Source organism: Dipodomys merriami, unplaced genomic scaffold, assembly GCF_024711535.1.
Source record: "Dipodomys merriami isolate MVZ:Mamm:240054 unplaced genomic scaffold, mDipMer1.0.p SCAF_6, whole genome shotgun sequence".
NCBI classification, from domain to species: domain Eukaryota; kingdom Metazoa; phylum Chordata; class Mammalia; order Rodentia; family Heteromyidae; genus Dipodomys; species Dipodomys merriami.
In genome coordinates this window covers 3,103,253-3,247,431 of record NW_027206179.1, presented here as the reverse complement: position 1 = coordinate 3,247,431, position 144,179 = coordinate 3,103,253, and the positions used below count along the sequence as shown (strand labels likewise).

The window sequence follows — 144,179 nt, the reverse complement described above, 5'->3', positions numbered from 1 at the left end:
CTGTATGGGGTTTGTTCAGGAGAGGAATACTTTATTCCATGAGAGATTTGTGTGAGATATTGAAGCAATAGAACATGGTGAGGAAGTAAGTGAGAAAGATGGGGCTCATGGGTAAACCCTGCATTAGATATGTACCACCTATGTGAGATGGTAGATGTCAGAGTTATCTTCTACTCTGTCCATTCTCTAATTGAACTCTGTGTGTGTATGTGTGTGTGTGTATGAATGTGCATGTTCACACATACTCTGGTGCTCAGGCATAATCTCAAGTCCTGAGGGATGTTCCTTAGCATTTTGCCTCATGGCTGGCATTCTACCACTTGACCCACAGCTCTGCTACCAGGTTCTGTGGGGTTCATTGCACATGAGTGTCTCACAGACATTCCTGCCCAAAGTGACTACAAAACATAATCCTCAGCCTCTTTTGTAGCCATAATGATAGGCCTGAGCCACTAGTACTCGATTAATATTTAGTATTACTGACATTCTAGCTGTCAAGCCTGAGAGTTACATTATACAAAAGCACATCAACAACAACAACAACAACAAAAAAAACAACATGAGAGTTGAGATTCTATGAGAATTTCCCCAACCTGATTATTTCGAATCCTAGGAAATCTCATAGTTCTGGAACATTCTTGGTTCATATTGGCATGTGACACCACCTGGCCTTTGAAATGTCTTCGAATTACACCAGTCTGCCTAGTCTGGCTTTGTGCCTGTCTTTCTAGAAATTCCAGGCAGGCTTCAGTGTTCCTGAGTCTGTAGTTACTTCCACATGGGCACCACTAGAGGGAGCAAAGGCTTTGATGGAAGTCAGCTGTGAGGTGGTAAACCAATTGAGTCACCAAGAAAACCAAAGGCAAGTTGGGTGACTAATACTCTATGGTTCTACAAACTTCAGGGAGAATCCCAGTGAGTGGAGGGTCCCAGCATGCCTGCTCCTGGGGCCATGTGGTGGGGAGGCCATCGGCCTCATCCACAGGGAATGCCCTTGTGAGTGGATTCTGCCTAGCAGTGGCAAGATCTGTGTGCTAGAACAAGCCTTAGTCACAGCTGTGGCCAACAGAATTCTATTACACCTGGAATATCAACCAGCAAGGTCACCAAAACAGATGATGGTTAATGAAGTTTCCCTCTAAAAGTAGGGACTCTTCATTAGGGTCCTTGACTCTAGTCGCAGAAGAATTTCTAGACAAGTCACAACAGTGAGAAAATGTGGCAGAGCTTTAGTGAGTAAGGAAGCAAATAAACAAGCAAGTAGTCAAACAGGAAACAGAAAGGCAAAGACACACTCTAACAGAGGATAGACACACAGCTCTTGGGCTGCTAGGGGTATCTAGATGGTAAAGGCAGGAGGTCTGACTTCAAAGTTACACAAACATAATTTTCTCATCTTTGCACTAATCACTCTTGGTATTACACTTTCTGAGTTTCTGTATGTTTTGGCCATTCTTTCCAGATAAGAAATCATCCTGCCATAAAACAGATGATTACCCTGGAAGTGAGGAAGATGTGTTGTTGTCCATATTTTGGGTAGGAAGTTGCTTAACTTTTGGGGGTGCTTTATGGGGGAAAGGCATATACACTGCCAGACAACTGTTAAGTCATATGATAAGAAATGTATCTCTCAGGAATAAATGCATACTTCATATTTGCTTCAAAGAGAGATGACAGGAAGTTTCTGAGTTGCCTTCACCACGACTCATTTTTTTCCTCAATTTATCCGGCTTCATTTTCCACTCAATGACTTTGGTCCCTTAATCATAAAGGATGTAGCTGAATGAATATCTCTCTATTTGCTGTGAGATTCCATACCTTATTTTCTCCTAATATATGACACTCCATTTGCCCATCAATAAATTCTTTCCCTTAATATTAGGGAAGTAGATGTACAAGCTTTAAGCTTGAATTTTTGAATTGCTGGCATGCATTAACCAGGCCCCATTTCCCCAAGTCTATTGTGCCTCAGTACGGCATCCTCAGTCTATTGCAATCAACACCAGATATCACTGGGTGAGCATTAAGATCCACCCAGGTTGAATGTGGTAGAAGTGGGCTCATGGGCCAAGATGGCCACAACCATACACAATTAGAATAGAATTCAGATTGTGTGCTGGTAGATGACTTTCCCAGGTATGAGGTGATTACAGAGTTCTGCCAGAGGTTGTACTGCCTGTGGAGTCACGGCACAGTTCTAGAGCTATCACCAGGCCCACAAGCTGTGGGAAAATACCACCATCTTACTTCCCTATCCCACCCATGCCAAGTGGGAGGGAGAACAATGTTGTGCCACAGCTTCTTGGTAATGTTTGTAAAGAAAGCCACAAGCTGGGCACCAAGGGCTGATGCTTGTAATCCTAGCTATTTAGGAGGCTGAGATCTAAGGACCAGGGTTCAAAGCCAGCCCAGGCAGGAGTCCATGAGACTGTAATCTCCAAAAAAACTTCAGAAAACCAGAAGTGGCCCTGTGCCTAAAGTGGTAGAGTGCTGGTTTGAGCTGAAAAATTCAGGGACAGATCTGAGGATTAGAGTTCAAAAACCACAACTGACAAAATAAAAGGAAGCCATGGAGTTATCTTGGTGAACACCACCAGGTGTTCAAACTCAATCTTCCATCCAGAAAGCCCAAACAATCATGTGGATACAGTGAGCTCACACTAAAGCTTGTGCTTCTGTAGACCAATACACGCTGAATTCCTAGAGTAACTTAAGTTTCTGCCTGGTGCTATCTTGAGCACTGTCCTTCGAGGGCAGTGGTCCTGAAATTATTCACTGTGCAATGAGACTGGACTGAGCCAAATGACAACAGAGTCACAGACACAGTGGCTTCACAAGACTAAGCAAGAAGACAGGTGACAGCCTACTCCACCCATGGTGGAAACTAATGCAAATGGCATTTGTTTCTGCTTCAGGGAACTTCTCCACCCATGGTGGAAACTGATGCAAATGGCATTTGTCTCTGTCTCAGGGACCTTCCAACACCTCCTGAAAGATTCTAATGGAAGCTGGGGTGCCAGGACCAAACAGTGCCTCTAGTTTATTCTGGATTATTGGTCCAACCATGACATGCCTGACAAAGGGTTCAAAGAAAAACCCTGACCCATTCTTATGCCATGCTAACTAGGAGATTGCTTCCCATACCTGCTGTCATTCACAAGATTGGAGGAGGGAGGTTGTGGCAGTGTCTTCCTTCTCTGTCCTAAACCAGTTCCAGAGGCACAATCTAAAGGTCTGGACCCAAGAGTAGAGACTATAAGCACTTACCCAGCACTGGTCTCAGTGTATGGAGATGATGTTGAAATTTAACTTTAATTCTCTCCCTCTCTACAATGTCAGAGGTTTTCTGCCCATACTGACCTACTAATGCTGGTGATGGGGAGCAACATGGAGATGGCTTCTTCCACCTTTTCTCACACATGCCCTTCTGTTGTTTATTCTACTAGAAAACACACTCAGTCCCCACACTCGACTCTCATCTGTTCTTTGTTTGGTGAGGCAATCATCATGTTCTAGCAATCTTGCTCTGCTTCTGGGGAATCCCCTTGAATGATGACATTCTCTGAGTCAGCTTAGTGTGCCTCTACCACATGCCATGAATTGTACTTGTGTCATTTCTTTAATTTCCTCACAAGGAAAGGTTCACTTCTTTGCAGAAGGATGCATCATTAGCAAAAGTGTGGCAAGCGAGCACAGACACAAGGCAGCTTGCTTTCCTATTTACTCCTAACATAGCAGGCCCTGCCTCTCTGCTCATACTGGTTGAACTCAGGTGGACAATCTGCTCCTAACTGGAATTGTATTTCTTAAGAGTTTTTTCATATGCACAGCTAATTCAAGGTACATAGTGATTTGGGATAGAAGCTGGGCATGCTCCTATGTCTCAGCAGACAGAAGTGTTTTTTGCATATCCATATGGGGCAGAGAGGAAAAGCCAGCTTGCTGGCTTCTCTCTCTCTCTCTCTCTCTCTCTCTCTCTCTCTCTCTCTCTCTCTCTCTCTCTCTCTCTCTCTCTCTCCCTCTCTCTCCCTCTCTCTCTCTCTCTCCCTCTCTCTCCCTCTCTCTCTCTCTCTCTCTCTCTCCCTCTCTCTCCCTCTCTCTCTCTCTCTCTCTCTCTCTCTCTCTCTCTCTCTCTCTCTCTCTCTCTCTCTCTCTCTCTCTCTCTCTCTCTCTCTCTCTCTCTCTCTCTCTTTCTCTCTGCAATTTCAGAAGAATAGTCATCTCGTGTATGCTGATCAAGGCCTGTTCAGGAGCTCTCCCAATTCCAAGAACTTGTCCAAGACTCCAAATTATAATGCTGTGCTGTTGGAAGATAGAATCTACAACTATTACTGTGTGTAGAGTTAAGCATTTGATTCAACAGAGTCAAGAGATTTTCAGTTAATCATTTGTAATACTCCTATACCTACCCAAATGTTGTGTCCTCTGGGCAGGATCAACTTAAAGAAATACCAATTGCTTCTCACCCTGCTGCTAGCTGTGGAGGAGATCAACAAGAATCCCATCTGCTACCCAACATGACTTTGGGGTTTGAGATCTATAGTGCACATTACTCAGGTACTGATCTGTTAGAGGATCCTCTCACCTGGCTGTCTGGAAAGAATAAAACATCCCTAATTACACCTTCAGAAGAGACAGCAAAGCTACGGCAGCAATCACAGGAACCCCAATCACATTCGTCCCAATAGGGATACTGCTAGACCTCTATAAACTTCCAAGGTAAGGCTGGGAGGGGTGGGCAGATGTGAAGCCATGTCTACATTGACTCAGTCCTTGACAGGCTGAAGAAGAGGTGGTATCACAAACCCTTCCAAATGCATAATCTCACAGGGAGAAGCCTCCAAAAGTGGGTGGGACATACACATTTTCATTGCTGCAAATAAAAGGAGAGGTGTTAAGAGAGGAAAGGATGACCAAAACTCTGAACCTTATCTGTACATGTCTACAAAGAGCTCAGAACATGGGAGATGACTTTGCAAATGGGAAAAGCAAACTTTTGTTCCCACCACTGTACTGCCAGTTGTTGTGTCATTCACATCAGGACTCAGATTTGCCTATGACCATCCAATTCCTGATGTTGTGTTTATTTGTTCCCAGTAGTTCACCTTTGGGTCTTTGATCCTCTCCTGAGTGACCATGGAAAGTTAGGTACTGTCTATCAGATGGCTGCCCAGGACTCAATTCTAGCCCTAGTCATGGTCTCCTCGATGCTTCATTTCAGCTGGAACTGGGTGGGACTGTTCCTCACCAAAGACAACTATGGTGTGTGGTTCCTCTCAGATTTGAGAGAAGAGATGGCAAGAATGGAGTCTGTTTTACCTTTGAAAACAAGATCACTTACAGTGCCCTTTCAGATTTCTCAAATGACCAGTCGATGCGGTGCCAGCTAATAGACTCATCCACCAATGTGATTAACATTTATGGGGACAGTAAATTTCTCCTAAGCTTTATTCTTAAATTTAGGCAAATTTTAATTACAGAAGAGAGTTACAACATATACAATGCTGTGTATGTTGTGGTCCAGGCCCTCCACCAGATGTCTCTTCATCACAAGGAAGAGCCACCAGTGCACAATGAGCAACCCAGGGCATTTCTCTCTTCACAGGTAAAGGCTTTGCTTTTGGGTGACCTACTCTAGGCATGCAGACTTTCTATAGAAGCTTTCATAGCAGATGGAACCAGGTCGTCTGGCTCCAATTTGGAAAATACAAGACACTCTGGGCCTGTTGTGCTCTCCATGAAGTGATTGTAGAGCTGTGAAGACAATGTTCTGAAGAACACTGAATCCGTGACAAGGAAGTGCTGTGTTTACTGTCTTCATCCCCACTATGTGTGTAAAAACAATCTCTTTTCAATAGGATATATTCCATTTCTCCGTGTACATTTTTAAATTAACAGATCAAGGGTGACTAATTCTTGAAAACCTAATATTGTCTGGACACAAGTGGCTCACACATGTGGCTCAAACCTGACTACAATTTACCACCAAAAAGCCAAAGGGGGAGATGTGGCTCAATGGATAGAATGATTACTTTGAAAAGAATGAAAAACACCACCTCAAGTTAAGTGCCTAGTCCCTGAGGTCGAACCACAATGCAGCACACACACACACACACACACACACACACACACACACACACACACACACACACACACACACACACACGCACGCAGTGAACGAAGTCTTGCTTAAGGTAATCTTTCATAGTTGTCAAAAATATTCTATGATTCTGCATAGTTTATTCTTTACCTATATTTCAGACTGATTCTCTGATCACAATCACAAAATAAGTGATTGGAATGCAATTTAGAGCTTCCGTTGAGATCTGTCATATGATAATACCTTATTTGCTTGGATATGGCTGGAGTTTCATTCTCTTGAAATTGAGTTTCTGCATCCCATCCTGGAAACTCAGGTTTTAGAACTTGGTAACACCTTAGTCTGCTGTGGGCCAGCATTGGATACAGTAGGTTGGATTCCTGCGGTGTGTGTGAATCAGGTGGTGGGAATGAAGAGTAATCCATTGTTCTAGGGTTCTGTGATAACTCTGTGAAGCACTTCACCATACTGTAATGTGTCCCTTTTAGCTGCATCCCTTTTTGAAGAATATCCAATTTACCAATCCTGTTGGAGTCCAAGTGGTTTTGAATGAGGAAAGGAAATGGGAGGTAGAGAATAACATTATGAGGTTTTGGAATTTTCCAGAAGATCTGGGACAAAGGGTGAAAGTTGGCAAGTTTTCTCCATCCAGGCCACATGGTCAACAACTGATTGTTTTTAAAAAATTTGACAGTGGCCCACAGGAATAACCAAGGTGGGTCATTTCTATTTTTTCACGCTATCCTTTTGTAAAACAAAAATATATTGTTATTATGAATTAGTTGTAGAAAGATCCTAAAATTCCCTATAAGTTGATGTTAATGGCGAAATGAATGCCAAGATAGGGACACAAATGGTTTTTTTCTTTCTTTTTTAATGTATTTATAATGTACTATGTGATTTTTTGTTTCTTTGGTATGTTCCTCCCCCATTGTATAACCCCTGCTTTAAATGTATTGGATTCTGGTGCCCTGCATCACATATATACATTTTTCTAATTTTGGGAGGGCAAGGAAAAAACAAACTGCTTAAATAGGGATACAAGTTGACCTATTGTAACCATGAGATGTACAAGACACTATATTGAAAAAGAACTTTACAACTTTGGCAGGGTTGGGGAGTATTTGGAGAGGTGAAGAAGGAAGGGATGGTAGGGGAAAAAACAAAGGATGAGGCAACAATGATGGATAGGAAATGTACTCATTACTTAACTCATGTGACTGTAACTCCTCTGAACAGTATTTTCACAATAAAAAGAGATATAAAAAGGAGGGGGAAAATGTTCAATAGGAAAAGTACTCATTACCTTACTCATGTAACTGTAAGTATCTTTACAATAAAAACATATATTGAATAAAAAAGTGTGAAATGGAAGAAAATAAAAGTTAAAGACTAAAAAAAAGAAAACATAAAAAAAGAAAATATCAAGGACCAGATGTTGATCTTTGAAATGATATGCAAATCAACATGAAATTGTGGATCTAACACAGCCTTTCATTTGAGTGTCTATTGCTGCTCATTTCTAATTAAATTATATTTTCTATTTAGCATGCACTAATAATACAAGGGGCTTTGATATGATCACTCCATATCTGACACTGGCACTAGGCTGACTAGCAATTCTTCAAATATAAAATATTCAGAAGTAGTTTACCATCTCCATTTCATTTCTCTTCTCCCTCTTCCAGCTGGTCTTACCCAGACTCTGTCATATCAGTGGAGTACAATTTTGCTTGACACAGATCAAATACTCAGGAAGTTTGTGTTTGGTGTAAGGAGTATGTTGAGGTTTGTATTAGACCCTCCTGTACAAAATGAAGTGGTTGGGCTAATTCTCTTTTCTCCATTATGTCTTGAATGAGGAGCAGAGAGCCAGAGTGGTATCAACTGTCAAGAATGAAGCACATAGGTCTGGGAAGTTGGCTCAGTGATAGAGTGTTTGCCTTGGATGCATGAGGCCCTGGGTTAGATTCCTCAGCACCACATAAGGATAAAAACGTCGGAAATGGCACTGTGGCTCAAGTGGTAGAGCACTAGCTTTGAGCTGAAGAGCTGAGGGATGGTGCCCAGGCCCACAGTTCAGGCCCCATGAGCGGACCCAAAAAAATGCAGCACATAACACATAATGCTGGTAATTATATATTACACATGTAATCCAAGCGATTCAGGCAGTTGAGATTTGAGGATGGAGCTTCGATGTAATAATGTACGAGAAACTCAGTAAGGTTCTTTCCCAACACTAAGCACCCATAAAGCTGTAATTCAAGCTGTGGCTCAAGTGGTACAGTGGTATTTTTGAGCATGAATACTCTGGAAAACGTCCCATGGCCAGAGTTCAAGCACTAGAGGAAAGACAGACAGATGGAAGGAAGGAAGGAGCTAGAAAGGGAAGGAGTGAAGGAGGGAGGGAGGAACAGAGGGAGGGAGGGAAGGGAGGAAGGAAAGAAGGAAGGAAGGAAAGAAGCAAGGAAGGAAGGAAGGAAGGAAGGAAGGAAAGAAAGAAAGAAAGAAAGAAAGAAAGAAAGAAAGAAAGAAAGAAAGAAAGAAAGAAAAAGAAAAGCATAAAAACGGAAAGGGAGGAGTGAAAGAAGAAGAAATGTGAGAAAGAGATTTGATGTGAAAGCATTTTGGTATAGAGAGTTACTCTATTGGTATTGAACTCAATACAGGTCACCTGGTGAATCAGAGAATATGAGGTAGCTACTTGAATGAAGGGGGTTGAGAGGAAAGACAAACACTGAATACAAACCAATAGTGATTCTAACACCTCACTAGACATGGAGCAGTGTGTCAGGTGTGCAGATCATCAGTTTGCCAACACCCAGAGAAACCACTACCTGATGAAAACTGAGGGCTTCCTGACTTATAAAGACCCTTTGGGTATGGCTCTGGCTTGCACAGCTCTTTGCTGCTCTGCACTCACAGCTGCTGTTCTTGGGGTGTTTATCAAGCACCAAGACACCCCCATTGTCAAGGCTAATAACTGGGCCCTCAGCTACATCCTGCTCATCTCCCTCGTCTGCTGCTTCCTCTGCTCCTTGCTGTTCCTTGGCTGTCCCCATACAGCCTCATGCATCCTCTAGCAAACCACATTTGCAGTGGTATTCACCATGGCTGTCTTCATGGTCCTGGCCAAGACCATCATTGTGTTCTGGCTTTCATGCTCACTGCTCCAGGGAGAAGCACCAGGCAGTGGCTGCTGTTCTTGGTTCCTACCTCCTCATCCCCATCTGCACCCTTATCCAGGTAACCCTCTGTGGCATCTGGCTGCGAATCTCTCCTCCCTTTGTGGACAAAGATGCACACTCTAAACATGGCTACATCATCATCCTGTGCAACATGGGCTCTCTCACTGCCTTTCACTGTGTCCTGGGATACCTTGGCTCTCTGGCCCTGGCCAGCTTCACTGTGGCTTTTCTGGCCAGAAACCTCCCTGACACCTTCAAAGAGGCCAGTTCCTGACCTTCAGCATGCTGGTGTTCTGTAGTGTGTAGCTCACTTTCCTGACTGTCTATCTCAGCACCAAGAGGAAGGTCATGGTGTCTGTCGTGGTCTTCTACATTTTGGCCTCCAGTGCAGGCCTCCTAGGCTGCCTCTTTGCCCCCAGGTGCTACATAATCTTGATAAGACCTGAGAGAAATTTTCTCCCCCGGTTCAGGGAGAGATAATGTTCTGGAAGAAACAAACAGTAAGACCAACATAAGTGTTGCCTAGAATGTTCAGAGGCTCTGAGAGCAATCTATACCAATTTGACAGCCACATCTTAGTTTAATGTGAGAAATTCTTTGAACAGTACAGGAGTTGTTCAAGTGAAGGTGGGAAAGGGTGGATTCATCATCAACTTCCATATGACAGGAGAATCAATCTCGAGAGCTCACAATTAGCCAACTTGTGCATCTTATTGGACCAAATTACTAAGGACTTCCAAACTGAAATGGAAGAAAAAAATTCATCACTATTGACATTTCGGTCCTTTTCTTTTCTTCTTTCTTCATTCCTTTCTTTTTTTTTCTCTATCTTTTTTGAGTGACTTTTTAAGGTCTCTCTTATCGTACTGTCCTATCAATTTCTCTTTCTGAGATTAGGTCATAGTTAAATTCATTCTCCTTTTACCTCTCCACATCCCTCTAATCCTACTTTTCCCCACTTTTCTCCTTAAGCCTAATAATTTCTGGTTGGTCAAATTCTACCTTGCTGTTCTTAGCCCATGAATCAATAGTTGTTTGATGTTGAAAAGATTGTATCTGTTGAACAAATTCTACCAAGCAAATGACTCCCATAAACAGGCAGGAGTTCCATCCTAATATGAGATAAAATAGACTTAAAATTAAAATTAGTGTGAAGAGACAGGACATTTTCCAAAATAGACCACACTTTAGGTAACAAACCAAACTGGTCCAAACTCAGAAACATTGAAGTTATGGCCTGCATGCTCTCAGACAAGGGAATAAAATTACAAGTCAACACCAAATGCTACCAAAGAAGGTCCTGTAACACATGGAGGCTGAATCACCAGTGGGTCATGGAAGAGATTAGAAAGGAAATTCAAATGTTCATGATTTTCAACAAAAATGAGCACACAAATTACCAGCTCCTCTGGGACACAGGAAAGGCAGTACTCAGAGGCAAGTTTGTAGCTCTGAGTTCCTACATCAACAATTTGGAGAAATCTGAAACCAACAATTTAATGAGACATCTGAACCTCCTTGGAAAAGAGCAGCAAGATAAACCCTAATCCAGTAGACCAAAAAAAATAATTAAAATTAAACCAGAATTAAATGAATTACAATCCAAAAAAAACATAGAAAGAATCAACAAAACAAAGAGTTGGTTCTTTGAAAAAATTAACAAAATTGACAGACCCTTAGCAAATCTTATCGGAAAAAGAAGAGAACACACACAAATAAATAAAGTCAAAGATGAGAATGGAAACATAACCAAAGAAACAACCAAGATTCAGAACATTATAAGGCAATATTCTCGGAAGTGGCGCTGTAGCTCAAGTGGTAGAGCGCTCGCCTTGAGCTGAAGAGCTGAGGGACAGCGCCCAGGCCCAGAGTTCAAGCCCCACGACCGACAAAAAAAAAAAAAAAAGGCAATATTCTCAAAACTCTATACTAATAAGTTTGAGAACATGGGAGAAATGGACCATTTCCTAGCAAGTATTGACATGCCGATTCTAAACCAAGATGAGTTAAACCAGATTAGCAGGCCTATATAAAGCATTGAAATAGAGCAATAAGAGACCTCCCATCTAAGAAAAGCCCAGGATCAGATGGCTATACAGCAGAATTCTACAAGGCCTTCAAAGCAGAGCTCACACCAGTACTCCTCCAACTCTTAAATGAAATTGAAAGAGAAAGTTCACTACCGAACGCATTCTATGAAGCCATCATAACCCTCATCCCACAGCCAGTCAGGGACTCATCAAAGAAAGAGAACTATAGACCATTTCTTTGATGAACATTGATGCAAAACTTCTCAATAAAATTTTGGCCAATCGACTTCAACAATTTATCCAAAAAATCATACACCACAATCAAACGGGATTCACTTCAGGGATGCAAAGCTGGTTCAATATATGCAAATCAATTAATGTAATTAATCACATCAAAGGAGCAAAGATAAGAACCACATGATTATCTCAATAGATGCAGAAAAAGCATTTGACAAGATCCAACACCCCTTTATGATGAAGATTCTGGAAAAATTAGGAATCCATAGAACATTCCTAAATACAATAACGGCTGTATATGACAAACCTACAGCCAGCATTATACTTAATGGTGGAAAATTTAAGCCATTTCCTCTTAACTCAGGAACAAGACAAGGATGGCCACTCTCTCCACTTCTCTTCAATCTATAATGGCTAGCTACAGCAATAAGACAAGATACAAGCATAAAGTGGATCCAAATAGAGAAAGAACAAGTAAAACTCTCCCTCTTTGCAGATGACATGATCTTGTATTTAAAGAATCCCACAGATTCCACTTCCAAATGACTCAAGCTGAGTCAAAACTTTGACAAAGTAGCAGGGTATAAAATTAACCCTCAAAAATCAATGGCTTTTCTGTATGCCAACAATGAGAAAAGTGTGGCAGAAATTAGGAAAGCAACTCCATAGGTAATAGCCCCCCCCAAAAATAAAATACCTAGGAATTAAGTTAACAAAGAAGTGAAGGACCACTATGATGAGAATTTTAAAAACTTGCAAAAACAAATCAAAAACAGAACTTAGAAAGTGGCAAAAACTGCCATGCTCCCGGATTGGAAAGATGAACAGCATGAAAATGGGAATACTTCCCAAGGCTATCTACAAATTCAATGCGATATCTATCAATATTCCAACCTCATTCTTCAAGGACATAGAAGAGACAATCCAAAAATTCATTTGGAACAATAAAAGACCCCAATAGCAAAAATGATCCTTAACAGAAAGAACAGTGTGGAGGAATATCAATACCAAAGTTCAAACTCTACTACAAAGCCATAGTAATCAAAACAAGAAGTGACCTGAGGACCAATGGAATAGAATTGAAAACCCAGAAATGAACCTACAGACCTATAGCCACCTAATCTTCAAAATGGGAGCTTAAAAAATAGAATGGAAGAAAGATAGCCTCTTATGAAAACGATGCTGGCAAAATTGCTTAACTACTTGTAGAAAACTAAAGCACGAACATTATATATCACCCTGCACCAGAATCAACACCAAATGGATCAAATACCTCGGAGTCAAAGCAGACACTCTGAAAACATTACAGGATGGACCAAGAGAAACCCTAGGTCTCCTTAGCACAGGCCAAAATTTTCTTAATAGAGACCCAGAAACACAACAAATCATAGAAAGTTTGGGCAAATGGGATTGCATGAAATTTCAGAACTTCTGAATGGCAAAGGACATAGCTAGCAAGATCAATAGAAAGTCCATGGATTGAGAGAAGATATTCATTACCCATACGACAGACAAGGTTCTCATATCTAAAATATACCTGGAACTGAAAAAATTAAATTCCCCAACAACAAATCTTCAAAGAAACAACTGCCCAATAAATAAGTGGGCTAAAGACTTAAAGAGAAACTTCTCTGAAGAGGAAAGAAGGATGGCCAATAGACACATGAAGAAATGTTCAACCTCCCTAGCCATAAAAGAAATGCAAATCAAAACAACATTGAGATACCACCTCACCCCAGTTAGAATGGCTATATTCAAGAACTCTAATAACAACAGATGCTGGAGGGGACGTGGACAGAAGAGAACCTTACTGAATTGTTGGTGGGTGTGTAAACATGTTCAACCACTTTGGAAAGCAGTATGGAGGTTCCTCAAAGAACTCCACATAGAGCTCCCTTATGACCCAGCAATCCCACTTTTGGGCATTAACCCAAATGTTCACAAACAAGACCACACTAAAGCCACCAGCACAACTATTTTTATTGCGGCATTGTTTGCCATAGCTAAGGTATGGAACCAACCCAGATGCCACTCAGTAGATGAATGGATCAAGAAAATGTGGTATATATACACAATAGAATTCTATACATTCACCAGAAAAAATGACATTGACCATTTGTTAGGAAATGGAAAGACTTGGAAAAATTATATTAATTGAAGTAAGCCAGGCCCAAAGAAACACATGTGTCATGGTTTCCCTTATTTGCAATAACTAGTATATGTCTGAGTCAAGCAGAAAAGGTCAGATAAGTTGATGTCAGGGAAATGAACCCTAAGATATGCATTCAAATGCTTTTTTTCTTTCATGAGATTGTTTCTAACACATTTATAAGTTTATTTCTTTGTTCCTTTGTATGTCCCTCCACCATGGGATAACCCCTGCTTTCACTATATTTGATGTCCGTATAATTTGTGGAGGGGAAGGGGAAAAATCAAATCATTTAAAAAGGGACACAGGTGGACCAATTGCAACAATGAGATGTACCAGTCCTTATGTCAAAAACGAACTTTACAACTTTTGGGGGGGGAGGTGGGTTGGGGGGGAGGATAAGAAGGGATGGGAAGGGGAAACAACAGAGGAGGCTACAATGCTTGGTAAGAAATGTACTCATTATCTTTCCCATGTAATTTTAACCCCTGTACAGTATTTTCTGTACAGTATTTTCACAATAAAAAAAATTAAAAATGAACAGACAGCCCTGCGTGAGCACTAAGCTCCACCCAGGTTGTATGTGTTAGAGGTGGGCTCATTGGCCAAGATTGCCCCATATGCAATTAGTGACAGCTAGAGTAAAACTCAGATTGTCTGGTGGTAGATGACTTTTCCAGGTACTGAGATGATTACACAACTCTGCCAGAGGCTATCCTGGCTAAGGGGTCATGGCACAGGTCTGGTACTATCACCTGGGCCACACTAAGCTGTGGGACAATATCACCATCTTGCTTCCCTGTCCTACCCATGACAAGTGGGATGTAGAACCAGGATGTGTCACAGCAGCATGGAAAGTTTTGTCAAGGAAGCCACAAGATTTGCACCGGTCACAGAGACCTGTAATCCTAGCTACTTAGAAGGCTAAGATCAGAAGATTAGGGTTGAAAACCAGCCCAGGCAGAAAAGTCTTTGAGACTTTTATCTCCACAAAAACATAAGAAAACTGGTGGTGGAACTGTGGCTCAAGTGTTAAAGAGGTAGCCTGGACCTGAAGGATTCAGAGTGAGAACCCAGGCCTAGAGTTCAAGCCCCACAACCAATACAAAAAAAAAGCCACAGGGCTATTTTAGTGAACACCACCATGCACTCAGGCCAGTCACGTGGATACAGTGAGGCCTCACTCTAGCTTGTGCTGCTGTAAGACAAATGCACACTGGATTCCTAGAGCAACCTAAGTTTCAGCCTGATTCCATGCTGAGCACAGTCCTTTTAAGGCAATATTCCCTGAGATGATTCACTGTCCAACAAGAGTGGTACTGAGTCAGGTGTTAACAGAGTCAAACGGCAACAGAGGTTTTACAAGGCTAAGCAGGAAGACAGGTGTCAGCCTACTCCACCCATGGTGGAAACATGCAAATGGCATTTGGAGTTGCCTCAGGGACCTTCCAACACCTCCTGAAAGATTCCAATGGAAGCTAGGGTGCCAGAACCAAACAGTGCCTCTAGTTTATTCTGGAGTATTGGTCCAACCATGACATGCCTGACACAGGGTTCTAAGAACAACCCTGACCCACTCTTATGCCCTCTTCACTAGGAGGTTTTATCTCATACCTGCTGTCGTTCACAAGATAGGAGGAGGGAGGCTGTATAGCAGTGTCTTCCTTCTCTGTCCTAAACCAGTTCCAGAGGCACAATCTAAATGTCTGGACACAAGAGTAGAGACTATACACACTTCCCCAGCACTGGTCTCAGTGTATGGGGATGGTGATGAGATTTAACTTTAATACTCTCCCTCCCTGCAATGTCAGAGGTTTTCTGCGCATACTGATCTAGTAATGCTCATGATGGGGAGGAACATGGAGATGGCTTCTTCCCCTTTTCTCATACATCCTTTTCTGTTGTTTTGTTCTACTAGAGAAGTACCCTCTGGTCCACATCACTTGACTCTCATATGTTCTTTGTTGTGTGGTGCAATCTTTACATTCTCTCTTTGTCAGCTGACATCTTGCTCTGCTTCTGGGGAATCCACTTGAATGATGACATTCTCTGAGTCAGATTACTTTGCCTCTACTACATGATATGAATTGTATTTCTTTGTTTTCTTTTTTTGCCAGTTGTGGGGCCTGAAATCTGGGCCTGAGAGCTGTCCCTCAGCTCCTCAGCTCAAGGCTAGCACTATAGCACTTGAGCATAGCACTTGAGCCACAGCACCAATTCCATCTTTTTCTGCTTATGTGGTGCGAATGAAGGATAATCTGTGTGCATCCATTGTTTTGGGGTTCTGTGATAACCCTGGGAATCAGTTTGCCATACTATAATGTGTCCCTTTCAGCTGCATCCCTTTTTGAAGAAGATCCAGTTTACCAATCCTGTTGGAAACCAAGTGGTTTTGAATGAAGAAAGGAAATTGGAGGCAGAGTATGACATTATGAGCTTTTGGAATTTTCCAGAAGGTCTGGGACAAAGGGTGAAAGTTGACTAGTTTTCTCCATCTAGGCCACATGACCAACAACTGATTTTATTTGAAAATCTGATAGAGTGGCCCATGGGATTACCAAGGTGGATCATTTATACATCTCCATTCTCTCATTTTTTGAATGTATTGATCAGGATGGAGAAATTGAATCATTTGTAAGAAGAGAAAAAGATCCCGAAAGAGAAGACAAAAACATTAGATACGCCAGACTCCATATCTTTCAGTGTTCTTTACAATTTTATGAGAACAAGAATGATTCAGAGGAGTCCTTTAAGACATCAAAAGTGTTGAGGAGCTTGAAGTGGGAATGTTGTTAGGCCACCACTGCATTATACAGTCAGGAGTCCAAAGGGCACGCAAGCTCATATCTCTGAGTGCAGAGATCTTGACATCATTCAGTGTTGTAGCTGTGGCTCAGAGGAGTGATGTCACGCACACATGCATGACAGAAACACACACAGTGTTGTCTCTAATTCTGCTGGGCCATGGCTGGAAAACAGAAAAGTATCTGCACAAAGATAGAAACGTCTGGAAGCCCAACAGATTATTCCATTTACAATGACTCAAAGAAGAGAGTGCTCACTGTTCTGTAGGTGCTTATGTAATGGCTGCTATTGTTGGACAAGTATGTATTCAACACAGGGGAGTTGATGAATTTTACTACAATAAAGCTTCAAAGAGAACTAAAACACCCTAACTAAATAAAGTGAATGGGTGTTAGACTGCCATGTCAAATGTCTACATCAAACTGTATGAAGTCTCTGATCACTTGCCCACTAGAGAAAAGGAAATTTGCTTCAGTTCCAATAACTTTTTGCCCTTTATTGAGTATAAACTTACAATTTGGGGCTAATAATTAATAGGTAGTTTCCCTTATACATTCATCATTCTCCAACAGTAAAGGAAGTTAGTATTAAGTCATTTCTAAGAAAAGAGTTTAATGTATAAGGCACCTGTTCCAGGATTCTCAGCAAAATAAAATGAATGTTTACCTTGTTAAAGAGGACAATGTACCAGAATGATTCTGATCTCATGTCTTTTGCCCATGAGCAGCGAGCCCAATGCAAACGCAGTTGTAACAGTTTCTGTTTAACAGTCACAAGTTACATTAAAATTGCTCACACTTATCTGAGTACCAGTGCCTTAGGCCTGTAAACTTAGCTCCTCAGACAGCTGATATGTGAGGATCATGGTTCCAAGTCATCCTGGGAAGGAAAGTTCATGAGTCTTTTATCTCCAGTTAACCAACAAAAGTCAGAATGTATATGTGGTTCAACTATACACAAAAACAATGCTCAGAAACAACACCCAGACCCTGGCTTCAATTATCAGAACCAGCACCAAAAAAAACAAAACCCATAAAACATCAGATCACTTTCATTTCTTTAGGTGGGCAAGATGGGAATTCACTGTGAAGTACAGAAAGATGAAGCATATGAAATAAAAAGAACAACAAAGAAGACAGAGATCGTAGCTTGGCAAAAATAGGAAGTTCTAAGTTATATTTTTGATGCTGTAATATTTTGTCAATCTCAGGACTTGAACTCTGGGCCTGGGTGCTTCCTTGAGCTCTTCAGCTCAAGGAGAGTGCTCTACTTCTTATGCCATAGCACCACGTCTGGTTTTCTGGTGATTAATTGGAGATAGTTTCAGAGACTTTCCTGCCTGGGCTAGCTCTGAACCACAATCCTCACATCTCAGTCTGTGAGTAGCTAGAATTAAAGGCGAAAGCCACCAGCTCCCCACCATTGATGCTGTTTTGATAACTGAGGTCCAGACCTTTAATATTGTTGCAATAGTTCCTTTCAGTACTCAGAAAGAGTTTAGAATAATACATGTATTGTAGTTAGGGGAAGACTTCAACAAGAAAGAGAGACAGTATTGTGTAGTTAGAAAACAACTTTGGTTACCCATTCTGCTAACCAAACACAACTAAGGACGTATAAAACTTGTTGAACTGTGAACTCAAGTGTGAAATAATTTTTACTGGCTACCCAAAGCAATTATGTTTTTATTTATGATTAAGAGGTGATATTTCCAAGACTCTTAATGTATCAATTATATCATTACTTACTAGGTAGAGCTGCTTCTGTCTTTAGACACAATCAAGGGGTAAAGAACTAAAGATCTTTTCAAGCTTGGAGCCCAAGGAAAGCTCAGCCTCCATCTTCAGGACTGACAAACCAGGAGTTAGCCAGGGCCAGCCTCTGTCCCAGAGGATACAAGCGTGGAACCTATGGCTGTCCAGGAGACACTCAAGTAAAGGAGAGAAAGGATGGGCTCATAATTGACTTCCATAGGACCTTGGTAAAATCAATGCCCAGAGCTCACAATTAGTCAATTTGTGCATCATATTGGACCAAATCTCTAAGGACACCCAAATAGAAATGGAAGAAGAAGAGAAAAGAGAACAACAGAAACACTCGATTTTTGAGGGGATCTCTTTAGCCATACTGGCAAAAGATAATGTCTCCTTTCTTCCACTGCTATATTTTCTACTTACATTTTTCAGAACCAGTTGTGTTCAATCGCCTCTTGATTGGACTAAATTACACATCATAAATGTGTTACTGCTTTACAATGAGCTATGACAAAGTAAACAAGACACAAGAAACAAAGAATGGCTTCATAATTTGTTATATAGTTTCTAGCTGACTCTATATACTGGACCGCATATATGGTGTATAAGCATGAACATCTAAGGGAAGCTAAGAGGAGGGCAAAGAACTATAGGAAAATGGGTGAAAAAAAATACAACAGAGGGGCCCAACAGCTGCCCTGGTCATTGATGAAAGTGAACAAAGCAACTCAAGGCTGGTGATGGGAGGGAGGGATAGAGAGAGAAAGAGGAAACAGCTGATACTGAGCAAAAGGAAAGAAATGTGCATATCACCCGATTTGGAAGAAACATTTATATTGTTAAAGTCTGCAGAGTTCATAAGCTTTGTAGATCAAGACAATGACAAGATGCATTGTGAAGGTTAAAATGTGTTAGTGATTTTACCTAAGTATCATTAAGCCACAATACTGTGAAATTTAAATAATTACTCTCAATACAGAAAAAGTGTTACTGTTTTAAAATATTGATTAAAACACTGAGTCATATGTATTAACTTTTCACATTCTTGTGGAAGTCTATTATTAAATTCATTATTAATTTCAATATTATACAAGTAATTTTTTTCAAGTCAGACACCAATGGCTACTTTAGAAGGCTTGGATCTGAGGATCACAGTTCAAAATTAGCCTGGGCAGAAAAGTGTATGGGACTCCATCTTTAACTTTCAAGTAAAAATGCAGGATGGGAGATATTTCTCAAATGGTAAAATGCCACTTGTGAATTACAAGGCCAAGAAAGGGAGTTTGGGTCCTGACTTCCATGGCTGCCACACACACACACACACACACACACACACACACACACACAATTTTTTCCATAAATTTATCTTTTACTCCCTTTTCTTCCCACCACCCAACTCTGAAAACCATCAATCCTTTCTTTAATTTTTTTTTTAAAGCAAGTGATGTCTTTTCTCATGATGGTCTGTGGATGCCACTGTGGGCAGTGCCAATGATGCCAAAGGCTCAGCAGGAGGGGAGAGAAAAAATACCCAATATATTAAATGAAAACCAAACAAGGAAGGGAGATGAAGGGTGGAGAGATGGGAGAGCAGGGATGGGAAGGGGAAACAAAGGAAGAGGCAACAATGCTTGATAAGAAATGTAATCATTACCTTGCTCATGTAAGGCAGGTGCTGCCGGGTTCCCAGAGACACAGGGGTGGTCTGCAGACAACCCACGCAGAAGCCGCGGGGGCCACCTGGGTCCCAGAGGCACAGGGGGCTGCCTTCAGATCACCCACCCAGAAGCCACCTGAGCATGGACACTGTGGACCTGACAGCTTCGACAGAGGAAGAGACATAAGAGAATCACAAAGAGCCACCCCCGCCCAGCCCAGCCTGCAACCACCCCAAATGAACTCTGATTGCAACAGCAACTGACAACTTACACCACACAGAAACAACTAGCTCCAGGGTTAGTACCCCACAGGGGACAATGTATCCCTCAAGGGAGACCGGAGCCGGAGGGAATCCCCAGACCCTGACCCAGACTCCCTACCTCAACACCTGGACCACAGGACCCACTAAAACTGGGAACTGTTCGAGAGCTCCACAAGCCTGTGGAGCACTCTCCATGGCCAGGCTAGAACAAGAGTGCCCCTGGAAGGGAGCTTAAATGCCCAAGCCAGGAACAGCGCCCCTTGGTCAAGACAACCAACAGTAGAAGAAATTTGAACTGTGTATCCCAAGCTGCATAAACCAACACAGTACACATTCTTCTCAGCAGCTCATGGAACTTTCTCCAAAATAGACCATATCATAGTTCATGCAAGGAACTTAAGCAAATACAAATGGATCGACATAATCTCCTGTATCCTATCTGACCACAATGGAATCAAGCTAGTTCTCAATAACAAAGCATACCGCAGAAATCTCTCTAATACATGGAAATTGAACAGCACACTCCTTAGCAATGCCTGGGTAACGGAAGAGATCAGAGAAGAAATAAAACATTTCCTACAACTCAATGAAAATGAAAACACCTCACAAAGAAACTTGTGGGACACAGCAAAAGTAGTCCTGAGGGGCAAATTTATTGCCCTCAGTGCCCACATCAAGAGAATGGAGACCAACCAAGTAAATAATCTCATGTTGCAATTAAAACAGCTAGAAAAACTTGAACAAATGGAACCCAAAGTTACTAGATGAAGCCAGATCACCAAATTAAGAGCAGAGATTAACCAATTAGAAAATCAGAAAATTATAGCCAAAATAAACCAAACAAAAAGCTGGTTCTTTGAAAAAATTAACAAAATTGATGGCCCGTTGGCAAGATTAATTTTCAAAAAGAAGAGAGGAAACCCATATTAACAGGATTAGGGATGCCACGGGAAAAATCACAACATGTACCCAAGATATCCAAACAATTTTAACTGACTAGTTTCAAAAGTTATACTCTCTAAAGGAAGAAAATCTGGCAGAAATGGATACATTTTTAGAGAAATACAAGTTGCCCAAACTGAGCAAAGAAGAAGTAAACCAATTAAATAAGCCAATATCCTACAACGGGATACAGGAAGCTATCAAAATCTTCCAACAAAAAAAAAACCCAGGACCAGATGGATTCACAGCAGAATTGTATCAGACCTTTAAAGAACTAATACCCATACTCCTCAAGCTCTTCAGAGAAACAGAGAAGGAGGGAGCTATCCCATACCCATTCAATGAAGCCAATATCACACTCATCCCCAAACCAGGCAAAGACCCAACCAAAAAGGAGAATTACAAGCCAATTTCCTTGATGAACACAGATGCAAAGATCCTTAACAAGTTTCTAGCTAACAGAATCCAGAAACACATAAAAAAATCATACACTATGACCAGGTAGGCTTCATCCCAGAGATGCAGGGATGGTTTAACATACATAAGTCAATAAATGTAATCCAACACATCAACAGAGCCAAGGTCAAGAATCACATGATTATCGCCACAGATGCAGAAAAGGCCTTTGATAAAATTCAACATTCATTCATGCTAAAAGCTCTGGAGAAAATAGGAATAGAAGGAACATTTCTAAAAACAATAAAAGCCATTTATGACAGACCAATAGCCAATATTATACTTAATGGGGAAAAGCTACAACCAATTCTCCTAAAATCAGGAACAAGGCAAGGATGCCCACTGTCTCCACTCCTCTTCAATATAGTCCTGGAACCCTTAGCCAGGGCAATAAGGCAAGAAAAAGACATTAAAGGGATCCGCATAGGGAAAGAAGTTAAACTATCCCTTTTTGCAGACGACATGATACTATACCTTCACGATCCCAAAAACCCCATCCCCAAACGATTAGAAATCATAAATCACTTCGGCAAAGTAGCAGGATACAAAGTAAATCCACAAAAATCAGTTGCCTTTCTGTACACTGACAATGTACAAGAAGAGAGGGACATAAAGGGAGCAACCCCATTCACAATAAGGACTTAAGAAACAAAGAACTCCCACTCATCTGGTCAAACCACTACTAAATATTCCCATGCTGCTGATCACATGTATGGTGCATATGTGTACACCGTTATATGCTATAGACTGTGATAGACAATTTGCTCCAGGAAAGTTTGAATGAACTTGTGACATTAAATGAGCATCATTATTCCACAATACTGTGAAATTCGGGAAATTATGTAATCACTTAATCACAACCAAAAAAAAAAAAAACCTCCGGGAAGGTAGGGAGAGAAGGGATGGTAGCCGGAAAACAATGGAGAGGGTAACAATGCTCAATAGAAAGTGTACTAATTACCTTACTCATGTAAATGTAACCCTCCATATAGTATCTTTACAATAAAATAAATAAATAAATAAAAATAAAAAAACAATGCTTGATAAGAAATGTACTCATTACCTTGCTCATGTAATTGTAACTCCTCGGTACAGTATTTTCACAATAACAAAATTATAAATTTTTTTAAAAAGAAAACCAACCAAAACTGCCTGAGCAGGAAAAAAAGAAAAGAGATGCCTATTTGTTGCAGTTGAGTCATCTCAACCCGGAGAGGGACCAGAATAACAGAAATAGGCTATGGATCCCACCCGTGCTCCCTGGAACTGCTGCTCAGGATCTGCCCCGAGTTGGTGTTGCTGAACAAACCCTCAGACACGGACAAAGCTCTAGCCACATGCAGCCCCTCATGCTCAAGGCTCAGGTCTCCTTCCTATGCTGCTCACTGTCCAACGCCCCAGGGCATGCTGGGAGTGTCCTTCACCTTCCAGAGCGGGACCCTGAGCCTCATCTTCCCCAGAGGCGCCAAACCCCGTGCAGGGGCTAAGCAGCTCAGAAATGCCGCTTGTCATGTCTGGGGATCTCTTGATGCCCCCGGTGAGGCCTGCACCCTAGGTTGGTTGGCCTGGTAGGGGTAGATCTGGAAGCTCCCAGAGGCAAAAGCCGCACTCCTGCACTAACAGGTGGTGAACAGCTCATGGACCAACCAGACTGGGTACTGTGATCCCGAAGTCTCTGTGTATGTTCCAAGGAGGATCTGGCAATGTACTGGTAGCTTCCACCAGCCAAAGAGATAGAAGGTAGACATTTTCTAACTGGCTTTGAGACGATCCAAACCTAAGAATATTTCCTTCAGTTTTATGATTTTCTTATTTTTCTTCTCTTATCTTGCCACTTCTTGCCAATATTAACTCCTCCAAACTCATATTTGCCTTCTTCCCCCTCCCCCCGATTCCTTTGATAAAACAATCCTTCAGTGTGTGTTCAGATTTTCTACTTTCTTTTATTTAAAATTTTATTTTATTTTATTTGTGAACATACTGTACAGAGGAATTACAATTACGTGGGCAGGATAATGCGTACATTTCTTACCAAGCATTGCAGCCTCCTCCTTTGTTTACCCTTCACATCCCTTCCCAGCCTCCCCCCTGCCCCCAATCCCAATCCTTCTCCTTCCCCCCCCCCTCCGCTTCCCCCCCCTCCTCCTCACCGACGTTGTAAAGCTCGTTTTGGACATGACAACTTGTACTTCTCATTGTTGCAACAGGTCCACCTGTATCCTTAAACAACTGGTTTTTCCCCATCTCCTCCACAAGTTATACTGACATCAAATATAGTGAAAGCAAGGGTTATACTGTGGGGGAGGGACATACAAAGCAACAAAGAAATAATCTTATAAATGAGTTAGAAACACATGCATGAAAAAAAAAACATTAAAATACATATCTAAGGGTTCATTTTCCTGACCTCATATTATCTGACCTTTTCCACTTGACTCATACATATACTAGATATTGCAAGTAAGGGAAACCATGGGACCTATGTTTCTTTGGGCCTGGCTTACTTCACTTAATATAATTTTTTCCAAGTTTTTCCATTTCCTAACAAATGGGGCAATGTCATTCTTTCTGATGGAGGCATAGAATTCCATTGTGTATATATACCACATTTTCTTGATCCATTCATCTGCTGAGGGACATCTGGGTTGGTTCCATATCTTAGCTATGGTAAATAATGCTGCAATAAACATTGTTGTGCTGGTAGCTTTAGTGTGGTCTTGTTTGTAAACATTTGAGTAAATGCCCTAAAGTGGGATTGCTGGGTCATAGGGGAGATCTATGTGAAGTCTTTTGAGGAACCTCCATACTGCTTTCCAAAGTGGTTGAACAAGTTTACATTCTCACCAACAATGAAGTAAGGTTCCTTTCTCTCCACATCCCCTCCAGCATCTGTTGTTGTTAGACTTCTTGATTTTTGCCATTCTAACTGGGGTGAGGTGATATCTCAATGTTGTTTTGATTTGCATTTCTTTTATGGCTAGGGATGTTGAACATTTCTTCATGTGTCTATTGGCCATCCTTCTTTCTTCTTCAGAGAAGTTTCTCTTTAAGTCTTTCACCCACTTATTTATTGGGCAGTTGTTTCTTTGAGGATTTGTTGTTGGGGGATTTAATTTTTTGAGTTCCAAGTATATTTTAGATATGACACCCTTGTCCTTTTTATGGTTATTAAGGATCTTCCCCCAATCCGTGGGCTTTCTATTGATCTTGCTAGCTATGTCATTTGCCCTGCAAAAGCTCTGCAACTTTATGCAATCCCATTTTTCCAAACTTTCTTTTATTTGTTGTGTTTCCGGGTCTCTATTCAAAAAATATCGGCCTGAGCCAAGGAGACCTAGGGTTTCTCCAATTCCATCCTGTAATGTTTTCAGAGTGTCTGCTTTGACTTCAAGTTCTTTGATCCATTTGGAGTTGATTCTGGTGCAGGGTGATATATAAGGATCTAGCTTTAATTTTCTACAAGTAGCTAACCAATGTTGCCAGCACCATTTACTGAAGAGGCTGTCTTTTTTCCATTCTATTGTTTTAGCTCCCTTATCGAAGATTAGATGGCTATAGGTCTGTAGGTTCATTTCTGGGTTTTCAATTCTATTCCATTGGTCCTGAGGTCTGTTCTTATGCCAATACCAAGCTGTTTTGATTACTATGGCTTTATAGTAGAGTTTGAAATTTGGTATTGATATTCCTCCAGCAGTATTCTTTCCATTGAGGAGTGTTTTTGCTATTCGGGGTCTTTTATTGTTCCATATGAATTTTTGGATTGCCTCTTCTATTTCCTTGAAGAATGAGGTTGGAATTTTGATAGGTATCGCGTTGAATTTGTAGATTGCCTTGGGAAGTATTGCCATTTTCAGGATGTTAATCTATCCAATCCAGGAGCATGGGAGGCTTTGCCATTTTTTTAGTTCTGTGTTGATTTCCTTTATCAAGATTTTAAAGTTTTCATCATAGAGGTCCTTCACTTCTTTAGTTAAGTTAATTCCTAGGTATTTTATTTTTTGTGGGGCTATTACAAATGGAGTTGCTTTCCTAATTTCAGCCACACTTTTCTCATTGTTGGCATACAGAAAAGCCATTAATTTGTGGTGGTTAATTTTATAACCTGCTCATGTGCCAAAGTTTTGAATCAGCTTGAGTAATTTGGGAGTGGAGTCTATGGGATTCTTTAAATACAAGATCATGTCATCTGCAAAGAGGGAGAGTTTTATTTCTTCTTTCCCTATTTGGATCCCCTTTATGTCTGTATCTTGTCTTATTGCTGTAGCTAGGCATTCTAATACTAGATTGAAGAGGAGTGGAGGGAGTGGGCATCCTTGTCTTGTTCCTGAGTTAAGAGCAAATGGCTTTAGTTTTTCACAATTGAGTATAATGCTGGCTGTAGGTTTGTCATATACAGCCTTTATTGTATTGAAGAATGTTCCATGGATTCCTAATTTTTCCAAAACCTTCATCATGAAAGGGTCTTGGATCTTTTTGGATGCTTTTTCTGCATCTATTGAGATAACCATGTGGTTCTTATCCTTGCTCCTGTTGATGTGATGAATAATATTAATTGATTTGTGTATATTGAACCTGCTTTGCATCCCTGAAATGAATCCTGTTTGATCGCACTGTATGATTTTTTGGATGAAATGTTGAACTCGATTGGCCAAAATTTTATTGAGAAGTTTTGCATCAATATTCATCAAAGAAATGGGTCTATAGTTCTCTTTCTTTGATGAGTCCCTGCCTGGTTTTGGGATGAGGGTTATGATGGCTTCATAGAATGTGTTCGGTAGTCAGCTTTCTCTTTCAATTTCATTGAAGAGTTGGAGGAGTATTGGTGTGAGCTCTGCTTTGAAGGCCTTGTAAAATTCCGCTGTAAAACCATCTGGTCCTGGACTTTTCTTAGCTGGGAGGTCTCTTATTGCTGTTTCTATTTCAGTGCCTGATATGGGCCTGTTAAGATAGTTTAACTCATCTTGGTTTAGTTTAGGCATGTCAATATTTCCTAGGAAAAGGTCCATTTCTGTCAAGTTCTCAAACTTATTAGCATAAAGTTTTGAGAAGTATTCCCTTATAATGTTCTGAATCTTGGTTGTTTCTGTGGTGATGTTTCCGTTCTCATCTCTGAGTTTATTAATTTGGGTGTATTCTCTTCTTTTTCTGATAAGATTTGCTAAGGGTCAGTCAATTTTGTTAATTTTTTCGAAGAACCAACTCTTTGTTTTGTTGATTCTTTCTATAGTTTTTTTGGATTCTAATTCATTTAATTCTGATTTAATTTTGATTATTTCTTTCCATCTACTGGATTGGGGTTTATCTTGCTGCTCTTTTTCAAAGAGGTTTAGATGTGTCATTAAATTGTTAGTTTCAGATCTCTCCAAATTGTTGATGTAGGAGCTCAGAGCTATAAACTTGCCTCTGAGTACTGCCTTTGCTGTGTCCCAGAGGAGCTGGTAATTTGTGTGTTCATTTTTGTTGAATAGCATGAACATTTGAATTTCCTTTCTAATCTCTTCCATGACCCACTCATGATTCAGCAGTGTGTTGTACAGCCTCCATGTGATGCCGGACTTTCTTTGGTGGCTTTTGGTGTTGAGTTCTAATTTTATTCCCTTGTGGTCAGAGAGAATGCAAGGTATAACTTCAATGTTTCTGATTTTAGACAAGTTTGCTTTGTGGCCTAAAATGTGGTCTATTTTAGAAAACATTCCATGTGCTGCTGAGAAAAACGTGTATTCTGCTGCTGCTGGGTGAAATGTTCAGTAGATGTCTGTTAGGTCTAGTTGATCTATGCAGCTGTTTAGATCTGCGGTTTCTCTGTTGAGTTTTTGCCGAGTTGATCTATCTAGTGGGGAGAGTGGTGTGTTAAAATCCCCAACAATTAATGTCTTTGGATCTATATGGGATTTGAGAGAAAGTAGTGTTTCTTTGATAAATTTGGGTGCTCCATTGTTTGGCGAATAGATATTTACAATTGTAATATCCTCCTGAAGGAGAGATCCTTTAATTAGTATGTAGCAACCTTCTATATCTCTTCTCACGAATTTTAAATTGATGTCTATTTTATCTGATCTTAGGATTGCAACTCCTCCCTGTTTATGGGGGCCGTTTGCTTGGTAGATTTTGATCCAGCCTTTAACATTGAAAATGTTTTTGTTTTTAAAGGGCAAGATGTGACTCCTGCAGGCAGCAGATAGAAGGGTCTTGTTTTTTAATCCAACTAGACAGTCTATGTCGCTTAATTGGAGAGTTCAGTCCATTAACGTTAAGAGATAGGACTGAGAGGTATTTGGGAGTTCCTTCCATGTTATCCACCTTCTTGGGGGCTGCAAAAACTGGGTTCTTCCTATGGTTCTTGGATTCTCAGTTTGGGTGCAGTTTCTTGGCCTTTATTGCAGTCTTGTTGGTTTTCTATTTGTAGGACATCTTTAAGAATCTTTTGTAGGGCTGGTTTGGTGGAGATGTATTGTTTCAATTTTTCTTTGCTATGGAAGGTTTTTATTTAGCCTTCAGTTATGAAGGAGAGTTTAGCTGGGTACAGTATTCTTGGTTGATAGTTGTTTGTTTTTAGGGCATGGCATACATCATTCCAGGCGCTTCTTGCTTTGATTGTCTCTGCTGAGAAATCTGAGGTGATTCTAATTGGTTTCCCTTTATAGGTGATTACCCTTTTCTCCTTGACAGCTTTAAGGATCTTTTCCTTGGTCTGAGTTGATCCTGTGTGGATTATAATGTGAAGGTGGCATGTCCTATTCTGGTCTGGTCGATTTGGGGTTCTAAAAGCTTCTCGTATCTGAATAGGCCTATTTTTTGTATGTTTGGGAAGTTCTCTGCTAGGATCCTGTTAAACAAATTTCCTTGACCATTAACTTCTGTTTCTAGGTGCTCCTCTACACCCATTATCCTTAGATTAGGCCTTCTGATGGTGATTTCCAGGTGTTGGATAGATCTATCATATTTCTTGGACTTGTCTTGGATGGTTGTATGTTCTTTCTCTATAATATCTAGGCTGTCTTCAATCCCTGAGATTTGCTCTTCTGCAAGGTCTAATCTGCTGTCAAGACTCTCTACTTTGATTTTTATCTCTTTTCCTTCTAATTGGTCAGTTTTGATGGCTTCAAGTTCTTTATTGAAGCTCTGTTTTAGGTCTTATATGAATTTCTTTACTTCCTTAATTTGGTGTTCAGTGTTTGTTCTCAAATCACTTAGTTGATTGGTTATGGTTTCTTTGGACTCCCATTCCTTCTGTTGGGTCCCATTCAGCATTCCCTTTGTGGTCTCCCTGACTTCCTTCAGCTCTTTGTTAATGGATTCCATGAATGCCTTTAGTGATCTTTGTGTATTCTCTACCTGGTCTCTCAATTCCTGTATTACTCTTTGATAAGCTTCCTCCCGTTCGTGGGATTCCTGTAGTTCTCTTTCCTCCTGTTCGTGGGATTCCTGCAGTTCTCTTTGAGTGTTCTCAGCCTGCTCACACCATTCCTCCCTTTCTCTTTGAGTATTCTCAAGTTGTTCACGCATATCCTGTATCAGTTTTTGAGTAGCTTCCTCATGCTTATGATATTCCTGTATAAGCTTTTGGGATGCCTCCTTCTTCTCCCTTTCACACTCATACAGAGTCCTTTGTAAGTTGTCAAACTTCTCATTTATCATGTTTGCCAGCAGTGTTTGTAGAGCTATTTGGGAACTCTCCTCTGGATAACTCATTATCTGGTCTGACCCCTGATTATCAAGATTGGGAATTGAGATATCTGGATTTGCCATTTTTCTTTTTGTTTTTCCGGCTTACTCTGCCCATTTGAGATGAAAATAGCACCAGTTTTGTGCTAGAACACTAACTTAAGGCAACCATCAATCAAAGTTTGCATTTGTACAGTCAATAATCTACAGATACAATCTAGTTCAACAGATACATCTATTCAACATCAAACAACTATATGTTAATGGGCTTCAAACTGCAGAGAAGAATTTGGAAAACCAGAAATTATTAGGGTTAGGGAGAGATGTGGGTAAAAAATAGGAATAAATTGGTGTGGGGAGGCACAGGGAGAGTTAACTATGTCCTAATCCCAATGCAGGAAATAGGTTGGGTAGGATGCAAGTAGAGAGAGAGAGAAAAAGAAGAAAGGGAAAGGGAAATGAAAAGAGACCAGAAAAAAATAGAAACGTAAAAATTAATATTATTATGGAGATTAAAAGACCATCTATTTAGAGTGGAATGTGAGTAAAGAGAAGGGAAGGTACATAGAGGAGAAGTGAAAACCTTAAAAAAATGCTTAAAATATTATATAGGTATAAAGAGGTAGTACTGCTATTAAGGAATTTAAGTCTCAGAGGTTTTGAATTGAGTAATAAATTTGTGGATTAAGTGTGTACACAATGGGGGATAGGGTCTACTAGTTAACTACAGGTTTATCTGAGGATGTGCAGGACAAGAGTTAAGTCACATAAAGAATATCAAAAGAGAGGATAAGGTATAAAGGATAAGAAAAGGAGAAAAAAAGATCAGAAGTTCAGTAGAGCTAGACAAAAAACAAAAAACAAAAAGATAGTTAAGAAAGAAAGAAAAAGAGAAAGAAGACAAGAAAAGAAAGTTAAACGCACATTCATGTATTCCTAAAATAAAAATTATAAGAGGGAAAAAAAAGTTACTGGAAAACAATTATGTTTTCAAAAAAGGCAAAAATTAAAGATTAATAAAATTTTTAGAAAAGGAAAAAAAAATTTATATATATATAAGGTACCAAAAAAAAGAACAAAAAACAAGAAAAAAAAAGAAAAGAAGAAGAAAAAAAAAATTCTTTGATTTTTTTTTTTTTATTTTTTTGGGAGGGGTGGGAAGTATCCTGTATCTCCGTTTTGTCTGTAACCAGCCTCTTGTTGGAGACTCTGGTCAGCTTGGGGTCCTGTGGCTTGATTGGTTTCTTAAGTCAGTTTATTCGAACAGGCAGAAAAATGCTCTGCTTTACCCAAGATTTTGAGATCCCCCTCCCAGATTAGTTTAATGGAGGGTGATCTGCTTTGAGAGTCACAAAAGAGGGGGATGCAGTGGTGAGGCCTTTCAACAATCAGTAGCTTTTCCCTGGGGCTATTTTGTGAAAAAACTCACAGAGCCCAGCCTGGAGCCATTCTCAGGGTTTCTGTTTTTCAATTGATTGTTGAGGCTGCTAGAGGGAGGGGCAGACTCTGGCTCTGGTTACCCAGTGAGGAAAGCCACTCTAATGGCTGGCACCTGAGCTGGGTGGCTTTTCCCTGGATGGAGCTGAGTCTGGCAGGTCACTTCGCAGTTAAGTTCTTATGACCTGCTAAATGACTCCTTTTATTCCAAGGCCTGAGTTGGAGCTGGCAGCTCCTCCGATCTTTGTCGGTATCCAAGATGGAGATCACCGGTGCTGGGGGGGGAGGGGTGGCCTTCCCTCCTCTGCTCCCTGAGAAGGAGTGAGGATGTCGGGCTTCTACTCATGCTGAGTCTTGGATCCTGGGTCGTCTCTGGTCTGCAAACTGCAGGATGAAGATGTCTGCTCCTTGTCGGTTCTTGCTGGTGTTGAGTAGAATCCGCTCGCCCGCTGCGTCTGGCTCCTTCGTCCTGGACTCTCTGTGTGAGAGACCCTGCCACCGCCGCCGCAGTGGGTGCTGGCAAGCGCTCAGATGTGTCTTCTTGCCTTGGCTTTCCCTCTCTTGTCTAACTCTCTGTCCTGTGATGGCACACTTGGTGTGATTCTCTGGCTTAGGACTGTTCACTGGAACTCTAAAACTGCTTTCTATGCGAGAGCTTGTTCAGATTCCAGCTTCTCCTCCGCCATCTTCCCGGAACCCCCCCAGATTCTCTACTTTCTTATAGATATGGGTCAGATATATAGCGTGCAATTTGCTCTACATACATGTATTTCCCATTATGGTTTCCTTTAAGGGAAAAAGAAAAAAAGTAGAAATTACGTTTAAATTTTCCTGGCTTTGGTTAGATATTTACTTCAGTGTAAATCCTAATTTATGTTACTCAATTCTTTTTTTTTTCTTTGTCAATCATAAGGCTTGAACTGTGAGCCTAGGCTCTGTCCCACTGTTCTTCAGCTCAAGGCAAGCAATCTACCACTTGAGCCACAGCACTACTCCTAGTTTTCTGAGTGGTTTATTGGAGATAAGAGTCTCATGAAGATTTATGCCCGGGCTGGCTTTGAACTGTGATCCTCAAACCTCAGTCTCCTGAGTAGCTAGGATTATGGGTTTGAGCCACAGGCTCCCATCTATTGCTCAATTTTATTATTATTATTATTATTGCTCAATTCTTTATACACCAAAAGGCCAATATATGAGTGTTTTTAACTAAAAGTTGCTTTCCTTCAAATATTACCTGAAGAAAGTTACAAGAGTGATATGTAAAGTGATGCAATCAGCTGCATTTTGAAAACACCAAGAGATGGTCTGAGATCCCTCAAGTTTGTTAAGTTTGGACTCTTCATGCAATGTCAGTCTACATGTGATTCTCCTGTTCTCCCTGCTTTAAAACCAAATGGGAAATATCAATTTACAACAAGTTTGTCTAAGGATTTCTACTTTACATCTTTAAAAATGTCATTTTGAGATCAAATGTTCTCGAAGAGTTAATTACACATGTCATTTTTAAAAACTCAGTAAGGAATCCAGGTGCCAGTAATTCACACCTGTAATCCTAGCTACTCAGGAGGTTGAGATCTGAGGATCAGGGTTCAAAGCCAGCCCATGCAGGAAACTGCATAGGACTCTTATCTCCAATTAACCACCAGAAAACTAAAAGCAGTGCTGTGGTTCAAGCTGTAGAGCACTCTCCTTGAGCTGAAAACTGATGTACAGCACCTACACCCAGAGTTCAAGTACTATGACCAAGGGAAGTTAGTAAATGAATGTCTTGAGAAAGGGAATTGATGAAACAAATTGGTTTCATTTGGTTAAAAAATGATTTTAGAAGCAAAATCGGTCTTCAATTTTTTTTGGTGGGTTGTGGGGCTTGAACTCTGAGCCTCAGCACTCCCTCAGCTACTCAGCTCAAGGCTAGCACTCTTCCATTTCAATCACAGCACCACTTCAATTTTTATACCCACAAAATATTCAAGTAAGTAGCAGATGAGTAAATCTTGAGTTTTATAAAATAGAGCTCATTATAAAATAATTGGCAGTAAATAAGATGATTGATTATCAAGAAAATTAATAATAACAGACACTAATGTGGATATGGCCAAAAGGAATATTATAACACCGTTGGTAACATAATATGACAAGAGATATAATATTACATGCATATTACACACACACTAGTATGGGTGTTTGTTATGTCTATGTTTACATTTGGTGAGTGTTTCTCATGACACTACTTAAAAGCTGAGTTGCAGAACCACGCTCCGTTCCAATCAACACATGAATGGAAAAAGTAAATTGAGTCACACAGACACAAGGAGTCTTGAGTATGCAATTATATGTTTGAGTCAGGAATATGGGAGGAAGTGGAGAACATCGTGTTCAGTTAATCACCTGCCAAATGCAGCAGTGGTATATACTGGACACCATGTGAAAAATGAACAATACAACCTGTGGATGGGACAGGGAGGGAAAAACTATGTAACATTGTAAAAACATAAATGTACTCAATACCTGATTTACATAATGGTAACTCCTCTGTACAACACATTTACAATACATACAGACAAAGACATACAGAAAGAGAGCACACAGATTGATAGAGGCAACACAGATCCCCAAGTTTTCTTTCATTTTTGAAATGTAAGGAGAAGAAGGCTTAGAATAATAGAGTAGACACCAATGACAATGCAGTAGAAATTGTTAGCTTCTCCAGCAAGGAAACCTGATACACGGTTCAGGCAGAAAAGGCAAAGTGCCCACCCTCAGGAGATGGAGGCCCATGGAGAAGACAAAGGAAAAGGAAAAAGAAGACAATAAAAAGAGAGGGAAGGGGACCAGAGTGGATATGGAAGTGACCACAGAGTCTGGGGAACTTCTCACTGTGCTAAGGAGGTGTGACCAGGATGGTCCAGGAAGTGACCTCTGTGGATGAGGAAGTGACCTCAGATTGTGGGGTCATTTGCTGACTCCCAGTCTGGTAATTGACAAGTGACTACTGGTTTCAGGCAGGTGTAGAGGAAGTGGGTAGGGCCTGTTCTCTTTGGCAGACTTAAGAGAAATAGAGTAATAGATGAGGAGAACACGATAAAAGTTTGTCCTCTGAGCCAGCCACAGTTGGCTCATATGGGTAATCCTGGGTATGGAAGCAACAAAGATTTCTACCTCAGAATGCAAGTCAGGCTAGGCCCCAGCACTGATGCGCTTGCAAGGTATTGCTGGCTACCATCAACAAATAGCATTTGTATCCTTACTTTTCCAACTTACATTTGCCAATCCGTTTCTTATAAATATATACAGACAGTTCACAGAACCAGCCACCATGGTGAACTCTGTGCACAGCAGGAGCCTATGCTGTAATCATGGTTTCACTTCTAGTATGAGGAACTAATAGAGAAGACAGGTAGGGAGACTTGGACAGAGCTGGCACTACGTGGCTGTCTAAGTGGGAACAAGAATTCCCGGAGCACTCAGGACATGATGGGGACACAGCAGAGCAAGACCCATCCATACACCCACAGCTACCAGGATCCTCAGTGTGCAGGCCTTCTATGTTCCCAGAAAGTGGTAGATCATAGAACATCTCTGTCTAACAATGGACTGCCAATATATTGATAGGTGCAGTCTGATGATCAACAACATGCACGTACTGAAGAAGTTCAAGATTCAGAGTGCAAATGTCTAATTGGTTATGTGCATTGACCTTGAAGTATTGATCTGTAATGGCAGAATTCCAGGACACTGTTGGTATCACCTGCAGCAATAAATATATTGAGCTTTTCTGGATTCTTATGCATGTGCAGTTGGTATAAAAACCTGAATGGGTCATTTCACCAAACTTCTGTCTCTCCCTTTTCCGTAGGTTGTGAGCCTGCCCATCCTGATCTTTGATGGTGCTCTAATAACTCTGACTGGGCCTTTGCTGGCCATGGTGCTCTATGATCATTTGACCTTCACATGGCATCTTCTGGTGTCATCCATTCCCATCATCCCTAGTGACCCTTGATTGGTTGTGCTTTTTTGTTTTCAACTTTTTGCTTTCACAAAAGTTTGTGAACATCTCAACAAGAAAGGAATCTTTCCCTGGAGTTTCATTATCTACAGTCTTGGATGAAATCATGGTCCTGAGGGTGTGGAGAGGAAGATGGTACACATGTTTTCTAACTTCTGTGTTAACCTTGAAGCTGGGCCCCAGGTGTAGAGCCAGAGGGCAGAACAAGCTCTGTATTCCTCTGGACAGTGGAGGACATCCAGGTAACAAGAAACCACAAAAACTGAAGATCCATATAGACAACCAATGCCACTGCAGGCACAGTCTGCATCCAGAATCACAGCTCCATGTCAAAGCAGCAGCAATGTTCTCTGTGGCTCTGACACTGCTTCTCCTCCAGCATCCTCTCCTGATCACTTTCTCTGAAGATGGCAGACGCATTTGCACTGAGAAATCTGTGGCACACAGCAAGGGAGATGTGGTCATTGCTGGATTTTACCCCCTCTATTCTTGGGAATTGGTTGTTCAAGGCTTGAATGACCCTATCCTGCAACAACAGAACATTCAGTAAGTGATTTCTTGGATTTTCTTAAATTTTGAATTTTCTCTTTGTGTTATAGTCAGAGGTGGGGGAAGTTTGGACACAATCACTGATATCCTCGGCATCATCTACACTGCCCTCACTACAACAGCTCTACTTCATTTCAGGTGTTCCCGATGAATATTTTTCTTTCTTCCAAGGGTACAGAGTTTTCTGTCTGTCTTCCATTCCACTCCCCTTTCCAGAGATGTCCCGACCACCCCACCATCACTGTGCCTTCTCCACTCATCACTGTTATTCACGGTCAATAGGATGACAAAGAGTCCATAAAAAGACACTAAAGTGCTATGTCCCCATCCATAGGGCAAAGGCCAGGGAATCTTCAATCCATTATGTTCTTTATACTTTTCAAAACAGGACCAACGTTTGGACCTCTTTCAGGGCAATGTTTCTTAGGATAGACATGCAGTTTCTCATTCTGGGGTTATTTCATGTCAGCAAAGCTCTGGGAATGGGGAGCTGCTGGACAGATCAGTAATAGGAGATGCATGACACATTTGATTTTTTCCCCTTAACTAATGTAAGTAAGCTTCTGTCCTGCTATCCATGTCTTGGGACTGTCTCCTATGTCATTCCAAGAAACTCTGTTTCCATTCCTTGTTCTCCAACATGTTTCCAGGCTTATTTATATTTTCACTGCTCATAACTTCCTAAACTAGATTTGAATGATTTTTTCATATATATTGTCAGTAATGGGTCTTGAACTCTGGGCTTGGATACTGTACCTGTGCTCTTCAGCTTAAGGCAAGCGCTCCATTCCTGGCACCAAAATGCCATTTGCAATTTTCTAGTGATTTATTGGAGATAAGAGTCTCATGGACTCTTCTTCCCTGGCTGGCTTTGAACCCTGATCCTCAGATCTCAGCCTCCTGAGCAAAGGTGCCTGGCTGTTTCATATGCTTTATACACACTTTCTTTCATGCATTTGACCCAGGTGAGCTCACTACTTTCAGATCTACAGAATTCTCTTAAACTAGGGAAGTCATGGATGAATCTTCTCAGACAAGTTGTGTGGAAATCCCCTGAATGGGCTTTGTTCAAAAGAGGAATACTTTATTCCATGAGAGATTTATGAGAGTTATTGAAGCCCAGTTAATGTGGTGAGGAAGTGAGTGAGAAATATGGGGCTCAGTAAATGGTGCTGGCAACATTGGTTAGCTACTTGTAGAAAACTAAAGCTAGATCCTTATATATCACCCTGCACCAGAATCAACTCCAAATGGATCAAAGACCTTGAACTCAAAGCAGACACTCTGAAAACATTACAGGATGGAATAGGAGAAACCCTAGGTCTCCTTGGCTCAGGTCGAAATTTTCTGAATAGAGACCCGGAAGCACAACAAATCAAAGAAAGGTTGGACAAATGGGATTGCATAAGATTGCAGAGCTTCTGCAGGCCAAATGACATAGCTGGCAAGATCAATAGAAAGCCCACCGATTGGGAGAAGATCTTTACTAGCCATACAACGGACAAGGGTCTCATATCTAAAATATACTTGGAACTCAAAAAATTAAACCACCCAACAACAAATCCTCAAAGAAACAACTGCCCAATAAATAAGTGGGCGAAAGACTTAAAGAGAAGCTTCTCTGAAGAAGAAAGAAGGATGGCCAATAGACACATGAAGAAATGTTCAACATCCCTAGCCATAAAAGAAATGCAAATCAAAACAACATTGAGATATCACCTCACTCCAGTTAGAACAGCAAAAATCAAGAACTCTAACAACAACAGATGCTGGAGGGGATGTGGACAGAAAGGAACCTTACTTCACTGTTGGTGGGAATGTAAACTTGTTCAACCACTTTGGAAAGCAGTATGGAGGTTCCTCAAAAGACTTCACATAGATCTCCCCTATGACCCAGCAATCCCACTTTTGGGCATTTACCAAAATGTTTACAAACAAGACCACACTAAAGCTACCAGCACAACTATGTTTATTGCAGCATTATTTACCATAGCTAAGATATGGAACCAACCCAGATGCCCCTCAGTAGATGAATGGATCAAGAAAATGTGGTATATATACACAATGGAATTCTATGCCTCCATCAGAAAGAATGACATTTCCCCATTTGTTAGGAAATGGAAAGGTTTGGAAAAAATTATATTAAGTGAAGTAAGCCAGACCCAAAGAAGCATAGGTCCCATGGTTTCCCTTATTTGCAATATCTAGTGTAGGTATGAGTCAAGCGGAAAAGGTCAGATAATGTGATGTTAGGAAAATGAACCCTTAAATATGTATTTTAATGTTTTCGTTTCTTTCATGCATGTGTTTCTAACGCATTTATAAGATTATTTCTTTGTTGCTTTGTATGTCCCTCCCCCACAGTGTAACTCCCGCTTTCACTATATTTGATGTCAGTATAACATGTGGAGGAGATGGGGACAAAGAAGTCGTTTAAGGATTCAGGTGGACCTGTTGCAACAATGAGAAGTACAAAATGTCATGTCAAAACCATCTTTACAATGTCGGCGTGTGGGGGGGAGGGGGTATAATTGGGTGGGGGGAGGGGGGTAAAATTGGGTGGGGGGAGGGGGGAGGCGGGGAAGGGAAGTGAAGGGTAAACAAAGGAGGAGGCTGCAATGCTTGGTAAGAAATGTATGCATTATTCTGCCCATGTAATTGTAGCCCCTCTGTACAGTATGTTCTCAAATAAAATAAAATACAATTAAAAAAAAAGAATATCATAAAAGCTAAATGCCACCTGTGAATCATCTTCCCAACACTGTGACCAAATACCTGAGGGAATCAAATGAGAAGGCAGAAGGGCTTGCTTTGCTTCTGCCTGGAGATTTCAGACCATGGTTAGGTAGATTGTTTCTTTTGGATCTGTGTTGGGACACGTAGTAATGAAATGAGCATCTGCCAGTAAAGTTCACCCACCTCATGGCAGCTGGGAAGTCAAGAAAGAGAGATGTGAATAACCCTGGGTACAGCAGCACCTTCAAAGCACTTAGCCATGCTTTAGAGTGTGGATTTGAAGTTTCCCTGAGTGATTTCCTTCTCATGAGAAAAAACACATCATCACCTGAATACAAGAACGGGATGCAGGATTAATTCCCATTTCCTAATTTCCTAGAATTAACATCCACCTCTTCAAAGCTCCATGACTTCCTGATAGCATGAGGGGCTGGATGTCGAGGCCCCATATATTCTTCAGGTCATGTTACATGAAACTGTAAGAAGGCTCAATCAATTCATTGGTTATATGTATTTAAAGATTTTGTGTTTTGATGATCTTTTTCCCTAAAGTACTGGAGTGTCTGGGATGTCAGATAAAAGGATCAATAATCACTACCCTTCATCTGAATGTTCCCAGACTCCTCAATCTGTCTGCACTGAGAGCTGTGGTCCTGGATTCAGGAAGGCCTCTCTGGATGGAAATGCTATGTGTTGCTTTGACTGCATTCTTTGCCCAGAGAATGAGATTTCTTATGCTACAGGTGAGTCTGTGACTTATAGAGAAATTCCCCATCTCTCCTTCTTAATCTTCAGTCCATCCAAACCAGTGGAGTGATATACAGTAAAACAGTAGGAACACACATGCACCTTCACCCAAAGTTCTATGACTACCATTAACCATACTTCTCCTTAGAAGAAACAACCCACTGCCCCTCCATTACAATACCCTGTTCCTCTCTCCTCAGTCACATGTTTTTATTTAAAGAAAATATATTTTTAAAAAGAAAATATCGAGGATTAGTTGTTGATGTTTGATATGACATGCAAATATAAATGGAATGGTGGATGTAACGCAGACTTTTATTTGTGAATGCTTATTGCCACTCTTTCCTAACTAAATGTTATTTTCTATTTAGCATACCTAATAATACAAGGGGCTTTGGGTATTTTGGGGTTTTTTTTGTTATGATCACTCCATATCTGGCCCTGGCACTAGGTTGAATAGCAATTACTCAAATATCATTAACTCAGTAGTTCACCATCTCCATTTCGTGTTTCTTCTCCCTCCTCAAGCTGAGCTTTCTGAGATATTCTCATATCAGTGAAGGAGAATTGTTCTTTTTTAATGCATTTTTATTGATAAAGTCCTGTACAGAGGGTTTACATTTACATAGGTAAGGAAATGAGTACATTTCTTATTAAGTATTGTTGCCTCCTCCTTTGTTTTTCTCCTACCATCCCTTACTTCCAACCTCCCCAACTCATCCTCCCATAGATCAAATGCTCAGGAAGTTTGTGTTTGGGGTAAGTAGTAGGTTGAATTTTGTATTAAACCTTCTTTTTAAATTGAAGTGCTTGGGTTAATTTTATATTTTCCATTATTTTTTGAATGAGTAGAAGAGAGCCAGAGTGGTATGACCAGTCAAGAATGTAGCAGGATGGTTAGGTAATTATATATTACACCTGTAATCAAAGCAACACAGGCAATTGAGATTTGAGGATGCAATGATGCAATCATGGTCAGGAAACTCAGTAAAAATCTTTTCCACCATTAAGCACCAAAAATTCCTAGGGGCAGAGTTCAAGTACTGGATGAAAGACAGACAGACGAAAGAAAGAAAGAAAGAAAGAAAGAAAGAAAGAAAGAAAGAAAGAAAGAAAGAAAGAAAGAAAGAAAGAAAGAAAGAAAGAAAGAAAGAAAGAAAGAAAGAAAGAAAGGAAAGAAAGAAAGAAAGAAAGAAAGAAAGAAAGAAAGAAAGAAAGGAAGGAAGGAAGAAAGAAAGAAAGGAAGGAAGGGAGAGAGGGAGGGAGGGAGGGAGGGAGGGAGAGAGAGGGAGGGAGGGAGGAAGAAAGAAAGAAAGTAAGAAAGAAAGAGAAAGAAAGAAAGAGAGAAAGTAAGTAAGAAAAAGAGAAAGAAAAAGAGAAAGAAAGAGATGACAAAAGAAAGAGAGAGGGGCGAAGATGGGAGGGAGTGAGGGAGGGAAGGAAGAAGGAAGGGAAATAAACAGAAAAAAGAGAAAGGGAAGAAGGTAAGAAGAAGAAATGTGTGAAAGAAAGAATTCACGTGAACATTTTTTGATACAGAAAGTTATACTAGTTAGTATTGAGAGCAATAAAGGACAACAGGTGAATCAGGCAAAACGAGCAGCTTGAGTAGAGGAGGATGTGAGGAAAGAGAAATATGGAACCGAGACTAATAGTGATTCTCACTCCTCACCAGACATGGAGCAGTGTGTCAGATGTGCAGATCATCAGTTTGCCAACACCCAGAGAAACCACTGCCTCATGAAAACTGAGATCTTCCTTGCTTATGAAGACCCCTTGGGCATGGCTCTGGTCTGCAGCTGCTGTTCTTGGGGTATTTATCAAGCACCAAGGAACCCCAATTGTCAAGGCCAATAACCGGGCCCTCAGCTACATCCTGCTCATCTCCCTCACCTGCTGCTTCCTCTGCTCTTTCTCTACCTTGGCTGTCATAACACAGCCACCTGCATCCTCCAGCACACCACATTCACAGTGGTCTTCACTGTGGCTGTCTCCACGGTTCTGGCCTTCACACTTACTGCTCCAGAAAGAAGCGTGAGACTGTGGCTGGTGACCAGTGCTCCTAAACTCATTATCCCCATCTGCACCCTCATCTAAGTGACTCTCTGTATTCTCTGCCTGGGAATCTCTCCTCCTTTTGTGGACATAGATGCACCCTCTGAATATGGCCACATCATCATCCTGTGCAACATGGGCTCCCTCACTGCTTTGTACTGTGTCCTAGGATACCAGGGTGCCCTGGCCCTGGCCAGCTTCATGGTAGCTTTCTGTTCAGGAACCTGTCTGACACCTTCAATGAGGCCAAGTTCCTGACCTTCAGCATCCTGATGTTCTGCAGTGTGTGGCTCACCTTCCTGCCTGTCTACCACAGTGCAAAGGGGAAGGTCATGGTGGCCGTGGAGGTCTCCATCTTGGCTTCCAGTGGAGGCCTCCTGAGCTGCATCTTTGCCCCTAAGTGTTACATCTTCTTGATAAGACCTGAGAGAAATTCACTGCACAGGCTTAGGGAGAGACCAACTGAAAGAAATAAATCTTAAGATGAACATAAATTTTGTCTAAAATGCTTGGAGGTTCTGAGAAAAATCTATACAATTTGGGCAGTCAATAACCATTTTAACTCATTCATTTTGCGGTCTATGTTAGATTTAGAGCAAGATTCCAACGAGACTGTCTAAATTTGTATTTCCTCCTGGATATCCTTTGCTTCCTCCAATGTAATCTTTCTTTTATATTATCAATCATCCTTTTGATTACAAATCTACTGTGATTCTTCCTTTCCCTATATGTAGGCTATAATGCTGCTTGAATATCACTATATTGCTCAGTTCACTGATATATGAACATTCGTTTTGGTGAAAGTTTCCATGCTTTGATTACATTTACTTGAGTATATTTTCTGAGCTATTTGTGTATTTCTGTTCAAATATTTGCTGTTCTGAAATATTACTCAGTGTATTTTCCTAGGAAATATCTCTCCTACTCCCCCTCCATACCTCTCTCTTCCTCTCTTCCTCTGTAACACCCCTCTCTCCCTCTTTCCTCTAGAATTTTAGATCAGGGTATTAAGCAGCACCAGTTTACCATGGGAATCTCTATGAGTACTTTTTTCTGGAAAAAAGGGTCAGGGCATCAACGTGACTTAAGATGAACCACTGGAGGAATAGTTTGATTGTTGGTGACTATTCCTCACTGGAAGTTGAAGGTACAGAGTACATGATGGTCTGAGCTGAGCCTTGTCACCTCAGTCCCTAAGGATCCTTAATACTAATAGATATCGAAAACAAAAGGATCCCAAAAGAGGGAAAATACATTAGATCATGCTCAGACTCAATATCTGGCCATGTTTTTTAAATGGTACAAGAGAAGGAACAATTCAACCATTCAGAAGGCTCCTTGAAGAAATCAGAATCTGTTGCATGCTTATTTGGACTTGAGGCTCCTTCACTTGCCATTTATCTTGTGTTTCTATGGCTTGTTCTATCCCACTTGGAATTGGCAACAGAGCAGTCAATGAAAAACCTAGAGGATAGTTCTCAAAATGCTCTAGGAACACTACTGGCAATCATGCTGAATGAAAAGGGCCCGTTTGGTGACAGAGTGCAAGGGAAAGTCTATAAGGGAAAAAGTGGGAATCCGGAGGCGAAAGAAGTTAAAGAAGGCCAAGAAGGGCCAGATGCTCTTAGTTGGACAGAGACAGGTGGATATTGAGGAGGTCCTGAATTCTGCAGGGAGGTATAGCTCATTCCTGGTGAGAAATAATGACCCCTAGGTGTGACTAACATCTGGCACAACTGAGCCGAGTCTTTCAAGGCTCTGTAGCCCCAAGAATCAAGAGGGTTATGAAAGTGAGTGGAATGCATGGTATTTACATTTTTACTAATTCTTAAAAGGTATTTATTACTTTTTGTCAACTTAAAAATGTTTATGGTTATTATAAAGGAGATATACTGGGGTTACAGTTACATAAGTCAGGTAAATACTACATTTCTTTTTGGACAATGTCACCTCTTTCCTTGCTCTTTCCCAGATTCTCCCATTCTTCCCACACACAAGTTATATAGTTCCTTTGCCACAACTGCTGCATTTGTTCACTTTGTCCCTCCATTTCCTAATCAAATTGGAAAGTCATCACCTCTTAATACTGTCATATTGGAGAAGACACATTCAAACCACAGCAAGGAAAAAGCTGGAGGAAAAGCTGTAGATCTGAAGAAAGAAAAGTTCAGGTGGTAGAAAATCATTACCTTTTTAAAATCAGGCGAAAACAAAAATCAAACCAATGCTTTAGAAAGACTGATTTAACACTGTAATGCTGTAAGGGAGTATGAAATGAGAACAAACTGAAGAATAATTGAATTGAAGTAGAGATTTTGTATCTTTGCATATTTACTCCAAACAATATGTGTTATATATGTAACAGTATGGCAGATTTTCCTAGTTTTGGGAATTTAAGTTTAAACTATAAACATACAAATAATTTACTAAAAATGGTACACTTAGGGGACGATTCTGAGGATATAGACCCTTTGAACAACAACTGATCAAGTTGTTTGATGTTTGGCTCAGCTGAAAGGCTGAAGAGATGGAGGTCATATTGAAGAAGAAAACTAGGGGACAGGTTGTGATTGGTCAAGTCCTATTGTAGGGTTTGGTCAAAATAATGGTGGGGGTCTCTAAATCCATGAGGCATACTGTCTGGGTTACTTGCTGAGCCTGGGGTGTATCTGGGTCTTTGCTATGTGAAGGCAAAGATGGGCCTTGAGGTGATGTGTAAGGGGATAATAAAGAAGGTGTCGTTAAAATCAAAATCTGAAAAGACTGGGGAGTTAGAGAAGACGTGGAACAAAAGGGTTGGATAAATGAGAACAGGTGAGATGACTCTGATTAATTTTTCAGGGTCCTGAAGCAAGTGGTAAGAGCCATTAGGGTGTTTTTTATTCCTAAAATGGGGGTTTGTGGGAGAGTGAATGGGAATCAGGAGAGAGGCAGAAAGAAGCTGAAGGATAATGGGCTTTAGCCCTCAGCATGTAGCAGGAAAGAGCAGATATTCATTTGAGGTTAAAATAGGTATGTGAGAAGCTTTAAGGGAAATAAGAACTTGGTCATTGTGGGAGGGAATGGGGAGGAGGTTCTTGAAACGTCCCAAACTAAGGGGATTTACTTCTAGAAAGGGATTTGGGGGAGCAGAGGATTGGGTTCCTTTTACCTAACATCAACTTATCTGACCTTTTCTGCTTGTCTCAGACATATACTGGTTATTGGAAATAAGGGAAACCAAAGCAAAGGAGAAGGCTACAATTCTTGATACGAAATGGACTCATTACCTTACCTATGTAATTGTAACCCCTCTATATGATATTTTCACCAAAAAGAAAGGAAAGAAAAAGAAAGGAAGCCATTAAAATGAAAAAAGGAAAGAAAGGAGTCATGTTGCTTAAGCGTTGGGGGAGAATTTTCACAGGAAGATATATTTCCTGCCAGACAAATATTAATTCTTGGGGTAAGATATGCACCTCACAGGAAGGAATGCACCCTGTTGTCTCTCTTTGAAGCAAAGGTAGTGCTTCTGTATTTCTATGTACCATGTTTCCTCAATTTCCCCCGTCTCAAATCCCCTAAAATGACTTTCTTACCTTAATGTTAAGGGAAGTGGATGGATTACCTTTAAGCTTGAGGGTTTTTTAGTCATGTCTGGTAACCATTTCCCATGCCCATTTTCCCTGGATTATCTTTCATTTTCCCCTGAAATGACTTTGATCCCTTAATCATAAAAGATGTAGATGGGTAAAAATCTTCTGTACTAGCTACTAGCTTTTTAAATTACTGTAAATCATTTACCCTGCCACAGTTTTTCGAGGTTATCCTGCCTCACTCCCTTCCAATGACTATGGCCCCTCAATCTTAAAAGACAATGATTGGTGAAGATCTGTTTCTGTCACTCCATTAGGCTGAGCAGAGACATTGACATTTCAAGTCTTGTCCTATCTTACCAATGGGTTACATGGGAAGTTCTGTTGTTGAATTGTCAGTTTGGGACAACATTAGGAGCATTCTTTAACCAAAAACTGGAAAGGAAGTCAAACAAGAAATTCTGAAGCATAATAATCCTCAGAAGCTATAAAAGGAGCAGTAGATCAATACACCTCCATCTATTAATGCCATAAAGATAAATAACAAATTTCCTCACAAGTCGTTCCAGAGAACCATTAAGCAAGGCATTTGTTAAAACTAAGAGCAGAGTCAGACAGTATCAATTTGAGTGTGTAGAACCAGAGGGGCTGGGGAGATATTTGAGTTGTCTGGAATATACACACAGCATTTAACCTTTACAGTTCTGCAGGTTTCTCCTTAGGCTGCAGGAATGACAGCTAAAGTCTTCCTGTTCTGCAGGAGAGTTTTTCCCATCCCATTGACTATAAGTATGAAAGTGCTATTTCCAGAAGAGAGAATTCTTTGAGCTCAATTGCCCAAGAGTGGAAGTTAGCCAGAAATAACTTCCCTAGTATAAAATTGGGCCCACTGTCAAAATGGGTTACTTTCCAATTCAGCCCAGGAAATAGTAATTAGGAAAGGTGACTCCTTATACATCCTAAGCTTAATGAAGGAGCTTTAACAATTGGTCTGAGACTAAAGAATGCTATTTATATTTGAGTCAACAGAAATTTAAAATTGGAAATTTGATCACACCATTCAGGCAATGTGGTTAACTCTCCTTTTGTAATCTTGAAGAGGAATCTCAAGTCTTTTAGAGGCCCTGTGAGACCTGTGTCTACATGAATCTGAAACCTGAGATTGGGGATAAAGTTAGAAAGTTTTTATTCTAGAAATGTGTATCCAAGAGGTAACAACAGACAATTTCACAGCTGAGGGAATACTGAGAAGAACTGAAAAGGGTCACTTCCATTTATATAAAAGTTGATCTGAAGAAATTTGAGCATAGAAGGGATCCAAGACATTCTTGGATGGGGGTTCTTCTTAAAACTTTTTATTTTATTGTAAAGATGCTGTACAGAGGGGTTACAGTGACATCAGTAAGGTAATGAGTACATTTCTAGTCCAACATTGTTACCCCTCCTTTTTCTCCTACCATCCCTTCCCTCTCCCACCTCCCTCACTCCTCTCTCCCCCAAATACATAAAGTGCATTTCCAACATAGTTTCTTGTGAATATCATTGTTGCAATGGGTCATCCTGTGTCCCTCTTTCAGAATTTTGTTATTCCCACTTCCCCTCCCCAAATTAGATAAATGTATATAAAAGATTCAAGGTACCTAAATCAAATACAGTGACAACAGGGATATGCCATAGGAGAAAGAACATACATAAGAAATGAAAAGTCACATAGTACATTAAAAACAATAAAGAAAAACCTCGTGTGTCTTTACCTTGGGGTTCATTTTGCTGAGCATCATTTTATATGGTCATATGTACATAACTTTTGAGCTTTTCAGATCATCTGATAAGATTAGCCTAGACATATACCAAAATTACAATTAAGGGAAACCATGGGACCTATATTTCTTTGGGTCTGGCATACTTTACTTAATATGATTTTTTCCAAGTCTTTCCACTTTCTAGCAAATTGGGCAGTGTCATTCTTCCTGATGGAGGCATATAATTCCAGTGTGTGTGTGTGTGTGTGTGTGTGTGTGTGTGTGTGTGTGTGTGTGTGTGTGTGTGTGTGTGTGTGTTTGTGTGTGTGTGACATTTTCTTGATCCATTCACCTACTGAGGGGCATCTGGATAGGTTCCATATCTTAGCTGTGGTGAATAATGCTTCTATAAACATAGGTGTGCTGGTAGTCAAGCCATTTTCCTCAGCAGAGCACTACAGCCTGCTTAACACTCTGGTGTGCAAAACCATTTCCCTGGTTGACTGGAGAACCTGAACTATGGTGACCATTACACTGCATATCAGCTTTCGGTGAAGCTTCCCAGACATCTTTCAATGGGGACAAGATCTTAGATCCATGATTTATTGGGGTTTTACAATACCAAGAAAGAATATTTAGAATGTGTATAAATACTGCTTTACATCTCTGTGTGAGCTCTATTAGAGCCAAATTGCCAGATGTCCTTTTTGGGGCTTGTGAGAAGAGGCTTTTGATTTACTAACACTCCAGCCTTAACCTCTTTATTAGAGCGGCTGAATATATGTATCTGCTTCCATATCAAAAATTTACTTCCTGTCATTGCCTTGAGCAGAGAGTAGAGGCTGCCCTTTTGGAAAATTTTAAGTTATCCCCAATTTCACTACCATAGCCTTAAAAACAAAAACTTAGCTTACATAAAAATAATAGGTAATACATATAAATTCCTGCTCAGTTAGAAGGAAAGCAGATATGGGCATCAAATAGACAACTTTTCAAATATTTTCTTTAGACCTCCCACCTGTGCTTAGTTTTGAAAGGACAAGCACAAAGTGACTCCCTTTAGGATCTGACACCATCCCTGTTATGGATGCAGTTTTCCACTGGCATCGGGCTGATCACTCATCCCCAGGATCCCTCCCCACCAGGACAGACTTTTTGTTCCAGGAGACTTTTTCCTCAGATAATGTCCTTATTGGTGATGATGATAATGATGATGATATTATTATTATTATTATTATTATTATTATTAATGTCGGTAGTGGAGCTTAAACTCTGGTCCGGAGCACTGTCCCTGTACTCTTCAGCTCAACTCAAGCACTTTACCACTTGACCCACAGCACTACTTCCGGTTCTCTAGTGGTTTATTGGAGATTAGAGTCTCGTGGGTTTTTCTGCTCCAGCTGACTCTGAACTGTGATCCTTAGATTGCAGCCGCCTGAGTATCTAGAATTACAGGCATGAGCCACTGGCACCCGGCTCTAATTGCTGTTTTTGCCAACTAGGTTCTCAAACATTACTTTATTTACTTCAGATACAGACCTAATCTTCATATATTTCATACACAGACCTACTTCAAGGTACTCAATGACTTGGTGTGGGAACTAGACAAGCTCTATGGCCCAGATATTAGTGTTTCTCATGTATCCACAAATGACAGACAGGAAAAGCCAGCTCACTCCCTCTTTATCTCAGAACAGCAATCTAGTGTTCATTGATCAAATCCTGGTTCAGGAACTCTCCCAATTCTCATTATCTTCCTAACAATCCAAATTCTAATTCCATCCTCTTTGAAGACAGGGTCCAAACATATTACTGTGTGTAAAGAAAACCATTCAATTCAACAAAGTATTGAGATTTCAACTTAATCCTTTGTAATACATGTTTATATACCTGAATCTCTGTGACCTTTGTGCAGGTTCAACTAAGGAAATTCCAATTAGTTCTGTCCCTGACCCTCGCAGTTGAGGAAATCAACAAAATGCCCATCTGCTAACCAACATGACCCTAGGGTTTGAGATCTATCTTTCACATTATGTAGAAACTGATGTGTTAGAGAATCCATTGACCTTGCTGTCTGGGAAAAATAAAAACATCTGTAATTGCACCTGCAGGAGATACAGCAAAGTTTTAGCAGTACTCACAGGAACTTCAAGCACATCTGCCCAATGAGGACACTTCTGGACCTCTACAAACTTCCACAGGTGAGTATTGAAGGAAAGGGCAGATGTGAAGCTAAGTCCACCTTGTACCTGTCCTCAATAGGTTGAAGAAGTGGAGAAAAGAGGTGGTATTATGAGCCTCACATACTGATTGTTCTCAAAGGAAAAAATCCCCACATTGGGTAGGGCATCCACATTATCTTTGTTGGAAGAGATCAAAAAAGAGTTTATAAGAGAGCAAAGAATGAGCCCAGGCTCTGATCCTGATCCATACAATTCTACAAAAATCTTGGAGCATGAGAGATCATATTACAAGTGGGATAACCAAGCCAGGCACTGGTGGCTCATGCCTGTAATCATAGCCACTCAGGAGGCTGAGATCTGAGGATCACGGTTCAAAGCCAGCCAGGGCAGGAAAGACCATGAGAATTCTATCTCCAAGAAACTACTAGAAAACTGGACATGGTGCCGTAGCTCAAGTGGTAGAGCTTCAGAGCTGAGGGACAGTGCCCAGGCCCAGAGTTCAAGCCCCACAATGGACAAAAAAACAAGTGTGATAAGGAAAAATTCACTCCCACAACTGCAAGCGGTTGTTAGCTGCTCATCAGGATTGTGACCCTGACAATGAGTAACCCTAACACACCATGAGCCACCAAGGGCATTTCTGTCCTCACAAGTAATGACTTTTATGTTAGGTGATGTATTCCAGGCATAGTGACTTTCTAGAATCTTTCATAGCAGATGGAATTAGGTAGTCTGCCTACTTTAAGGAAAATACAAGATACACTTGCCCTGTCATGCTCTCCATGATGTGACTTGAAGAACACAGCATCTGTGATAAGGAAGTGCTATGTCTCCTGTCCTCATTCTCACTTTGTGTGATATAAGCTCTCAACTTTTCAATAGTATAAATCCAAAATATCACTCTGGAGGAAGATGGCTGAGGAGAAGCTGGAGGCTAAATAAGGTCTTTCATAGAAAGCAGTTTTAGTGTTCCAGTGAACAGTCCTAGGCTATCACATACCAAGTGTGCCATCACAGTACAGAGAGTTTGGTCACAGAGGAAAAATCCAGGCAGCTTGGTCAAGAAGACAGATCTGAGAACTTGACAGTAGCCACAGCGGGGGTGGCAGTGGCGATGGCAGCAGCAGTTACCACTGCCAACATATCAACAGAGACCATCAGGACAACGGCGCCAGACATGGTGTATGAGCAGCTTCTATTCACCAGCAGCAAGAACTGACAAGGAGCAGAAATGTTCATCCTGCTATTTGCAGACCAGGGACAGCCCAGGAACAGAGTCTGGCATGAGTAGAAGCAAGATAACCTCAATCCTTCTCATGGAGCAGCAGTGGGAAGTTAGGCCCTCCCCCACCACCAGAGAATATCTCCATCTATGTTACTGACAACTGCCCTGCCAGAGCAGCTAGCTCCAACTCAGGCCTTGAAAGAAAACCATAGGAGCCATTCAACAGGTCACAGGAACCTGACCTGACTTGCCAGGTTCAGCTCCACTCAGAGACAGGAAGCTCCACTTCGGAGGAGTGACTTTCTTCACTGGGTAAACAAAGGCAGAGGCTGCCCCTCTCCACTGCAACCTAGACAGCAGAATGGGTAAAACACAAAGAATTGAAACTCAGTAAACATAAACCTTGAGAATGGCTCCAGGCTGGGCTCTATGAGTGTCAGGAGCTAGCCCCTCAGGGAAAAGCTATTGATTGCTGATAGGCCTCAACCCTACCCAGAACCTAGCCTCAGCACAGCAACTCCAAGTTAGAGGAAAAAGACATCTCCAGCTTTTGTGATACTCAAAGCAGAACTCCCTCTCACTCAATTAGACTGGGAGGAGAATCACAAAGTCCTGGGGGAGGCACACCTTCTTTCTGCTTGCTCTAACAAACTTAAGAAACCAATCAAGCCACAGGAAAACCAAACACCACAAGCAGACCAGAGACTCCTCCAAGACTGGTTACAGATAGACTGGAAATAAAAGATCTCCCCCTCCAACAAAAAAATCAAAGAACTCTTTTTTCTACTTAATTTTTTAATTTTTGAAAAAAATTGTTTTTATTATTTTTTTCTTCTATAATTTTTATTTCAGGTGTGTTTGTGTGAAATCTCTTTTAACCATTTAGTCCTTTATTATTTCTTTTTTTAAGTGATTAATTGCTATTCTGCTAATCCCCAAATTTATACCTGTCATCGGTACTTAGACCTTGTTCCTTATTGTGTACATATTTAATCCAGGAATACATTACTTAATTCACAACCTCTTAGGCTTAACTTCTTTAATACTAGTATTATTTCTTTGTGATTATATAATTTTTAACTATTCAATTTTTAAATTTTTTTATTTTTTCATTTTTTCCTTCTTATCTCTCTCCTTCTCTCATCCTATCCCTTTCTTCACCATTATCATTTCTTTATTCTTCCATAATTTTAAGTATTTCAATTTTCAAATTTAAATGTTTGTTTTTCTTATTTCTTGTTTTGTTTTTAATCTCTCTCATTTCATTAAGTCCTATCAATTCCCTCTCTGAGATTAGGATTTGGTTAAATTCACTCTTTCCTTTTACCTCACCACATTACTCTAATCCTATTTTTTCTCACAATTCTCCTTAAACCTATTAAGGTCTGGCCATCTGAATCCTTCTTAATCCATTGTTGTTTGATGATGAATAGATTGTATCTGTTGAACTAGATTGTATCTGCAGCCATTTTAATGTGTAACTACAGGACTCTGGTTGATGCTTAACTTAAATTAGTGTTCTAGCACAAAATTGGTGTTACTTTCTTACCAAATGGACAGAACAAGCCAGAGAAAGACAAGAAAAATGGCTAATCCGTGTATCTCAACTCCCACTCATGATAATGAGGTGACAGAACATTTAATGAAAAATCCAGAAGAGAATTCCCAAAAAGCTCTAAAAACACTAGCGGTAAACATGGTGAATGAAAGGTATGAAAATATGTAGAGGATTCAGTGTGACCATGATAGGAAGCAAGATGAGGGCAACCAAAGATTAATATGGGAACTTCACGAGCATAATTAGGTTAACCAAAAATTAATACAGGAATCTCATGAGCATGAAGAAGCTAATCAAAGATTACTACAGGAATTGCATGGCGGGCTGAGAACAGTCAAAGAAAAATACACGAATTGTCTGAGCATGGGGAAGCTAATCAAAGAATAAAACAAGAATTGTATGAGCAGGATAAGAATGGGCAAAGATCAATAGAGGTATACATGGAATCCATAAACAGACAGCCTAAGGAATCCAGACAGACCACAAAGGGAATGCTAAATGGAGCCCCACAGAAGGAATGGGAGTCCAAGGAAACCATAACCAATCAACTAAGTGATTTGAGAATAAACACTGAACACCAAATTAAAGAAGTAAAGAAGTTCATACAATATCTACAGCAAAGCTCCAACAAGGAATTTGAAGACATCAAGGCCAAACAATTAGAAGGAAAGGAAATAAAAAACAAAGTAGAAACTCTTTACAATAGATTAGACCATGCAGAAGATGGAATTTCAGAGATTGGAGACAGCCAAGATATTATATAGAGAGAGGAACTACCAAACACCTCTCAGTCCTAACTCACAACATTAACAGACTTAACTCTACAATTAAGCAACATAGACTTCCTACTTGGATTAAAAAGCAAGATCCTTCTATATACTGCTTTCAGGTGTCACATCTTTCAGATTAAAACAAACATATTATGCAAGTGAAAGGATAGAATAAAATCTACCAAGCAAAGGCCCCCAGAAACATGTGGGAGTTGCAATCCTAATATCAAATAAAATTGACTTCAAATTAAAATTAGTGAGAAGAGATAAAGTAGGTCACTACATACTAATTAAGGGATCTCTCCTTCAGGAGGGTATCACAATTCTAAATATCTATTCAGCAAACCACAGAGCACTCTAACTTATCCAAGAAACACTATTTTCCCTCAAATATCACATAGATCCAAAGGCATTAATTATTGAGGTCTTTAACATACCACTATCCCCACTGGTTAGATCAACTCAGCAAAAACTCAAAAGAGAAACCGCAAATCTAAAGAGCTGCATAGATCACCTAGATTTAACAGATATCTACCGAATATTTCACCCTGCAGCAGCAGATTATACATTATTCTCAGCAGCACACAGAACATTTTCCAAAATACACCACATTTTAGGTCACAAAGCAAACTGGTCCAAATTCAGAAACATTGAAGTTATGGCCTGCATGCTCTCAGACAAGGGAATAAAATTACAACTCAACACCAAAAGCCATCAGAGAAGGTCCTATAACACATGCAGGCTGAACAACACACTGTTGAATCACCACTGGATCATGGAAGAGATTAGAAAGGAAATTCAAATGTTCATGATATTCAACAAAAATGAACCCACAAATTACCAGCTCCTCTGGACACAGCAAAAGCAGTACTCATAGGAAAGTTTATAGCTCTGATTTCCTACATCAACAAATTGGAGACATCTGAAACCAACAATTTAATGAGACATCTGAACTTCCTTGAAAAAGAGCAGCAAGATAAACCCCAATCCAGGAGACAGGAAGAAAGAATTAAAATTAAATCAAATTAAACTAATTAGAATCCAAAAAAACATATGAAGAATCAACAAAACAATGCGTTGGTTCCTCGAAAAAGTTAAAAAAAATTGACAGCCCCTGAAAAATCGTATCAGAAAAGAACACACCCACAGAAACAAATTCAGAGATGAGAATGATAGCATCACCAAAGAAAACACCAAGATTCAGAACATTATAATGGAATATTTTTCAAACCTTTATGATAATAAGTTTGAGAATCTGGAAGAAATGGACAATTTCCTAGCAAAAAGCAATATGCCCCAAACCAAACCAACATGAGTTAAACCAACTAAAAAGACACAAATTAATCCTTGAAATAGAAAGAGCAATAAGAGACCTCCCATCAAAGAAAAACCCAGGACCCGGAAAATTTATGGCAGAATTATACAAGGCTTTCAAAGCAGAACTCACACCAATACGCCTTCAACTCTTCAACGAAATTGAAAGAGAAAGTTCACTACTGAACTCATTCTATGAAGCCATCATAACCCTCATCTCAAAACCAGACAGGGACTCATCATAAAAAGAGAACTATAGAAGCGTTTCTTTGATGAACATCGATGCAAAACTTCTCCACAAAATCTTGGCCAAACAAAATTTTCTTAATAAAGACCCAGAAACACAACAAATCAAAGAAGGGTTGGACAAATGGGATTGCATGGAGTTGCAGAGTTTCTACATGGCAAAAGACATAGCTAGCAAGATCAATAGAAAACCCAACAACAAATCCTCAAACAAACAATTGTCCAGTAAATAAGTGGGCTAAAGACTTAAAGAGAAATTTTTCTGAAGAAAATAGAAGGATGGTCAATAGACCCATGAAGAAATGCTCAACGTCCCTATCCATAAAAGAAATGCTAATCAAAACAACATTAAGATACCACCTCATCCCAGTTAGAATGGCTACAATCAAGAACTCTAATAACAACAGATGCTGGAGGGGATGTGGACAGAAGGGAACCTTACTGCATTTTTGGTGGGAGTGTAAACTTGTTCAACCACTTTGGAAAGCAGTATGGAGGTTCCTCAAAAGACTCCACATAGAGCTCCCCTATGACCCAGCAATCCCACTTTTGGGCATTTACCAAAATGTTCACAAACAAGACCACACTAAAGCAACCATCATGACTCTGTTTATTGCAGCATTATTTTCCATAGCTAATATATGGAACCAACCCAGATGCCACTCAGTAGATGAATGGCTCAAGAAAATGTGGTATATATACACAATGGAATTCTATACATCTACCAGAAAGAATTACATTTCCCATTTGTTAGGAAATGGAAAGACTTGGAAAATTTATATTAATTGAAGTAAGCCAGGTTCAAAAAAACTTATGTCCCATGGTTTTCCTTATTTGAAATAACTAGTATATGTCTGAGTCAAGCAGAAAAGGTCAGATAAGTTGATGTCAGGGAAATGAACCCTAAGATATGTATTCAAATGTTTTTTTTCTTTCATGTGATTGTTTCTAACACATTTATAAGATTATTTCTTTGTTGCTTTGTATGTTCCTTACCCACGGTATAACCCCTGCTTTCACTATATTTGATGTCCGTATAATTTGTGGAGTGGAAGGGGGAAAAACAAATCATTTAAATAGGGATACAGGTGGACCAATTGCAACAATTAGATGTACAAGTCGTTATGTCAAAAACAAACTTTACAACTTTGGTGGGGAGAGGAGGATGGGGGTGGGCGGGGAGAGAATAGGAAGAGATGGGAAGGGAAAACAACAGAGGAGGCTACAATGCTTGATAAGAAATGTTCTTGACATGACGACTTATACTTCTCATAGTTGCATCGGTTCCACCTTAACCGACTTGTTTTTCCCCATCTCCTCCACAAAATATACCGACATCAAATATCGTGAAGGCAGGGGTTGTACTGTGGGGGAGGGACATACAAAGCTACAAAGAAATAATCTTATAAATGAGTTAGAAACAAATGCATGAAAAAAAAAACATTTAAATACTTATCTAAGGGTTCATTTTCCTAACATCACATTATCTGACCTTTCCTGCTTGACTCATACATATATTAGATGTTGCAAATATCTATATACATCTTTGGTGTGGGGGGGGCGAGATTGGGGGGGGCAGGGGAGGCTGGGAAGGGATATGAAGGGTATCAAGCTGCAATGCTTGATAAGAAATGTACTCATTATCTTGCCCATGTAATTGTAACCCCTCTGTACAGTATTTTCACAATAAAAAAAACAAGACTGGACAGCCCTGGGTGAGCACTAAGATATTCCCAGGTTGTATGTGGTGGAGGTGGGCTCATGGGCCAAGATTGCCCCAACCATATGCAGTTAGTGATAACTAGAGTAGAACTCCGATTGTCTGGTGGTAGATGACTTTCCCAGGTACTGAGATGATTACAGAGCTCTGCAAGAGGCTGTCCTGGCTATGGGGTCATGGCACAAGTCTGGTGCTATCACCTGGGTCACACTAAGCTGTGGGACAATATCACCATCTTGCTTCCCTGTCCTACCCATGACAAGTGGGATGAAGAACAAGGATGAGTCACAGCTGCATGGAAATTTTTGTCAGGGAAGCCACAATCTTTGCATCTGTGGCAGACACCTGTAATCCTACCTACTTAGAAGGCTGAGATCGCAGGATTAGGGTTGAAAGCCAGCCCAGGTAGAAAAGGTTGTGAGACTTTTATCTCCACAAAAACATAAGAAAACTGGTGGTGGAACTGTGGCTCAAGTGCTAGAGAGCTAGTCAAGTGCTAGAGAGCTGAAGTCAGATCTCAGACCTAGAGTTCAAGCCCCACAACCAACAACAAAAAAGCCACAGGGCCATTTTAGTGAACACTGCAATGCAATCAGGCTTAATATCCCATCCAGAAAGCCCAAACAGTCATGTGGATACACTGAGGCCTCACTCTAGCTTGTGCTGTTGTAGACCAATGCACACTGGATTACTAGAACAACCTAAGTTTCATCCTGATTCCATCTTGAGCACAGTCCTTCTAGGGCAATGGTCCCTGACATGATTCACTGCCCAACAAGATTGGGACTGAGCCAGGTGTTAACAGAGTCAAACAGCAATAGTGGTTTTACAAGGCTAAGCAGGAAGACAGGTGTCAGCCTACTCCACCCATGATGGAAACGGATGCAAATGGCATTTGGCTCTGCCTCGGGCACATTCCAACACTTCCTGAAAGATTCCAATAGTAGCTGGGGTGCCATGACCGAAGAGTGCCTCTAGTTTATTCTGGATTATTGGTCCAAACATGACATGCCTTACACAGGGTTCTAAGAAAAACCCTGACCCACTCTTATGCCCTCTTCACTAGGGGGTTGTATTCTGTAACTGCTGTCATTCACAAGATTGGAGGAGGGAGGTTGTGGAAGTGTCTTCCTTCTCTGTCCTAAACCAGTTCCAGAGGCACAATCTAAAGGTCTGGACACAAGAGTAGAGACTATAACCACTTCCCCAGCACTGGTCCCATGATACAGGGATGGTGCTGAGACTGAACTTTAACTCTCTCCCTCCCTGCAATGTTGGAGGGTTTCTGTCCATAATAAGCTACTAATGCTGTTGATGGGGAGGAACATGGAGATGGCTTCTTCCACCTTTTCTCATACATCCTTTTCTGTTGTTTTGTTCTACTAGAGAAGTACTCTCCGGTCCACACCACTTGACTCTCATATGTTCTTTGTTGGGTGGTGCAATATTTATATTCTCTCTTTGTCAGCTGCCATCTTGCTCTGCTTCTGGGGAATCCTCTTGAATGATGACATTCTCTGAGTCAGCTTAGTGTGCCTCTACTACATGATATGAATTGTATTTCTTTGTTTTCCTTATTTGCCAGTTGTGGGGCCTGAACTCTGGGCCTGGGAGCTGTCCCTCAGCTCTTCATGTCAAGGCTAGCACTATAACACTTGAGCCACAGCAACAATTCCATCTTTTTGTGCTTATGTGTACTGAAGAGTCGAACCCAGGACCTCATACAAGGCAAGCACTCTACCAGTCAGCCACCTTCCCAGCTCTTCTTTGTTTTCTTTACTTCTTTGCAGAAGTAAAGATTTACTTCTTTGCAGAAGCATGCTTCATCGGCAAAAGTGTGGCAAGTGAGCACAGACACAAGGCAGCCTACTTTCTATTTACTCCTTACACAGCAGGCCCTGCATCTCTGCAGATATGGGTTGAACTCACGTGGACACTCTGCTCTCAAACTGAATGGTATTTCTTGAGAGTTTCTTCATATGCAAATCTAATTCTTTCCATGCTCCTCTCATCTTCTCTCACCATCATAGAAACTCCTCTGGGTTCATCAATTTTATTCTGATACAGACCTTGTGCAAGAATTCAGGAGATAATTCCCTTCCCACCTCATGGATTCAGTCTGTTTATAGCCTACTGATTAAGTCTGACTGAAGAGACTTGGGGCACTGTTCATACAATGCCACACTGCATTGGTTTCTGAGGCATATATTTTTGACATGACCATGTCAGAAGAGAGATACAAGATCTACAATGCTGTGTATGCCATGGCCAATGCCCTCCACCCCATATTTCTTCATCACATGGAAGAGCCACGAGTGGACCATGCACAACCAAGGGCATTTCTCTCTTCACAAGTAATGGCATTGCTTTTGGGTGATCTGCTCTAGGCATGTAGACTTTCTATGGAAGGTTTCATAGCAGATAGTACTAGGTCATCTGGCTCCACTTTGGAAAATACAAGAGACACTGGGCCTATAATGCTGACCATGAAATGACTGTAGAACTATGAAGACAATGGTTTGAAGATCGCTGCATCCGTGACAAGGAAGTGCTGTGTCTTCTGTCTCCATCCTCATTCTGTGGGGAAAAACTATCCCCTTTCAATAGCATATATCCAAATTCTCCTTGTACCTTTGTAAAATAACAGATGAAGGGTGACTACTTCTTGAAAACCTAAGATTGTCTGGACACAAGTGGCTCACACCTGTGGTTTACTCCTGACTACAATTAACCACCAAATGGATAGAGGTGGAATTGTGGCTCAATGGATGGAATGCTTATTTTGAAAGAAAAAGAAAAACACCTTAAGTTGAGTGCCTTGGCCCTGTGGTTGAGGCACAAGGTAGGCACACACACACACACACACACACACACACACACACACAAACACACACACTGAACTAAGTCTTGCTTAAGGTAATCTTCCATAGTTGTCATAAATATTTTATAATTATACTTAGTTTATTGTTCATCTATTTTCAGACTGACTCTCTGATCACAATCATAACATAAGTAATAGGAATTCATTATAAAGAGGTGATAGAAGTCTGTCATATTAGAAATGAATTTTAATATGAATTCTAACCAAATAATGATACTTATTTGGATGTGGCTAGAGTTTCATTCCCTTGAAATTGAGTTTCTCCATCCCATTTTGGATAACCAGGTTTTAGAACTTCTTAACAAGTTAGTCCACTGTGGGCCTGCATTTGATAGAGTTGATTGGATTCCTTTGGTGTGTGAATCATGTGGTGGGAATGTAGGATAATCTGTGTGTATCCATTGTTCTGTGGTTCTGTGATAACTCTGGGAAGCACTTCACCATATTGTAATGTGTGCCTTTTAGCTGCATCCCTTTTTGAAGAAGATCCAGTTTACCAATCCTGTTGGAGACCAAGTGGTTTTGAATGAAGAAAGGAAATTGGAGGCACAGTATGACATTATGAGCTTTTGGGATTTTCCAGAAGGTCTGGGACAAAGGGTGAAAATTGACCAGTTTTCTCCAACTAGGAAACATGGCCAACAACTGATTTTGTTTGAAAATCTGATAGAGTGACCCATGGGAATTACCAAAGTGGGTCATTTATACATCTTCATTCTTTCCTTTTTTAAATGTATTGTTCGGGATTGAGAAATAGAATCATTTATAAGAAGAGAAAAAGATCCCGAAAGAGAGGACAAAAACATTAGATACACCAGACTCCATATCTTTCAGTGTTCTTTTTTTTTAAATGTTATTTCTTTATTTTGACTATAAAAGTGGCCAAAATAACAATACTAGTGGCTCTGCATACAAAACTCAACATATGAGGTTATTTCACATTTACAAAAATGCCCTATGTACAGCACTAGGTCTCTACAGCAACTTCGACAAGATCAGAGGTACAGGAGCCGGGAGGGGGATGGAGGCAGCCCGAGACAGGAAAAGCAAAGACCCAGCGATCCTGTCAGCCAGGATCTTGTAAGAGGGCCCCTGACGAGCTTCTCTTCACTAACAGCCCAGGGGCCCCGACCGGCAAGAGGCTCCCAAAATACCACTGCCCCTCCTCAACCATTCCACCTGCCACATTCCCTGACACTCCCACGCGGGGTGACTGTGTGGCTGACTGTGCTGGTTGAAGGAGGCAGAGAGGCCGGAGGCTCACGAGCACCGGCCTGAAAGGCACCATGTGCTGGAGTGAGGAAGGGGAGGAAGGCGAGAGCAGCCCACGCAGGAGCACAGGGTGACCCTGGGCCCTCAGTACACAGCCCCATGGGAGACGAAGCGGCTGGTGCTTCTGATCAGGGCTTATTCCAAGCACAAGGTGTTACTGCTCTTCAAAACCAGAAGTCTCAGCACCTGCCTCATCAGATGGTAGCATTGTAAAGTGTCCCATTCCACCCAGAGAGTTTTTCTTTTTGTTCCAGGCCAGGCAGTCAGGTGCACACACAGACACAGCTCAAAGCTGAGCACCAAGTTGAGCACGGGCACTGACTGGATAAACTTAAAATATTACTGTGCACAACCAGACTTGTGAAACTATAGTTATTTCCATATCAACAAGCGTGGTGTTCACTTTCATGTATCAAATAACAGATCGGAGACAAGCCTTGAAAAAGACAACAGAGCATTTTACATTTCCTGCATTAATTGGTGCCACAGAGAGAGAGAACACAGACAGCTGCCTCCAGCCCTCTGCATTTCTAGCCATCACCAACTCTTTACAATTCTATAAGAACAAGAATGATTCAGAAGAGTCCCTTAAGACATCAAAAGTGTTGAGGAGCTTGAAGTGGGAATATTGTCAGGCCACCACTGCATTATACAGTCAGGAGTCCAAAGGACAAGCAAGCTCATATCTCTGAGTGCAGAGATCTTGACATCATTCAATGCTGTAGCTGTGGCTCAGTGGAGTGATGTCCCTGGCCTTTGACCTATGGATGGGGACATTGTGCGTTAGTATGGATTCTGGGTCACTCCATTGACCCTGAGCCAGGACAGATCAGGCTGAAGGAGTCACAGTGATGGTAGGGTGGTTGATATAGCCCTGGGAAAGGAGGGTGTAATGGAAGATGAACAGAGACCTCTCTACCCCTTGGAAGGAAGAAAAATATTCATCAGAAAACCTGAAATGAAGTAAAGCTGTTGTGGTGAGGCCAGTGTAGAAGATCCAGAGAAGGTCAATGGATGGAACCAAACTTCTTCCACCCCTGACTGATAACCAAACAGAAAACGCAAATTTTAAGAAAACCCAAGAAATCACTTACTGAAGGCTGTTGATGCAGGGCAGGGTCATTCATGGTGGGTACAAATTACCAAGAATAAAGGGGGGAAAATCCAGCAATCACCACATCCTTTATGCTGTGTGCCATAGATTTCGCTGTGTAATTCCATCTGGCATCTTTGGAGGAACTGAACACAAGCGGAAGCAGGAGGAGAAACAGTGTCAGAGCCACAGGGAACATTGCTGCTGCTTAGGCATAGAGCTGTGATTCTGGCGGCAGACTGCCTGATGTGTGAGGAAGATGATCAAATAGATTTTCAGTTTCTGTGGCTTCTTGTGTCCTGGATGGTCACTGGGATGCACCACCAATCGTCTCCACTGTCTTAGAGGAATACAGGGCCCGTTCTGCCCTCCAGCTCTGCATCTGGGGTCCGGCTTCAAGGTCAAAATACAAGTTGGAAAACATGTGTAGCACCTTCTTCTCCACACCCCAAGGGATGTGATTTCATCCAAGAGTTTCGATAATGAAACTTTAGGGATGGATTAATATTGTGTTGAGTTGTTCACAAGCTTGTGTGAAGTTGAAAATTGAAACGAAAACAAGCACACAAAATGAAGGTTCATAGAAAAGCTACTAGGAATGATGGGAATGGATGAGACCAGAGGATACCATGAGAAGGTCAAAAGGTGGTAGAGTGCCATGGCCAGCAAAGGTCCAATCAGAGTTATTAAGCACAATAAAAGACAAGGATAGTCAGACTCACAAACCAAGGGCTAAGGGAGTGACAGAAGTTTGGTGAAATAACCCATTCAAGTTTCCATACCAACTCCACATGTACAAGCATCCAGAAGATCTCAATGCATTTATTTACTGCTTCAGGTGTTACCAACAATGTCCCTGAATTCAGCCATTACGGATCAATAATTCAAGGGTCAAGGCTCACTTCCAGTTGTACATTTTTCACTCAGAACCTTGAGCTTCTTCATCATTTGCATGTAAAGGGCATAGACACCCAGCAGACTAAATGGACCACATAGTAGATCATGCTGGAGCCTGGGATGTCTGAACTGTTTCTTCCTGCCAGTTCATCCTCAACCCTGGAGTTTAGGCAAGGCTGGCCCATCCTATGTTGCCATGTCCCAGTGAGATGGCAATGCCATGGGGGTGATGGAAACTCCCAAGGCATTGCCAGAGCCTCCAGGAAGGTATACAGACGCTTGCAGATCACAGTTTCCCAATCAGGTTGTGAGAACCAGAGGGGTGGGAAGTGCTGTCCCATGCTGACATCACCACCATGCATGTTGCCCACAACTGGGGCAGGGGCAGGGGCAGGGTATCAAAGGGCTTCTGGTCTATCTATCTATCTATCTATCTGTCTATCTACTATCTATCCATCTACCTACCTACTTACCTAACTATCTACCTATTTACCTATCTATCTAGGCTGAGTGTTCCAGAGCAGGGCAGATAGTGAGCGCCATGCTACAAGATGGTGCAAGAGACCTGTTTCCTGGAGCAGAGTAGTGCTGGGGCTCTCTTCAATTCTGAGTAGAGACCGGAGAAGCTGAGGCCAGTAGAGAAGCCTGTACAGAGTAGAGAGGTCTTTGGAGAGCCAAGAGGCCCCCAGAGAGCTCTGCAGAGAGCAGAGAGCACTGCACAGTGTCAAGAGGCCTGAGGAGAGGCTTGCAGAGAACTGAGAGGCCTGTGCAGAGTGAAGAGGTCCTTGGAAAGCCTGAGGGCCTGTGCAGAGGCCTGTAAAGAGTGGAGAGGCCTGTGAGAAGGAGGAGAAAGGAACAAAAACTCACCTGTTTGTAGGTTGGAGCTTCTCCCAGTTCTGAGGTAGCCTAGGGCAAGACAGTTGTGGACTGACTAATAAAACTCCTCTGTCAACTTTAACTGTGCTTCTGTATTTTCTCTGTTCCCGGTCATAATGAGGCCACTCCATGAGCCTTTTCTCCACCTGTTAGAGCAGGAGACTCGCTTTTGCCTCTGGGAGCTTCCAGATCCACTCCTACCAGGCCAACCAACCTACAGTGCAGGCCTCACCCCACACACACCATGGCATCGCCAGACATGACAAGCAGTGTATCCCAGTAGTCCCTCTCCTCAGAGTGCACTAGCTGCTGTGCATGGTTTTGCTGCTCTGTGGGAAGATGGGGCTCAGGGACCTGCTCTGCAAGGAGAAGGATACTCCCAGCATTCTCTGGGGCATGGGGAGGTCAGCATCAGCATGAGGGATATCTGGGCTTCAACTATGAGGGACAGCACACAGTTTTGGAATACCGCAGAGCCTTGTCCTTGCCAGCCTGTGGCAGATCCTGAACAGCAGGCCCAGAGCGGGGCAGGGCACTGGCAGGATTCACAACCTGCCATGGAGGGCTTCCTTTTCTTTCTTCCTCGGTTCACATGGATTGGGTTGATTTTCAGGTTAGATTACTTTTATGACAATGTGGCTTTAATATGTTAAATAGAGGAATGATGGTTTGCAGAGTTGCATGTGAAGAATAAAAGGGAATGAAAAATGAATATACATTTTCAAATTGGAAAAGTGTGTGAGGGTGTGTATGTGTTTGTGTGTATATCAGCATTTCAAATCCGGTCCCTTTCTAGGCATTCTTACAACTTGGCACTTGACCAGTTGAGAAATGACTCCAGCCCCAGGATTTTACTTGTAAGTTAGAGATGGGTTCTCATAGACTTTTCTGCCCAGGCTGGTTTTGAACTGGGATCTTCAGAACCCAGCCTTTAAAGGGAGCCACAGGAATGTGACTCTGAAAAACAATGTGGTTAATATGTAAATTAACAATAAATTTAATAGTAAGTTTCCACCAGTATTTTATAAGAGTATTATGTTTATAGTGTGCATTTTAGTCCAATATATATGGAGATGGAACACTATTGGATCTTAAAAAAATCAGCAGAAAATAGTGGAAGAAAGGACACATATCTTTGCTAGAATAACTAAAGAAATTCAAAAAATCTAGTGTGGGTATTCTCTTCTCTTCTTCCATTTATTTTTGGAAGTCCTTAGAGTTTTGGTCCAATAAGATGCACAAGTTGGCTAATTGTGAGTGCTGGGCATTGATTTTCCAAGGTCATATGGAAGTCAATGATGAGCCCATTCTTTCCCTCCTTCACTTGAATGTCTTCAAGACAGGTGTGGTTTCCATGTTTGTATCCTCAGGGACAGAGCCTGGCACTGGCCAGCTCCTGGTCTATCAGACCTATGGACACACCAGGCTTGAAAAGGTCTTTGGTTCTTTACCCCTTGGTCATGCCTAAAGACAGAAGCAGCTTAACCCAGTAAATCTTTTATTTATTTATTTTGTTGGTGTTGGGGCTTGAACTCTGGACCTGGGCACTGTCACTGAGCTCTTCTGCTCAAGGTGAGAACTCTACCACTTGAGCCACAGTGCCACTTCCGCTTTTCTAGTATTTTATTAAAGATAAAAGTCTCATGGACTTTCCTGCTTGGGCTGGCTTTGAACTATGATCCTCAGATCTCAGCCTACTGAGTAGCTAGGATTATAGGCGTGAGTCACCAGCACCCAGGTGACGCAGAAACTCTCTTTGTTCTTCAGGTTTTTGTTTTGTGCTGGTTCTGAGAGTTGAACTCAGGGTCTGGGTGTTGTTCCTGTGAATTTTTTTTTCTGTGTGGAAGGGCTAGTGCTCTGTCACTTGAACCACACATATATTTCTCTTTGTTCAATTTTTTATTATTAATTTTTTATTGTGAAAATACTGTACAGAGAGATTACAATTACATGAGCAAGGTAATGAGTACATTTCTTATCAAGCATTGTTGCCTCCTCCTTTGTTTTTCCCTTACCATCCCTGCCCTCCTATTTCCATGACTACCCGCTACCCTGCCAAAATTGTAAAGTTCATTTTTTGACATAGCATCTTGTACATTTCATTGTTGCAATGGGTCCACCTGTATCCCTATTTAAACAATTTTCCCTTCCCCTCCCCAAATTATACCAACATCAAATACAGTGAAAACAGGAGCTATACTCTGGGGGAGGGACATATAAAGCAACAAAAATCACTTTATAAATATGATAGAAGCAATAGCAAGAGAGAAAAACCACTTGAGTCCTTATCTTGGGGTTCATGTCACCGAACATCAACTTATCTGATCTTTTCTCCTTGTCTCAGACATATACTAGTTCTTGCAAATAAGCATTATTCACCATAGCTAAGATATGGAACCAATCCAGATGACCCTCAGTAGATGAATGGATCAAGAAAATGTAATATATATAGAGATATAGATATAGATAAATACACAAATGTATATATATAAATACACACACACATAAATATATATATATATATGTATATATATATAAATACACAAACACAATGGAAATCTATGCCTCCATCAGAAAGAATGGCATTGCCCCATTGGTTAGGAAATGGAAAGACTTGGAAAAAATTATATTACGTGAAGTAAGCCACAGATACACTTCTGGCTTTTGTTGATTCATTGGAGATAAAAGACTCGTGAACTTTCCTCCCCAGGCTGGCTTGGAACCCTGTTCCTCACATCTCAGCTCTCAGAGGAGCTAAGTTTACAGGCCTGAGACACTGGGGCCCAGCAAAGAGTGAGTGATTTTAATGTAACTTGTAAGTGTTTAGACACAAACTGTTACAGCTGTGTTTGCAATGTGCTGGCTGCTTCTGGACATAAGGTATGAGACCAGTATAATTCTGGTAGGTTGTCCTCTTTGACAGGGCAAACATCCATTTCATATCACTGAGACTACAGGAACAGGTCACTTGTATCCTAGATTCTCTCCTTAGAAATTTCTTAATGCTTCCTTCCTCTTCTAGTGGAATGTGATGAATGTATGATACAAGGGTAAGTACTATTAGTAGTATAAAGTGATAAGTTTAGACATAATAAAAGGCAAACATATGATTGAATCTGAAGCTTCCTTGTTCTCATTTCTCTAGTGGGCAACTGATCAGAGACTTCATAGACATTTGACATGGTAGTCTAACACTCAATCACTTTGTTTAGTTATGTTTTGTTTCTCATTAAGGCTTTATTGTAGCAAAACCTATCAATTCACCCATGTTGTATACATACTTATCCCACAATAGTAGTCATTAAATAAGCACCTATGTATAACAGTGAGCACTCTCTTCTTTGATTTACTGTGACTGGGAACAATCTGTGTGGCTTCAGACATTTCTGTCTTTGTGCAGATGCTTTCCTACCTTCCAGCAATGACTCAGCAGAATAAGAGACAGCTCTGTGTGTGTCTCTGTCATGCAAATGTGGGTGAGCTCACTCCACTGAGGCACAGCTACAGCATTGAACCATGTCAAGATCCCTGGACTCTGAGACATGTGCTGACTTGACTTTTGCCATCCTCCTGGCTGTAGATTATGTTGGTGTCCTGACAATGTCCCACTTCAAGCTCCTGAACATTTCTGATTTCTTCAGGGACTCTTCTGGACTGTTGATCACTCTTATTCTCATAGAATCTTAAAGGACCCTGAGAGATATTGAGTCTGAACCTATCTAATGTTTTGTCATCTCTTTTTCTCTTATGATAAATGATTCTGTTTCTCTATCCATTAATATTGAGGATCTTTAGGGGCTGGGAAGACAAGGCTCAGCTTGGGCAACTGTGCACTCTGTGGCTTCAGCTAGCTGTTTTGTTGGACAGCTCTAGTTATGTTGGTGCCCTGGTATGTCTTCCAGAGAAAAGTGCACATGGGAAAGTGGAGCAGATTAACAACCAATTCTAAACTTTTAAGGAAGAAAGAGAAAGAGCGTGAGAGAGAATTTTTTTTTTACAAAAATACACCCAGTGATGTGGCAAAAGAGAAAACATGTGAACAAAAATACACAACTGGGTCAGAAAATGTACTCTAGTAATTGTAATAAAAGCATGAAAACTTTCCCCAAGACAAATTTTCTTGTCTCAGTGAGCTTAGCAATGTAGTGATATTCAAGCAGCAAGATAGTCTATGTAGGAAAAGTAATGACGACAGGGAACTAAAGGAAAGGAAGAAGCTCAGTAGAAAATATACTCAAAAGGGCAATTGATAACATAAATGGCAACTTCTATGGGAAGTAGCATAGTATATCCAGGATAAAATACAAATATAAAAAGTCTTGGTGGAACCTTGCTGTGACTCTAACATAAGCAGCAAAACGAATAAGAGTAACTTCCTTGTTCAAGAAATTCCTCAAGTAATACTGTTTTTTTTCTTTTTTTATTGTAAAAATCTAGGGTAATGATCATATTTCATAGCCAGCATTAGTTATCTCCTCCTTTATTTTCCCCATACCATCACTTCCCTCCCTGACTCCTAAACTAGTCCCACTACTCCCCCCCACCCTGACAATGTAATGTTAGTTTACAATATAGTATCCTGTACATCTCATCATCACAATGGGTCAGCCTGTATCCCCACATAAAGGTTCTGCAATATCGCTTTCCCTCCCCAAATTACAAAAATGTATATACAAGTTTCAGAACACCGGCATCAAATCCAGTGAAAACAGGATTCATACCATGGGGGAAGAACATACGATAAAAACAAAAGAATCACACAGTGCATTGTAAGTACATTAAAAACACTAGCAAGCAAGCAAGAAAAAAAAACCTCTTGTGTCCCTGTCTTGGTGTACACTTTGCTTAACATTATTTCATGTGGTCATGTACATAGCCTTTGACCTTCTTTGCTTGTCCTAGACATGTACCAAAATAGTATAGATTGGTATCAGAACTTCTAATTCATCTAGGCAACATTTATGTTCATGTTAAGGTTCATTTCTTCCAGATTGTGATCTCTTCCCAAATCTTTGCAAAGTATTTCTCTCAGGTCTCATCAAGATGATGTAGCACTTGGGGGCAAAGATGCAGCCCAGGAGGCCTGCACTGGAGACCAAGATGGAGAAGATCTCCACGGCCACCATGACCTTCCCCTTTGCACTGTGGTAGACAGGCAGGAAGCTGAGCCACACACTGCAGAACACCAGCGTGCTGAGGGTCAGGAACTTGGCCTCATTGAAGGTGTCAGGCAGGTTCCGGACCAGAAAAGCCATCACGAAGCTGGCCATGGCCAGGAAGCCCAGGTATCCCAGGACACAGTAGAAGGTGATAGGAGAGCCCATGTTGCACACGATGATGATGTGTCCATGTTCAGAATGTGCATCTGTGTCTACAAAGGGAGGAGAGATTCCCAGCCACAGGCCACAGAGAGTCACCTGGATGAGAGTGCAGATGGGGATAATGAGGTTAGGAAACCGGGACACCAGCCACTGCCTCGTGCTTCTCCCTGGAGCAGTGAGCGTGAAGGCCAGAACCACAGTGATGGTCTTGGCCAGGACCGTGGAGACAGCCACAGTGAAGACCACTGCAAATGTGGTGTGTTGTAGGATGCACGAGGCTGTGTGGGGACGGCCAAGGAAGAGCAAGGAGCAGAGGAAGCAGCAGGTGAGGGAGGTGAGCAGGAGGTAGCTGAGGGCCCGGTTATTGGCTTTGACAATGGGGGTGTCTTGGTGCTTGACAAAGACTCCAAGAACAGCACAGGTGAGTGCAGAGAAGCAGAGAGCCATGCAAGCCAGACCCATGCCCAAGGGGTCTTCATAAGTCAGGAAGCTTTCAGCTTTCATCAGGCAGCAGTTTCTTTCGGTGTTGGCAAAGTGATGATCTGGACACTTCACACATTGGTTCATGTCTGGTGAGAAGTGAGAATCACTATTAATCTGTGTTCAATATTTCCTCTCAGGCCCCTTAGCTGAAATGGCCTCATTTGGCTACTTAGCCAATTGACCTGTTGACCGAATGAAATAATTGTCAGTACAATATAGTTGTAGGTGAATTTTCTTTCTTTCATATATTTTCCTTCCTTCGTTCCTTTCCCTCCTTCCTTCCTTCTTTATTCTGCTTCCTTCCTCTCCCTCCCTCCCTCTCTTTCTTTCTTTCTATCTCTCTCTTTTCTCTTTCTTGTTTCTCTCTTTCTCTCCTTCCTTCTTTTTGTTCATTCTCTCCTTCCATATTTCTTTCTTTCCTTTTACTTTCCTCATTCTCATTCCTTCCTTCCTTGTCTTTCTCTCTTGCTTTCTCTCCTTTCTTTTTCTCCTTCCTTACTTTCCTTCATTTTTTTGTTTTCTCTTTCAATCGCTCATTCTCTTTCTCCTTCCTATTTCTCTCTTTCATTCTGTCCTTATTTTCTTCCTTTGCTTCTTGCTTCTCTCTTTCCTTCCGTCTTTCTCTCTCCTTCCCTATTTTTATCTTTCTTTCTCTCCTATCTTTCTTTGTTTCCTTTTTCTCTTTTTTATCTTCATTCTCTTTCCTTCCTTCCTTCCTTCTCTTTCTCTTCTTTCTTTTCTTTCTTTTCTTTCTTTCCTTCTTTCCTTCTTTTTTTCTCCCTTCCTTCCTTTTCTTTCTTTTCTTCTTTCCCTCCCACCTTCCTCCCTCCCTCCTTCCCTCGCCCTTCCTTCCTTCCTTCCTTCTTTCCTTCCTTCCTTCCTTGCTTTTTCCTTCCTTCCTTCCTTTCTTCCTTCCTTCCTTTCCTTCCTTTTTCCTTCCTTGATTCCTTTCTTCCTTCGTTCCTTTCTTCCTTCCTTCCTTCCTTTCTTCCTTTCTTTCTTTCTTTCTTTCTTTCTTTCTTTCTTTCTTTCTTTCTTTCTTTCTTTCTTTCTTTCTTTCTTTCTTTCTTTCTTTCTTTCTTTCTTTCTTTCTTTCCAGGATTTGAACTCTGTTCTTAGGTATTTTTCTCTAGTATTTATGCCCCAGATTAGTACTCGAACAGTTGAGCCACAGCTCCACTTTCAGATTTTGGTGCTTAATTGTAGACAAGAATCTCATGGATTTTACTGCCCAGGATTGCATGAATCTCCATCCTCAGATGGCAACTTCTTGAGCAGCTAGGATTATAGGTGTGAGCTACAATAACCTACCAATATATGCCTGCATTCTAGAGAGCTCATATTACTCTGGCTGTTTGTTACTTGAGAGATCAAAAATAAGTTTAGCAGTAATTTCAGACAAAACTAAAACATTTGTCATCTCTTACTGGAAAGTAAGTGTTTGATCCTGCACCAAGGAAAGATAAAAGTAAGAATTATTAAGGGATCAGTCTGCCCTGACCAATCCAGGAATTTGGGCAGTCTCTCCCCCTCAACTCTGTTGAGAAAACATTTAGGACAAGACATTATTCAGCATTCCTGTGGTTAGCCCCACTTATCCAACCAATGATGTATGATTTAACCTATCCTTAACTGCTAAGTTAAAAAGTTCCTGTCCTTACTGGAAATGATCATGCCCATAACCAATGAACTTGACATCCTTCCCCTGTTACATACTCAATAAAAACCCTGTTGAACATGTGGTCGGGCCTCACAACTCTGACCCGCTGCATTGGTGATGATTGTGAGTCCAAGCTCGAGCTTGCAAATAAACGAATGTTTTGCTGTTTGCATTGGTCGTGGTCTCTGGGGGTCACTAGGAGGTCTTGAGTTCAAGTTGAACATTGCTCATTCAAGAAATAATGGAGAGCAGAGAATAAGCCCACTCATGTCAGTTTTAATGGGAGTGTCTACACCTCACTGCATCCCACTACTCACACCAAACACAAGCTTCCTGAGCACTTGTTCCCTGTCAAGGGCAATGCTCCTCAACGAAAATAAGAGGGTCTGGAGAGGATGAGATGGAGGAGGGAGAAAAGAAATGAAATGGAGTTGGTAATCTAGTTCTGATATTTCAGTAGCTGGTGGTCAAACTAGTGCCAGTGTCAGGAATAGAATGGTCATAGCAAAGTGCGGGGTATTACTAATAAAGACTAAGTAAAAAATAAAATGTAATTAAAAAAGAGCAGTGCTGGAAACTCAGAAAGGAAAGGCTGTGTTAGACCCACAAATTCATTATGATCTGTATTTTGTTTCCAAGATTAAGGCTCAGTCCTTGATATCGTATTTTGATATTGTATTTACATCTAAGATAAGTAACCAAGAAAAGGGGAACAGGGATATTCTTAAGATAAAGCCTAAAATGTCCTAGAAATTGTAAACAGATACGTAATGGAGGAGCAGTAGGTTGAGTTATTCCAAGGAGAAATATGGGTAACGGTAGCTATGGAACTCATTGCGAAGGCCTAGGTGTGTTCCTGCAGTGCTACTGTAGATCTCTTCATTGACTTGTATGGACTGAAGATAGGGAACTTCTCTGTAAATCACAGACTCACCTGTGGCATTAGAAATCTCATTCTCTGGGCAAGGGGTGCAGTCAAAACAACAGATTGCATTTGTCTCCTGAGGGGCCTTCCTGAATCCAGGACCACATCTCTCAGTGCAGAGAGACTGAGGAGTCTGAGGAAATCCAGATGACTGTTAATGATTATTCATCTTTTTTACCCATCATCCCAGACACCCCAGTGCCTGAAAGAAAAGGTCACTAAGCAGCAGCATCTCTACGTACATACAGCCAAGATAGCAGTTGGATCTTCTTACAGTTTCATGTAAGATGATTGTAAGACCATGTGAGATTTGAACCCCAGCCCTTCATATTCTCATGAAATGATGGGAGCCTTTGAGAAATGAAGCTTAATTGTAGGAAATTAAGAAACAGGAAACAAATTTGGTCTCAGATTCTTGAATACAGGTCATGATGTGTCTACTCTCCTAGTCATCTGTGAACATGTGGAGAGCAGTAGCAGAAAATCACACAGTGAAGCTTCAGATCCATTGTCTAAGGCACTGTTAATCCCGTTGAAGGGGCTGCTGTATCAAGGGCTATTCACATCTCTCTCTGGCTTCCAAGTTGCCATTAGGTGGTGTCCACTGGCGGATGCAACTTCCCTTACGTCCTGTCTCATACAGACTCATGGTCTACCTGACCATGGGCTGAAATCTCCAGTCCAGAACCAAGGAAACCTTTCTGCCTTCTCATCTGATACCTTCCTATGTTTGAACACAGTTCTGGAAAGCTGATTCACATGTGTCATTTCTCTTTTCTGATATTCAACATGCAAGCATGTAATAACATATTAGTAATTACATGTTCTCCTAATCTGTCCATGAGTCAGTAAGAAAGTTCCAGAAACAGGACTTTCTGAAATGTACACCACTGAGCCATAGTTTAGGTGGACAGCTTACAAATGGGAAAATTTCATTGCTTATTTACACAGAGATCATGACAGTAAGGTTAGAAATGACCAATTCTGGGGGAGAAATAAGGATGTGGTGACAGTGTCAAACAACCATTTTATTAATAACAGGACTTAGGGAATTGTAATCTTTCTCTACAACTACTCAATAATAATAATAATAATAATAAATATTTAAAAATACAAAAGTGAAAAAAGTAGAAATGACCTACCTTGATATATTCTATGGGCCACTCTATCAGATTCTCAAACAAAATCAGTTGTTGACCATGTGGACTAGATGGAGTAAACTTGCCAACATTCACCCTTTGTCCAAGACCTTCTGGAAAATTCCAAAAGCTCACAATGTCATATTCTGCTTCCAATTTCTTTTGCTCATTCAAAACCACTTGTTCTCCGGCAGGATTGGTAAATTGGATCTTCTTCAAGAAGAGATGTAGCTAAAAGACACACATTACACTATGGCAAATTGCTTCCCAGAGTGAATACAAAAACCCAGAATAATGTACTGGTGGTGATTTAGCTTTCCTTCCTCCATGCAACTAACACATACCACAGGAGTCCAATCAAATAGAGCTGATGTAGGCCTATGGAGGTCTAAATTGTTACCAAGGTTCTAAAACTTGGTGAATCGAGATAGAATGCAGAAACTGAATTTTAAGAGATTAAAATTTCAGCCACATCTACCTGAACAATGAATTACATTAAAACAGACCTCAACTGCCTTTTTCCAGCCAACACAGCCACTCATTTTATAGATGTGATCAGAGAGTCAGTGTAAAAATAGATAAACAATGGACTAAAAACCCCCTAAAAACTAAACATAAATATCCTATTTATGTTTAGAATATTTGTGACAACAGTGAATGATTACCTTAAGCAAGACTTAGTATATTGCATGTCTGTGTGTGTGTGTGTGTGTGGGTATGGGTGTGTGTTTGTGTGTGTGTGTATGGGGGGGGGTGGCACACAAATACCTGTACTTGGGTTGAACACAGGGCCTGCTTTCAGTTTGGTTTTATTTGTTTCTCAAGGCTAGCATTTTTCTACTTGAGCCACAGCTCCATTTTTTTTTTTTACATTTTTTTTTGGTCCAGTCGTGGGGCCTGAACTCTGGGCATGGGCGCTATCCCTCAGCTCTTCAGCTCAAGGCTAGCACTCTACCAATTGAGCCACAGCACCACTTCCGGCTTTTTTCTTTTTGCTTATGTGGTGCTGAGTAATCGAACCTAGGGCCTCAGGCATGCAAGGCAAGCACTCTACCACTGAGCCACCTTCCCAGCCCCACAGCTCCATTTTTGGGTTTTGGTTGTTAATTGGAGATAAGCATCTCACATACTTTTATGCTTGGGTCAGCTGTCAACTGAAATCTACAGATCCCAGTCCCTTAAGTAGCTGGAAGTAAGCCACAGGTGTGAGCTATTTGCGACCAGAAAATCTTAGGGTTCCTGGTACTAGTCAACATTGAACTGTTATTTTTAACAGTTCCAAGAACAATTTGGATTTATTCTGTCAAAAAGACCAGGGCTTTTTCCACAAGAAGTGAGGGAAAGAAAATAGCATTTCCTTATCAGGGATGCTGTGTTCTCCAAGAACCTTGTCACACAGCTCTACAGTCACTTCATGGAGAGTACAACAGGCCCAGTGTCTCTTGTTCTTTCCCCAAAGGAGCCAGAATACTTTGTTCCAACAACTAGGAAAGCTTGTAGAAAGTTATACCTGGAGCAGTCACCCAACAGAAAAGTCATTACCTGTGAAGACAGAATTGCCTTTGGTTGCTCATTGTGTGCTGGTGGCTCTTCTGTTTGATGAAAAAGCATCTCGTGGAGGGCATGGGCCACAGCATACACGGCGTTGTAGATGTTGTGACTCTCTTCTGACAAGGACATGTCAAAAATATGCCCCAGCAACCAGTCCAGTGTGGCATTGTATGAACATTGCCCCAATTTTGTACAGTCAGATTTTATCAGTATGCAACGAATAGACTGAATCCATAACCTAGCAAGAGAAATATCTTCTGAGTTCTTGGAAAAGTTAGCTCTTGGGATAAAATTGGTGAACCCAGAATAGTTTCTATGGTGAGAGAAGATGAGAGGTGCATGGAAGGAATCTATCAGAAAATAAGTTTTACTGATGGTCACATCATCATAAGGTGAGTTCATGACCCAGACTTTCCCTGTAATTAAAAAATGCCCTAATTTAAGAATAAAGCTTAGTAGAAAATCACTGTCTCCATAAATGATAATCACATTGGTTGAGGATTCCATAATATGGCGATACACTGATGGATCACTTGAGAAATCGGAGACTGCATTGGTCTGGATTGTGTTCTCAAAGGCAAAACAGACTCCATTCCTGCCCATCTCCTCTCTCAATTCTGAGAGGAACCACACACCATAGTCGTCTTCGGTGATGAACAGTCCCACCCAGGTCCAGCTGAAATGAACCATCAAGGAGACCATGGCCAGGGCTAAAGATGAGTCCTTGGCAGCCATCTGATAGATAGCATCAAACTGTCTATGGTCACCCAGGAGAGGATCAAAAGACCCAAAGGTGAACTAAAGGGAGAAAAATGAACACAACACCAGGAAGAGGATGGTCATTGTCAAAGACTTAGCCCTAATATGAACAACAACAACAACAAAAGTTGGCTGTGGGGAGGGGGAGTGAAGTTTTGCTTATCCCATTTGTAAAGTCATCTCCCACTATCTAAATTGTAGAAATGTATGGATCAGGCTCACAGCCTGATTTCCTCCTTTGCTCTCTTAGAACTTCTCCTTTTTTTCCTCTCCAACAAAGACAATGTGGATGCCCCACCCAGCTTTGTTATCTTTCCTGGAGATCAATCATTTTGAGAGGTTCAGGATAGGGCTTATTCTTTCTCTCTTCTTCATCCGGTGGAGGGCAGAGTCCATGTGGGCATGGACTCATACAGGTATGAGCCACCACTGCCAGGCTGCAATTTAGATTGTTATTTAACTGTTCATTAAAAATGGTCAATAAACTCAACATCCTAATACTCATATAAATCTGTATTAAAATTGCAGCAAATACCATTCTAACAAATTATGTTATCCCTAAATATAAATATCAGTAGTTTAAAATGCAGACAATAATAAAGTACACAAGAAAGCCTCTGTACTGTCAGATTTGGAGAGTATAAATATGAACAAGAAATATGTACATCCTCCAATACAATGTTATTAACTTTTAACCTTTTGCATCTTTGGTACATTTTGGATTTATTAATTAGTTTCTATGTGCCAGCCACTCAGTTGGACCCATGTGTTAGCCAACTGATGGTGTTATTTTTTAAATTCACTTCTGTATGTTTTCTTCCACATGTCCCTAAATTGGAGACATGGCTTCACATCTCCCCACCCCTCCCAGACTCACCTGTGGAAGTTTGTAGAGGTCCAGCAGTGTCCTGATTGGGATAGATGTGCTTGACGATCCTGTGAGTACTGCTAAAGCTTTGCTGTCTCTTCTGCAGGTGTAATTGGGGCTGTTTTTATTCTTCCCAGACAGCCAGGTGAGTGGATTCTCTAACACATCAGTTTCTACATAATGTGCAATATAGATCTCAAACCCCAGTGTCATATTGGGTAAAAGCTGAGGATTCTTGTTGATCTCTTCAACAGCAAGTGTCAGGGACAGGACCAACTGGTATTTCTTTAAGTTGATCCTGCACAAAACCACAGAATTTTGGGGGAGCTATACCTGTATTAGAAATGATTAAGTTCAAATCTCATGACTTTGTTGAATGGAATGCTTATCTCTACAGAAAATCATATGTTTAGACCCTCCCTTCAAGAAGGATGAAGTTTTAAAGAGAAACTTCTCTGAAGAAGAAAGAAGGATGGCCAATAGACACATGAAGAAATGTTCAACATCCCTAGCCATAAAAGAAATGCAAATCAAAACAACATTGAGATATCACCTCACTCCAGTTAGAATGGCAAAAATCAAGAACTCTAACAACAACAGATGCTGGAGGGGATGTGGACAGAAAGGAACCTTACTTCATTGTTGGTGGGAATGTAAACTTGTTCAACCACTTTGGAAAGCAGTATGGAGGTTCTTCAAAAGACTTCACATAGAGCTCCCCTATGACCCAGCAATCCCACTTTTGGGCATTTACCAAAATGTTTGCAAACAAGACAACACTAAAGCTACCAGCACAACTATGTTTATTGCAGCATTATTTACCATAGCTAAGATATGGAACCAACCCAGATGCCCCTCAGTAGATGAATGGATCAAGAAAATGTGGTATATATACACAATGGAATTCTATACCTCCATCAGAAAGAATGACATTGCCCATTTGTAAGGAAATGGAAAAACTTGGAAAAAATTATATTAAGTGAAGTAATCCAGGCCCAAAGAAACTTAGGTCCCATGGTTTCCCTTACTTGCAATATCTAGTATATGTATGAGTCAAGTGGAAAAGGTCAGATATTGTGATGTCAGGAAAATGAACCCTTAGATATGTATTTTAATGTTTTTTTTTCTTTCATGGGATTGTTTCTAACGCATTTATAAGATTATTTCTTTGTTGCTTTGTATGTCCCTCCCCCACAGTATAACCCCTGTTTTCACTATATTTGATGTCAGTATAACTTGTGGAGGACATGGGGAAAAACAAGTCGTTTAAGGATAGAGGTGGACCTGTTGCAACAATGAGAAGTACAAGTTGTCATGTTGATAACGAGCTTTACAATGTCGGTGGGGGGGGGGGGATGTATTGGAGGAGAGAGGAGGCTGGGAAGGGATGTGAAGGGTAAACCAAGGAGAAGGCTGCGATGCTTGGTAAGAAATGGAAAGGCTTGGAAATAATTATATTAAATGAAGTAAGCCAGGCCCAAATAAACATAGGTCCCATGGTTTCCCTTATTTGCAATATCTAATATAGGTATGAGTCAAGCGGAAAAGGTCAGATAATGTGATGTTAGGAAAACGAACCCTTAAATATGTATTTTAATGTTTTTGTTTCTTTCATGCATGTGTTTCTAACGCATTTATAAGATTATTTCTTTGTTGCTTTGTATGTCCCTCCCCCACAGTGTAACCCCCGCTTTCACTTTATTTGATGTCAGTATAACATGTGGAGGAGATGGGGACAAACAAGTCGTTTAAGGATTCAGGTGGACCTGTTGCAACAAGAGAATTACAAAATGTCATGTCAAAGCAAGCTTTACAATGTCGGTGTGGGGGGGGAAGGGGGGTATAATTGGGTGGGGGGGAGGGGGGAGGCTGGGAAGGGAGGTGAAGGGTAAACAAAGGAGGAGGCTGCAATGCTTGGTAAGAAATGTATGCATTATCCTGCCAATGTAATTGTAACCCCTCTGTACAGTATGTTCTCAAATAAAATAAAATAAAATTTAAAAAAAATAAATAAAAAATAAAAAAAAGAAATGTATGCATTGTCCTGACCATGTAATTGTAACTCCTCTGTACAGTATGTTCACAAATAAAATTAAATTAAATTAAATTTTAGAAAAATGGATGAAGTTAGAACATGGAGTCCTAGGAAAGTAATTAGAATAGGGAGAGCTCTTGCAACATGCTTTCATCAACATACACTAGACTGCTGCTCTTCTGAGATTACAGAGAGAGGGAGAGCTGGCTTTTGCTTTCTGCCATGGGAGGAGACATGAGAAACCATGCTGCCTGGGAGATGGGAACACGCCCAGGTCACATACCAAGTCATTGGATCTGCATACAAAGAAATTCTTCAGAAATATGATTCAAATTGAGAGCAGTGCACCTGAGCTCAAGGTATTTTGCCTAGGGGAAGGGCTTGCTGCCATAGCAATAAATAGCAAAGTAGGTTGCCTGCTCCGTGTCCTCACTTGCCAGGTTTGGGCTGATGGCCCACCCTTCTGTGCACAAGTAAATTTTTCCTTGTGAGATAATTAAAAAAATATAATTCAGGTCATGTGAGTACAGGCAGACTGAGCTGACATAAAGAACATCAACATTCAAGGTGATCAGCCAGAAGCAGACAAGATGGCAGCCAAGGAAGATTGATCAGCCAGAAGCAGACAAGATGGCAGCCAAGGAAGACTGAACCAGGGAGTGTGGATCCGAGGACCTCCTCTATTAGAGCAAAAGAACAGAGAAGGATGTGCGGGCAAAGGAGAAAGTAAGCCATCTCCATGTTCCTCCCCTCCACTAGCATTAGTAGCTTAGCACAAACAGAGACCCCTCCCACATTGCAAGGAGGGAGATAATAAAAGTTAAATCAAAGCAGCATATCCATGTACAGACTGCAGTGCTGGAGAAATGTCCCATAGTCTCTACTCCTGGGTCTACACCTTTAGATTGTGCCTGTAGAACTGTGTCAGTACACAACCTCCCTCCCACAATCTCATGAATGGCAGCAAGTATTTGGACACAACTTCATGGGGAGCAGGGCATGGGAGCGGTGTCAGAGTTTTTCTTAGAATCCCATGTCAGGCATGCCATGGCTGGAGCAATAATCCAGAAGAACCCATAGGTGCTGTGTGGTTCCAGGACCAAAACTCCCAGTAGAATCTTTCAGGAGATGTCAGTAGATCCCTCAGGTAGGACCAAAGGCCATCTACATCAGTTTCCACCAGGCATGTAGTATAGTGTCAGCTGTCCTACCTGGCTCAGCCCCAGCTTGGTGGAAAGTAGATCATCTCCACCTTTAATCCCCAACCTCAGAGACCACTTCCTGCAGAAGGACAGTGCTCAAGATGGAAGAGACCTATGCAGCTAGCTCTAGGTCATGATTGTGTATTGGTCTACAGCACCACAAGCTGGGACGTGGGCCTCAGTGGACCCACGTGACAGTTTGGGTTCACTCACTAGGAGACTGAACCTGGATGCAGGGTGGTGTCCACCAAGATGGCACAGTGGCTTCCTCTACAAACCTTAATGAGCTGCTGTGACACCCCATGGCTCTCCGTCCCATTACTTTTCTGTTCTTTGTGCCAATTTTGGGACTTGAACTCAGGGCCTGAGCACTGTCCCTAAAGTTCTTTTGCTTAAGGTTAGTACTCTACGCCACAGTGCCACTTCTGGCCTTTTCTTTTATGTGGCACTGGGGAATCGAAATAAGTTCTTTGTGCATGTTGAGCCAACACTTTACCACTAAGCCACCTTCCCAGCCCTCCATCCCACTTCTTTTGAGCTTGTCAGTAAGATGGTGATTTTCTTCCAAAGCTTAGTGTGTTCTGATTGATAGCACTGGAATGTTGCTATGACACCCCCATCCAGGACAGCCTCTGGGGGAGTTCTGGAATCACCCTAGTACTTTAGAAAGACATCTGCCATCAGATAATCAGACTTCTATTTCAGCGATCACTGACTATGGCTCACTGTGGCAGTCTTTGTTCTTGAGCACACCCCCACCACATACAGGTTGCAGGGCTTGGTCCTCAACTATCACTTTGTTGGCCTGATTGCAATGGACTGAGGATGTCCTACTGAAGCAGGGTAGACCAGGGAAAACAAGGCATGTTTAATGCATGCCAGGAATTCAAAAACTCAAGTCCAAAATGTGTCCATCTACTTCCCTTAAGATTAAGTGAAGACAGTTATTTAGGAGAAGAATAAAGCAGGGCAGACTAAGGGAAAATGAGGTATGGTAATATTTCAGCAAATACAGAAATATTCATTCATCTGCTCCCCTTTAGAATAAGGGACAAAAGTCATTCAGGGGGACATGAAACAGGATACATTGAGGAAAATCAGACCTGGTGAAAGCAGTTCAGAAACACAGTGTATAGAAACACAGAAGCACTATCTTTGTTTCAAAGAGAGAGAATAGGATGCATATATTCCTGGGAGACCCATTTCTCAACGCAAGAATGAATATTTGCCTGGCAGGATGTTTGGCTTCCTGACATAGTGTTTCCCCCAAATGTAAGCAGCCACCTATCCAAAAATGAAGAGAACAGGACACATTCTTCATCCCAAGGATACGCTTGTATTTTATGAAGGTTGCATTCTTATCTGGAAACAATGCCCAAGACATCCAGAAACTCAGAAAGGGTAACACCAGGAGTGACTAGCAAACATAAAACACCTACCTTTGTATCACTTTGAAGGCAGACCCCTTCCTTTTACCCTATAAATAGCCGTGGCAGCCAGATAGCTGTGTGTCTCTCCTTTAGCACACCCACACTCTAATATGATGTATATCTGCCTTTCTGTTTCCTTGTTCACTGCTTGTTTGCTTCCTTACTCATTAAAGCTCTGCCATGTTTTCTTATCATTGTGATTTATCTAGAATTTCTTCTTCTGAAATCAAAGTCAAGGATCCCAAGTGAAGAGTCCCTACTTTTAGAGGGAAATTTCATTAACCTTCACCTGTTTTGGTGACCTTGCTTGTTGGTATTCCAGGTGTAATAGAGTTCTGGCGGCTACAGCTGTGACTGAGGCCTGTTCTGCCTCACAGATCTTGCCACTGCCGGGCAGAATCCACTCACAGGGCCATTAACTGTGGATGAGGCATATAGGATCCCTGTGTCCCCAGAAGGAGGTATATTGTGACCCACCACTCACTGGGGTTCTCCCTGAGGTTTTAAGAACCACAGAGTATTTGTCACCCAACTTCCTTTGGTTTTCCTGGTACTGAAGTGGTTTATCACCTTACCAGCTGACTTCCCTCAAGGCATTAGCTCCCTCTAGTGGTGCCATTGTGGAAGTCACTACAGACTCAGGAACACTGAAGCCTGCCTGGAATTTCTGGAAAGACAGGCACAAAGCCAGACCAAGCCAACTGGTGTAATTCAGAGACATTTCAAAGGCCAGATGGTATCACATACCAATATGAATCAAGAATGTCCCACAACTATGAATTCTCCTAGGATTCAATATGATCATTTTGGGGAAATTCATATAGACAAAAGCACATGCACACACGAGGATGCACGTGCCTGCTGCCCACACAGAGAGCTCAATTAGAGAATGGACAGAGCAGAAGAAATCTCTAACATCTCCCATCTCCCATCTCCCATGGGGGTACATTTCTAAAGCTGTGTTTACACATGATCCTCATCAATCTCACTCATTTCCTCACCATGATCTTTTGGCTTCAATATCCCTCAGAAATCTCTCATGGAAGAAAGTATTCTTCTCCTGAACAAAGCCCATACAGGGTGTTTCCACACAAATTGTCTGAGAAAATTCCTCTGTGACTTCTCTAGTTTACAGGGAATTCTGTAGATCTGAAAGTAGTGAGCTCACCTGGTTCATATGCATGAATGAAAGTGTGTATAAAACATATGAAAAAATTCAAATCCAGTTCATGAATTTATAAGTAGGGGAAAAGTAGGAAAGACTGGAAAAACGTTTGAGAACAAGGAATAGAAGAAGAGCTTCTGGGAATGACATAGGGGATAGCCTGAGACCTGGACAGCAGGATAGAGGCTCACATACATTAGTTAAGGGGAAAAACTCAAATGCGTCATGAATCTCTTATTCCAGATCGAACCAGCAGCTCCCCATTCCCCGAGCTTGCTGACATGAAATAACCCCTGAAGCAGAAACTGCATGTCTATCCTAGGAAATGTTGCCCTGAAGGAGGTCCAAACATTGGTCCAGTTTTGAAAAGTATAAAAAAACAGAATTGATTGAAGATTCCCTTGCCTTTGACCTTTGGATGGGGACATTGAGTGTTAGTATGGACTCTTGGTCACCTCATTGACCCTGAGCCAGGACAGATCAGGCTAGAGGAGTCACAGTGATTGTGGGGAGGTCAGGACAGCCCTGGGAAAGGGGAGTGGAATGAAAGACAGACAGAGATCTCTCTGAAGAAAGGAAGAAAAATATTCATCAGGAAAACCTGAAGTAAAATAGAGCTGCCGTAGTGACGGCAGTGTAGAAGATTCACAGAATGTCAGTGGATGGAACCAAACTTCCCCCACCCCTGACGTAACCAAACAGAAAATGCAAATTTTAAGAAAACCCAATTAATCACTTACGGAAGGTTCTGTTGCTGCAGGGCAGGGTCATTCATGTTGCGAACGAATTCCCAAGAATAAAGGGGGAAAAACCCAGCAATCTCCACATCTCCCCTGCTGTGTGCCACAGATTTTTCTGTGTAAATGCATCTCACATCTTCAGAGGAATTGACCAAAAGTGGATGCTGTAGGAGAAGCAGTGTCAGAGCCACAGCGAACATTGCTGCTGCTTTGGCGTGGAGATAGGATTCTGGCTGCAGACTGAGCCTCCAGTGTCAGGTGGGTATCTAAATGGATCACTAGTTTCTGTGACTTCTTGTTACCTGGATGGCCACTGGGATGCACCACTGGCCTCCTCCACTGTCCTAGAGGAATACAAGCCCATCCTGCCCTCCAGCTCTGCATCTGGGGTCCAGGCTCAAAGTCAAAACACAAGTTGGAAAACATGTATACCATCTTTCGCTCTACACCCTCAGGGCTGTGATTTCATCCAAGACTGTAGATAGGAAAACTCCAGGGATGGATTACTTTCTTGTTGAGTTGTTCACAAATTTGTGTGAAAGCAAAAAGTTGAAAAGAAAACAAGCACACAAAATGAAGGTTCATACGAAATCACTACAGATGATGGGAATGGATGAGACTAGAGGATGCCATGTGAAGGTCAATAAGTCGAAGAATGCCATGGCCAGAAAAGCCCAGTCAGAGTTATTGGAGCACAATAAAAGATCAGGATGGGCAGACTCACAAACCAGAGCCAAGGGAGCCACAGAAGTTTGGTGAAATGACCCATTAAGGTTTCCAAAACAACTGCACATGCACAAGCATCCAGAAGTGGTCAATGCACTTATTTACTGCTGTAGGAGTTACCAACAATCTCCCTGAATTCAAACATTACAGATCAATACTTCAAGGTCAAGGTACGCATCCAATTCGACTTTGCATTTGGAACATTGAACTTCTTCGGTGCTTGCATGGCTTTGACCAGCAGAATGCATCTATCAGTACATTGTGGCAATCCATGGTCTATGACTTTCTGGAAACATAGCAGGCCTGCCCTCTGAGGATCCTGGTAGCTGTGGGTATATGGATGGGTCTTGATCTGCTGTGTATCCCTGTCATGTCCTGAGTGCTCTGGGAATTCTTGTTCACACGTGGACAGCTGCGTGGTGCCAGCTCTGTCCATGTCTCCCTACCTGTCTCCTCTATTCATTCCTCATACTAGAAGTGAAACCAAGGTCAAAGTGCAGGTTCCTGCTCTGCACAGAGTTCACCATGGTGCCTGGTTCTCTGATCTGGCTCCGTATATTTATCAGGAAAAGCTTGGCAAAAGTATGTTGGAAAGGTAAGGATGCAAATGCTACATGATACTGGTAGCCAGCAAGATCTTGCAAGAGTGTCAGTAGTGGGGCCTAGCCTGACTTGGGTTCTGCGGTAGAAATTTTGTTGTTCCTATACTCAGGATTATAGGTATTGGCTACCCGTGGCTGGCTCAGAGGACAAACATTTATCCTTTCCATATCTCTATTTCTGTTCAGTGTGCCCTAGAGAACAGGCCCTCCCCACTTCCTCTTCACCTGCCTGAAACCAGTAGTCACCTGTCAATCACCTGATTGTGAGTCAGCAAAGGACCCCACACTCTGAGGTCACTTCCTCGTCTGCTGAGGTCACTTCCTGAACCACCCTGGTCACACTTAACGCCGATGAGTGGTTCCCTAGTTTTTGAGGTCACTTCTGCATCCACTGTGGTCCTGGCTCAGCACAAATCCCTTCTCTCTCTTTCTCTTCTTCTGTTTTTCCTTTTTCTCTGTCTTCTCCATGTGCTTCCAGCTACTGCGGGTGGGCAGTTTGTCTTTTCTGTCTGAACCATGTGTCAGGTTTCCTTGCTGGCGAAGCTAACAATTTCTACTTCATTGTCATTGATATCTACTCTACTACTCTAAGACTTCTTCTGCCTACATTTCAAAAATGAGAAAAGATTTGGGGATCTGTGTTAGTTGATAATACATCTATCCATCTGTCTGTCTGTCTGTCTGTATGTCTTTATTGTAAAGGTGATGTATAAAGGAGTTACCATTATGCAAGTCAGGTATTGAGTACATTTCTGTTTTTACAATGTTACCCAGTTTTTCCCTCCCTGACCCACCCACAGGTTGTATGCTTCATTTTTCCCATGGTGTCCAGTATATACCACTGCTGCATTTGTCAGGGTGATTTACTGAACATGATGATCTCCCCTTCCGCCCTGACCTAAATATATAATTGCATTTTCAAGAATCAATTGTGTCTGTGTGACTCCATTTACTTTTTCCATTCATATGTTGATTGGAACAGAGCCTGGTTCTTCAACTTAGCTTCTAAGTAGTGTCATGATAAACACTCGTAATATGTAAACATAGACATAACAAACACCCATACCATTATGTGTCTGTAATCTGCATGTAATATTTTATCTTTTGTCATGTTATGTTACCAATGGAGTTATAACATTCCTTTTGGCCACATCCCCACTAGCATCTCTTATTACTAATTTTCTTGATAATCAATCAACTTATTTAATACCAATTATTTTATAATAAGCTCTATTTTATGAAACTGAAGATTTACTCATACCATCTGCTACTTACTTGAACATTTTCTGGTTATAAAAGTGAAATTTTTGCTTCTTAAATCATTTTTATCCAAGTGAAACAAATTTGTTTCATCAATTCCCTTTCTCAAGGCTTTCATTTACTAACTTCCCTCTTCCTTTGCATTTCCTTATTGCTTTACTAAGTTTTCTTTGTCAGTCATGGGACTTGAACTCTGTGCCTGGGTGTTGTCCCTCAGCCTTCAGCTGAAGGAGAGTGCTCTACCACTTGAGCCACAGCAGGATTTTTTGTTTTCTGGTGGTAAATTGGAGATAAGAGTCTCACGGAATTTCCTGCCTGGGCTGGCTTTGAACTGTGATCCTCTGATCTCAGCCTCCTGAGTAGCTAGGATTACAGGTGTTAATCACTGGCACCTGGATTCCTTACTCAGATTTTTAAAATTACATGTTTAATTAAGTCTTTTAAAACATTGTTCTTAAAAGGACACTTTTAAAAAGTATTTATCCTTAGACAAACTGGTTGTAAATGGATATTTCCCATTTCGTTTTAAAGCAAAGAGCACAGGAGACCCACATGTAGACTGACATTGCAGTAATAGTCCAAGCTTAACAAACTTGAGGGATCTCAGACCATTTCTCGTGTTTTAAAAATGCAGCTAATTGTATCACTTTACATATCATTCTTGTAACTTTCATTGGGTAATATTTGAAGGAAAGCAACTTTTAGTTAGAAACACTAAAACATTCATACATTTTACTGTGTAAAGAATTGAGCAATAATAATAATAAAAGAATTTAAAAATAGCTGGGAGCAGGTGGCTCATGCCTGTAACCCTAGCTACTCAAGAGGCTGAGATTTGTGGATTGCAGTTCAAAGACAGACCAGGCAAGAAACTCCATGAGACTCTTATTTCCAATAAACCACTCAGAAAAACAGGAGTGGTGCTGTGGCTCAAGTTGTAGAGTGCTTGCCTAGGCTCAGAGTTCAAACCCTATGATGGACCAAAAAAAAAAAAAAAAGAATTGAGTAACAAATTAGGTTTTACATTGAAGTAAATATGTAACCAAAGCCAAGAAAATTAAAACGTAGGTGCTTCTTTTTTTCTTTGTCCAAAGGGAAACCACAATGGGAAAAATATGTATGCAGAGCAAATTGCACATTATCTATCTGAACCATATTTATAAGAAAGTACAAAATCTGAACACACACTTCACGATTGTTTTACCAAAGGAGTCCTGGGGGGGGGAGGGGGAAGAGGCAGTGAAGGAGAAGATGGCAAATATGTGTTTGGATGATTTAGTATTGCCAAGAAGAGGCAAAATAAGTGAGGAAAAATAAGAAAACCATAAAACTCAAGCCAATTTTCTTACCTGTGGATGTTCTCACAGCCTGTTAGAGAATTTCTACCTCCTATCCCTTTGGCTTGTGGAAGCTGCCAGTACATTGCCAAGAGACTTCCGGATCGCAGTCTCCCAGTCTAGTTGGTTCATGAGCCGTTCACCACCTCCTAGAGCAGGAGTGTGGCTTCTGCCTCTGGGAGCTTCCAGTTCTACCCCTACCAGGCCAACCAACCTAGGGCGCAGGCTTCACTGCGTGCATCAAGCAGTCCCCAGACATGACAACCAGCGTATCCAAGCTGCCCAGTTCCTGCGCATGGTTTGGTGCCTCTTGGGAAGATGGGGCTCAGGGTCCTGTTCTCTAATAGGAAGGATACTCCCAGCATCCCCTGGGGCATGGGGCAGTGAGCATCATCAGGAAGAAGACTTGGGCCTTGAGCATGAGGGGTTGCACCTGGTTCTGGAATACAGCAGAGCTTTGCCCATGTCTGGGTGCAGGTTCAGCAGCACCAACTTGGGGCAGATCCTGAGCAGCAGGCCCAGAGAGCACGGGTGGGATCCATAGCCTATTCCTGCTATTCTGGCCCCTCTCCGGGTTGAGGTGTCTCACCTACCACGTGTGGGCTTCTCTTTGTTTTCTCCTGATCAGGCAGATTTGGTTGGTTTTCATTGAATATATTGGGTTTTTTCTCCCCCCCTTTTTATTTCCTGGTATCTGCTGAGCCTTTTACATCATTTGTACTGCCCACAGTGGCATCCACAAACATCACTTACTTTAAAAAAAAAATTAAAGACAGGATTGATGGTTTTGAGTTGGGTGGTGGAAAGAAAATGGAATTAAAAAATTAATTTATGGAAAAAGTGTTTGTGTGTGTGTGTGTGCATGCACGCGCGAGCATGAGGGGGGTGGGGATGGAGGTGGGGGGTGTCGGGACGGGTGGTGCCAGACCTGGAAGTCAGGACCCAAGCTCATTTTTTTGGCTTTGTAATTCACAAGTGGCATTTTACCATTTGAGAAATAGCTCAAGTCCCTTATTTTTACTTGTAAGTTAAAGATGGAGTATTATAGACTTTTCTTTCCAGGATAGTTTTGAACTGTAATAATCAGATCCAAGTCTTCTAAGGAAGCTATTGGTATCTGACTTGAAAAAAATTACGTGTATAATGTTGAAATTGATAATGAATTTAATAATTGATTTCCACAAGAATGTGAAAATTTAATACATATTACTCAAAGTTTTAGTCAGTATTTTAAAAGAGTAATACCTTTTCTTTATGGAGAGTAATTACTTAAAGTTCAAAGTATTGTGGCATAGTGATCCTTAGGTAAATTCATGAACACATTTTAACCTTCACAATGCATCTTGTCATTGTCTTCATCTACAAAGCTTATGAACTCTGCAGACTTTAACAATAAAACTGTTGCTTCCAAATCGGGTGATATGTACATTTCTTGCCTTTTGCTAAGAATCAGCTTTTCCCCTTTCTCTTTCTTTCCCTCCCTCCCATCACCAGCCTTGAGTTGCTTAGTTCACTTTCATCAATGACCAATGCCACTGATGGGCCTCTCTGCTGTATTTTTTCACCCATTTTCCTATAGTTCTTTGCCCTCCTCCTAGCTTCCCTTAGATGTGCATGCTTATATACCATATATGCGGTCCAGTATATAGAGTCATCTAGAAACTATATAACAAATTAAGAAGACATTCTTTGTTTCTTGTGTCTTGTTTACTTTGTCATAGCTCATTGTAAAACAGAAACACTTTTATGATGTGTAATTTAGTCCAATCAAGTGGCGACTGAACACCACTGGATCTGAAAAATGTAAGCAGAAAATAAAGCAGTGCAAGAAAGGACACACTACCCTTTGCCATCATGGCTAAAGTGATCCCTCCCAAAATCTAGTGTGTCTGTTGTTCTCTTTTCTCTTCTTCTTCCATTTCTATTTGGATGTCCTTAGAGATTTGGTCCAATATGATGCACAAATTGATAAATTGTGAGCTCTGGGCATGGATTTTCCCAAGATCCTATGGAAGTCAATGATGAGCCCATCCTTTCTCTCCTTTACTTGAGTGTCTCCTGGACAGGAGTGATTTCCATGCTTGTATGGGACAGAGGCTGGCCCTGGCCAGCTCCTGGTTCGTCAGTCCTGAGGATGGAGGGTGAGCGTTCCTTGGGCTCCAAGCTTGAAAAGATCTTTGGTTCTTTACCCCTAGTTTGTGTCTAAAGGCAGAAGCAGGTCTACCCAGTAAGTACTGATGTTTTTGATATGTGAATATTGTTGGAAATATCACATCTTAATCCAAAATAAAAACAGAATTGTTTTGGGTAGCCAGTTGGTACGACAGCATATCAAAAATTATTTCACCATTTGTGTTCACAGTTCACCAAGTTTTATACATCCTTAATTGTGTTTGGTTAGCAGATTGGGTAACTAATTTTTTTCTACCTACACAGTACTGGCTCTGTTTCCTGTTGAAGTCTTCCCCTAACTACAATACATGTATTATTTTAAACTCTTTCTGAGTACTGCAAAGGAACTATTGCAATGATATTAAAGACCTGGACCTCAGTTATCAAAACAGTATTAAGGGCGGGGTGTTAGTGGCTTACGGCTATAATCCTAGCTACTCACAGGCTAAGATCTGATGATTGTGGTTCAATGCCATCCCAAGCAGGAAAGTCCCTGAAACTCTTATCTTCAATTACCACCAGAAAACCAGAAGTGGTGCTATGGCTTAAGTAGAGCACTCTCCTTGATCTGAAAGCTCAGGGACAGCACCTAGGCCGAGTTCAAGTCCCAAGACAGACAAAAAAATAACAGCATCAATGATATCATTCAGAGCTTCCTATTTTTGTCAAGCTATGATCTCTGTCTTCTGTTGTTCTTGGCCACCTAAAGAAATGAAAGTGAGCTCATGTTCTTATGGGATTTATTTTTTTTGGTGCTGGTTCTGATAATTGAAGCCAGGGTCTGGGTGTTGTTTCTGAGCATTGTTTTTGTGTAAAGCGAGTGCTCTACCACTTGAACCACATATATATTCTGGCTTTTGTTGGTTTACTGGAGATAAAAGACTCATGAACTTTCCTTCCCAGGCTGGCTTGGAACCATGATCCTCACATATCAGCTCTCTGGAGCTAAGTTTATAGGCCTAAGGCACTGGTACTCAGCTAAGTGTGAACAATTTTAATGTAACTTGTGACTGTTTAAACACACTGTCACAACTGTGTTTGCATGGGGCTTGCTGCATATGGGCAAAAGACATGAGATCAGAATCATCATGGTACCTTGTCCTCTTTGACAAGTTTAACATTCACTTTATTTCATTGAGAGCCCAGGAACAGGTCCCTTGTACCTTAGACTCTTTGCTTAGAAATGACTTAATGCTAACCTTTACTATTGGAGTATGATGAATGTATAAAGGCAACTACCTATTAATTATTAGCACAAAATGGTGTTTATTCTTCATAAAGTGCAAAAAATTATTAGATTTGCAGTTTCCTTGTTCATTTTCTCTAGTGGGCAACTGATCAGAGACTTCATAAAGTTTGATGTAGACATTTGACATGGCAGTCTAACACCTATTCACTTTATTTAGTTGGGCTGTTTTGGTTCTCCTTGAAGCTTTATTGTAGTAAAATTCATCAATGCCCCAGTGTTGAATACATAGTTTGAGACACCTCAACCCAGAGAGGGAGCAGAATAGCAGGAATAGACTATGAATCCCACCCGTGTCCCCTGGACCTGCTGCTCAGGATCTACCCCGTGTTGTTGTTGCTGAATCTGTGCCCAGACATGGTCAAAGCCCTGCGGTATTCCAGAACCGCATGCAATCACTCATGCTCAAGCCCCAGGTCTCTTCCTATGATGCTCACTACCCCATGCCCCAGGGCATGCTGAGAGTATCCTTCCCCTTCTAGAACAGGACCCTGAGCCCAATCTTCCCCCAGAGGCACCAAACCATGCACAGGAGATAGGAAGCTCAGACACACTGCTTGTCGTCTGGGGACAGATTGATGCACGTGGTGAGGCTTGTGCCTTAGCTTGGTTGGCCTGGTAGGGGTGGATCAGGAAGCTCCCAGAGGCAGAAGCCAGACTCCTGCTCTAACAGGTGGTGAATGGCTCATAAACCAACTAGACTGGGATACTGCGATCCGGAAGTCTCTTGGCAATGCACTGGTACCTTCCACCAGCCAAAGGGATAGGAGGTAGAAATTCTCTAACTGGCTGTGAGAACATCCAATGGTGAGAATATTGGCTTGTGTTTTACAGTTTTCTTATTTTTCTTCTCCAATTTTGCAACTTCTTGGCAATACTAACCCATCCAAACTCATATTTGCCTTCTTTTTTCCCACAGGATTCCTTTGATAAAACAATGGTGGAGTGTGTGTTCAGATTTTCTCTTTTCTTATAGACATCTTTCAGATAGATAATATGCATAATGTGAAATTTAATTTGCATACATATTTTTCCCATTGTGGTTTCCTTTAAAGGACAAAAAAAATAGCGCCTAATTTAAGTTTTCCTGGCTTTGGTTAGATATTTACTTCAGTGTAAAACCTAATTTATGTTACTTAATTCTTTTTTTTGTTGGTCACAGTGCTTAAAATCTGAGCCTAGGCTCTGTCCCTCTGTTCTTCAGCTAAAGGCAGGCACTTTACCACTTGAGCCACAGCACTATTCCCAGTTTTTCTGAGTGGTTTATTGGAGATAAGAGTCTCACCGAATTTTTTGCACAAGCTGGCTTTGAACCATCCTCATATTTCAGCCTCCTGAGTAGCTAGGATTATCAGTTTGAGCCACCAGCTCCCAGCTATTGCTCAATTCATTTTTTATTATTGTTGCTCAATTCTCAGGGAACAGAGGAGAAAAGGCCACCCCTCCCCCATCCCACCAGTGTTTTTCATCTTTGATACTGACAAAGACCTGGCTGGCACCTAGCTTCAACACAGGCCTTGCAAGGAAACAATTGGAGCCATTAGTAGGTCCCAGAACACTGACCGGACCTGCCAGGCTCAGCTCCACCCAGGTAAAAGTCACCCAGCCCAGGCAAAACTGGCTCCACCCCTGGAGGAGTGACTTTCTTCATAGAGTAAACAGAGCCAGGGGATGCGCCTCCCTACAGCAGCCTAGACAAGCAATTGAAACTCAGTAAATATAAAACATAAGAATGGCTCCAGGCTGGGCTCAGTGAGTTTCTCTGTGAGATTTTCCCTCAGGGAAAAGCTACTGTTTGCTCAAAGGCTTCAACCCTACCCAGAACCTAGGTTCAACACAGCATCTCAAAACTAGAGGAAACAGCCATCTCCCTCTTTTGTGATACTCAAAGCAGATCTCTTTCCCAGTGAACTAGACTGAGAGGGGGATCACACAATCCAGGATAAAGCAGAGCATTTTTTCTGTCTGCTCAAACAGACTGACTTAAGAAACATATCAAGCCACAGGAAAAACAAACACCACAAGCAGACCAGACATTCCACCAAGAGACTGGTTACAGACACAAGGGAGATAGATGATCTTCCCCTCCCCCCCCCAAAAAAAACAGGAACTCTTTCTTGGACCTTTTATTAAATTATTAATTTTTTAAAAATAAACAATATCTTTAATATCTTTTTCCCCTCTTATAAATTTTTTAATTTTAGGTATATATGTGTGTGTGTGAATTTTTTAATCTCTTTTTACATTTTGATTTTTTTTGTTCATATTTTCTTTTTTTCTCTTTCTTTTTTATGTGACTTAATTGCTGTTCTGGTCATCCTCAGATAGATACCCATCATTGATTATTAGACCTTATCCACCATTGTTTACATATTTAATCCAGAAATGTATTACTCAATTCAATACTTCTTAGCCTTAAATTCTTTAATAGCATTTCTTTTATGGCTAGGGATGTTGAGCATTTCTTCATGTGTCTATTGGCCATCCTGCTTTCTTCTTCAGAGAAGTCTTTCTTTAAGTCTTTCGCCCACTTGTTTATTGGGCAGTTGTTTCTTTGAGGATTTGTTGTGGGGGGATTTAATTTTTTGAGTTCCAAGTATATTTTAGATATGAGACCCTTGTCCATTGTATGGCTAGTAAAGATCTTCTCCCAAAATGAGCTTTACAACGTCGGTGGGGAGGGGGAGGGGGGGGAGAAGGATTGGGACTTGGGGGGGGGGGAGGCTGGGAAGGGATGTGAAGGTTAAACAAAGGAAGAGGCTGCAATGCTTGGTAAGAAATGTACACATTATCCTGCCCATGTAATTGTAACCCCTGTAGAGGATGTTCACAAATAAAATTAAATAAATTTAAAAAATTCTTTAATAGCAGTATTATCTCTTTAAACCTATACAATTTTATAAAAATTATTATTGTTTAGTTTTTCATTTCTCCTTTCTATCCCTCAACTCCTCTCATTCTATACCTTTCTTCTCACAAATTCACTTAGATAATTTTGTTGTTGGTGGTGGTGGTCGTGGGGCTTGAACTCTGGGCCTGGGCGCTGTCCCTCAGCTCTTCAGTTCAAGGCGAGTGCTCTACCACTTGAGCTACAGTGCCACTTCCGGTTTTCTGGTGGTTTACTGGAGATAGGAGTCTCATGGTCTCTCCTGCCCCGGCTGGCTTTGAACCGTGATCCTCAGATCTCAGACTCCTGAGTAGCTAGGATTACAGGCATGAGCCACCAGCGCCCGGCTTCACTTAGATAATTTTTGTTTCACTTTTTAAATTTACATTTTTGTTTTTCCAGTTTTTCTTGTCTCTCTTTTGTTTTTTCTCTCTCTTCTATTACTCTGTCCAACCCATTTCCCTCTTTGAGATTAGGACTTGGTTAATTTCACTCTCCCTTTACCTCTCCACATCCCCCTAATCCTATTTTTCCCCACATTTCGCCCTAAAGGTAATAATTTCTGGTTAGCCAAATTCTTCTTTGCTATTCTTAGCCCATTTATCCATAGTTGTTTGAAGATGAATAGATTGTATCTGTTCAAATACATTGTATCTGCAAACTTTTGACTGTGTAAGTACAGGATTTTTTTGGTGCTTGACTTAAAATAGTGTTCTAGCACAAAATTGGTGTTACTTTCATACCAAATGGGCAAAACAAGCCAGACAAACACAAGGAAAATGGCAAGTCTGGGTACCTCAAATCCCACTCATGATAATCAGGTGACAGAACAGATAATGAATAATCAGGAGGAGAGTTCCCAAAAAGCTCCACAAACACTAGTGGTAACATGATGAATGAAAAGATTGAAAACCTGCAAAGGACTCAGTGTGAGCATGATAGGGAGCAAGAGGAGACAAACCAAAGATAAATAGAGGAATCTTATGAGCGTGAACAAACTACTCAAAGATTAATACAGGAATTGCGGGAGCAGATGGAGAATACTCAAAGAGAAATAAAGGAATTGTGTGATCAGGCTGAGAACAACGAAAACTACTGGAATTGGGTGAACACGAGGAAGCTAATCAAGGAGTAATACAGGAATTGCAAGGGTGGGATGAGAATAGACAAAGATCAATAGAGACATTCATGGAATCCATAAACAGACAGTTGAAAGAAGTCAGGGAGACCACAAAGGGAATGCTGAATGGAGCCCAACAGAAGGAATGAGAGTCCAAGGAAACCATAACCATTCAACTAATGATTTAAGAATAAACACTGAACACCAAATTAAGGAAGTAAAGAAGTTCATACAAGATGTAAAACAAAGCTCCAACTAAGAATTTGAAGCCAACAAAGCCAATCAATTACAAGGAAAAAAAAAAACAAAGTAGGAAGCCTTGACAGTTGGTAAGACCATGCAGAAGATTGAATCTCGGGGACAGAAGACAGCCTACATATTACAGAGAAAGAATATACACCTATCCAAGACAAATCCAAGCAATATGACAGATCTATTCAACATTTGGAAGACACCATCAGAAGGCCTAATCTAAGCATAATGGATGTAGAGGAGCACTTAGAGGCACCTAGTCTAGGAAATTTGGTTAACAGGATCCTAGTATAAAATTCCCCAAATATGCAAAAAGATAGCCCTATTCAGATACAAGAAGCTTTTAGAACCCCAAATATATCACACCAGAACAGGACATCCCACTGTCACATTATAATCTGAACAGGATCAATTGAGACCAAGAAAAAGGTCCTTAAAGCTGTCAAGGAGAATAGAACAATCACATATAAAGGGAAAACAATTAGAATCACCTCAGATTTCTCAGCAAAGATAATTAAAGCAAGAAGAGCCTAGAATGTCATATACTACTCCCTAAATACAGACAGCTATCAAGCAAGAATACTGTACCCAGTTAAACTCTGCTTCATAACCAAAGATCAAATAAAAACCTTCCATAGCAAAGAAAAACTGAAACAATATATCTCCACCAAACCAGCCCTACAAAAGATATTTAAAGATGTCCTACATATAGAAAACCAACAAGACCACAATAAAGACCAAGAAACTGCACCCAAATGGAGAATCCAAGAACCACAGGAAGAACCCAGTTGCCAGAGCAACCAAGAAGATGGATAACATGGTAGGAACCCCCAAACACCTCTCAGTTCTATCTCTCAACATTAACGGACTTAATGCTCCAATTCAGCGACATAGACTGTCTAGCTGGATTAAAAAGCAAGGTCCTTCTCTGCGGCCTTCAGGAGTCACACTTTGCGCATAAAAACAGACACATTTTAAAGGTGAAAGGCTGGAACAAAATCTACCAAGCAAATGGCCCCCATAAACAGGCAGGAGTTGCAATCCTAATATATAGACTTCAAATTAAAATTAGTAAGAAGAGATAAAGAACGTTGCTACATATTAATTAAGGGATCTCTCCTTCAGGAGGATATTACAATTCCAAATATCTATTCACCAAACAACAGAGAGCCTCCAAATTTATCCAAGAAACACTACTTTCCCTCAAATGTCACATAGATCCAAAGACTTAATTGTTGGGGACTTTAACATACCACTATCCCCACTAGAAAGATCAATTCTGCAAAATCTCAACAGAGAAACTGGAGATCTGAACAACTGCATAGATTAACTAGATTTAATAGACATCTACCGAATATTTCACCCAGCAGCATCAGAATACACATTTTTCTCAGCAGCACACAGAACATTTTCCAAAATAGACCACATTTTAGGTCACAAAGCAAACTTGTCCAAATTCAGAAACATTGAAGTTATACCTTGCATTCTCTCAGACCATAAGGGAATAAAATAAGAACTCAACTGCAAAAGCCCCTAAAGAAAGTCCTGTAACACATGGAAGGTGAACAACACACTGTTGAATCACGAGTGGGTCATGGAAGTGATTAGAAAGGAAATTCAAATGTTCATGATACTCCACAAAAATGAATACACAAATTACCAGCTCCTCTGGGACACAACAAAGGCAGTACTCAGAGGCAAGTTTATAGCTCTGAGTTCCTACATCAACAAATTGGAGAGATCTGAAACTGACAATTTAATAAGACATCTAAACCTCCTTGAAAAAGAGCAGCAAGATAAACCCCAATCCAGTAGACAGAAAGAAATAATTAAAATTAAATCCGAATTCAACGAAATAGAATAAAAAAAACATAGAAAGAATCAACACAAGAAAGGGATGGTTCTTTAAAAAAATTAACAAAATTGACAAACCCTTAGCATATCTTATCAGAAAAAGAACACACCCAAATAAATAAACTCAGGGATGAGAATGGAAATCACCACAGAAAAAAACAAGATTCAGAACGTTATAATGGAATACTTTTCAAAACTTTATGTTAATAAGTTTGAAAACTTAGCAGAAATGGTCCTTTTCCTCGCAAATATCGACATGCCAAAACTAAACCAAAATGAATTAAACCATCTTAAAAAGCCCATATCAAGCATTGAAAAAGAAACAGCAATAAGAGATCTCCCATCTAAGAAAAGACCAGGACCAGATGGATTTAGAGAGGAATTCTACAAGGCCTTCAATGCAGAGTTCACACCTATACTCCTCCAACACTTCAATGAAATTTAAAGAGAAAGTTCATTACCGAACACATTCCAAAAAATTTTGACCAATAGAATTCAACAATTCATCCAAAAAATCATACACCACAATCAAACAGGATTCATTTAGGGATGCAAAGCTGGTTAATATAATTCACCACATCAACAAGAGCAAGGATAAGAACCACATGGTTATCTCAATGGGTGCAGAAAAGGCATTTGAGAAGATCCAACATCCCTTTATGATGAAGATTCTGGAAAAACTAGGAATTCCGGGAAAAGTCCTCCACAATACAATAAAGTCTGTATATGACAAAACTACAACCAGCATTATACTTAATGGTGGAAAACTAAAGCCATTTCCTCTTAGCTCAGGAGTGATATAAGGATGTCTTCTCTCTCCATTTCTCTTCAATTTAGTATTAGAATGCCTAGCTACAGCAATAAGATAAGATGCAAACATAAAAGAAATCCAAATAGGAAAAGATGTAGTAAAACTCTCCTTCTTTGCAGATGACATGATTTTATATTTAACGAATCCCCCGGACTCCACTCCCAAATTACTCAAGCTGATTCAAAACTTTGGCAAAGTAGAAGGGTATAAAATTAGCTCTCAAAAAATCAATAGCTTCTCTGTATTCCAACAATGAAAAAGCATACCTGAAATCAGGAAAGCAACTCCATTAGTAATAACCACCCCCAAAAAATGAAATACCTAGGAATTAACTTAACCAAAGAAGTGAAGGACCTTCATGATGAAAAATGTGAAAAACCTGAAAAAGGAAATCAAAACAGAACTTAGAAAGTGGCAAAAACTCTCATGCTCCTGGATTGGAAGAATCAACATAGTGAAAATGGCTATACTTCCTAAGGTTATCTACATATTCAATGCAAAACCTATCAATATTCCAACCTCATTCTTCAAGGAAATAGAAGAGGCAATCCAAACATTCATATTGAGCAATAAAGACCCCAAATAGCAAAAACGATTCTCAACAAAAAGAACAGTGCAGGAGGAATATCAATACCAAATTTCAAACTCTACTGCAAAGTAATAATATCAAAACAACTTGGTACTGGCACAAGAACAGACCTCAGGACCAATGGAATAGAATTGAAAACCCAGAAATGAACCTACAGACACATAGCCATGGACAAAGATGGCACCACACAGTTGTACAAGTGGTAACAAGAATTCCCAGAGCACTCTGGACATGATGGGAACACAGCAGAGCAAGACCCATCCATACAACCACAGCTACCAGGATCCTCAGTGGGCAAGCCTGCTATGTTCCCAGAAAGTCACAGATTATAGAACATCTCTGTCTAACAGTGGACCACCACAATATATTGATAGGTGCAGTCTGATGGTCAACGACATGCAAGCACTGAAGAAGTTCAAGGTTCAGAGTCCAAATACCCAATTGGATATGTGCATTGACCTTGAAGTATTGATCTGTAATAGTTGAATTCAGGGAGACTGTTGGTAACACCAGCAGCAGTAAATAAATGCATTGTCCACTTCTGGATACTTATGCATGTGCAGTTGGTATGGAAACCTGAATGGTTCATTTCAGCAAACTTCTGTGGCTCACTCGGCCCTGGATTGTGAGACTTCGCATCCTTATGTTTGACGGTGCTCCAATAACTCTGATTGGGCCTTTTCTGGCCATGACACTCTTTGACCATTTGACCTTCACATGGCATCTTCTGGTGTCATCCATTCCCATCATCCTTAGTGACCCTTGATTTTGTGTGCTTTTTTCTGTTCATCTTTTTGCTTTCGAACTAATTTGTGAACAATTCAACAAGAAAGAAATCCATCCTTGAATAGGAGAAACCCTAGGTCTCCTTGGCTCAGGCCGAAACTTTCTGAATAGAGACCCGGAAACACAACAAATCAAAGAAAGGTTGGACAAATGGGATTGCATAAAGTTGCAGAGCTTCTGCAGGGCAAATGACATAGCTAGCAAGATCAATAGAAAGCCCACGAATTGGGAAAAGATCTTTACTAGCCATACAACGGACAAGGGTCTCATATCTAAAATATACTTGGAACTCAAAAAATTAAACCCCTCAACAACAAATCCTCAAAGAAACAACTGCCCAATAAATAAGTGGGCAAAAGACTTAAAGAGAAACTTCTCTGAAGAAGAAAGAAGGATGGCCAATAGACACATGAAGAAATGTTCAACATCCCTAGCCATAAAAGAAATGCAAATCAAAACAACATTGAGATATCACCTCACTCCAGTTAGAACGGCAAAAATCAAGAAGTCTAACAACAACAGATGCTGGAGGGGATGTGGACAGAAAGGAACCTTACTTCATTGTTGGTGGGAATGTAAACTTGTTCAACCACTTTGAAAAGCAATATGGAGGTTCCTCAAAAGACTTCACATAGAACTCCCCTATGACCCAGCAATCCCACTTTTGGGCATTTACCCAATTGTTTACAAACAAGACCACACTAAAGCTACCGGCACAACTATGTTTATTGCAGCATTACTTACCATAGCTAAGATATGGAACCAACCCAGATGCCCCTCAGTAGATGAATGGATCAAGAAAATGTGGTATATATACACAATGGAATTCTATGCCTCCATCAGAAAGAATGACATTGCCCCATTTGTTAGGAAATGGAAAAACTTGGAAAAAATTATATTAAGTGAAGTAAGCCAGGCCCAAAGAAACATAGGTCCCATTATTTCCCTTATTTTTAATATCTAGTAGATGTATGGGTCAAGCAGAAAAGGTCAGATAATGTGATGTCAGGAAAATGAACCCTTAGATATGTATTTTAATGTTTTTTTTCTTTCATGCATGTGTTTCTAATGCATTTATAAGATTATCTCTTTGTTGCTTTGTATGTCCCTCCCCCACAGTATAACCCCTGCTTTCACTATATTTGATGTCAGTATAACTTGTGGAGGAGATGGGGAAAAACCAGTTGTTTAAGGATACAGGTGGACCTGTTGCAACAAAGAGAAGTACAAGTTGTCATGTCCAAAACGAGCTTTACAACGTCAGTGCGGTGGGGAAACAGGGGGGAAGGAGAGGGATTGGGATTGGGGGGGAGGGGGGAGGCTGGGAAGGGATGTGAAGGGTAAACAAAGGAGGAGGCTGAAATGCTTGGTAAGAAATGTACGCATTATCCTGCCCATGAAATTGTAACTCCTCTGTACAGTATGTTCACAAATAAAATTAAATTAAATTAAAAAACAAAACAAAACAAAGACAACAACAACAACAACAAAAAAGCAATCCATCCTTGGAGTTTCATTATCTGCAGTCATAGATGAAATCACGGTGCTGAGGGAGTAGAGAGGAACATTGAACACATGTTTTCTAACTTCTGTTTTGACCTTGATGCCAGACCCCAGATACAGAGCCAGAGGGCAGAATGGGCTCTGTATTCCTCTAGGACAGTGGAGGCCATCCAGGTAACAAGAAGCCACAAAAACTGATGATCCATTTAGACACCCACCTGACGCTACAGGCACAGTCTGCATCCAGAATCACAGGTCCAGGTCAAAGCAGCAGCATTGTTTCCTGTGGCTCTGACACTGCTTGTCTTCCAGTATCTATACCTGGTCAGTTCCTCTGAAGATGGCAGACGGATTTGCACAGAGAAATCTGTGGTACAAAGCAGGGGAGATGTTGTCAGTGCTGGATTTTACCCCCTCTATTCTTGGGAATTCTTCGTTCAAAGCTTGAATGACCCTAATCTGCAGCAACGGAACATTCAATAAGTGATTTCTTGGGATTCCTTAAATTTTGAACTTTCTCTTTGGGTTACAGTCAGAGGTGGAGGAAGTTTGGACACAATCATTGATGTGCTTTGCATCTTCTACACTGCCCTCATTACAACAGCTCTACTTCATTTCAGCTTTTCCTGATGAATATTTTTCTTTTATCCACGGGTAAAGAGTTTTCTGTCTGTCTTCCATTCCACTCCCCTTTCCAGAGATGTCCCGACCACCCCACCATCACTGTGACTCCTCCACTCATCACTGTTACTCAGGGACTCTGGGGTGAGCAAGTGTCCATACAAAGACAACAAAGTGCAATGTCCCCATCCATAGTGCAAAGGCCAGGGAATCTTCAATCAATTCTGTACTTTACACTTTTCAAAACAGGACCAATGTGTGGACCACCTTCATTCCAACCTTTGTTAAGATAGACATGCAGTGTCTGCTTCTGGGGCTGTTTAATCTCAGCAAAGCTCTGAGAATGGGGAGATGCTGGTCAGATCAGTAATAAGAGATTCGAGACACGTTTGATTTTTTTTCCCCTTAAGTAATGTAAGTAAACGTCTGCCCTGATATCCATGTCTTGGCCTGTGTCCCATGTCAATCCCAGAAGCTCTGCTTCCATTCCTTTTTCTCCAACATCTTTCCAGGCTTATTTATTTTTCCCTGCTCATAGCTTCCTAAACTTGATTTGAATGTTTTTTTCATATATATTGTTAGTAATGGGGCTTCAAATCTGGGCTTCAATGCTGCCCCTGTGCTATTCAGCTAAGGCAAGTGTTCTACTGCTTGCGCCACAGTGCCACTTCCAATTTTTTTGAGATAAGAGATAAGAGTTTATTAGAGATAAGAGTCTCATGAATTCTTCTGCCTTGGCTGGCTCTGAACCTTGATCCTCAGATCTCAGCCTCCTGAGTAACTAGAATGACAGGCGTGAGCAAAAGTGCCTGGCTTTTTCATATGTTTTATACACACTTTCATTCAGGCATTTGACCCAGGTGAGCTCACTACTTTCAGATCTACTTAATTTCTCTAAACTAGTGAAGTCATGGATGAATCTTCTCAGACAAGTTGTGTGGAAACACCCTGTTTGTGGTTGGTTTAGGAGAGAAATAGTTTATTAAATGAGAGGTATGTGAAGGATATTGAAGCCAACTGAACCTGGTGAGGATGTGAGTGAGAAACATGGGGCTCATGTGTAAACCCAGCATTAGAAACATACCCCATGGGAGAGAGAAGATGTCAGAGCTATCCTCTTCTCTGTCCATTCTCGAATTGAGCGGTGTGTGTGTGTGTGTGTGTGTGTGTGTGTGTGTGTGTGTGTGTGTGTGTGTGTGTGTGCATGTTACACATACTCTGATACTCAGGTGTCATCTCAAGTCCTGATGGCTGTCCCTTAGCATTTTTTCTCTCATGGCTGGCACTCTATCACTTGACCAACAGTTTTGCACTAGTTTCTGTTGAGTTGCTTGCACATAAGACTGTCACAGACATTCCTTCCCAAATTGACTACAAAACATAATTCTCCTATATCAGCCTCCTTAGTAGTTATAATTACAGGCCTGAGCCACCAGTTCCCAATTCATATTTAGTATTACTGACATTCTATCTGTAAAGCCTGAGAGTTAAATTGTACACAAGGACATCAGCAAACATCCATGAGAGTTGAGATTCTATGAAAATTTCCCCAAAATGATTACAATGATTGCTAGGAGAACTCCTTGTTCTGGAACATTCTTGATTCATATTGGCATGTGATACAAACTGGCCTTTGAAATGTCTCGGATTTAAACCAGTGGTCTGGCTTTTTGCCTGTCTTTCCAGAAATTCCAGGCAGGCTTCAGTGTTCCTGAGTCTGTAGTGACTTCCACAATGTCACCACTAGAGGGAGCCCAGGATCCTGAGGGAAGTCAACTGTGAGGTGATAAACCACTTCAGTACCAGAGAAAATTAAAGGCAATTTTGGTGACAAATACTCTGTGGTTCTAAAAACTTCAAGAAAACTTTAATGACTCGTGGGTCCAAGTATGCCTCCTCCTGGGTGCACAGGGGAACATATGCCGCGTCCACAGGGAATGGCCTTGTGAGTGGATTCTGCCTAGCAGTGGCAAGATCTGTGTGCTAGAACAGGCCTTAGTCACAGCTGTGGACACCAGAACTCTATTACAAATGGAATTCCAAACAGCATGGTCACCAAAACAGATGAAGGTTAATGAAGTTTCCCTCTAAAAGTAGGAACTCTTCACTTGTGATCCTGGACTTTGATCACAGAAGAAGAATTCCTAGACAAGTCAGAACAGTAAGAAAATGTGGCAGAGCTTTACTGAGCAAGGAAGCAAACAAACAAGCAGATAGACAAACAGGAAACAAAAAGGCAAAGACACACTCTAACTGAGGAGAGGACACAGCTCTTGGGCTGCCAGGGGTATTGATATGGTAAAGGTGGGAGGACTGACTTCAAAGTTATGCAAACATAGGTGTCTCACTTTTGTTCTAAACTCCTGGTGTTACACTTTCTGAGTTTCTGTATGTTTTGGCCATTCTTTCCAGATGATTATCCTTGAGGGAAGAAGGTGTGCTGTTGTCTATATTTGGCGTAGGATGTTGCTAAAGTTTGGAGGAGCATGTTGGAGGAAGGAGTACACACAACAAGAAAACTGCTACTTCAAATGATGAGAAATGCATCTCTCAGGAAGGAATGCAACCTGTCCTCTGTCTTTGAAGTAAAGATAGTAGCCCTGTGTTTCTAAATCACATGTTTCTTAGTTGCCTTCTCTAGGACTCATTTTTTCCCATGATTTATCCAGCTTCTTTTTGTGCTCAATAACTTTGGTTCCTTAATCTTAAGATATGTAGATAGATGAATAACTCTCTATTTACTGTGAGCTTCCCAAAAGTCATTTTTTACTAATCTATTCTACTCCATTTTCCCCTAAATGACTTCATTCCCTTAACATTAAGGGAAGTAGATGGACAAGCTTTAAGCTTGAGTTTTTTAATTCCTGGCATGCATTAACCAGGCCTCATTTTCCTTAGTCTATCCTGCCTGATTACAGCATCCTCAGTTCACTGCAATCTAGACCAATACAGTGCTAGGTGAGCACTAAGACTGACTCAGGTTGAATGTGGTAGAGGTGCATTCATGGGCCAAGATGGCCACAACCATACACAATTAGTGGTAGCTAGAATAGAATTCAGACTGTCTGGTGGGAGATGACTCACAGGTACTGAGATGGTTATAGAGCTCTGCCAGAGGCTGCCCTGGCTATGGGGTCATGGCAAAGTTCTAGTGCTATCACATGTCCCACACTAAGCTATGGGACAAGATCACCATCTTAATTCCCTGTCCAAACCATGGGAAGTAGAATAGAGAACCATGCTGTGTCACAGCAGCTTGGTAAAGTTTGTAAAGGAAGACACAGCTGGCCCGGGTGGCTGATGCCTGTAATCCTAGCTACTTAGGAAGCTGAGATCTGAGTACCAGGTGAACCCTGCCATCCCAGGCAGGAAAATCCATGAGACTTTTATTTCCAAATAAACGTCAGAAAACCAGAAGTGGCACTGTGGCTCAAGTGGTAGAGCGCTAGCCTTGAATTGAAGAATTCAGGGACAGATCCATGGACTAGAGTTCAAGCATTACAACTGACAATATAAAACAAAAAACAAAAACAAAAAAAACAAAGGAAGACACAGGGCCATCTTGGTGAACACAGCCATACACTCAGGCTCAATCTCCCATCCAGAAAGCCCAAACTGTCAGGTGGCCCACACTCCAGCTAATGCTACTATAGACCAGTGCACATTAGTTTCCTAGAGCAACCTAAGTTACTGCCTGGTTCCTATTTCTAGGGCAATGGTCCTTGTGATTCTTCACTGTGCAGCAAGACTGGGACTGAGCCAAATATCACCACAGTCACATAGCAACAGTGGCTTCACAAGGCTAACCAGGAAGACAGGTGTCAGCCTACTTCAACCATGGTGGAAACTGATGGAAATGGCATTTGATTTTGCCTCAGGGACCTTCCAACACATCCTGAAAGATTACAATGGAAGCTGGGGTGCCATGACCAAAGAGTTCCTCTAGTTTATTCTGGATTATTGGTCCAACCATGACATGCCTGACACAGGGTTCTAAGAAAAACCCTGACCCACTCTTATGCCCTCTTCACTGGGGGGGTGTATTCCGTAACTGCTGTCATTCACAAGATTGGAGGAGGGAGGTTGTGACAGTGTCTTCCTTCTCTGTCCTAAACCAGTTCTAGAGGCACAATCTAAATGTCTGGACACAAGAGTAGAGACTATAACCAATTCCCCAGCACTGGTCCCAGGATACAGGGATGGTGCTGAGATTGAACTTTAATTCTCTCCCTCCTGGCAATGTTGGAGAGTTTCTGTCCATAATGAGCTATTAATGCTGTTGTATGGGAAGAACATGAAAGTGGCTTCTTTACTCCTTTTCTCACACATATTTTCTGTTGTTTTGTTCGACTTGAGAAGAACTCTCCATTCCACACTCCATGACTCTACTCTCTTCTTTGTTGGGTGAGGCAATCTTCAGGTTCTCTCGCTCTCAGTTGCCATCTTGCCCTGCTTCTGAGGAATCCCCTTGAATGATGGCATTCTCTAAGTCAGCTTAGTGTGCCGCTACCACAGGACATGAATTGAATTTCTTTGTTTTCTTTAATTTCCTTACAAGGTAAGATTCACTTCTTTGCAGAAGGGTGCACCATCGGGAAAGTTAGGAAAGAGAGCACAGAGACAAGGCAGCCTGTTTCCTATTTACTCCTGAGACAGCAGCCACTGCCTCTCTGCTCATATTGGTCAAACTCAGGTGGACAATCTGCTCCCAATTTGAATTGTATTTCTTAAGAATTTTTTCATATGTGTACAGCTAATTCAATGTACTTAATGACTTGGGATATGAGTTGGGCATGCCCCTGTGTTCCAACAGAGAGCAGTGTTTTTCACATAGACATATGTGCAAGAGAGGAAAAGCCACCCTGCTCATCCTGCCCTCCTCTCTACAATCTCAGAAGAGCAGTCACCTCATGTATGCTGATCAAGTCCTGTTTAGGAGCTCACTCAATTCTAAAGACTCCAAATTAGAATTCCATCCTGTTGGAAGATAGGATCTACACATACTACTGTGGGTACAGATAAGCATTTGATTCAAAAAAGTCAGGAGATTTGCAGTTAATCATTTGTGATAAGCATATACCTACCCAAAATTTGTGACCTTTGTGCAGGATCAACTTAAAGAAATACCAATTGCTTCTCAACCGCTGCTGGCTGTGGAGGAGATCAACAAGAATCCCTATCTGCTACCCAACATAACTCTGGGGTTTGAGATCTATAGTGCACATTACCCAGGTACTGATCTGTAAGAGGATCCTCTGATCTGGCTGTCTGGGAAAAATAAAAACAGCCCCAATTACACCTGCAGAAGAGACAGCAAAGCTTTAGCAGTACTCACAGGAACCTCAAGCACATCTGTTCCAATCGGGACACTGCTGGACCTCTACAAACTACCACAGGTGAGGCTGGGAGAGGTGGGCAGATGTGAAGCTATGTCCACATGGACTCTGTCCTGGACAGGCTGAAGAGGTATTATCACAAACCCTTCCAAATGCATAATCTCTCAGGGAAATGACTCCAAAAGTGGGTGCAACATACACATTTTCTTTGCTCTAAATAAAAGGAGCGGTTTTAAGAGAGGAAAGGATGACACAAAACTCTGAGCCTTATCCATACATGTATACAAAGTGCTTGGAACATGGAAGATGACTTTGCAAGTGGGATAAGCAAACTTTTGCTCCCACCCTTGCCAGTTGTTGTTTAGCTTACATCAGGACTGAGACTTGCCTATTACCATCCTCTTCCTGGGGTTGTGTTCATTTTTTCTCTGTAGTTCACTTTTGGGACGTTTGATCCTCTCCTGAGTGACCATGGAAAGTTTGGGACTGTCTATCAGATGGCAGCCAAAGACTCAGATCTAGCCCTGGCTATGATCTCATTGATGCTTCATTTCGGCTGGACCTGGGTGGGACTGTTCATCACTGAAGACAACTATGGTGTGTGGTTCCTCTCAGAATTGAGAGAAGAGATGGGCAAGAGTAGAGTCTGTTTTGCCTTTGAGAATATGATCTCTTAAAATGCCTTTACAGATTACTCAGATGATCTATCGTAGTATCGCCAGCTAATGAACTCATCAACCAATGTGATTATCATTTATGGGGACAGTAAATTTCTACTAAGCTTTATTGTTAAATTATATTAATTACAAGGAAAGTCTGGGTCATGAACTCACCCTATGATGACATCACGATTGGTAAAAGATATTTTCTTATCCATTCCTTTCATGCATCTCTCACCTTCTCTCATCATCATAGAAACACTTCTCTCTTCACCAATTTTATTCTGACAGATACCTTGTCAAATAACTTAGGAAATAATTCCCTTCCTAGGTCATGGATTCAGTCTGTTTATAGCCTACTGATTAAGGCTGACTGCAGAGACTTGGGGCACTGTTCATACAATGCCACACTCCATTGGTTGCTGAGGCACATTTTTAACATGACCATGTCAGAAGAGAGTTACAACATCTATAATGCTGTGCATGATTTGGCCCATGCCATCCACCAGATGTTTCTTCATCACATGGAAGAGCCACAGTTGCACAGTGGTCAACCCAGGGCATTTCTCTCTTCACAGGTAATGGCTTTGCTTTTGTGTGACCTACTCTAGGCATATAGACTTTCTATAGAAGCTTTCATAGCAGATGGAATGAGGTCATCTGGTTCCATTTTGGAAAATACAAGAAACATTGGGCCTGTCATGCACTACATGAGTGAATATAGAGCTGTGAAGACAATGTTCTTGAAGTATGCTGCATCCATGAAAAGGAACTGCTGTGCCTTCTGTCCTCATCCTTCCCTTTTCAATATATCCAAATTGTCCTTGTAACTTTTTAAAATAACAGATCAAGGTGACTAATTCGTGAAAACCTAATATTGTCTGGACACAAATGGCTCACACCTGTGGCTTACTCCTGACTACAGTTAACTATCAAAAATCCAGAAGTGGAGCTGTGGCTCAATGAATAGAATGCATACTTTGAAAAGAAAATAAAACTACCTCAATTTGAGTGCCTAAGCCCTGAGTTTGAGTCACAGGATAGACACACACACATGCACACACACACACACACACACACACACACACACACACACACACACACAAATGAAGTCTTGCTTAAGGTAGTCTTTCATAATTGTCATCAATATTTAAATAATGTACTTCATTTATTATTCACCTTATTTCAGACTGACTCTCTGATCACAATCATAAAATAAGTGATTGAGATGCTATTTAGAGAGTCGTTGAGCTCTGTCATATGATCATTCATTATTTTGTTGGATGTGGCTAGAGTCGCATTCCCTTGAAATTGAGATTTTGCATCCCATCCTGGATACCCAGGTTTTAGAACTTGGTAACAATCTAGTCTGCTGTGGGCCTGCATTTCATACAGATGTTTGGTTTCCTGGGCTGTGTGAGAATCAGGGGATGGGAATGAAGAGTAATCCATTGTTATGAGGTTCTGTGATAACACTGGGAAGCACTTCACCATACTGTAATGTGTCCCTTTTAGCTGCATCCCTTTTTGAAGAAGATCCAATTTCCCAATCTTGTTGGAGACCAAGTGGTTTTGAATGAGGAAAGGAAATTGGAGGCAGAGTATGACATTAAGAACTTTTGGAATTTTCCAGAAGGTCTGGGACAAAGGGTGAAAGTTGGCAAGTTTTCTCCATCTAGGCCACATGGTCAACAACTGATTTTGTTTGAAAATCTGATAGAGTGGCCCATAGGAATCACAAAGGTGAGTCATTTGTACTTTTTGTACTCTCTCCTTTTAAAAAAGTGTATTGTTATTAGGAAGTAGTTGTAGAAAGAGCTTACAATTTCCTAAGTCAGGTAACAATCACAATGCTTATAGACAATGTCACCACATCCTTATTTCTCCCCCAGAGTTGGTTGTTTGTAAGCATAATGTCATGATGTATGTATAAATAAGCAATAAGCTTACCCTTTTTTAAAGCTTGCTCAATAAAACTATGGTTCAATCGTGTACATTTCACCACTTCCTGTTTCTGGAAGTTTCTTACTAACAGATTCATGGAGGGAATGGGGGAACATATCATGACCAATAGGTTGTTCTGTGTTTGCATATTGAATATCATAAAAGCTAAATGCCACCTGTGAATCATCTTCCCAACACTGTGACCAAATACCTGAGGGAATCAAATGAGAAGGCAGAAGGGCTTGCTTTGCATCTGCCTGGAGATTTCAGACCATGCTTGGGTAGATTGTTGCTTTTGGATCTGTGTTGACACAGGTTGTAATGAAAGGAGCATCTGCTAGTGAAGTTTACCCAGCTCATGGCAGCTGGGAAGTCAAGAAAGAGAGATGTGAATAACCCTGGGTACAGCAGCACCTTCAAAGCACTTAGCCATGCTTTAGAGTGTGGATTTGAAGTTTCCCTGAGTGATTTTCTTCTCATGAGAAAAAACACATCATCACCTGAATACAAGAACGGGATGCAGTATTAACTCCAATTTCCTAATTTCCTAGAATTAACATCTACCTCTTCAAGGCTTCATGACTTCCTGATAGCATGAGGGGCTGGATGTCGAGGCCCATATATTCTTCAGATCATGTTACATGAAACTGTCAGAAGACTCAATCAATTCATTGGTTATATGTATTTAAAGATTTTGGGTTTTGATGCTCTTTTCCTGGAGTCTCTGGTATGTCAGGTAAAAGGATGAATAGTCACTACCCTTCATCTGAATGTTCCCAGACTTCTCAGTCTGTCTGCACTGAGAGCTGTTGTCCTGGATTCAGGAAGGCCTCTCTGGAGGGAAATGCTACCTGTTGCTTTGACTGCATTCTTTGCCCAGAGAATGAGATTTCTTATGCGACAGGTGAGTCTGTGACTTATAGAGAAATTCCCCATCTCTTCTTCTTATCCTTCAGTCCATCCAAACCAGTGGAGTGATATACAGTAAAACAGCAGGAACACACATGCACCTTCACCCAAAGTTCTATGACTACCGTTAATCATACTTCTCCTTAGAAGAATCAACCCACTGCCCTTCCATTACAATACCCTGTTCCCCTCTCCTCAGTCACATGTTTTTTATTAAAAGAAAGTATATAAAACAATATCAAGGATTAGTTGTTGATGTTTGAAATGACATTCAAATCTAAATGGAATTGTGGATGTAACACAGACTTTCATTTGTGAATGCTCATTGCCACTCTTTCCTAATTAAATGTTATTTTCTTTTTAGCATACCTAATAATACAAGGGGCTTTGGGTGTTTTGGGTTTTTTTTGTTATGATCACTCCATATCTGACACTGGCACTAGGTTGACTAGCAATTACTCAAATATCATTGATTCAGAAGTAGTTCACCATCTCCATTTCGTGTCTCTTCTCCCTCCTCAAGCTGAGCTTTCTGAGATCCTCTCATATCAGTGGAGGAGCACTGTTTTTCTTTAATACATTTTTATTGTTAAAATCCTCTACAGAGGGGTTACATTTACATCGGTATGGAAATGAGTACATTGCTTATTGAGGATTGTTGCCTCCTTCTTTGTTTTTCTTTTTTTCCATTATCCCGAACTCAATTTGTTTTTGATGTTACTATGTACACACTTTATTGTTTTTAATTTTTTATTGTAAAGATACTATACAGAGGGTTACAGTTACATGAGCTAGGTAATGAGTACAATTCCTATTGAGAATTGTTACCCCCTCTATTGTTTTCCCCCTACTATCCCTTCACTCCCTACCTTCCCCGAGGTTCTTTTTTTTTATTGTGATTACGTGATTATATAATTTCCCAAATTTCACAGTATTGTGGAATAATGATGCTCATTTAAACTCACAAGTTCATGCTAAATTTCCTGGAGCAAATTGTCTATCACAGTCTATAACATATAACGGAGAACACATATACAACATACATACATGTTATCAGCAGCATAGGGATATTTAGTAGTGGTTTGACCAGATGAGTGGGAGTTCTTTGTTTCTTAAGTCCTGTTAATTCTGTCATATCACCTAACATTTTGGATTTAGCATCCACTTATCAGGGAGACCATGTACCGTTTGTCTCTTTGCTCTTGGCTTAACTCGCTCAACATGATTCCTTCTAGCTCCACCCATTTCCCTGAAAATGCCATTATTTTGTCATTTCTAATGACTGCATAATATTCTATTTTGTAATGATACCACAATTTTTGGATCCATTCATCTGTGGTGGGGCATCTGGGCTGTTTCGATATCCTAACTATTGTGAACAGTGCTGCAATAAACATGGAGGTGCACGTGTCCTTCTATATTGGTTCCTGTTTTTCAGGGTAGATGCCTAGAAGTGGTATGACTGGACCATAAGGAAGGTAAAACTTTAGCATTCTAAGGACCCTCCAGACTGCTTTCCAAAGTGGTTGTATAAGTGTACATTCCCACCAGCAGTGTAATAGGGTTCCTCTTTCTCCACATCCCCTCCAGCATTTGTTGTTGGCTGGTTTGTGGATGTGGGACATTCTGACTGGGGTAAGGTGGTATCTCAGGGTAGTCTTTATTTTCATTTCCTTCACCACCAGGGATGATGAAAATTTCCTCATGTGTTTCTTTGCCATTTTTATTTCCTCATCTGTGAAGTCCCTCTTTAGTTCCCTTGCCCATTTAGTAATTGGTTTGTTAGGTTTGGGAGGGATTAGTTTCTTGAGTTCCCTGTATATACTGGATGTTAACCCTTTGTCTGATATATTGCTGGTAAATATTTTTCCCAATTAGTTGGTTGTCTTTCTAGCTTGATTGTGATGGATTTAGCTGTGCAGAACTTTTTATTTTAAGGTAGTCCCATTTGTCGAGTCTCTCTCCAATTTGTTGTGACCCTGGGACTCTGTTCAGGAAGTTCCATCCTCTGCCTATAAGTTCAAGTGTCTCTCCTACTCTGTCCTACAGTAGTTTCAGAGATTCAGGTTTAATGTTAAGGTCTTTAATCCATTTTGAGTTGATGTTGGTGCATGGTTACAGGCTGGGGTCCACTTTTAGTTTTCTGCATGTGGCCGCCCAGTTTTCCCAGCGCCAGCAGTTGAAGAGGCTGTGTTTCTTCCATTGTATGTCTTTGGCTCCTTTGTCAAATATCAGCTGGCTGTAGGCCTATGGATTTATTTCTGGATCTTCTATTCTGTTCCATTGGTCTTCGGGTCTGTTTTTGTGCCAGAACCATGATGTCTTTGTTATTATAGCTCTGTAGTAGAGTTTGAAGTTCGGCATGGATATCCCTCCCATGTTGTCTTTATTCCCTAGAATTGTTTTGGCTATTCTAGGTCTTTTGTTGTTCCATATGAATTTTTGGACTGTTTTCTGTATTTCAGTGATGTATGTCATTGGGATTTTAATAAGAATTGCATTGAATTTGTATATTAATTTTGGTAGTATTATCATCTTCACTATATTAAATCGGCCTATCCAAGAGCATGGGAGGTCTTTCCATTTCCTAGTGTCTTCTGCAATTTCTTTCTTTAACTTTTTATAGTTTTCATTAAACAGTTCTTTTACATCTTTGGTTAGGTTAATTCCTAAATATTTTGTTTTTGGGAGGTTATTGTGAATGGGCTTGCTCCCTTTATTTCCCTCTCTTCTTGTACATTGTCAGTGTACAGGAAAGCAACTGATTTTTGTGGATTTATTTTGTATCCTGCTACTTTGCTGAAGTGATTTATGATTTCTAAGAGTTTGGGGATGGAGTTTTTGGGATCGTGAAGGTATAGTATCATGTCGTCTGCAAAAAGGGATAGTTTAACTTCTTTCTTCCCTATGCAGATCCTTTTAATATCTTTTTCTTGCCTTATTGCCCTGGCTAAGGGTTCCAGGACAATACTGAAGAGGAGTGGAGACAGTGGGCATCCTTGCCTTGTTCCTGATTTTAGGAGAATTGGTTGTAGCTTTTCCCCATTAAATATAATATTGGCTATTGGTCTGTCATAAATGGCTTTCACTGTTTTAAGAAATGTTCCTTCTATTCCTATTTTCTCCAGAGCTTTTAGCATGAATGAATGTTGAATTTTATCAAAGGCCTTTTCTGCATCTGTGGCAATAATCATGTGATTCTTGACCTTGTAATCCAACCCTGATGTGTTGGATTACATTTATTGATTTATGTATGTTAAACCATCCCTGTATCTCTGGGATGAAGCCTACCTGGTCATAGTGTATGATTTTTTTATGTGTTTCTGGATTCTGTTAGCTAGAATCTTGTTAAGGATCTTTGCATCTGTGTTCATCAAGGAAATTGGCCTGTAATTCTCCTTTTTGGTTGGGTCTTTGCCTGGTTTTGGGATGAGGGTGATATTGGCTTCAAAGAATGAGTTTGGGATAGCTCCCTCCTCTGTTTATCAGAAGAGCTTGAGGAGTATGGGTATTAGTTCTTCTTTAAAGGTCTTATAGAATTTTGCTGTGAATCCATCTGGTCCTGGGGGGTTTTTTTGTTGGAAGATTTTGATAGCTTCCTGTATCCCGTTGTAGGATATTGGCTTATTTAATTGGTTTACTTCTTTGCTCAGTTTGGACAACTTGTATTTCTCTAAAAATGCATCCATTTCTGCCAGGTTTTCTTCCTTTAGAGAGTATAACTTTTGAAAGTAGTCTGCTAGGATTGTTTGGATATCTTGGGTAATTGTTGTGATTTTTCCTGTGGCATCCTTAATCCTGTTAATATGGGTTTCCTCTCTTCTTTTTATAATTAATCTTGCCAATGGTCCATCAATTTTTTTTATTTTTTCAAAGAACCAGCTTTTTGTGTGGTTAATTTTGGCTATAATTTTCTGATTTTTTAATTGGCTAATCTCTGCTCTTAATTTGGTTATCTGGCTCCGTCTAGTAATTTTAGGTTCCATTTTTCCTTGTTTTGCTAGCTGTTTTAATTGCAACATGAGATTATTTACTTGATCTGTCTCCATTCTCCTGATGTGGGCACTGAGGGCAATAAACTAGCCCCTCAGGACTGCTTTTGTTGTGTCCCACAAGTTTCTTTGCGAGGTGCTTTCATTTTCATTGAGTTGTAGGAAATGTTTTATTTCTTCTCTGATCTCTTCCATTACCCAGGCATTGCTAAGGAGTGTGCTGTTCAATTTCCATGTATTAGAGAAATTTCTGCGGTATGCTTTGTTATTGAGAACTAGCTTGATTCCACTGTGGTCAGGATACAGGGGATTATGTCGATCCCTTTGTATTTGCTTAAGTTCCTTGCATGCACTATGATATGGTCTATTTTGGAGAAAGTTCCATGAGCTGCTGAGAAGAATGTGTACTGTGTTGGTTTAGGGTGAAATATTCGGTAGATGTCAGTTAATGCTGCTTGAAGTATGGCCTCACTTAATTCGGTAGCTTCTCTGCCAATCCTCTGGTTGGTAGACCTGTCCTTTGGTGAGAGTGGTGTGTTAAATCTCCTAGTATTATTTTATTGGGATCTATTTTATTCTGTAAGTTTGAGAGTATTTGTTTAACATATCTGGGTGCACCAATATTTGGGGTATATAAGTTGATGATGGTAATATCCTTCTCTTGGATTATTCCCTGTATTAATATGTAGTGTCCATCCTTGTCTTTCTGTACTGATTTTAATGAAAAGTTTATTTTGTCAGATATCAGGATAGCTACACCTGCTTTCTTAATGGGGGCATGTGATTGGTAGATCCTTTTCCAACCCTTTACTCTGAATTTGTTTGTATGTTTGGCTGAGAGGTAGGTCTCCTGAAGGCAACAGATGGATGGGTCATGTTTTCTGATCCAGTCTGCAGTTCTTTTTCTTTCGGTTGGTGAATTAAGCCCATTAATATTAAGAGAAAGTATAGAGAGATGCATTGTTGTCCCCATCATTTCCTGTTTTCCTAGGTTTTTCTTCTTTCCTTTCCTCCTGTGCTTGCTCAGTTAGACTTTGATTAATGCCTGTCTGGGTGCAAGTCCCAGTTCCTGGTTGCTTTCTTCAGGTTGTGTCCCCCCTCTTAGTATTCTTTGTAATGCTGGCTTAATGTTTATGTATTCATTTAGTTTTTCTTTGCTATTAAAAATTTTCAGTTCTCCATTGAATGTGAATGCTAGCTTTGCTGGGTATATCAGTGTGGGTTGTCAGGTATTGGCTCTCAGGGCTCATATGGTACTTTCCCAGGCCTTTCTTGCATTCAGTGTTTGTGTGGAGAGATCTTCAGTGATTCTAATATTTTTCCCATTGTAGTATAGCTCCTTCTTCATTTTGGCTGCATGCAAGGTTGTTTCCTTATTATTCAGGTCTATCACTTTTACAATAATGTGTGTATAAGTGTTTCTCCTGGGATCTTGCTTGTTGGGTGTTCTGTATGCTTCTGTTATGTAGGTAAGATGTTCTTTTTTGAGGTGGGGAAAATTTTCACCGATTATCTTGTTGAATAGGTGTTGCATTCCCTTGCTCTGAAATTCCTCACCATCGTCCACTCCAATTATACGAAGGTTAAATTTCTTGACATTATCTGCTTGCTCTTGAATTTCCCTTTGGCTTAATTTGAGTAATTTTTCCATATCTGTCACTTTTTGGTCCAGTTGGTGTATTCTGTCTTCCGTATCTGACACTCTACATGCCCTTTCATTCACTCTGGCTACTATTGTGGTTTGCATGGTGGACATGGACTCCTTTATGGATTCGATGTTGGTTCTCAAAGTACTGATCTCACCTCTTAATGAGGTATGTATTGCCTGTAATTTGGCATTTATCTCATTTCTTACTGAAGTTTCTGCTGCTTCTAGTTTTGCATGCATCTCCTATTTGATATCCTGTATCTCTTTTGATAGTTCATCCTTGTGCTCTTTCAATTTCTGGTCTATTTCTCGCTTTATTTCTTGATCCATGGCCTCCAGCATACCTTGGATGTAGCTTTTGTCTTCCATTTCTGTTTTGCTCCCACTGGGGCTCTCCCCTGCGTGGCTGCTGGCTATTGAGGATAGCTTGCTATCCTGGGTGGTGATAAACCTTGTGATTTTTCTCTATGATTTTCACATGGGGGTTTGTGGATTATTGGAGACTAATATGCAACTTTGTTTTGGTGTGTCTGTCTTTGCTTGGTTGCTGATTCTGTATTGGTAAAGAGAGTCTGTGCCTGATCGGGGTTCTGTTGGGGGCCTCCCTCCAGCTGCTGGTCTGACCTACATATAATTCTCCGCTCAATGCTGTAGATCGCTGACAGTTCCCGCCTTTGGAAGGGTTGAGCAGCCTAGACTGCTCATGTTTGCTCCTACGGGTGCTCTTGGCAAGATCGGATGCTCTGGATTCACTCTCCCAGATGCTGGAGACTGCTATGGGCTCCTGATGTTTTGGGTTTTATTTTTTTGGCCGGTTGTGGGCTTGAACTCTAGGTTTGGGTGCTGTCCCTCAGCTCAAGGCTGGCACCCTACCATTTGAGCCACAGCACCATTTCTGACCCTTTCTGCTTATGTGATGCTGAGGGACCAGTTCCAGGGCCTCATGAACCCAAGACTATCACTCTACTGCTGAGCCACCTTACCAGCCTAAGCTCCTGGCTACTATCAGGTGCTGGTGGCCTGTGCTGCTCAATTCCCAGTCTAGAGTATATGGGTCGGGTTTTGGTGGGGTTTGGGCTTCTGTTGTCCTGAGCCTCCAGGTCTTTTGTTGTCACAGGTGTGCTTCCCAAGGGGTGCATTTCCCTGTTTTTCTCCCCTCTGCTGAGGCATATGCTCAGCATTTGACTTCAGTTGAGAGGAGTTGGTTGTGTTGTTCAGGCACCAGATCCCCAGACCTGGTTCTGGCCCCCCGCCTGGGGCATGCCGGCTGGGCCTGTGCTGCTGTGTATAGCACCTAGGTTATGCAACCTGGGTACACAGTTCAAATTTCTTCTACTGTTGGTTGTCTTGACCCAGGGGCACTGTTCCTGGCTTGGGCATTTAAGCTCCCTTCCAGGGGCACTCTTGCTCTAGCCTGGCCAGTGGAGTGTGCTCCACAGGCTGGTGGAGCTCTTGAACAGTTCCCAGTTTTAGTGGGTCCTGTGGTCCGGGTATTAGGGTAGGGAGCGTGGGTCAGGGTCTGGGGATTCCCTTCTGCTCTGGTCTCCCTTGAGGGATACACTGTCCCCTGTGGGGTACTCACCCTGGAGCTAGTTGTTTCTGTGTATTGTAGGTCATCAGTTGCTGTTGCAATCTGAGATCAGTTGGGGTGGTTGTGGGTTGGGGTAGGCAGTGGTGGCTCTGTGTGATTCTCTGCCTCTGTCGAAGCTGTGGGGTCCACACTGTCCACACCACGGGTGAGGGGTGGGGGCTCGGCCTCCGTACAGGTTCTGAGCCCTGGGGTTTGCACTCTCTGTATCAGCACCAGTTCCTTGTAGGCCTTTTGCTTTGCTATTCTGTGGGTGTCCCATCTAGCTCTGGGGCTCCTGTCATGGGGGCAAGTTCCGGGCTCGGGAATTTCTCCACTTATCACAGTCAGCGGGTCTGACACTGGTTCCTCAGGTGGCTTCTGCACCAGTGATCTGCAGGGAGCCCCAGGTGTCTCTGGGAACCCGGTGCCCACGCCGGGTCATCACAATTGGCGGGTCTGACACCGGTACCTCAGGCGGCTTCTGCAGACAGCTACCTGTGTCTCTGGGACTCAGGCAGCCCCCCGCAGGCTGGCTGGAGATGGCTTGATGCTCTGCCGGTGCCAGTGGGCTTTGGCAGGATGGAGCCTCTCTGCTCGGATGGAGAGTGAGGGGTGGGAGTGGGATCTTTGTGGAGACTCCCGGCTGGTAGGTTTCTCTGTTTGTGGTGATCAGCGTGTCTGTAAACGGGTACCTCAGATGGCTTTTGCATGGGTGATCTGCAGGCAGCTTCCTGTGTCTCTGGGACTCCCACAGCCCCCGCCTGCGGAGCTTGCTGTGGCTTGGTGAGCTGCTGCTCGGCCAGTGAAGTTTAGGGGGAGGAGTTTTTGCTCTTCTCTGTTCTGAAATTCTTTTTTTCCTCTTTTTCTTTTTTGTTTTTTTTCCACCTCCTGTTTTGCTCTGAGTGTTCATCTTTTTGTTGTAGGTCTCTTGGGGAGATTAAGCATTGAAACTCGAACTCTCTTTTTGGTTAAGGAGAGCTGTGGCTTTTCCCTACTGCCCCATCGCCATCATGGTCCCTCCTTTGTTTTTCTCCTACCATCCTTTCCTTTGAATCTCCCCAACTCCTCCTTCCATAGATCAAATGCTCAGGAAGTTTGTGTTTGGGGTAAGTAGTAGGTAGAGTTTTGGATTAAACCTTCTTTTTAAATTGAGGTACTTGGGCTGATTTTATATTTTCCATTATTTCTTGAATGAGTAAGAGAGAGCCAGAGTGGCATGACCAGTCAAAAATGTAGCAGGATGGCTACATCATTATATATTACACCTGTAATCCAAGCGACTCAGGCAATTGAGATTTGAGAATGCAATGATGCAATGATGGGAAGGAAACTCAGTAAAAATCTTTTCCACAATTAAGCACCAAAAGAGTTGGAATTCGAGCTGTGACTCAAGTGGTAGAGTGGTAGTTTTGAGCATGAATACTCTGGAAAAAATCCTACGGGCAGAGTTCAAATACTGGATGAAAGAAAGACAGACAGACAGACAGATAGACAGACGAAAGAAAGAAAGAAAGAAAGAAAGAAAGAAAGAAAGAAAGAAAGAAAGAAAGAAAGAAAGAAAGAAAGGAAGGAAGAGAGACAGAGGGAGAGAGAGACAGAGGGAGGGAAGGAGGGAGAAAGAGAAGAGAGGAGGAAAGAAAGAAAGAAAGAAAGAAGGAAGGAAGGAAAGAAAGAAAGAAAGAAGGAAAGAAGGAAAGAAAGAAAGAAAGAAAGAAAGAAAGAAAGAAAGAAAGAAAATAAAGAAAGAAAAGAAGGAAGGAAGGAAGAAAGAAAGAAAGACAGGAAAAAGAAAGGAAGGAAGAAAGAAAGAGGGGGATGGAGGGAGAGAGGAAGAAGGAAAAGAAAGAAAGAAAGAAAGACAGAAAGAAAGAAAGAAAGAAAGAAAGAAAGAAAGAAAGAAAGAAAGAAAGAAAGAAAGAAAGAAAGAAAGAAGGAAGGAAGGAAGGAAGGAAAGAGAGAAAGAGAGAGAGAAAGAGAGAGAGAAAGAGAGAAAGAATAAAAGACAGAAAGAAAGAAAGAAAGAAAGAAAGAAAGAAAGAAAGAAAGAAAGAAAGAAAGAAAGAAGGAAAGAAAGAAAGAGAGAGGGGCAAAGATGGGAGCGAGGGAGGGAGGGAAGGAAGGAAGGGAAATAAACAGAAAAAAGATAAAGGGAAGAAGGAAAGAAGAAGAAATGTGTGAAAGAAAGAGAATTCACGTGAAAGTATTTTGATACAGAGAGTTATACTAGTTGGTATTGAGAGCAATACAGGTCAACTGGTGAATCAGGGAAAATGATCAGCTTGAGTAGAGAAGGATGTGAGGAAAGAGAAATATGGAACCACTACTAATAAAGATCCTCACTCCTCACCAGACATGGAACAGTGTGTCAGGTGTGCAGATCATCAGTTTGCCAACACCCAGAGAAACTACTACCTGATGAAAATTGAGAGATTCCTTGCTTATGAAGACCCCTTGGGCCTGGCTCTGGTCTGCATGGCTCTCTGCTGCTCTGCACTAACAGCTGCTGTTCTGGTGGTGTTTATCAAGCACCAAGACACCCCTATTGTCAAGGCTAATAACCGGGCTCTCAGCTACATTCTGCTCATCCCCCTCACCTTCTGATCCTCTGCTCCTTGCTCTCCCTTGGCCATCCCAACACAGCCACCTGCATCCTCCAGCACCTCATATTCACAGTGGTCTTCACTGTGGCTGTCTCCACGGTCCTAGCCAAGACCATCATTGTGGTACTGGCCTTCACACTTACTGCTCCAGGGAGAAGCGTGAGACCGTGCCTGGTGTCCGGGGCTCCTAACCTCATCATCCCCATGTGCACCCTCATCCAGGTGACTCTCTGTGGTCTCCGACTGGGAATCTCTATTCCTTTTGTGGACATAGATGCACACTCTGAACATGGCTACATCATCATCCTGTGCAACATGGGCTCCCTCACCGCTTCCTACTCTGTCCTGGGATACCTGTGTGCCTTGGCCCTGGCCAGCTTCACTGTGGCTTTTCTGGTGAGTAACCTGTCTGACACCTTCAATGAGGCCAAGTTACTGACCTTCAGCATGCTGATGTTCTGCAGTATGTGGCTCACCTTCCTGCCTGTCTACCACAGCACCAAGGGGAAGATCATGGTGGCTGTGGAGGTCTTCTCCATCTTGGCCTCCAGTGGAGGCCTCCTGAGCTGCATCTTTGCCCCCAAGTGTTACATCCTCTTGATAAGACCTGAGAGAAATTCACTGCACAGGTTTAGGAAGAGACCAACTGAAAAAAATAAATCTTAAGATGGACATAAATTTTGTCTAAAACGCTTGAAGGTTCTGAGATCAATCTTTACAATTTGGGCAGTCAATAACCATTTTTACTCATTCATTTTGCGGGTTATGTTAGAGTAGAACAAGACTCCAACTACACTGTCTAAATTTATATTTGCTCCTGGATATCTTTTGCTTCCTCCAATGTAATCTTCCTTTTATACTATCAATCATCCTTTTGATTACAAATCTACTGTGATTCTTCCTTTCCCTATATGTACGCTATAACACTGCTTGAATATCACTATATTGTTCAGTTCACTGAAATATGAACATTCATTTTGGTGAAAGTTTCCATGCTTTGATTACAGTTACTTGAGTATATTTTGTGAGCTAGTTGTGTATTTCTGTTCAAATATTTGCTGTCCTGCATTATTACTGAGTGTATTTTCCTAGGAGATATTTCTCTCTCTCCCTCTCCATACCTCTCTCTTCCTCTCTTCCTCTGTAACAACCCCCCTCTCTCTCCTCCAGAATTTTGGATCAGGGTATTAAGCAGAACCAGTTTCCCATGGGAATCTCTATGAGTACTTTTTTCTGGCAAAAAGGGCCAGGGCATCAACATGACTTAAGATGAACCATTGGAGGAATAGTTTAATTATTGGTCAATATTCCTCACAGGAAGTAGAAGGTACACAGTGCATGATGGTTTGAGCTGAGCCTAGTCACCTCAGTCTCTAAGGATCCTCAACATTAACAGATAGCGAAAAGAAAAGGATCCGAAAAGAGGGGGGAAATATATTAGATCATGCTCAGACTCAATATCTGGCCATGTTCTTTAAATAGTACAAGAGAAGGAACAATTCAACCATTCAGAAGGCTCCTTGAAGAAATCAGAATCTGTTGCCTGCTTATTTGGAGTTGAGGTTCCTTCACTTGCCATTTATCTTGTGTTTCTATGGCTTGTTCTATCCCACTTGGAATCGCCAACAGAGCAGTCAATGAAAAACCTAGAGGATAGTTCTCAAGATGCTCTAGAAACACTACTGGCAATAATACTGAATGAAAAGGGCCCGTTTAGTGACAGAGTGCAAGGGTAAGTCTATAAGGGAAAAAATGGGAATCCAGAGGTGAAAGAAGTTAAAGAAGGCCAAGAAGGGCCAGATGCTCTTAGTTGGACAGAGACAGATGGTAAGTGAGGTCCTGAATTCTGCAGGGAGGTATAGCTCATCCCTGATGAGAAATAATGACCCCTCGGTGTGACTAACATCTGGCACAACTGAGCGGAGTCTTTCAAGGCTCTGTAGCCCCAAGAAGCAAGAGGGTTAAGAAGGAGAGTGGAATGCTTGGTATTTACTTTTTTTTTTTTACTAATTCTTAAAAGGTATTTTTTACTCTTTTGTCAACTTAAAAAATGTTTATGGTTATTATAAAGGGGATATACGGGGGGGGGTTACAGTTACATAAGTCAGGTAAAAATACATTTCTTTTTGCACAATGTCACCTCTTTCCTTGCTCTTTCCCAGTTTCTCCCTCTTTTCCCACACACAAGTTATATAATTCCTTTGCCAAAACTGCTGCATTTGTTCACTTTGTCCTTCCATTTCCTAATCAAATTGGAAAGGCCTCACCTCTTAATACTGTCATATTGGAGAAGACACATTCAAACCACAGCAAGGAAAAAGCTGGAAGAAAATCTGTAGATCTGAAGAAAGAAAAGTTCAGGTGGTAGAAAATTATAACCTTTTTAAAATCATGTGATAACAAAAATAAAAGCAAAGCTTTAGAAAGACTGATTTAACACTTTAATGCTGGAGGGGAGAATGAAATGAGAAGAAACAGAAGAGTAATTAAGTTGAAGTAGAGATTTTGTATCTTTGCATATTTATTACAAACAATATGTGTTATATATGTAACAGTATGGCAGATTTTGCTAGTTTCGGGAATTTAAGTCTAAACTATAACCATACAAATAATTAACTAAAAATGGTACACTTAGGGGATGTTTTTGAGGATATAGAGCCTTTGAACAACTACTAATCAGGTTGTTTGGTATTTGACTCAGCTGAAAGGCTGAAGAGAAGGAGGTCATATTGAAGAAGAAAACTAGGGGACAGGTTGTGATTGGTAAAGTCCTATTGAAGGGTTTCGTCAAAATAATGGCGGAGTTGTCTAAATCCTTGAGGCAATATTGTCTGGGTTATTTGCTGAGCCTGGAGAGTATCTGGGTCTTTCCTAGGTGAAGGCAAAGATGGGCCATGGGGTGATGTGTAAGAGGATAATAAAGAAGGTGTCGTTTATATCAAAAAACTGAAAAGACTGGGGAGTTGGTGAAGATGTGGTACACAAGGGTTGGATAAATGAGAACAGATGGGATGACTCTGATTAATTTTTCAGGGTCCTGAAGCAAGTGGTAGGAGCCATTAGGGTGTTTTTTATTCTTACAATGGAGGTTTGTGGGAGAGTGAATGGGAATCAGGAGAGAGGCAGAAAGAAGCTGAAGGATAATGGGAATTAGCACTCAGCAGGTAGCAGGAAAGAGGAGATATTCATTTGCGGTTTAAAAAAGGTATGTGAGAAGCTTTAAGGGAAATAAGAACTTGGTCATTGTGGGAGGGAATGGGGAGGAGATTCTTGAAATGTCCCAAACTAAGGGGATTTACTTCTAGAAGGGGATTTGGGGGAGCAGAGGATTGGGTTAATTTCACCTAACATCAACTTACCTGACAGTTTCTGCTTTTCTCAGACATATACTACTTATTGGAAATAAGGGAAACCAAAGCAAAAGAGGAGGCTGAAATTCTTGATACGAAATGGGACACATTATCTTACCTATGTAATTGTAACCCCTCTGTATGATATTTTCACCAAAAAGAAAGAAAAGAAAAAGAAAGGAAGCCATTAAAATAAAAAAAGAAAGAAAGGAGTCATGTTGCTTAAGTTTTGGGGGAGCATTTTCTCAGGAAGATATATTTCCTGCCAGACAAATATTAATTCTTGGGGTAAGAAATGCACCTCACAGGAAGGAAGGCACCCTGTTGTCTCTCTTTGAAACAAAGATAGTGCTTCTGTATTTCCATGTACCATGTTTCCTCAATTTCTCCTGCCTCATTTCCCCTAAAATGACTTTCTTACCTTAATATTAAGGGAAGTGGATGGATAACCTTTAAGCTTCAGGGTTTTTTGGTCATGTCTTGTAACCATTTCCCATGCCTCATTTTCCCTGAATTATCTTTCATTTTCCCCTGAAATGACTTTGTTCCCTTAATCATAAAAGATGTAGATGGGTAAAAATCTTCTGTACTAGCTACTAGCTTTTTAAATTACTGTCAATTATTCACCCTGCCACAGTTTTCTGAGGTTATCCTGACTCACTCCCCTCAAATGACTTTCATCTCTTAATATTAAAAGACATTGATTGGTGAAGATCTGTTTCTGTCACTGCATTAAGCTGAGCAGAGACAGTGATATTTCAAGTCTTGTCCTACCTTATCAATGGGTAACATGGGAAGGTCTGTTGTTGAATTGTCAGTTTGGGACAACATTAGGAGCATTCTTTAACCAAAAACTGGAAAGGAAGTCAAACAAGAAATTCTGAAGCATAATAATCCTCAGAAGCTATAAAAGGTGCAGTAGATCAATACACCTCCACCTATTAATGCCATAAAGATAAATAACAAATTTCCCCACAAGTCGTTCAGAGAACCATTAAGCAAGGCATTTGTTAAAACTAAGAGCATCAAACCCCATGACCGACAAAAAAAAAAATACGAAGAGCAGAGTCAGACTTAGTATCATTTTCAGTGTGTAGAACCAGAGGGGCTGGGGAGATATTTGAGTTGTCTGGAATATACACACAGCATTTAACCTTTGCATTTCTGCAGGTTCCTCCTTGGGCTGCAGGAATGATAGCTAAAGTCTTCCTGTTATGCAGGAGAGTTTCCCCATCCCATTGACTATAAGAATGACAGTGCTATTTCCAGAAGAGAGAAGTCTTTGAGCTCAATTGCCCAAGAGTGGAAGTCAGCCAGAAATAAACTCCCTTATACAAAATTGGGCCCACTGTAAAAATGGGTTACTTTCCAATTCAGCCCAGGAAATAGTAATTAGAAAAGGTGACTTTTTGTACATGCTAAGCTTAATGAAGGAGCTTTAACAATTGTTCTGAGACTAAAGAATGCTATTTATAATTAAGTCAACAGAAATTTAAATTGGAAACTTGATCACACCATTCAGGCAATGTGGTTAACTCTCCTTTTATTAATCTTGAAGAGGAATCTCAAGTCTTTTAGAGCTTTATAGGTAGAGAAGTCCTGTGAGACCTCGTGTCTACTGGAATCTGAAACCTGAGATTGGGGATAAAGATATCAAGTTTTATTCTAGAAATGTGTATCCAAGAGGTAACAACAGACAATTTCACAGCTGTGGGATTACTGAGAAGAACTGAACAGGGTCACTTCCATTTAGATAAAAGTTGATCTGAAGAAATTTGAGCATAGAAGGGATCCAAGCCATTCTTGGGTGGGGGTTCTTCTTAAAACTTTTTATGTTATTGTAAAGATGCTGTACATAAGGGTTACAGTGACATCAGTAAGGTAATTTGTACATTTCTAGTCCAACATTGTTACCCCTCCTTTTTCTCCTACCATCCCTTCCCTCTCCCACCTCCCTCACTCCTCTCTCCCCCAAAAACGTAAAGTGCATTTCCTACATAGTGTCTTGTGAATATCATTGTTCCAATTGGCCGTCCTGTGTCCTTCTTTCAGAATTTTGTTATTCCCACTTCATCTCCCCAAATTAGATAAATGTATATACAAGATTCAAGGTACCTAATCAAATACAGAGACAAAAGGGATATGCCATAGGAGAAAAAACATAAATTAGAAACAAGAAAACACATAGTACATTAAAAATAACAACAAAAACACCCTCATGTGTCTGTACCTTGGGGTTCATTTTGCTGAGCACCATTTTATATGGTCATATGTACATAACTTTTGAGCTTTTCAGATCATCTGATAAGATTAGCCTAGACATATACCAAAATTACAATTAAGGGAAACCATAGGACCTATATTTCTTTGGGTCTGGCATACTTTACTTAATATGATTTTTTTCCAAGTCTTTCCATTTTCTAGCAAATTGGGCAGTGTCATTCTTCCTGATGGAGGCATAGAATTCCAGTGTGTGTGTGTGTGTGTGTGTGTGTGTGTGTGTGTGTGTGTGTGTTTCTGTGTGTGTGTGTGTGTGTGTGTGAGTGTGCGTGTGTGTCAAATTTTCTTGATCCATTCATCTACTGAGGGAAATCTGGATAGGTTCCATATCTTATCTATGGTGAATAATGCTTCTTTAAATATAGTTGTGCTGGTAGTCAAGCCATTTTCCTACAGCAGAGCACTACAGCCTTCTTAGCACTCTGGTGTGCTAAAGGTTTTCCCTGGTTGACTGGAGAACCTGAACTGTGCTGACCATTACACTGCATATCAACTTTCTGTGAAGCTTTCCAGACATCTTTCAATGGGGACAAGATCTTAGATCCATGATTAATTGGGGTTTTACAATACCAAGATAGAATATTTAGAATGTTTATATGGATACAGCTTTACATCTGTTTGTGAGCTCTATTAGAGCCAAATGGCCAGATGTCCTATTTGGGGCTTGTGAGAAGAGGCTTTTGATTTACTAACACTCCAGTCTTACCCTCTTTATCAGACCAGCTGAATATATGTATCTGCTTCCATATCAAAAATTTACTTCCAATCATAGCCTTGAGCAGAGAGTAGAGGCTGCCCTTTGGGATAATTTTAAGCTATCCCCAATTTCACAAACATAGCCTTAAAAACAAAAACTTACCTTACATAAAAATAATAGGTAATACATATAAATTCCTGCCCAGTTATAAGGAAAGCAGATATGGGCATCAAATAGACATACTTTTCAACTATTTTCTTTTGACCTCCCAAGAAACCACTAGAAAATTGGACATGGTGATGTAGCTCAAGTGGTAGAGCACTTGCCTTGAGCTTAAGAGCTGAGGGACAGTGCACAGGCCCAGAGTTCAAGCCCCACAACTGACCAAAAACAAGTAGAATAAGCAAACCTTCACTCCCACCACTGCAAGCAGTTGTTGGCTACTCATCAGGACTGTGGCCCTGACAATGACCATCCTCTTCCTGCTGTTGTGATTATTTTTCCCCCTTTAGTTTACCTATGGGTCATTTGGTCCTCTCCTGAGTGACATGGACAGATCGGTGCTGTCAATCAGATAGCTGCCAAAGACTCAGCTCTAGCCCTGGCCATGATTTCCTTGATGCTACCATTTGGCTGGACCTGGGTGGGACTGCTCATAACCAAAAACAACTATGGTGTGTCTCAGAATTGAGAGAGGAGATGGACAAGAATGGAGTCTGTCTTGCCTTTAAGAATATGATCCTGACAAACAGCCCATCAGATTTATCAACTCATCAACCTAGATATCGCCAGATCATGGAATTCTCAACCAATGTGATAATCATTTATGGAGAAATTGAATTGCTACTAAGCTTTATTCTTAAACTGGGGATTTTTTAATTACAGAGGAAATCTGGGTCATGAACTCACCCTATGATGACATGACCCTTAGCAAAAGATACTTCCTGCGAGACTCCTTCCATGCACTCTCATCTTCTCTCACCACCATACAGACATTTCTGGGGTCACCAATTTTGTCCCAAGAGATAACTATTCCAAGGACTCAGGAGATATTTCTCTTCCTAGGTTATGGATTTGGGCTGCTCAGTGCATACTGATTAAGTCTGATTATAGAAAATTGGGGCAGTCTTCATCCAATGCCACTGTGGCTTGGTTGCAGAGACACACTTTGATATGGTCGGGTCACAAGAAAGTTACAATATCTACACCACCATGTATGCCGTGGCCCATGCCCTCCATGAGGTGTTTCTTCATCACATGGAAGTGCCACCAGCACACCATGAGCAACCAAGGGCATTTCTGTCCTCACAAGTAATGAATTTTATGTTAGATGATAGGTTCCAGGCATAGTGACTTTCTAGAATCTTTCATAGCAGATGGAATTAGGTAGTCTGCCTACTTTAGGGAAAATAAGTATGCAGCATCTGTGATAAGGAAGTACTACGTCTCCTGTACTCATCCTCACTTTGTGGGATATAAACTCTAAACTTTTCAATAGTATAAATCGAAAATATCACTCTGGAGGAAGATGGCTGTGGAGAAGCTGGAGGCTAAATAAGGTCTTTCATAGAAAGCAGTTTTAGTGTTCCAGTGAACAGTCCTAGGCTGGAGAATCATACCAAGTGTGCCATCACAGTCAGAGAGTTTGGTCACAGAGGAAAAATCCAGGCAGCTTGGTCAAGAAGACAGATCTGAGCACTTGCCAGTAGCCACAGTGGGGGTGGCAGTGGCGATGGCGGTGGCAGTCACCACTGCCACCATATCAACAGAGACGATCCAAGACAAAGGCACCAGACAATGTGTGTGAGCAGCTTCTATTCACTAGCAGCAAGAACTGACAAGGAGCAGAAATGTTCATCCTGCTATTCGCAGAACAGGGTCAGCCCAGGAACAGAGTCTGGCATGAGTAGAAGCAAGATAACCTCAATCCTTCTCATGGAGCAGCAGTGGGAAGTTAGGCCCTCCCCCCCCCACCAGAGAATATCTCCATCTTTGTTACTGACAACTGACTTTCTGCACTGGGTAAACAAAGGCAGAGGCTGCCCCTCCCACTGCAGCCTAGACAGCAGAAGGGGTAAAACACAAAGAATTGAAATTCAGTAAACATAAACCTTGAGAATGGCTCCAGGCTGGGCTCTATGAGTGTCTTAGGAGCTAGCCCCTCAGGGAAAAGCTATTGATTGCTGATAGGCCTCAACCCTACCCAAAACCTAGCCTCAGAACAGCAACTCCAAGTTAGAGGAAAAAGACATCTCCAGCTTTTCTGATACTCAAAGCAGAACTCCCTGTCACTCAACTAGACTGGGAGGAGGATCACAAAGTCCTGGGGGAGGCATACCTTCTTTCTGCTTGCTCTAACAAACTTAAGAAACCAATCTAGCCACAGGAAAACCAAACACCACAAGCAGAAGAGAGACTCCACCACGAGACTGGTTACAGACAGAGGGGAAATAAAATATCTCCCCCTCCAGCAAAAAAAAAAAATCAAAGAACTCTTTTTTCTACTTAAGTTTTTAATTTTTGAAAAAATTTGATTTTTATTATTTTTTTCTTTCATAATTTTTATTCCAGTTGTGTGTGGGTGAAATCTCTTTTAACCATTTAGTCCTTTATTTTTTCTTTTTTTTGAGAAATTAATTGCTAGTCTGCTGATCCCCAAATATATACCTGTCATCGCTTCCCTCAGTGTGTACATATTTAATCCTGGAATTTATTACTTAATTCACAACCTCTTAGGCGTAACTTCTTTAATACTAGTATTATTTCTTTATAATTATACAATTTTTAAGTATTCCTTTTTTAAAATTTTTTATTTTTTCATTTTTGCTTCCTTCTCTCATCCTATCCCTTTCTTCACCATTATCATTTCTTTATTCTTCCATAATTTTAAGTATTTCAATTTTTAAATTTAAATGTTCGTTTTTCTTATTTCTTTTTTTTTTAAAGCTTTCTCATTTCATTAAGTCCTATCAATTCCCTCTCTGAGATTAGGATTTGGTTAAATTCACTCTTACCTGTTACCTCACCACATTACTCTAATCCTATTTTTCCTCACAATTCTCCTTAAACCTAGTAAGGTCTGGTCATCTGAATCCTTCTTTGATATCCTTAGCCCATTAATCCATTGTTGTTTGATGATGAATAGATTGTATCTGTTGAACTAGATTGTATCTACAGCCATTTTAATATGTAACTACAGGACTCTGGTTGATGCATGCCTTAAAATATTGTTCTAGCACAAAATGTTGTTACTTTCTTACCAAATGGACAGAACAAGATGGAGAAAGACAAGAAAAATGGATAGTCCGGATATCTCAACTCCCACTCATGATAATGAGGTGACAGAACATTTAATGAAAAATCTAGAAGAGAGTTACCAAAAAGCTCTACAAACACTAGCGGTAAACATGGTGAATGAAAGGTATGAAAATGTGTAGAGGATTCAGTGTGACCATGATAGGAAGCAAGAGGAGGGCAACCAAAGATTAATATGGGAACTTCACGAGCATGATATTGTTAACCAAAAATTAATACAGGCATCTCACGAGCATGAGGAAGCTAATCAAAGATTACTACAGGAATTGCATGGCAGGCTGAGAACAACTAAAGAGAAAGACAGGAATTGCATGAGCAGGCTGAGAACAGTCAAAGAAAAATACACGAATTCTATGAGCATGAGGAAACTAATCAAAGAGTAATACAGGAATTGTGTGAGCAGGATGAGAATAGACAAAGATCAATAGAATCCACAAAGATCAATAGAATCCATAAAGATAAATGGAATCCATAAACAGACAGCTGAAGGAATCCAGAGAGACCACAAAGGGAATGCTAAATGGAGCCCCACAGAAGGAATGGGAGTCCAAGGAAAACATAACCAATCAACTAAGTGATTTGAGAATAAACACTGAACACCAAATTAAGGAAGTAAAAAAGTTCATACAATATCTACAACAAAGCTCCAACAAGGAATTTGAAGCCATCAAAGCCAAACATTTAGAAGGAAAGGAAATAAAAAACAAAGTAGAAAGTCTCGAAAGTAAGTTAGACCATGCAGAAGATAGAACCTCATAGATTGGAGACAGAGAAGATATTATAGAGAGAGAGCATACAATTATCCAAGACAAATCCAAGAAATGTGATAGATCGATTCAATATTTGGTAGACACCATCAGAAGTCTTAATCTGACAATAATTGATGTAGAGGACCAACTAGAGACAGAACTTAATGGTCTAGTAAATTTATTTAACAGGATCCCATCAGGGAACTTCCCAAACATGCAAAAAGATAAGCCTGTTAGATACAAGAAGCTTTTAGAACCCCAAATACACCAGACCTGAACAGGACATCCCACCATCACATTGTAATCTGCACAGGATCAATTCAGCTCAAGGAAAGGATTCTTAATGCTGTCAAGGTTAAAAGATCAATCACATATAAAGGGATACCAATTAGAATCACCTCAGATTTCTCAGCAGAGACGATTAAAGCAAGAAGAGGCTGGAAGGATGTATACCACACCCTAGAGACAAACAACTATCAACCAAGAATACTCTACCCAGCTAAACTCTCCTTCATAATGAAAGTCAAATGAAAACCTTCCATAGCAAAGAAAAACTCAAACAATAGATCCCCACCAAACCAGTCCTACAAAAGATACTTAAAGATGTCCTACATATAGAAAACCACCAAGACCACAATAAAGGCCAAGAAAATTCACCCAAACTGAGAATCCAAGAACCATGTGGAGAACCAAGTTGTCGCAGCTCCTAAGAAAGTAGATAACATGGCAGAACTACCAAACACCTCTCAGTCCTAACTCTCAACATTAACGGACTTAACTCTACATACAGTTAAGCAAAATAGACTGCCTACTTGGATTAAAAAGCAAGATCCTTTTCTATACTGCTCTCAGGTGTCACACCTTCCAAATTAAAAAAAACATATTATGAAAGTGAAAGGCTGGAATAAAATCAACCAAGCAAAGGCCCCCATACACATGCAAGAGTTGCAATCCTAATATCACATAAAATAGACTTCAAATTAAAATTAGTGAGAAGAGAAAAAGTCTATCACTACATACTAATTAAGGGATCTCTCCTTCAGGAGGATATCACAATTGTAAATATCATTCACCAGACAACAGAGCACCCTAATTTATCCAAGAAACACTACTTTCCCTCAAATCTCACATAGATCCAAGGACATTAAGTGTTGAGGTCTTTAACACACCACTATCCTCACTAGTTAGATCAACTCAGCAAAAACTCAAAAGTGAAATGACAAATCTAAGCAGCTGCATAGCTCAACAAGATTTAACAGATATCTACTGAATATTTTACCCTGCAGCATCAAATTATACGTTCTTCTCAGCAGCACACAGAACATTTTCTAAAATACACCACATTTGGACCAGCAAACTAGTCCAAACTCAGAAACATTGAAGTTATGCCCTGCATGCTCTCAGACGAGGGAATAAAATTACAACTCAACACCAAAAGCCACCAAAGAAGGTCCTGTAATACATGGAGGCTGAACAACACACTGTTGAATCACCAGTGGATCATCGAAGAGACTAGAAAGGAAATTCAAATGTTCATGATATTCAACAAAAATTAACACACAAATTACCAGCTCCTCTGGACACAGCAAAAGCAGTACCCATAGGCAACTTCATAGCTCTGATTTTCTACATCAACAAATTGGAGACATCTGAAACCAACAATTTAATGAGACATCTGAACTTCCTTGAAAAAGAGCAGCAAGATAAACCCCAATCCCGTAGAGAGGAAGAAATAATTAAAATTAAATCAAATTAAACTATTTAGAATCCAAAAAACAACATAGAAAGAATCAATGAAACAATGAGTTGGTTCCTCGAAAAAGTTAAAAAAAAATTGACAGACCCTGAGAAATCTTATCAGAAAAAGAACACACCCAAATAAACAAACTCAGAGATGAGAATGAAAGCATCACCACAGAAACCACCAAGATTCAGAACATAATAAGGGAATATTTCTCAAACTTTTATGATAATAAGTTTGACAATCTGGAAGAAATGGACAATTTCCTAGCAAATAGCTATACGCTTAAACCCAAACCAACATGAGTTAAACCAACTAAAAAGACACAAATCAAGCCTTGAAATAGAAAGAGCAATAAGAAAGCTCCCATCAAAGAAAAACCCAGGACCGGAAAATTTACAGCAGAATTATACAAGGCTTTCAAAGCAGAACTTACACCAATACTCCTTCAACTGGTCAATGAAATTGAAAGAGAAAGTTCAGTACTGAACTCATTCTATGAAGCCATCATAACCCTCATCTCAAAACCAGGCAGGGACTCATCAAAAAAAGAGAACTATAGAAGCATTTCTTTGATGAACATCGATGCAAAACTTCTCCACAAAATCTTGGCCAAACAAAATTTTCTTAATAAAGACCTAGAAACACAACAAATCAAAGAAAGGTGGGACAAATAGGATTGCATGAAATTCCAGAGCTTCTGCATGGCAAAGGACATAGCTAGCAAGATCAATAGAATGCCCATGGACTGGGAGAAGCTCTTCACTAGCCATATAACAGACAAGGGTCTGATATCTAAAATATACTTGGAACTCAAAAAACTAAATCCCCCAACAAGAAACCCTCAAACAAACAACTGTCCAGTAAATAAGTGAGCTAAAGACTTAAAGAGAAACTTCTCTGAAGAGGAAAGAAGGATGGCCAATATACACATGAAGAAAGGCTCAACCTCCCTAGCCATAAAAGAAATGCAAATCAAAACAACATTAAGATACCACCTCACCCCAGTTAGAATGGCAACAATCAAGAACTCTAACAACAACAGATGGCTGGAGGGGATGTGGACAGAAGGGAACCCTACTGCATTGTTGGTGGGAGTGTAAGCTTGTTCAACCACTTTGGAAAGCAGTATGGATGTTCCTCAAAAGACTCCACATAGAGCTCCCCTATGACCCAGTAATCCCACTTTTTGGCATTTACCCAAATGTTCACAAACAAGACCACACTAAAGCAACCAGCACGACTCTGTTTATTGCAGCATTATTTACCATAGCTAATATATGGAACCAACCCAGATGCCACTCAGTAGATGAATGGATCAAGAAAATGTGGTATATATACACAATGGAATTCTATGCATCCACCAGAAAGAATGACATTGCCCATTTGTTAGGAAATGGAAAGACTTGGAAAAAATTATATTAATTGAAGTAAACCAGGTCCTAACAAACTCATGTCTCATGGTTTCCCTTATTTGCAATAACTATTATATGTCTGAGTCAAGCAGAATAGGTCAGATAAGTTGATGTCAGGGAAATGAACCCTAAAATATGTATTCAACTGTTTTTTTTCTTTCATGCTATTGTTTCTAACACATTTATAAGATTATTTCTTTGTTTCTTTGTATGTCCCCCCCCCCCATAGTATAACCCCTGCTTTCACTGTATTTGATTTCCGTATAATTTGTGGAGGGGAAGGGGGGAAAAATATTTTAAATAGGGATACAGGTGGACCAATTGCAAGAATGAGATGCACAAGTCGTTATGTCGAAAATGAACTTTACAACTTGGTGGGGAGAGGAGGATGGGGTGGGCGGAGAGAGAATAGGAAGGGATGGAAACGGAAAACAACAGAGGAGGCTACAATGTTTGATAAGAAATGTACTCATTATCTTGCCCATGTAATTGTAACCCCTCTGTACAGTATTTTGGCAATAAAAAAAGAGCGGACAGCCCTGGGTGAGCACTAAGATATTCCCAGGTTGTATGTTGCAGAGGTGGGCTCATGGGCCAAGATTGCACCAACCATATGCAATTAGTGATAGCTAGAGTAGAACTCCGATTGTCTGGTCGTAGATGATTTTCTCAGGTACTGAGATGATTACCGAGCTCTGCCAGAGGCAGTCCTGGCTATGGGGTCATGGCACAAGTCTGGTGCTATCACCTGGGCCACACTAAGCTGTGGGACAATATCACCATCTTGCTTCCCTGTCCTACCCATGACAAGTGGGATGGAGAACAAGGATGAGTCACAGCTGCATGGAAAGTTTTGTCAGGGAAGCAACAATCTTTGCACCGATGGCAGACACCTGTAATCCTAGCTACTTACAAGGCTGAGATGGGAGGATTAGGATTGAAAGCCAGCCCAGGCAGAAAAGTCTGTGAGAATTTTATCTCCACAAAAACATAAGAAAACTGGTGGTGGAACTGTGGCTCAAGTGTTAAAGAGCTAGCCTTCACCTGAAGGATTCAGGGTCAGATCCTGGGCCTAGACTTCAAGCCCCACAACCAACAACAAAAAAGCCACTGGGCCATTTTAGTGAATACTACCATGCACTCAGGCTTAATATCCCATCCAGAAAGCCCAAACAGTCATGTGGCCTCACTCTAGCTTGTGCTGTTGTAGACCAATGCACACTGGATTCCTAGAACAACCTAACTTTCATCCTGATTCCATCTTGAGCACAGTCCTTCTAGGGCAATGGTCCCTGAGATGATTCACTGCCCAAAAAGACTGGAACTGAGCCAGGTGTTAACAGAGTCACACAGCAATAGTAGTTTTACAAGGCTAAGCAGGAAGACAGGTGTCAGCCTACTCCGCCCATGATGGAAACTGATGGAAATGGGATTTGGTTCTGCCTAAGGGACCTTCCAACACCTGAAAGATTCCAATGGAAGCTGGGGTGCCAGAACTGAACAGTACCTCTGATTTATTCTGTATTTATGGTCCAACCATAACATGCCTGACACAGGGTTCTAAGAAAAACCCTGACTCACTCTTATGCCATCTTCACTAGGAGGTTGTATCCCATACTTGCTGTTGTTCACAAGACTGGAGGAGGGAGGCTGTTGCAGTGTCTTCTTTCTCTGTTCTAAACCAGTTCCAGAGGCACAATCTAAATGTCTGGACACAAGAGTAGAGACTATAACCACTTCCCCAGCACTGATCCCAGGATACAGGGATGGTGCTGAGACTGAACTTTAATTCTCTCCCTCCCTGAAATGTTGGAGGGTTTCTGTCCATAATGAGCTACCAATGCTGTTGATGGAGAGGAACATGGAGATGGCTACTTCCACATTTTCTCATACATCCTTTTCTGTTGTTTTGTTCTACTAGAGAAGTACTCTCCGGTCCACACCACTTGACTCTCATATGTTCTTTGTTGGGTGGTGCAATATTTATATTCTCTCTTTGTCAGCTGCCATCTTGCTCTGCTTCTTTGGAATCCTCTTCAATGATGACATTCTCTGAGTCAGCTTAATGTGCCTCTACTACATGACATGAATTGTATTTCTTTGTTTTCCTTATTTGCCAGTTGTGGGGCCTGAACTCTGGGCCTGGTTGCTGTCCGTCAGCTCTTCAGCTCATGGATAGCACTCTACCACGTGAGCCACAGCACCAATTCCATCTTTTTCTGCTTATGTGTGCTGAAGAGTCGAACCCAGGACCTCATACAAGGCAAGCACTCTACCAGTGAGCCACCTTCCCAGCTCTTCTCTGTTTTTTTTACTTTCCTCAGAAGGGAAGATTTACTTCTTTGCAGAAGCATGCCTCATCGGCAAAAGTATAGCAAGTCAGCAAAGACACAAGGCAGCCTGCTTCCCTATTTACTCCTAACATAGCAGGCCCTGCATCTCTGCTGATATTGGGTGAACTCAGGTGGACAATCTGCTCTCAAACTGAATTGTATTTCTTCAGAGTTTCTTCATATGCAAAATTTATTCTTTCCATGCTCCCTTCATCTTCTCTCACCATCATAGAAACTCCCCTGGTTCACCAATTTTATTCTGACAGAGACCTTGTGCAAGAACTCAAGAGATAATTCCCTTCCCACTTCATGGATTCAGTCTGTTTATAGCCTACTGATTAAGTCTGACTGCAGAGACTTGGGGCACTGTTCATACAATGCCACACTGCATTGGTTTCTGAGGCACATTTTTGACATGAACGTGTCAGAGGAGAGTTACAACATCTGCAATGCTGTGTATGCCATGGCCCACACCCTCCACCAGATATTTCTTCATCACATGGAAGATCCACGAGTGGAAAATGCACAAACAAGGGCATTTCTCTCTTCACAGGTAATGGCATTGCTTTTGGGTAATCTGCTCTAGGCATGTAGACTTTCTATTGAAAGTTTCATAGCAGATAGTACTAGGTCATCTGGCTCCATTTTGGAAAATACAAGAGACACTGGGCCTATAGTGCTGACCATGAAATGACTGTAGAGCTCTGAAGACAATGTCTTGAAGATCGCTGCATCCGTGACAAGGAAGTGCTGTGCCTTCTGTCTCCATCCTCATTCTGTGGGGAAAAACTATCCCCTTTCAATAGCACATATACAAAATTTCCTTGTGCTTTTTAAAAATAACAGATCAAGGGTGAGTAGTTCTTGCAAACCTAAGATTGTCTGGACACAAGTGGCTCACAACTTTGGTTTACTCCTGACTACAATTAACCACCAAATAGATAGAGGCGGAATTGTGGCTCAGTGGATGGAATGCTTATTTTGAAAGAAAAAGAAAAATACCTTAAGTTGAGTGCCTTGGCCATGTGGTGGAGGCACAAGGTAGGCACACACACACACACACACACACACACACACACACACACACACACACAAAATGAACTAAGTCTTGTTTATAGTAATCTTTCATAGTTGTCATAAATTTTATAATTTTACTTAGTTTATAGTATATCTATTTTTTACACTGACTCTCTGATGACAATCATAAAATAAGTGATAGGAATTCATTTTAAAGAGGTGATAGAAGTCTGTCATATTAGAAATGAATTCTAATAAGAATTCTTACCAAATAATGATATTTGGTTGGATGTGACTGGAGTTTCATTCCCTTGAAATTGAATTTCTCCATTCCATTTTGCATAACCACATTTTAGAAACTTCTTAACAAGTTAGTCCACTGTGGGCCTGCATTTGATAGAGTTGATTGGATTCCTGTGGTGTGTGTGAATCATGTGGTGGGAATGAAGTATAATCTGTGTATCCATTGTTCTGGGGTTCTGTGATAACTCTGGGAAGAACTGTAATGTGTCCGATTCAGCTGCATCCCTTTTGGAAGAAGATCCAATTTACCAATCCTGTTGGAGACCAAGTGGTTTTGAATGAAGAAAGGAAATTGGAGGCAGAGTATGACATTATCAGCTTTTGGAATTTTCCAAAAGGTCTGGACAAAGGGTGAAAGTTGACCAGTTTTCTCCATCTAGGCCACATGATCAACAACTGATTTTGTTTGAAAATCTTATAGAGTGACCCATGGGAATTACCAAGGTGGGTCATTTATACATCTTCATTCTCTTCTTTTTTTTAATGTACTGTTCGGGATAGAAAAGTGAATCATTTATAAGAAGAGAAAAAAATCCCGAATGGGAGGACAAAAACATTAGATACGCCAGACTCCATGTCTTTCAGTGTTCTTTACAATTCTATGAGAACAAGAATGATTAAGAAGAGTCCCTTAAGACATCAAAAGTGTTGAGGAGCTTGAAGTGGGAATATTGTCAGGCCACCACTGCATTATACAGTCAGGAGTCTAAAGGACAAGCAAGCTCATATCTCTGAGTGCAGAGATGTTGACATCATTCAATGCTGTAGCTGGGGTTCAGTGGAGTGATGTCACCCACACATGCATGACAGAAACACACACAGTGTTGTCTCTAATTCTGCTGGGCCATGGCTGGAAAACAGAAAAGTATCTGCACAAACATACAAATGTCTGGAAGCCTAACAGATTATTCCATTTACAATGACTCAAAGAAGATAGTGCTCACTGTTCTGTGGGTGCTTATGTAATGGCTGCTTTAGTGGGACAACTGTGTATTCAACACAGAGGAGTTGATGAATTTTACTACAATAACACTTCAAGGGGAACCAAAACAGCCTAACTAAATAAAGTGAATGGCTGTTAGACTGCCATATCAAAGTCTACATCAAACTTTATGAAGTCTCTGACAACTTGCACACTAGAGAAAAGGAAACTTCAAATCCAACAACTTTTTGCCCTTTATTGAGAATAAACTTACAATTTGAGGCTAATAATTAAAGGGTAGTTGCCCTTATACATTCATCATACTCCAATAGTGGCCAAGATGGAAATTCATTGTGAAGTACAGAAAGATAAAGTATATGAAATAAAAAGAACAACACAGAACACAGAGATCATAGCTTGGCAAAAATAGGAAGTTCTGAATGATATCATTGATGCTGTTATTGTTTTGTCAGTCTCGGGACTTGAACTCTGGGCCTCGGTGCTGTCCCTGAGTTCTTCATCTCAAGGAGAGTGCTCTACTACTTAAGCCATAGCACCAATTGTGGTGTTTTTGGTGATTATTTGGAGATAAGAGTTTCAGAGACTTTACTGCCTGGGCTGGCACTGAACCACAATCCTCAGATCTCAGCCTGTGAGTAGCTAGGATTACAGGCGAAAGCCACCAGCACCCCACCATTGATGCTGTTTTGATAACTGAGGTCCAGGCCTTTAATATTGTTGCAATAGTTCCTTTTCAGTACTCAGAAAGAGTTTAGAATAATACATGTATTGTAGTTAGAGGAAGACTTCAAGTGGAAACGGAGCCATTGCTCTGTAGGTAGAAAAAAAAATTGGTTACCCATTCTGCTAACCACACACAACTAAGGACGTATAAAACTTGGTGAACTGTGAACACAAGTATGAAATAATTTTTACTGGCTACCCAAAGCAATTATGTTTTAATGTATGATTAAGAGGCGATATTTTGAAGACTCTTAATGTATCAATTACATCATTACTTACTAGGTAGACCTGCATCTGCCTTTACACACAACTAATGGGTAAAGAATCAAAGATCTTTTCAAGCTTGGAGCCCAAGGAAAGCTCAGTCTCCATCTTCAGGACTGACAAACCAGGAGTTAGCCAGGGCCAGCCTCTGTCCCAGAGGATACAAGAGTGGAACATACACCTGTCCAGGAGACACTCAAGTAAAGGAGAGAAAGGATGGGCTCATCATTGACTTCCATAGGACCTTGGTAAAATCAATGCCCAGAGCTCACAATTAGTCAATTTGTGCATCATATCGGACCCAATCTCTAAGGACACCCAAATAGAAATGGAAGAAGAAGAGTAAAGAGAACAACAGAAACACTAGATTTTTGAGGGGATCTCTTTAGCCATGCTGGCAAAAGATAGTGTGTCCTTTCTTCCACTGCTTTATTTTCTACTTACATTTTTCAGATCCAGTGATCTTCAATCACCTCTTGATTAGACTAAATTACACATCATAAGTGTGTTATTACTGTTTTACAATGAGATATCACAAAATAAACAAGACACAAGAAACAAAGATTGGCTTCCTAATTTGTTATATAGTTTCTAGCTGACTCTATATACTGGACCGCATATATGGTGTATAAGCATGCACATCTAAGGGAAGCTAAGAGGAGGGCAAAGAACTATAGGAAAATGGGTGAAAAAATACAACAGAGGGGCCCATCAGCTGCACTGATCATTGATGAAAGTGAACTAAGCAACTCAACAGTGATGATGTGAGGGAAGGAAAGAGAGAAAGAGGAAACAGCTGATACTGAGTAAAAGGAAAGAAATGTACATACCACCTGATTTGGGAGAAACAGTTTTATTGTTAAAGTCTTCAGAGTTCATAAGCTTTGTAGATCAAGACAATGACAAGATGCATTGTGAAGGTTAAAATGTGTTAGTGACTTTAGCTAAGTATCACTATGCCACAATACTGTGAAATTTATGTAATTACTCTCAATAAAGAAAAAGTGTTACTGTTTTAAAGTACTGACTAGAACATTGAGTCATATGTACTAACTTTTCACAGTCTTGTGGAAGTCTATTATTAAATTCATTATTAAATTTAATATTATACAAGTAATTTTTTCAAGTCAGATACCAATGTCTACTTTAGAAGGCTTGGATCTGAGGATCACAGTTCAAAATTAGCCTGGACAGAAAAGTGTATGAGACTCCATCTTTACCTTACAAGTAAAAATATAGGATGGGAGGTATATCTCAGATGGTAAAATGCCACTTATGAATTACAAAGCCAAGAAAGGGAGTTTGTGTCCTGAATTCCAGGGCTGGCAAACACACACACACACACACACACACACACACACACACACACACACACACACACACACACACAATTTTTTCCATAAATTAATTTTTCCCTTATCTTCCCACCAACCAACTCTGAAAACCATCAATCCTGTCTTTAATTTTTTTTTAAGGCAAGTGATGTCCTTTCTCACGATGGTCTGTGGATGCCACTGTAGGCAGTGCCAATGATGCCAAAGGCTCAGCAGATACCAGGAAATAAAAGGCGGAGAGAGAAAAAATACCCAATATATTAAATGAAAACCAACCACCGGAGGGAGATGGAGGGTGGGAAGATGGGAGTGCAGGGATGGGAAGGGGAAACAAAGGAAGAGGCAACTGCTTGAAAAGAAATGTACTCATTACATTGCTCATGTAATTGCAACTCCTCTGTACGGTATTTTCACAATAAAAAATATTTTTTTTTAAAAGAAAACCAACCAAATCTGCCTGAGCAGGAAAAAAAGAAAAGAGGTGTCCATATGTTGCAGATGAGTCATCTCAACCCGGAGAGGGGCCAGAATAGCAGGAATAGGCTATGGATCCCACCCGTGCTCCCTAGACCTGCTGCTCAGGATCTGCCCCAAGTTGGTGTTGCTGAGCAAACCCTCAGACATGAGCAAGGCCCTAGCCACATGCAGCACCTCATGCTCAAGGCCGAGGTCTCCTACCTATGATGCTCACTGCCCCATGCTCCAGCATGCGGGAGTATCCTTCCCCTTCCAGAGCAGGACCCTGAGCCCCACCTTCCCCAGAAGTGCCAAACCATGTGCAGGGGCTAAGCAGCTCAGACATACTGCTTGTCATGTGTGGGAACCCTTTGATGCACCTGGTGAGGCCTGCACCCTAGGTTGGACGGCCTGGTAGGGGTGGATCTGGAAGCTCCCAGAGGCAGAAGCCGCATTCCTGCCCTAACAGGTGGTGAACGGCTCATGGACCAACCAGACTGGGTACTGTGATCTGGAAGTCTCTGCCTATGTTCCCAGGAGGATCTGGCAATGGACTGGTAGCTTCCACCAGCCAAAGGCATAGATGGTAGAAATTTTCTAACTGGCTTTGAGACCATCCAAAGCTAAGAATATTGCCTTGAGTTTTATGGTTTTCTTATTTTTCTTCTCTTTTTTTGCTACTTCTTGCCAATATTAACTCATCCAAACTCATTTTTGCCTTCTTTTCCCACACCCCAGGATTCCTTTGATAAAGCAATCGTGCAGTGTGTGTTCATATTTTCTACTTTCTTATAAATATTGGTCAGATAGATAACATGCAGTTTGCTCTACATGCATATTTTTCCCATTGTGGTTTCCTTTAAAGGACAAAGAAAAAAAGCAGAAATTATGTTTAAATTTTCCTGGCTTTGGTTAGATATTTACTTATATGTATAACCTAATTTATGTTACTCAATTCTTTTTTTTTTTTGTCGGTCATAGGGCTTAACCTCTGAGCCTAGGCTCTGTCCCTCAGTTTTTCAGCTCAAGGCAAGCAATCTACTACTTGAGCCATAGCACCACTCCTAGTTTTCTGAGTGGTTTATTGGAGATCAGAGTCTCATGACGTTTTTTGTCTCGGCGGGCTTTGAACTGTGATCCTCAAATCTCAGCCTCCTGAGTAGCTAGGATTATAGGTTTGAGCCACCAGCGCCCAACTATTGCTCAATTGTTTTCTTCTTCTTATTATTATTATTGTCAATTCTTTACACACCAAAAGGCCAATATATGAGTGTTTTTAACTAAATGTTGCTTTCCTTCAAATATTACCTGAAGAAAGTTACAAGAGTGATAGGTGTAGTGATGCAATCAGCTGCATTTTGAAAACAACAAGAGATGGTCTAAGATCCCTCAAGTTTGTTAAGTTTGGACTCTTCATGCAGTGTCAATCTACATGTGATTCTCCTGTTCTCCCTGCTTTAAAACCAAATGGGAAATATCAATTTACAACAAGTTTGTCTAAGGATTACTACTTTACATCTTTAAAAATGTCATTTTGAGATCAAATGTTTTCAAAGAGTTAATTAAACATGTAATTGTTAAAAACTCAGTAAGGAATCGAGGTGCCAGTGATTTATACCTATAATCCTAGCTACTCAGGAGGTTGAGATCTGAGGATCAGAGTTCAAAGCCAGCCCAGGCAGGAAACTCCATAGGACTCTTATCTCCAATTAACCATCAGAAAACCAAAAGCGGTGCTGTGGCTCAAGCTGTACAGCATTCTCCTTGAGCTGAAAACACAGGGAAGCACCTAGACCCAGAGTTCAAGTCCCATGACCAAGGGAAGTTAATAAATGAAAGTCTTCAGAAAGGGAATTGATGAAACAAATTGGTTTCATTTGGATAAAAAATGATTTCAGAAGCAAAAACTGTCTTCAATTTTTTTTGGTGGCTTGTAGGACTTGAATTCTGGGCCTGGGCACTGTCCTTCAGCTCTTCAGCTCAAGGCTAGCACTCTACCACTTCAGTCACAGCACCAGTTCCCGTCTTCAATTTTTATACCCACAAAATGTTCAAATAAGTAGCAGATGAGTACATCTTGAGTTTCATAAAATAGAGCTTATTATAAAAATAATTGTTCAGGTGGACCTGTTGCAACAATGAGAAGTACAAAATGTCATGTCAAAACCAGCTTTACAATGTCGGTGTGGGGGGGGAGGGGGGTATAATTGGGTGGGGGGAGGGGGGTAAAATTGGGTGGGGGGAGGGGGGAGGCGGGGAAGGGAAGTGAAGGGTAAACAAAGGAGGAGGCTGCAATGCTTGGTAAGAAATGTATGCATTATCCTGCCCATGTAATTGTAGCCCCTCTGTACAGTATGTTCTCAAATAAAATAAAATACAATTAAAAAAAATAATTGGCAATAAATAAGTTGATTAATTATCAAGAAAATTAATAATAACAGACACTAATGGGGATATGGCCAAAAGAAATATTATAACACCATTGTTGTAACATAATATGACAAAAGATATAATATTACATGCATATTACACACACACACAAATATTGGTGTTTGTTATGTCTATGTTTACATATGGTGAGTGTTTATCATGACACTACTTAGAAGATGAGTTGCAGAACCAGGCTCCATTCCAATCAACACATGAATGGAAAAAGTAAATTGAGTCACACAGACACAAGGAGTCTTGAGCATCCAATTATATGTTTGAGTCAGGAATATGGGAGGAAGTGGAGAACATCGTGTTCAGTTAATCACCTGCCAAATGCAGCAGTGGTATATACTGGACACCATGTGAAAAATGAACAATACAACCTGTGGATGGGACAGGGAGGGAAAAACTATGTAACATTGTAAAAACATAAATGTACTCAATACCTGATTTACATAATGGTAACTCCTCTGTACAACACATTTACAATACACACAGACAAACAAATAGACATACAGAAAGAAAGCACTCAGATAGATAGAGGCAACACAGATCCCCAAGTTTTCTTTTGTTTTTGAAATGTAGGGAGAAGAAGTCTTAGAGTACTAGAGAAGATATCAATGATAATGAAGTAGAAAATGTTAGCTTCTCCAGCAAGGAAACCTGATACAGGGTTCAGGCAGAAAAGGCAAACTGGACACCCTCAGGAGATGGAGGCCTCTGGAGAAGACAGAGGAAAAGGAAAAAGAAGAAAAGAAAAAGAGAGAGAAGGGGACCACAGCGGATATGGAAGTGACCACAGAGTCAGGGGAACTTATCACTGTCCTACAGAGGTGTGACCAGGGTGGTCCAGGAAGTGACCTCCGTGGATGAGGAAGTGACCTCAGATTGTGGGGTCCTTTGCTGACTCCCAGTCAGGTTATTGACAGGGGACTATTGGTTTCAGACAAGTGAAGAGGAAGTGGGGAGGGCCTGTTCTCTTGGGCAGACTGAACAGAAATATTTAGAGTAATAGATGAGGAGAATGGGATAAAAGTTTGTCCTCTGAGCCAGGCACAGGTGGCTCATACCGATAATCCTGGGTATAGAAGCAACAAAGATTTCTACCTCAGAACCCAAGTCAGGCTAGGCCCAAGCACTGATATTCTTGCAACGTCTTGCTGTCCACCATCACCAAATAGCATTTGCATCAATACTTTTGCAACTTATATTTGCCAAGACCTTCCTCATAAATATATGCAGCCAATTCACCAAACCAGCCACCATGGTGAAGTCTGTGCAGAGCAGGACACTATGCTGTGACCTTGGTTTCACTTCTAGTATGAGGAACTAATGGAGAAGACAGGTAGGTAGACATGGACAGAGCTGGCACCAAGCAGCTGTCCAAGTGGGAACAAGAATTCTTGGAGCACTCAGGACATGATGGGAACACAGCAGAGCAAGACCCATCCATACACCCACAGCTACCAGGATCCTCAGTGTGCAGGCCTACTATGTTCCCAGAAAGTCATAGATCATAGAACATCTCTGTCTAACAATGGACTGCCAATATATTGATAGGTGCAGTCTGATGGTCAACAACATGCAAGCACTGAAGAAGTTCAAGATTCAGAGTGCAAATATATACTTGGTTAAGTTAATTGACCTTGAATATTGATCTGTAATGGTAGAATAGAAGGACACTGTTGGTAACACCTGCCGCAGTAAATAAATACATTGAGCTCTTCTTGATTCTTGTGCATGTGCAGTTGGTATAAAAACCTTAATGGGTCATTTAACCAAACTTCTGTGATTCCCTTTTCCCTAGGTTGTGAGGCTGCTCATCCTCATCTTTGATGGTGCTCCAATAACTCTGACTGGGCCTTTGCTAGCCATGGTGCTCTATGATCATTTGACCTTCACATGGCATCTTCTGCTGTCATCCATTCCCATCATCCCTAGTGACCCTTGATTGTTTATGCTTTTTTGTTTTCAACTTTTTGCTTTCACACAAGTTTGTGAACAACTCAACAAGACAGGAATCCATCCCTGGAGTTTCATTATCTACTTTTTTGGATGAAATCATGGTCCTGACAGTGTGGAGAGGAAGATGGTACACATGTTTTCTAACTTCTGTTTTGACCTTGAAGCTGGGCCTCAGATGCAGAGCCAGAGGGCAGAATGGGCTCTGTATTCCTCTAGGACAATGAAGGCCATCCAAGTACCAAGAAGCCACAAAAACTGAAGATCCATTTAGACACCCACCTGACGCTGCAGGCAGAGTCTGCATCCAAAATCACAGCTCCATGTCAAAGCAGCAGCAATGTTCCCTGTGGCTCTGACACTGCTTCTCCTCCAGCATCCTCTCCTGATCACTTTCTCTGAAGATGGCAGACGCATTTGCACAGAGAAATCTGTGGCATGCAGCAGGGGAGATGTGGTCATTGCTGGATTTTACTCCCTCTATTCTTGGGAATTGGTCGTTCAAGGCTTGAATGACCCTACCCTGCAGCAACAGAACATTCAGTAAGTGATTTCTTGGATTTTCTTAAATTTTGAATTTTCTCTTTGGGTTACAGTCAGAGGTGGGGGAAGTTTGGACACAATCATTGATGTGCTCTGCATCTTCTACACTGCTCTCACTACAACAGCTCTACTTCATTTCAGGTGTTCCCAATGAATATTTTTCTTTCTCCCAAGGGTACAGAGTTTTCTGTCTGTCTTCCACTCCGCTCCTCTTTCCAGAGATGTCCCGACTACCCCACCATCACTGTGACTCCTCCACTCATCACTGTTACTCAGGGTCACTGGGGTGACCAAGAGTCCGTACAAGAACACTTAAGTGCAATGTCCCCATCCATAGGGCAAAGGCTAGGGAATCTTCAATTCATTCTGTTCTTTATACTTTTCAAAACAGGACCAATGTTTGGATCTCCTTCAGGGCAATCTTTCTTAGGATAGACAAGCAGTTTATGCTTCTGGGGTTATTTCAGCAAAGCTGTGAGAATGGGGAGCTGCT

The 144,179-nt window shown here is 41.0% G+C and overlaps 3 protein-coding genes, 2 non-coding genes and 1 pseudogene across 5 annotated transcripts in view; 5 read left to right on the top strand and 1 right to left on the bottom strand.

The window, feature by feature from the left end:
• Positions 1-19,699: 19,699 nt before the first annotated feature.
• Positions 19,700-19,783, top strand: LOC138814344 (small nucleolar RNA SNORD35). The gene has a single exon (XR_011367934.1). It is a non-coding gene; the product is annotated as a small nucleolar RNA SNORD35 (small nucleolar RNA).
• Positions 19,784-34,796: 15,013 nt separating this feature from the next.
• On the top strand, positions 34,797-41,259 carry LOC138813642 (vomeronasal type-2 receptor 116-like; annotated as a pseudogene).
• A 25,840-nt stretch (positions 41,260-67,099) lies between these two features.
• On the bottom strand, positions 67,100-81,442 carry LOC138813641 (vomeronasal type-2 receptor 116-like). The gene is made up of 6 exons (XM_070002040.1): positions 81,408-81,442; positions 74,845-75,133; positions 73,200-74,006; positions 71,661-71,888; positions 70,528-70,651; positions 67,100-68,019 (listed from the first exon to the last, which is right to left on the bottom strand). Exons 1-6 carry the CDS (start codon positions 81,440-81,442, stop codon positions 67,100-67,102), a joined length of 2,403 nt encoding a protein of 800 aa, XP_069858141.1.
• A 1,216-nt stretch (positions 81,443-82,658) lies between these two features.
• On the top strand, positions 82,659-118,497 carry LOC138813640 (vomeronasal type-2 receptor 116-like). Its single transcript, XM_070002039.1, is given in 9 exon segments — positions 82,659-82,728; positions 95,794-95,878; positions 98,660-98,726; positions 104,282-104,415; positions 105,500-105,746; positions 106,684-106,911; positions 107,893-108,016; positions 117,582-117,827; positions 117,830-118,497. Coding segments are annotated over 9 exon segments (1,869 nt in total).
• Positions 118,498-138,435: 19,938 nt separating this feature from the next.
• LOC138814428 (small nucleolar RNA SNORD35) lies at positions 138,436-138,521 on the top strand. Its single transcript, XR_011368003.1, has one exon. It is a non-coding gene; the product is annotated as a small nucleolar RNA SNORD35 (small nucleolar RNA).
• A 4,962-nt stretch (positions 138,522-143,483) lies between these two features.
• LOC138813639 (vomeronasal type-2 receptor 116-like) overlaps positions 143,484-144,179 on the top strand; it is a 13,604-nt gene continuing 12,908 nt past the window's right edge. Inside the window, exon 1 of the mRNA XM_070002038.1 lies at positions 143,484-143,686. Within this exon, the coding sequence (XP_069858139.1) occupies positions 143,484-143,686 (203 nt within the window). The remainder of the gene's footprint in view (positions 143,687-144,179) is intronic.

Coding starts and splice junctions, on each gene's coding strand:
- LOC138813641 (XM_070002040.1), bottom strand. CDS start 81,442: ATGAATGACCCTGCCCTGCAGCAACAGAACCTTCC. Junction 75,134..81,407: donor CTGCAGCAACAGAACCTTCC/GTAAGTGATTAA, acceptor GGTTTTGTGCAG/GATCAACTTAAAGAAATACC. Junction 70,652..71,660: donor GGCCCATAGAATATATCAAG/GTAGGTCATTTC, acceptor GGATTTCCTCAG/ACTCCTCAGTCTCTCTGCAC.